Source organism: Trachemys scripta, chromosome 4 (assembly GCF_013100865.1).
Source record: "Trachemys scripta elegans isolate TJP31775 chromosome 4, CAS_Tse_1.0, whole genome shotgun sequence".
In the NCBI taxonomy this organism is placed as follows: domain Eukaryota; kingdom Metazoa; phylum Chordata; order Testudines; family Emydidae; genus Trachemys; species Trachemys scripta.
Genome location: NC_048301.1, coordinates 58552386 through 58696564, shown reverse-complemented (window position 1 = coordinate 58696564; position 144179 = coordinate 58552386). Strand labels below are relative to the sequence as shown.

Here is a 144179-nt window from a genome sequence, read left to right as displayed (position 1 = left end):
GGAGGTCAGCACATACCCTGCCACGCTGCATTTGAGATTTTGTCCTGTCACTAGTGAGAGTGGATAAGCACTCTCACCACCACCTTGAAAACAACACTGCAGGTATGCAGACAGACATTAGCCCCATTGCTGAGGCTGAACAAATGGTGGGATAAGGATTGCGTGCATATGGACAGTGACCTTTGAGCTGAACCAGGACTCTGAAGTGGGAGTACACAATCAAAGAAGCAGGAGCCTTTGAGTCTAGGGTTAGTGCCACAATTCAGTGGAAAAAGGGACACCTCTAAAAGCACAATTAGAAAACCGCACTTTCTGACTGTCTCTACAAAGTGCTCTGCCTTTCCCAACTGTGCTGGGGTGGACGTGAATTTACAGTGCAGTGGGAGCACTAACACAGTTAATGTTTAACATTATTATTACCTCATCTTCCAGGGGCTCCTTTTAAACATAACAATTGACAACAGGCTCCTGACAGTTTGGAGGAGACCGACCTCAGCCCTAAGACTATGATGAACATGATTTCCCCTCCCCCTCTGTTTTGATTTTCTGCTCTGTTACCCCAGAGCCTTGGCTGGCCATGACCCCTGGCTGCTTTTTCTGTAATTACCAGCTCCTGCCAGATTTACTGTGGAAGTTAATGTCTGTTCCAGCCAAGTCGGCCCGGACTGTTACAATCTATGAGACTGTAACCCTTTCATTACAGGCAGCAGTAAAATATATAAAGTAATAAAGCTTCTAAAGGCCGTTGCAGAAGGTTTTATACCATCTGATGAGGGTGTTGAGTTAACACAGTCGCTCCTCTCATGAGCTTTCCCTGTGTAGGTGTGTGCTGAGGATTCTGGCCTGAGGATTTTCTAGTCCTGAAAAGCGCAATAAGTGCTGGTTAGCGGGGAGAAAGGAAATCTCATGGAGATCTTTGAAAAATCTTCAGTTTCTCCCCAGTCTGTGAAATTCCTGTGGGTCTTTTCTTTAGAATCTGTGGAAGTTGGGCTGGGAAATTCCCTAATCAATTCTTCAGGTTTGTCCTCCAAATCTGTAGGGTTTTTATAGGGATTTTTTTTTTTTAAATAACCCAAGAAGTATGCCACGCTAAAAATGCTGAGACTCAAGCTCCGATGGATCTCCAGCAGAGGCAAATGCCAGAATTTATGCACAGCCATTAGGAACACCTCTCTCTGGCCCCACACATTTTGCCTAGTTAATCAGGGCAACCCATGGATTGCAACTGTTGCAACATTACACAGGCTTTTAAACAGGTTTACACAAGATTAAACAAGATTATACATGCTTGATTTTAGCCAAAGGTCCAAATGGATTCCAAACAAAGGCTAGATTCTGATCTCAAATACGTTGGAGTAAATCTCTAGTCAATAGAGTCACTCCATATTTACTAGTGTAAGCTGGGAATCAGACTCAAGGCCTACACTCATGCTCCTACCATTGCTGCCACCAATGGAGCAGAACCAATGACAGCAGTAGAGAGAAATGTAAAAAAAAAAAACAACAACCCCCAAACCTTAATATAGACACAGCCTGGGAGACAAAGGGATCACTGAAGTACTGGCTGTAGTCTGATCTGTTACAAGACAAAAAGAGAGACACTATGAATTGTCCACACCATTTCATACCACATCAGTGACAAACTTTTCATCTCAGTGCTACAGATCGAGCACAGCTCATGGCAGCTAGCACATTGTTGGGAAAAACTAGCACTCTGCTTTTCACTGAGGTAATCAGAACTGACTTTGACAGTTTGTGTAGGGTTACCATACGTCCGGATTTTCCCGGACATGTCCAGCTTTTTTGGCATCAAATCCCCGTCCGGGGGGAAATCCCAAAAAGCTGGACATGTCCAGGAAAATCGGGACATGCGGGGCCGGCGGTGCTGGGCCGGGGGTTGGCCCAGGGCCCGAGCCGAGCCAGGCTGGAGACACCGGGGGGGCCAGACTGGGCCGCGCCTCCTCCCTCCACCCCCACCCCTTGCCTGCTTCAGGCTTCCGGCTTCCCGCGAATCAAATGTTCGCGGGAAGCAGGGGAGGGGGCGGAGTTGGGGCGGGGACTTTGGGGAAGGGGTGGAGTTGGGGCATGGGTGGGGTTGGGGGCGGGGCCGAGGCCCCGTGGAATGTCCTCTTTTTGGACACTCAAAATATGGTAACCCTAAGTTTGTGGGGCTTCGAAGAAAAATGGAATCCTGAGCTACTCGGAAGGATTGGGCTATGGGCTTCTTCCCACTCTGGCCCCTCATCTAGAAGGGGAGATTAGGCAGGCTTGTGAATTGCCAAGACAGCACAAGGGTATGGGGTCCCAAGTGGTAGTTTGATTTTTTGGTGCTTAAAACTGGCATGTAAATCAGAGCACTACAGAAACTCTTTCCTTACCATCAGATCCTTAAAATTAAGGAAATATGCCTGTGGGGTTGATGTGAATGTTACAAGTGCCAGACTGCAACCTGATATGGATGGCGACATATCACAGATTCTGAGCTGAATCTTCTTTTGTCATTCTTTGTTGTTTTTCCCCCTCACACACAAGGAGGGAAATATGTATATCTCAGTCTAGGTGATTTATTTCTGATTAAGGAACTCAAACAAAGAAAGAACAAACATAAGGCCTCCATGGAGGAGGATGAGAGAGAGATATTGCAAGATCACAGTGATTTCACCTGTAACATTCTTATCCAGAATACAGGTGGATGCTCCTCCCCTGCCCAGCCAGGAATATCTCTGAACAGCATAGGGGCAGAATAAGAGATCCTCTTGCAGTACTTGGGGCAGGGGAGTATCAAGGGCAATCTGGAGGCTGATGGGGGTGTGGATAATGCTCTCTGTCTTTTGGGTATTCTGAACCAGGGCGTCCTAGAGGTGGGTATGAGGAACTGCATAAGCTAGTGTAGCCCCTGAGGCTGTTCTAGCTTATGTGGGGGCCAGGCAGGCCTAGAATTGGAGAGTGCAAATGTTGTGCCCCCAGCCCGTGCTGCTCAGGAGGGTGCAGATCAGACTCAAACTTGCTGCAGCAACACAAAATGGCAGTTGCCTTTCAGATATCCCTGTAGCAGGCAGAGAAATGCCTCTCAGTTTAAGGCAGCAGTACATGAAACCCAGAATGGCAACATCTCTTGACAGTTCCAAAGATACATACGTCTCTTTACCCAAGCTTGTGAGGCTTTAAGTATTACATGCAATATCTCACACACAGGTGCACCATGTCCCAGTTATACTTTGGATGCCAGATAGCCTGAATCATAAGGATTTGTGGATAGATGTGGGATGGTATCATGGCACACAACAGTGTGTGACAAAAACTGAAAGACACTTTGGGCTGGTGAGCATCACAGACTGGATCATGAACATGGTCATACCCTCCACCAACCTGCAGGATTCACTGAAGTTTCTACAGAAGGAATAATTTAAAACCATATGTATGAAGAAACATACCATAGGCCTTACTGTACCTGAACAGACCATTGGTTCAGTTAGTCTGGTGTCTTGCCTCCTGTAAAGACTTAAACCAGGTGCTACAAAGAAGGAGAAAAATCCCACAAAGTAGTTAGCCAGTAATGCATGTCTGTATTATTTGGGAGGGGAACTCTGTTCTAAACACCTCAAGTTATGTCCTGATGCATGTTTTCAAAGATTATTACTTTCACCATCCAGCCATTACAATCTGTTATGTAAATACCATATTTAATGAAGATGGGCCCAAACCGAACCACAGAACTTGGAGGAGACTGGAATCTGACTCTAGACCAGGGGTCGGCAACCTTTCAGAAGTAGTGTGCCGAGTCTTCATTTATTCACTCTAATTTAAGATTTTGTGTGCCAGTAATACATTTTAATATTTTAGAAGGTCTCTTTCTATAAGTCCATAATATATAACTAAACTATTGTTGTATGTAAAGTAAATAAGGTTTTTAAAATATTTAAGAAGCTTCATTTAAAATTAAATTCAAATGCAGAGCCCCCCAGGCCGGTGGCCAGGATCCAGGCAGCATGAGTGCCACTAAAAATCAGCTCACGTGCCGCCTTTGGCACGCGTGCCATAGGTGGCCTACCCCTGCTCTAAACCCAGAGATGCATTTCATATCTGGATCCAGTCTCCGCTTCATGAGAGGAAAGCTGATTCAGTGTTTAGGTACTAGACTAGGACTTATAAAACACAGGTTAAGTTCCCTGCTCGGCTATGGACTTCCTGAGTGACTTTGGACTTAGGCTGTTTCTCATTTTGATGGAAATCAGTGGAAGTTAGGAGCCTAAATACTTTTGATGATCTGAGTCTTAGCTCCCCATCTCTAAAATGGAGATAATAGTATTTCCCAACCTTATAAGGGTGTTGGGAGGATGAATACATTAAAGATTGTGAGGTGCTCAACTACTACCATATTGGGATAGCCATTACAGACCAAACCTAAGCCCCAGATCAAAACACCATCAGATTGGGGGGAGGGAGGGCATTGAAAGCTGGATACAAATTTTACAGGTTGGGCTGCTCTCAGATATTCAAACAATTTAAAACCTTGAGGTATGGGTTGGAGGTGTGGAAAAAAAAATTAACAAAAGAGCAAATGAACTTTCTCAGTTTACACATCTGAGTCATTATATAGCTTTAAAGGGACACTTTCAACCTACATTTAAGACCTAAACTTCTTGGTGTCCTTTTAAGTGCTCTGAGATGCAAGCAGAAGTGGGGGAGAGGGGTCTCTGGCAAGGGCTGGAGAGGGAGATATTCCTGTCAGCTGGTTGCTTTATTATATGGGCTGGGATTTGCTGCTGGATTTGTTTGGGCTGAGGGGGGTGGGGGTGTGTGTGTAACTGTTAAAGCATCTACGACTGGGAACTGGGGTTTTTGTGTATCTAAAGCTAAATACATGAATAAAATAAGTACATGGAATGTGTTACTGTTAGAACAGTTGAGTAACTTTGTACTGTTTTAATAATCAACAGTTATCAGTATGTACCAAGGTTATTATTAGCTATTATATGCACTGGAGATTTTGTGTAATGAAATAGTCTATGCTACAGCAAATACAGTGAGCTGTCCGTGGATCAGGATATGTTTCTTCCTTATGGAGATACAGACTTAAAATGGACCCATGCACAGAACAAAAGCTTTGTCAGAATGAAGGAGTTTTGAAGTTTATGATATTAATTTTGATTCAGACCCGAGTTCAGATGTTGATTTGGGAAGTGTGTTCACTTTGGGCCTCTCGCTGTAACTCTATAAACAGAGGCAGTAACTTACATTGGAGACACTAAAAGTGATTTAAGTGATTCAACCTGAGATTCCAGGCAAGCAGCACCTCCTTCTGTTTGGTGTGGGGGCTTTTCTACCCTCCTCCTTATGGGTTGTTTCCCCCCCTTTTTTTCTTTGCATGCAAAATACTTTAAGACTATTCTCTGAGACAGTCTCTCTCTCCCCGTTGAAAGAAAAGAAAAGAAAAGACCCCCCCCTCTCCAGATGGACAGCTGCTCCCTGCTTCTTTTGATGTAGCTTTTATCTGTCAGGCCAGTGCTCTCTTGCTCTCTGTCCCATCTCCCCCTGAGGCAGTTTTCCATAGGGGTCTCAGGGGAGCTTTGTCTCTCATATGTGTTTAAAAAGAAATGTGGGGCTGGCACAATGGCTCCACAGCTTGACCTTCGCCCTTCAGTGTTATGAGGGCCATAAAGCTCAAGTCCCTAGTAACAGTGCTGGTGACCAGAGCAGTTCTGTACTTAGACAGAGCTCCTTGGCAAAAAGTTGTTTAACTAAAAATAATTTAAGGAGGAAAATAAAAGGTTGTTCAAAGTAAGCAATGTATTTTATTGCCTAATTTGGCATTACTCCCCTGTGTGGCCAGAGGCAGATGGCTTAGTTGCATAGCACCAGCTTTGAAACACATAGGGCCTGATTCTCCTCTCATTTACACAAGCACAAATCAGGAGTATCTCCAACTAAGTTACACTACCATAACTAAAAGGAGAATCAGACCCTTAAAAATCCATAAACCACAAGTTAGATTGTAAGCTCCTTAGGGCTGGGACCATCTTTTTGTTCTGTGTGTACAGCCCCTGGATCATGACTAGAGCTCCTAGGTAGTTTGGTAATACAAATAATAATAATCCTAGGAATGTTAATTCAAACCCTCAGCCTTCCAAGGCAGATAAATTGAGAACCAGGTGGTGTGGTCAGAAATGGGGACTGTTCTGTTTTATGAATGGGAAAACATTCCAGGCAACTTTTATTTCAGATTAAGAAAAGCAAAAAACAAGAAAGCACAAATATAAAGTCTCCATGAGAGAGAGAATAAGAAAACAGAGGCTCGATCTGTAACACTTGTATTTTGGAGGAGAAGCAAAAAAACAAACAAAACAAAACAAACAAACAGTGCAGGTAGTGCAGAGAAGATTTTCCCTTAAAGGTGCAACACACAGAAAACAGAACGACAGCATCTCCTTCCAGTTACATAGCCTAATATAACATGAGTTCCTTTTGCTTGAAAATGAGATGCTGTCTTCATTGCATGGACATTAAGTAAAACTCCTGTGATGGGTTGGATCACAGAAACCCCCCTGAGAGCTGCCAACTGATGTGCCAAGACTACCCCTGTTCCTATTTTCCCTGCCAGCTCAGGACTCCAGCACCCTGTCTTGCTGAGCCAGACACTCCCGGCTGCTCCAACACAGACCCAGGGTCTGAATTACTTGCCCCAAAGCTTCAGGTTACCTGAAAACAGCTCACAGGAGTGTGCTTGTCTTTAGCACTCAGATGTCTAACTCCCAATGGGGTCTAAACCCAAATAAATCCGTTTTACCCTGCATAAAGCTTATGCAGGGTAAACTCATAAATTGTTCGCCCTCTATAACACTGATAGAGAGATATGCACAGTTGTTTGCTCCCCCAGGTATTAATACATACCCTGAGTTAATTAATAAGTAAAAAGTGATTTTATTAAATACAGAAAGTAGGATTTAAGTGGTTCCGAGCAGTAACAGACAGAACAAAGTAAGTCACCAAGCAAAATAAATCTAGGTCTAATCAAATTAAATACAGATAATATCCTCACCAGTTCCAGAATGCTCCCTTTTACAGGCTAATCTCCTTTTAGCCTGGGTCCAGCAATCACTCACACCCCCTGTAGTTATTGTCCTTTGTTCCAGTTTCCTTCAACTATCCTGGGGTGGGGTGAAGAGGCTCCTTCTTTAGCCAGCTGAAGACAACATGGAGGGGTCTCCCATGGCTTTAAATAGACTCTCTCTTATGGGTTGAGACCCCCCTTCTCACTCCTATGCAAAGTCCAGCTCCAAGATGGAGTCACCTGGGCAAGTCACATGTCCATGCATGACTCAGTCTTTACAGGCAGAAGCCACTGTCCACATGGTATCTTTCTTCAGATATGTTCCATTCTATGCATCTGAAGAAGTGGGCTGTAGCCACGAAAGCTTATGCTCAAATAAATTTGTTAGTCTCTAAGGTGCCACAAGTACTCCTGTTCTTTTTATGGTATCTTGCATGTCTCCAGAAAGACTTCTTATGTGGATTGGAGCATTCCAAGATGCATTGTTCCCCCAATGCTTCCTGATCGGCAGGGCCAGCTCCAGGGTTTTGGCTGCCCCAGGCAGCCAAAAAAACTCCGTAAACCAAAAAAAAAAAAAAAAAACCCCTGCGATCGCGATCTGTGGCGGCAATTTGGCGGGAGGTCCTTCGCTCCGAGTGGGATGAACATAACCAGTAGATCATAACCTTTACATAGATATGTTACATGGCATATGTAGCAAAACCCTATTCCAGTTATATCATACATATATTTATAAGCACCCCCCCCATAAAGCCTAATGGGGTAAATTGTCACAACTCCATCTTCAAAAGTGGAGCAGGAATTGTGTATGGTAATTCCATTTGTCTGCATTTGCCTGACTTGTGCATGCAGTCTTACCATATTTGGGTGCATGTGTGCTCTTATTTTCTACATGAAAGCCTCCTCTTTCTGTTTAGAAGGTGTAGCTTAAAGATCCCAGGACATTTTTTACTAAGAATAGAGGCCTACACTGGTGCCTTTGGCTAAAAATTCCCCTAATAGCAGGGCATTCTCAGCTGGCATAAAGCCAGTGCATCTGGCTCACATACCAATTGTCCCCACCCCACCATGGCATGGAATAGGGACAAGAGAGCAAGTAAAGAATGGCAGGGGGACTTTTCCTCAAGTGCTGATTCTTAGTTGGGGCATCGTCTCTAACAGAATCCTACGGCTGCATAAGCTAGAGCTGCCTAGCAGTTACTTTAACTCATGCCAGAGCTAGGGCCAAAGTAGATCAGCCCACAGAAACAGGGAGTTATAACCAGCATCCTGATGAGCTCAACACTCACATTCCACCGCTCCTGCAGCAAGCAGACCTCAGATGCAGGAAAGAATCAAGCCCTTTTGCTGTCATTTTATTCAGAACATGTGAGTGTAGTTTATAACAGATGATCCTAATTACTATTCCCTCTGCCCAGGGCTAGCAGACAACTCTCCCTTATAACTCCTGACCCCAGTAATCCCCTGGCTGCTGTGAGCTAGCTGATATAGTTAACTATGGGTTTTAGCCATTGGGATTAACAATTCTTTCCTTGCTTAAGGCTATTAGATAACTAACTATGGGAAAAGAAGGATGATTGAGTGGCTAAAGCACAGGACTGGGAATCAGAAGATCTGAATTCCATATCTTGCTCTGCCACAGACTTGCTGTCTGTGACCGCAAGCAACTTATTTAACCTCTCTCTATCTCGTTTTCTTCATCTGGACAATCAGGATGATAATAACAAATATCTACTTCAAATGGGTGTTGTAAAGATGCATTAACTGATGTATATAAAGTGGTTTGAGATCTTCAGATGGAAGATACTGTATAAGTGGGAAATATAACAGCTGAGAATTGTGCTTCGTTGAAACTGCTCACCACAGAGAAATTGCTTCTCTACTAAGATAGTGGTTTCACTGCCTCTGTACTAGCCCTTGAGGCTGCATTACCACTGAAGGGTAATCTCACAAACTCTCCATTTACACTTTATAACCTCCATGTAGGCTGCAGAGTCACAGATGCAGCTGTGAGAAGAAACCACACACCACAGACCTGCAGGTGCATGTGGGCCCTAGCGGGGAAGAATATTAACTATTTCCTGGTAACAGGAACACAGTGATCTCTAGCACAGATGAAATTATCTATTGCTGTCTTCAATACATACTATGAGCATGAAAATGTGGGAGGCTATTGTCCAATCAAATACAAAATCTACATTCATCTAGCCCTGAGAATCTGTTCTAAGTGACAAAAGGAAGAAAGAAGATCCAGGGCCTGATTCTCATTGACATCAAGCTGATGAATTTACACACTTACATGCCCTAAAATTTCAAAGTAGCATGCAAGGTTTTAGCCATCTGACTCCCACTACTGTTAGGTTAGCACTTTATGTGCTGAAGTTGTGATTATCACCTGTCCCAGATTTTTCAGGATGACTCCAGTTTTAATAAGGTGATCCTATGTCTTACACACAGAGCTTGAGAGAGATTTGCAGATCACAAAATCACTTTTGATCCCCAAAACATATGGGAACTAGAGTTAGGAGAGTAATTCCTAATGGATACTTTATCAGAAGAATTTCACATTTTTTCTGTTGGAAAATCATCTATGAGCACAATGATTTTCTCTAGTTTATTCATTAATCATAATAAGTGTCTGAAATTAAATGTGTGTGACTGGTCACATAGATTACATGATATGGCTAGATGAATGTAACTCATAATCAGATTTCCAGTGTGAATGTTTGCAGAAAATGAATTTTAAATTGATTTTCCTCAAATATTTTCCTGAATTCCCTTAAATTTGCTGTTTCTGCAATCATCTTTGCCAATAAACTTGTTTGCTAGAATATTAGTGAGAAGCAAACTCAGAAGGAGAGTAAAAGGAGTTAATTCTTTTAAAAACAATGAATATTTGTGACTTTCTTTGAGTATTGGCACAGGTATAGCAGCAACATTGCAACACAAGGTGATGATGCTTTGCTGCTACATATGTGGATGCGTTATCATGATGTTACACTAAAGTAACAACACAGGACATTGCAACATCATGCCATAAATGTCGTGATGTGGTGGCAGTTGACTTTATTTCACTAGGCACACTCAAAAGGCTGGCAAGCCTGCTCACAAGGATGGTGTTTCAGTTGATGGCTTAGGCTGACTTAGGCTAGATCCTGGATTTTACTATGATAATCAGTGATGGTGGATGATCCCTAAAAGTTCAGTGATTTGGTTCAGAAAAATACCCCACTAGTTCAATATTTAGCCAAACTTCTAGCTGAACCATGTGGATCGATAAAACTGAGTTGGAAATCTCATAAGAACAGGCTTTGTACCCGTTTCCAGTTCCTTCCTGATTGAATGGAGCTGAAATATTGGTTCCATGAAAACAGCCTCTCATCATATTGACTCTTCCATTTTTAATTCTTGTGAAAAGCTGGAATTTCAGAGCTGCTTAGTACTGAAATATAATTTTAGTAAAAAAAATTACCAATCATTTTTGAATTTGAAAAAATGTGGGCGGTTAGATTTGGCCCAAATTTGGGCAAAGTTTGGGGTTGGTTCTTATCTGAAGTCATCAATCATCACTAACAGAAATTGCATTTAATCTCCTTTTTCTTGGCATAGATAAAAAAATATGAAATCACATTTATATTTGGTTTAGTTGTTTGGCACATTGTCAAAATTAGACAATAGATTGGTCAAAACTTGTCTTTGCTAGGGCTTCCACCACTACTATCACTAATAGAGTTGAAAATGTAGCAGCAAATGCAGGAATTTTTAGGGAGAAAATGTTTGTATAGATTAATCCCATTTCAGTGACCATTCTGTACTCCATCTCTCCATTATGACTGTCAATAGCTGCCACTAATTGCCAATTAGTGGCAGCTATGACAGATTTTTGGGACATGGACATCTATCCACTGAATGGAGACCAGAAAACTCATGTCACATAGGAACTGAACAGCCATTAGATGCTAAAAACCTTATGATCAACACTATACAGAGCTAGACTTAAATAGGCAACCCAGTGGTAAAAAAAATTCCACTAACCCATTGCCAGTCTACTGAGCCAGCAATTCCCACAACATGGGTGGCCTTAACAAATATAGGAGTATATAAGGCCCAGTACACACATTTTTGTTTCTCAGGAAGCCTAAATTTCATAGACTCTTTGAATTTCTGCACTACAGTTTTTTTTAATTCTGCCTCCTTATTTTTTAGTAGTACATTTTAAGGGGCAGGGGAAGAGAAGAAAACACCACTGGTAGGATTTCTGGCTGGACTTTCATTTCCTCTTTCTTGTTTGTCACTTGGTGGTTCTTTAACAAGAGACAAAAATTATATTATGATGGGGGGGGGGGGGAGGGAGGGAGCAGCTGCACCACCTTCTTTCAGATGAATGTTCTCCTGTACTTCAACTTCTTCACCTTTTGGTAACACTGAACTCCTGAAAATTTAGAGCCCTCTCACTTTAAGAGGGGCTGCTCTCTGCCCAGCTGTTGACTTGCCTGAAGGTGAGACCTCTGCTTAAATTCATGGCTCCAGCTGTCAAAAGCAAAGAAAAGCAGCTTTTCCTTGGCGGCTCTGTGCTTTGGGTAGAGTTTGACATCTTCCTCAGTCAGCAGAATTTAATCAGCATCGAGTACCCACAGCCTCTCAGCTTCTCCACAGCTCAGCTGTAGGGGGGAGGGAAGGGGAATCTTGCTAATAGAAAAAGGGGATAGTCCAAGCACAATATGTATAAACAGACACAGACAGGAACATGATCTAAAGCACGTTGCTGTCTAGAGATAGTCCCATTATGCCCTTTGATTTAAGAATTGCTGCTACCATTAGCTACAAGGGAACACTCCCACTTATTGCTTATGGAGGAAATTCTTTCCTTGCTAAGGTTTTGCCATGGCTCCATTACTTACTCTCAGCTTCTCATGAAACACAGCTGTAATTTGTAGCTGACAATGATACTGATTGCAAAAGAAAGCTGATGAAATGTGCACAGGGATATGGTTCCCCATATATAGATGAACAAGTGAACCAACTTCAGCAATCAGTAACATGAACACCTTGTTTGCAATCTACCTAAATATTAAATGGCAAGAAGCCCCTCTCCCATTAATTCTCACTTATATCTCAGTGAATCAAATAATCCAACCTAGTACACAGAGTTATGAACAACTGGAAAACATTCACATTGCATCTCATGCCCACAGAGCCTTTGGCCCAACAGTAGATTATAAACTGCAGCCAGTGCTCAAAAGAGCTTGGTGCATATAAGCTAAGGTTGCTCACACAGGCAAAAACTCTCAAGACTTCTTCCTCATATCTAGCCTTGATTCTCCCTCCCCACAAGCAAGCCCAAAAATCCCACAAAGAGAACTAAGGTAAGAAAGGAGGCAGTTAGCAGTAAGGGAGAGGTTGATTATGGGGTGGCATGATAGTTCCTCTTGGAGGTTTCAGTTCTGTGCTGTATGTAGCTATTATGACTGTTTTCTGTGTACTGCACTGTATAATTTCTAAAGAGTCTACCTGCCTGCTTTCTGTGAGACCCTTGAGTTTGAGGAGCAGTTTCTATTCCAGATGGCTACTATTATGGAGTGAGGCATATACACAGTGCTCTCTCAAAGAGACTTTACTTTCATTCTTTTTTGTTTTATTGATTTCCTTTGTGTAAAATAAGAATCAGTCTTATTAAAATATCTATTTATTCTTATGTTTAGAAAAACAAACTCCAGCAATTCCAAATAGCTGTTTGACTTCCAAGACCAGCAGCTTGTTTACCCTTTCCTGACAATTGTTATGCCAATTGTGGAGAATGAAGCAGTTGTTTTTATTTTTTTTTTTTTTTAGGATTATGTGCACCCCAATGTACCTGTTTGATATCATCCTGCCCAACTGTATGCGATTAAAGCAAAGATGGCTGTTAGAGGGAAACAAATCAATAGTGATAAAGGTAAGGGACTGGCAGAGAGACTACCAAGGGTACTTAAGGAAACAGTGGGGATACTGTTAATTGGGATATGTCCACAAGCCTGGCTCCAAACAGGCTAGCAGATTAATTTTTCCCAAGCCTGAACCTAGGATCAAAGGTGTACTAAGGGTTAGATTCCAAAGGGATTTAGGTACCTAAATTCAAAATTTCGATCCTCAGAACAGCCACTCAGCTTCTGCCCATAGGTGCCTAAATTTCTGCTGATTAAGTCCCGTGGGTGCCTAAAAATCTGTCTTGGGCATGTGCACACTTAAGTCCTGACTCCCAGGCCCTTAGCTCACACCTGAGCCCTGGTAGGATCCTCAAGTAGGCATTCCTCTGCCTTTCTTGCCTGCAGGGATTGAGCAAGTAGATGTTCTTACAGGCAGACTAATAGATCAAACCCTGAACAAAACACAGCTGCAGGAGGATATGGGAGAGCCAGGTTCAAATCCCAACTCCAGCTGATTTGGACTTGCATCTTCCAACTCTCAGAGTGCTCTAAACACTGGGCTATGGAATATTCTGGAGTGGAGGGTCTCTCAATCTCTTCTGTTGAAGCTGTTCCATATTGCATAAATAGCCATTAGAAATTGGGCTTGAGTATCCTGCGTCATAGGTGAGTGACAAACCACTGAGCTAAAGAGTCATTCTTGTTCTTTCTCTGGCCCTTTTAAGGGGTGCCTCATATTGGGAGAGAAGTTATAAACCCAATCCATATATATGCCAAATGTCTACCATTTAGAAGGACCATTCTTTATACCTTAACAACCTGTTGATCATTTTCCTCACTCTTTGCCTCCAAAAAAATCTCTCCTAGATCAGTGTATTTCAGTGAAGTTACATTCTTATTTCCCTCCTCAAACTTCTCTATAGCTCCCCAATGTTAACAGGTACTGTATGGATTCCCTATAACATCTGGGGTCTCCTGTCCTCTGTTGTCAGGAGCAATTATTAGTATGTTATACATCATATAACATTAGTATGTTATACAAGCTGCCTGAATAATAATTGCAAATAATATATCTGTTGACATTTTCTGTCAGCTATTGAATTAATAAGTGAATACATATTTCCATTATCCATTAAACTCCATGGATGGTCAAATAATATTTGTCAAATAAATTTATTAGCAAACTTTCCCTTTTGTCAAAGCAATGATCTAGGAACAATTATTTTAATAATTCAAACAACCCTTCATAACCAGAAGGGGTATAAACATTTTTTTTTTTTTTAATGAGAGCTGAGATTCTGAAACACAGTTCTGTGGCAAGTGGCGAATTCCATGGCAAGTATCATGGTTGTGGAACTACAGAATACATAGGAACCTGCCTGTAAGAAATCACCTAACTAATTATGCTAGGTTGAGGGGTAGATGGAGATTGCTGATACTGATTTAATGTCAGCCAGTTGAAAATTGTAAAAAAACAAACAAAAAACTGTTGCCAAAAATTTCAGTTGTGCAAAAGATTTTAGTTGAACATTCAAATTATTTTGACCAATTCTATTTTATCTGTCTAAAGCCCTGGGTGAATCTCTGGTACTTCCTCACAACTCCCATTGTGCCTGACCCCAAGAACACAAGGGGCAGCAGGAAGACTCATTATTATTAGTAGCAGAATTGCTGCAGTTCCTAGGAGCCCCCTCATGGACCAGGACCCCACTGTGCTACGTGCTGTACAACCACAGAACAACAACAAAGTCCCTGTCCCAAAGAGCTCCCCCCTTTACACACGCCCACACAGGAGCTGGGCACAATCTCCCCTTTAGATTTCAAACAACTTGGGCTTTGTCATCTTCTGGGCTTTGTACAGTGCCACGCACACTGTCAACTCTTACCTCCTAATTATTTTTATTTCAATCCACAACTTAGGTTGTGCACTTTGCTGAATTCAAAAGAGTCTTTGGCAGTCTTTAAAATGTTCATATAGTATGCAATAGGGTGTAGAGAGGGATATTTGAGCCCAGATTGGGGTTGGCCTTGCTTCGTGAGAAGCCACATGCAGACTCCACCCAGTGCAGCCCTAAGCCAGCAGCCAGGCATAACCCGCCCCCTATAATTTCTGAGCACAAGGAGAGGGAAAGACTAGCATTGCCCAGAGAGACAATTGCCCAAAAGTGTGGGGTGAGGGTAGAGCTGAGCTGGCACTGGGAGTCTGGCAGGCTCCCATGTTCTGGTATGCACTCCTTTTGGAATCCTCACTGAGTCAGCCAGAACGTCTTTAAGGGCGGCAAGTGGTATAGACAGGTTTCAGCGTGGTAGCTGTGTTAGTCTGTATCCGCAAAAACAATGAGGAGTCCTTGTGGCATCTTAGAGACTAATAAATTTATTAGTCTCTAAGCTTTCTTAGGCTAAAACCCACTTCATCAGATGCATGGAGTGAAAAATACAGTAAGTAGTATATATATCTCCGCACATGAAAAGATGGGAGTTGCCTTATCAAGTCGGGGGTCAGTGCTAACGAGGCCAATTCAATTAAGGTGGAAGTGGCCTAGTCTCAACAGTTGACAAGAAGGGGTGAATATCAAGAGAGGGAAAATGACTTTTGGAGTGACCCATCCACTCCCAGTCTTTATTCTGGCCTAATTTGATGGTGTCCAGTTTGCAAATTAATTCCAGTTCTGCAGTTTCTTGTTGAAGTCTGTTTCTGAAGTATTTTTTGTTGAAGAATCACCACTTTTAAGTCTGTTATTGAGTGTCCAGGGAGATTGAAGTGCTCTCCTACTGGTTTTTGAATATTACATTTCTTGATGTCTGATTTGTATCCATTTGTTCTTTTGCACAGAGACTGTCTGGTTTGGCCAATGTACATGGCAGAGGGGCATTGCTGGCACATGATGGCATATATTACATTGGTAGATGAGCAGGTGAATGAGCCCCTGATGATGTGGCTGATGTGGTTAGGTCCTATGATGGTGTCCTTTGAATAGATATGCGGGCAGAGTTGGCAACAGGGTTTGTTGCAGGGATTGGTTCCTGGGTTAGTGTTCACTCTCACAGACCTTGGGAGACAGGCCAGTCCTCGCTTACAGTCTCTCAACCTGAAGCAAATACTCACCAGCAGGTACACACCACACAACAAAAACAGTCACCCGGGAACCAATCCCTGCAACAAACCCCGTTGCCAACTCTTGATATTCACCCCTTCTTGTCAGCTGTTTTCAAAACTGGTGTAGAATAGGCACACCACATTTATAAAGAAGCCGTGCTCTTCATTGTGTTCACGACTACCTCTGAAGTGAGCCTACAGCACAGCTCTGTAACATAGGTGTAGGATGGTTTAAAAATTATGCCCTGGAGAACAATGTGTGCTCCCTGAGCCTGATCTAAAATTGTGTTAAACTAGGAGTGTCGAGGCAGGCCCAGAATTTTAACTATCAAAAGCTGAGAAAATTCTCACTCTCACACACACAATTAGCCTAATACACACTGATACATTAGTCACTGCTATAATTCTCACAGGCCATGTCTTCACTGCTTAAAAAAAAAGTATGTTCTTTACCTCAGGTTAGCTAATGCATGGGAGCTATCATGATATAAAAACACAGCGAAGACAAGGCACTTCAGTTTTACTGTGAGAGAAACTAGGCAGGTCAGCCCCAGGTAGGGGTATAGGGGATGACCTCACCTAATTTACCTCTCAGAAAAAACTAAATTGCCTGTTCTTCACTGTGATTTTTGCCACACAATAGCTCATGGTTGCTGGTTACCCTAAGATTAAAAAACACACCCTTTTAACAGGTGAAGGCGAGGGCACAGAAAGACATGCCCTCTTGCTGACATACATCTATACAGACACTCTTGGCAACACCCAATTGTGTTGCATATGCACTCAGACCTCTTAGACTCCACAGGGCCATCACTTTAAAATGCAGCGGGCTAGCCAGCTCTGTTCTGTTTGTCTCCCTTCTCCCTCTTTCTACCCCCCCTCCCCCTTTTTGCTGCAGGATTTGCCAGCACTTGTCTTGGCAGGAGCCAACCTTGCACAGTAAAACTAAAGAAGCTTCCAGTGTGTTCGTGACTCAGTCTTTAGCAGCCCTCCTCTCCCCCTGCTCCAGCACACAAAGAGAAACAAACATACATTGATACATGCTGGGAACATCCACACAGTGCTTCACAAACATGCATGGTCTGCGCTTCTGTAAATCAGGGCTTTGTCACAATTATGCATGCATATACCACACAGAGTGAGGAGCATACACACCAACATCCACATTGAAAATAACAGAGCATTTTTACTGAATACAGGCTTGGCCTTCAGTTTGGAAAGTACATTCAGATTCAGTGTTGAAAAGTAGCAAGTGCCAGGCTGACAGTCCTGGAGACTGAAATCCTTTGTTTGTGCACAGAGCAGGTAAAACAGCAGCATGAGCAGCTTGATACAGCCCTGCCAATGTGCCTCAACCTTTTGGTGTGTTCATTCTCTCTGTCCAGTCAAGCTCTGTCTTTTCTGTAAAGATTGTCAGCCAGAAGATGTATCATTGATGGTGATTGTGTGACACAGCCACCTGCCCACTGGAAATCACCCTGTGAACATTTGATTTTCCACACAGGCTACCAGTCATTTGTCATATAGTGAAGAATCAATTTTCCGCCACTGCTAATCTTTTCTGGATTACAACCAGTGACCTAGATGTTAAAGGCTCCCTATCCCATCACCAGTCCCCAAAGTGAACCTGTCCTGCTCTCTAAATAAATGAACTGAGTAAACAGGAAGATTTTATTGTCTTTATACACAAACATCTACAGACTTCAATTTTTGCCTCTTATCAGCCCCACTTGAGAAAGATGACAACCAGGCTCCTTCACCTCAGGACTTTAGCTATCACTTGTGGGAAATCTTTGTCCATAAGTTAGCGTACGGACCTTCTGCCATCCCTCTTTAGTTCATTAGCCTTGGAAACTAAATGCCCGCCCTTGCCTGCCTGTGTCTACTGGATTTTTTTCTCCTGCACAAAAATGGTAAGAGCAAGGCAAATCGCTGCAACAGAAATAAGGAGTCTCTGATCTGTGGCTCATTCTAGAGCAGCATAGGAGCCATTATGGAGGCCGGGCTCAATGGAGTGCAGTGTGCTCCAGACATGCCTCCAATATGCTCCCTATTCTAGAGGGGCTGGCATGGAACCACCTAGCAAAGAATCAGTTGCAAACAAGCGATATAGTATGCTGCCTTGGGACTAGACAAATCCAAGAGGGAAGTCTCAGAGAACGTGTGCGCAACTCTATAAAACTTGCAGAATAAACCCCCAGCCTATATGAAAACCACACCGTGTACAGTTAATACACACATATGTGCCGTCAGTCCCCATGGTATTGCATCAGAGAGGATGGGATGTTTTAAGTTTGGAATGGGAAGAGTTTGAAGAACAGTGATACATAAGGAGTTGCCTTTCCTCTCTGAGGGGGCAGGGAGGTGTTATCATTTCTACATTAATCACTTGCACCGCCAACCTGCCTAGATCCCTTGAAAAGAAACAGCAAAGAAAACACCAGCTGCTGCAGCTTCTACTCCTCCTTCGGCACCCTGCAGCCTCTCTCCCCCCCACCCCCTGTGTTTATTTTTACAGCTAGTGAATCAGCCAGAGGCTTGCTCCCTGCAACAAGATAATCTGAGAACAAGCTGTAGTTTGTATGGCCCCTGAAACACTGGGTTTGTTTTCTAGTTTATGAACAACAGCAAAATACGTAGCTGAGAAAAGTGAGAGAAATCTTCTGTCACCCAGAGAGATGGGACTTTCATTTCACTCCAGACACAGAGAGGGATTTCCCCAACCTGTTCCAAGAAAGCATTTCAGCCTTTCACTAGGGACTGTAATGTTAGTGTAAGAAATTAATGTAGTCTCCACATAGCTTGTAAGCTCTTTGAGCAAGGACCGTCTTTTTTTTATATATATATTTGTACAGCATCGAGCACAATGGGACCTCAATCCTTACTGGTGTTTCTAGAAGCTACTGTCATATAAACAATAATAATGTTCAGTCACTCACGGGCATCTGTACACTTCTCCTCCAGGGGCCCCCACTGCTTCTTCACCCAATGGAAGGACTATTCTCTTTTTGAGTAAAAAAAAAAAAAAAAAAATTTCACTTGTCTTGCTCATTCAGTCACTCCTCCATCCTCAGAGGAAGTGAGCACCTTTTTCTGGGATAAGGGAAATTCAGTCTCATTCAGCCACATTTATTCAGTCACAGGCCTCTCCAACATGGCTACATGAACTGACTCTAAAGCTGAGGGACAATCAGTGACAAGTATTACATTCTGCTCCATCAAAGAACACTTGCCCAGAAGAGACTCTAAATGGAGTTCTCATTTCCTCTTTGTCTGCTTCACAGTTAGGAAAAAGCATCACAGGGGAATGGAGAGATACAAGACAGTGAATGCAGCAAAGAAAGACTATTAGGAAAGAAGGGGGTGATAGATGGGTGAGGGGGAGAGAGAGATCTGGGAGGAGGGAAGAAGGGATGAGAGAAGATAAGGAAAGGAAACAGTACAGAAGAGCAGTGGCACCTGCAGCTGTAAGACATGTGGGGGGCAGGAGTGGTCAGTGACTTCAGGTGCTCCTGGGCATGCTCCGCTCCTTCAGGTATGGCTGTAAGGGAACTTAAGGATGGGAGTGATACTGCAGCTGACTGGGCTGGGCTGGAAGGTGGGAGTTGAGCATGGCATGGACTCAACAGGTGAGGTGCTGGGGCCAGCATCTGCAGCAGGGATGGCTCCACAGGGATTGGCGGTGACGTCTGGGATTTGCCCGGCTCCCCCTGCTCTGGGCTCAGCGGTTGCCGCACTCAGGAACAATTCTGCTCTCATAACAGGAATCCGAAGAATACTGCTCCTCTTCCAGGACTCTGCATGGTAAGTGCACCTTTAAATTTCATTTGTATTTGAATGTTGTTAGTCTCTAGCATTAAAATTTATTATACATTTTCCTGATTGTTGACATTAACTTACAACTTGTGTTTTTAATATCTTCCTTTTAGTTTAATTGCCTGTTTTGCCACTAGTGTATGTGTAGACACCATGCTAAGTCAAAGTGAAAGTGGTTCACTTGTGGGCACCATGTGAAAAATTGGTCGAGGCGCCGTTACAGAAGAGAAGGGAAAGAGAGGAGGGGAGAGACGGAAGAAAGCAGGAGGAAAACAAAAGGGAACAGATAAAGGGAGAACATGACAATATCTTTCTTGCCAGAAACAGCACCCTGTATCAGTAGAGAAGTTTTGCATCTAAAAATCTAATTCAGGCATCAGGATGGGGTATGAGCAATAAGGTAGCCCCAAGTCCTTGACCAAACGTGGAGGGGAAAAAAGAGGACATAAAGGCAGATGAGACGGAAAGGTTCCTATTTCTTAAATCTACCATCCATGTGTGGGATGTAAAAACCTCTAACAAATTTAGCATCTTCCACTGGAACAACTTCTTCCTCTATCGCCTCATCATTCAGGCAGCTGCAGTGGTAGTTCCAGTGTCTACAGCTCCTGGGCTTTGCTGATGGAGGCTTTCTCATCAAAGGCTTAAAGCTGACTACAACATTCTGACCCAATAACATACCTCCCAACATTTCAAGTTGGTAAAGCCAGAGAAGTCTTACCTCTGCTGCATGGGAGGCCCGGCCAGTGAGAGGGTCAGGTGCTACCCCTGGAGTGTGGGAAGCTCTGAGTGGTGTATCGTGATCAGTAGAATTAGAGACAGAAGCCCCATGCTTTCTGGAGGGACTGTTATTGACAGGACACCAGTGGAAACTGGGAATGTCTGGAAGCAACTCAGCCACCTGGACAGGACAGTGGTCAGGGTTTGATAAAGTGCCACTTGTTCAGCTTATCCTGCATTCAGGCTCACACAAATATGGTGGCAGTGTTTAGTTTGCAGTGCAGCACCTGTCAGTGGGAGCCAGGGAACTCTATATGAAGTCCCCCGGAGCCCTGGATTTTGCAGACACAAACCTAGCCCAGAGATGGATCCCATGGAAGGAGGAGTTTGAGCTATTCACAGGATGACACAGCAGGAACGTAAAATTATTTGACCTCACTGGGGAACAAGGCAGAGAAGTCTGCAGCACTCTGAAACTCACCCCAGCCTCAAGCCTCACAGTAGTACAGTCCTAGGAGCCCTGGGGACGTATTGCTCCCCAAAGCAGAATGAAACTGTGGAGTGACACAGTCTTTTCACTAGAGACCAATCTGAAGGGGAGGGGAAAGACCCCTTATGTTACTGCCTTACATACACTGGCTGCTACATGCAATTTTGGGGACTTGACAGACTTCCCAATTCAGGACAGGATAGTCTGTGGCACTTGGGATCACTGCACTCAGGTGTTGCTGCTCTGAGAAGGTGTTGTCACATTAGACAAATGCTTAGACATGAAAGCCCTAGGTGATACAACACCCCCAGGAATACATGGAGGGAGACAACAGCAGAGGAGAGCAGGTGGCCAGGGTTCCATATCCAAAGTGAGATGCGTTTACTGTGGGAGACAGCAGGAGCGGGTAAAGGAGAAGTACCCCACACTATGACCACATTGCCAGGAATGTGGCAAATTAAACCATTTTAGCAGAGTGTACAAGAGCAGAACCAGCTCTCAAAAAGATTCAGCAGGAAAAGGCACACCAGACAGTGGTGGCTCATCATCATGAGTCTCTACTTGTGTCCAAGAACATATCTGGTTTAGGCTGTCAGGACAGGAAACAACCGGGACAACACCAGTCTCTGTGCCTGCAACTATGGTGTGATTTCAGCTGGATAGCAGGGCCTCCTGCAGTGTGATTCCTTGGGGTGAATTGGACTCAAATGCACTGTGACACATTGTACCTCAATGTAAGCACCCTGGAACCCACATATTCATCCCTGTCATATAATTGAGATGTTTTGTACAAAGTATGGCTTGTGTGAGGTATCATTTTAAAAGTCTTGATCTGTTGAATATTAATATCCTGAAGTCCTTGTGGCACCTTAGAGACTAACAAATTTATTTGGGCACAAACTTTTGTGGCCTATAACCCACTTCATCAGAGTGGAAAAAAAGTAGGCAGGTATAAATATACAGCACATGAAAAGAAGGGAGTTGCCTTACCAAGTGGGGGGTCAGTGCTAACGAGGCCAATTCAGTCATGGTAGATGTGGCTCATTCCCAACAGTTGACAAGAAGGCGTGAGTATCAACAGAGAGGAAAATTATTTTTTCTAGTGATTCAGCCATTCCCAGTCTTTATTCAGGCCTAATTTGATTGTGTCAAGTTTGCAAATTAATTCCAGTTCTGCAGTTTCTCATTGAAGTCTGTTTTTGAAGGTTTTTTTGTTGAAGAATGTTGACTTTTAAGTCTGTTATTGAGTGTCCCTGGAGATGGAAGTGCTCTCCTACTGATTTTTGAATATTACAATTCTTGATGCCTGATTTGTGTCCATTTATTCTTTTGCAAAATCAGACATCAAGAATTGTAACATTCAAAAAACAGTAGGAGAGCACTTCCATCTCCATGGACACTGTCAATTAGGCCTGAATAAAGATTGGGAGCAGCTGGCCTTTCTCCTCCTTCCCCTGGACAAAGACTTTGAACTGGGGAAATTGAAATTTTTTTGAAATTGAAATTAATGGAGATATCCCATCTCCTAGAACTGGAAGGGACCTTGAAAGGTCATCAAGTCCAGCCCCCTGCCTTCACTAGCAGGACCAAGTACTGATTTTGCCCCAGATCCCCAAGTGGCCCCCTCAAGGATTGAACTCACAACCCTGGGTTTAGCAGGCCAATGCTCAAACCACTGAGCTATCCCTCCCCCCAAAAAGTAAGTCCTAACCTGTGTATTGAGGAACTGTAACCTGCTTGTACCATCTGTCAAGTTGAGATACTGCTTGATTCAAATCCTGCTTAGTTTATAGACTGGGAATTTAATTTTATTTTTTTCATAGATTCTAGGACTGGAAGGGACCTCGAGAGGTCATCGAGTCCAGTCCCCTGCCCGCATGGCAGGACCAAATACTGTCTAGACCATCCCTGATAGACATTTATCTAACCTACTCTTAAATATCTCCAGAGATGGAGATTCCACAACCTCCCTAGGCAATTTATTCCAGTGTTTAACCACCCTGACAGTTAGGAACTTTTTCCTAATGTCCAACCTAGACCTCCCTTGCTGCAGTTTAAGCCCATTGCTTCTTGTTCTATCCTTGGAGGCTAAGGTGAACAAGTTTTCTCCCTTATGACACCCTTTTAAATACCTGAAAACTGCTATCATGTCCCCTCTCAGTCTTCTCTTTTCCAAACTAAACAAACCCAATTCTTTCAGCCTTCCTTCGTAGGTCATGTTCTCAAGACCTTTAATCATTCTTGTTGCTCTTCTCTGGACCCTTTCCAATTTCTCCACGTCTTTCTTGAAATGCGGTGCCCAGAACTGGACACAATATAGTGCTTCACAGAAGTAATAATACATACAATAATACATTAGCATGGTCTAAAAAATGTTCTGCCACTAATTACATTTACAAATCCGACGTTCAGATTACAATACTCCAGCTGTGGCCTAACCAGAGCAGAGTAGAGCGGAAGAATGACTTCTCGTGTCTTGCTCAGAACACACCTGTTAATACATCCCAGAATCATGTTTGCTTTTTTTGCAACAGCATCACACTGTTGACTCATATTTAGCTTGTGGTCCACTATAACCCCTAGATCCCTTTCTGCCGTACTCCTTCCCAGACAGTCTCTTCCCATTCTGTATGTGTGAAACTGATTTTTTTCTTCCTAAATGGAGCACTTTGCATTTGTCTTTGTTAAACTTAATCCTGTTTAACTGCAGAACAGGGGTATCATAGCATCTGTAGAGGCCAGTAGATCCTGGGTAATCAGCCTGGCAATGGCAAAGAAGCCATTAGGCAAATTACACATATGCATAGACCCAAAGCCTCTGAACCAGGCATTGAATTGCTGCCCACACCCGAACCCTAACCCTAAGCCCAGCAACAGAGGTGTTTCGGAGAAGACTCACCCAAGTGCTGGAAGGACTGCCTGGGAAAATAATTGCAGGTGATATCCTCATTGTGATGAAGATAGCAATGATACAGAAGCTAAATTAGACCATGATGGAGAACTACAAGCTTTTCTACCGCAATGCAAGGACAAGAACATAAAACTCAGCCCAGAAAAAATGCGACTCAAAGATTGTCAGGTGACATACATTGGACATCTGCTCCTATGGACTAAAAGCAGATCCCAACAAGATCAAGGCAGTCAGAGACATGCCAGCTGTAGTGGATGTGAAATGGTTACAGCACTTTGTAGGAATGATAAAAAAATTTGTCTCAGTTCTATCCACACCTGGAGGCAGTAGTGGAACCCATATGTCAGCTCACAAGTCAGGATTCTGCGTGGGACTAGGCAGGTTCCCAACAGCAAGCATTTGGTGTACTGAAACAAATAACACATGCCCCTGTCCTGAAGTACAACCAGACAGGAGAACCACTGACGCTCTAGTTTGATGCACTGGAGAAAGAACTGGATGTAGCTTTTTTTTGCAGGAGCAGCCAGTTGCTTACGCTAGCAGAACCCTGCTAGAGACTGAATAGGGGTACATCCAAATAGAAAAAGAGCTACTGACTGTGGTTTATGGAGTGGAGTGATTCCAACAGTACACCTGTAATAGTGCAATCAGACCACAAACCCTGGCAAAGTCCCTTCTTAGTACTCCAAAGAGATTGCAGCACATAGTGACATGCCTCCAGTGCTACCAGGCAGAGGTCAGATATTATCCAGGATGATTACTGATCATTGGTGCATACAGCTGGTGCTCTGAGCAGCAAGTTGGCGGGTGGGTATCAGGACATTGAATCCATTAACATGCTGCACTGTCTCCCAGTTTCATCAGTGAAAGTGATGAAAATCAAAGCAATTATGGAAAAGGACTTCCAACTACATGCAGTAAAGGGAGCAGCTGGAGCAGACCTTCTGAGGTCCCTTCCAATCCTGATATTCTGTGATTCTACTGGGATAGGAAAGCTCCACCTCAGGCCTTCTGCTGGGGAAAGGAGCAGAGTAAAGAGATGTCCAGCAGCCCAGGCAAGGGGGAGGAGAGAAGCCATCTCCTGATGGATCATTGCCCTGCAACAATAGGAGAAGAAGCCCTTACTGAGGAGGTCTGGCTGTGAGCTTCTCCTCCCCCCCCCCGGCCGCCCCGGCCGCGCCCCCCCCCCCCCCCCCCCCCCCCGCCCGCCTTTAGACATCACCCAAGAGGTAGGGAGAACCGTGTGCAGAGTTACCAGAAGGTCATCTTCATTAGTCCAAATACTTGTGCATTTTGAGCAAATCTGGGCAGTTTTCCCATACTGCCTCAGCAGGGGATAGAGCGTCCAAGGAAAAGCACAGCATGGCATCAGTGAGACCTGGAGCAATGCTCTCTGGGATGTCCTGTTGTACATAGAGCTTTGAAGATTTCCTAGCTCAGTTACACACGCATGGTTAGAGAGGTGCCATCAAAACAGCAAAGCAACAGTATTTTAGAAAGGTGACCAGGCACAACTTAATCCTCTTGCAAGGGTGACAAATAGCAGTCGCTATTATCACATATTAATTATGTTTAAGGCTAAGATTTTTTTTCAGTTATTTTTAGTAAAAGTGGCAGGGGGCACAGCCCCGATTCCAGTGGCCGCAGCGGGGGGAGCAGCCACGAGGGGAACACAGCCCTTGCTCCAGAGCTGGCCAAGCTGTGGGGTAGGAGTGTGCAGCCCAACTGCAGCCCCCGCCAAGCCCTGGCTGCAGCGGGGGGTGGGCAGACCGCTGAGAAGCCGCAAGGAGGGCGTGTGGCCCAGCTGCAGCCTCTGGCAAAAGCCACTGGGCTGGGCCGTGCAGCCCTGGCTGCAGCCCCGCCAAGCCCGGGGTGCCACAGGGCTGGGGCACACGGCCCTGGCTGCAGCACATGGCCCGGCTGCAGCCCCCGGAGGAAGTTGCTGGGCTGGAGCTGCAGGGTCCTTGTTCCAGCCATCCCCTGTTGCAGGGCAGGGGCCCACAGTCCTGCCTCCTTCTCCTAAAGCCTTAGATGTCATGGAGGTCCGGCGAAGTCACGGAATCTGTGACTGCCGTGACCTACGTGACTAAATCGTAGCCTTAATTATGTTGTTTGTACACACAAATCTTGTTTAAAGCCGACCATGTCACTATTTGGTTACACACTCCACTAAAAGTTATAGTTTAGAGAGGCCTAAACAGGGCATTCTTAGAACTGACAGCAGTCCTCATAAATAGTTTATAATGCAATAAGCAATTCATTGCTGCAGCTAGAAACCAGTCTACTTGGTGACAAGCCTTAAGAGATAAGGCATAGTCTGTTGCATCTTCTCCATTTCTAGTTTAGGACTGGACACTGCATTCAGATACCTCTGAGTAAAAGGCTCTGCTTTGTTCCATAGGAAACAGCACAAATGGCTTTTCCGTATTTATCAAGCTTGTCAGAATGAAACTCTTCATACAGGTGCAGGCAGCTGCCATTTTATCATCATAGAGCGCCTGATTATCAGGATTATAATGTTATCTTTTGGCAGAGAAGTCCTGGCAGCAAACAGCCTCTTAAATCTGAAGGAGCTTAGCAGTTCTGCGCTAGACCTATGCCTAAGTGACAAATCAGTCTCACGGCACAGTCTTTGGCTGAAAGCACTGTGTTATGGAACTGACACCTTTCCAAAGGTCAAGTGGTTTTCCATTCAGCTTGGAGCAGAATGTACCATTTAATTCCTTCCAAAGACCAAAGGATTGTATATAAGTATAATGTAAGTCAGCTGAGTCTGATGACAGATGTCAGGGCCTGCCTTTGGTCAAACACCAACATCTGGCAAAACCAGATTTTGGAGATGCTGTACGTATAGAGTTCCTGCTGTTGGTAATGCTTGGGCCCAAGACAAGTCTCCCTGGAATTCCTGCAAATTGGGGATCATGCCCAGTATAGGCCTTCCTAGAATCATTGTTTCCATTATAGGGGTGGATGGGGAACAGCAGCAGGACTGATCTTCCCAAAATTCCTGCTGCTGTGGAGATTAAGCCCAGGACAGGCCTTGCTGGAATTCCTGCTGCCACAGGGTGGACTGGTGATCCCTAGGGAGCGCTTGTGCTCTCTGTCACATGAGATTTACCAGTGTTCTTGCTGCACAAACTTTTCACATCATGCCATGACCCTGCACTGCAATTGAATACTATTAAGTCACACAGTGTTGTACCCAGAGTAGATTTGGAGACTTTCAAAATGCCTAGGGAGTGACCCATAAAAATCTGAGCTGCCTCATGAAAAGTGAAAGTGTCTTTGCTCTCTATCCAACATTAAGACTCTGCAAAGACCACATGGACATAGTTGAGTTCCAAATAACCATGTTTACTAGCTATATATAAACAGCCAATGTCTAGTACATATATATATATATATATACTTCTCCCCGTTACGTTCTGGGGGCTTGTGCAATAGAAGACAGAGAGGTCCATTAGAGAGCTCCCAAACAATATAAAGGGATACTACCCAATTCCTATACACTAAAGATAGGAAGCCACAAGCTAAAATTTCAAGGAAGAAGGGACCATCAGAAAAGGTTGTCTTATTTCAGAACTCCCAATAGTCCCAGGTTTTGTGGGACTGTCCTGCTTTGACCCATAAAACCCCCTGTCCCTTTTGAAGCAGCTCATGTCCTGAAGGGCTGGCTGGGCTCGAATCCTCACTCCAGGTATTTCAACCTGGCCCCGGCTCATTGGTTCACAGCACCACTCATTCAAATTTGTCCCAGCCACCCCTGTTAGAGGAGCCAGGCCAAAACTGAGTGGCGCAGCAACCTTGTGTGCAAGGGGACAGATCACAATGCCTGGAGTGGGGAGCTGAGACCAGCCAGTTCTGCAGGACATGGGAGCAGCTGCTGTGGGATGAACAGTGGCTGGGCTCACGCTGAAACCCCCAGCTACTCCAACACAGTAGCACCCAACCTCCCAAGTCCCCCGTTTCACTAGCAAAGAGTGCAGCTGAATGCAAGTTAAGCTGAACATGTGGAGCTTTATTAAACACTGTGCACTGCTCCGCCCATATGGCTGCATTGCTTCCAGCCCAACTCCTCACATTCCCCAATTTCCCGGTATCCCTGCAATAACAGTCTCTCTAGGGACCATGGGCCCTCTGACTCCAGTTCCACTGATCATGAAACATCTTCTCTATTTTACAACCATTTTAATATAAACATTAACAACAAATAATTTGATGCCCAGACCCCCACTCTGTGTCCCTGCAGCCAGAGGTTGCTAGCACATAGTTGAGTTGGAGTCCTGTCTTTACCACAGATTCAGCTGGTAAATCTTGGAGATAGTTTGGTATTCTCAGTAGGCAACTGTCATCAGCAGTGATCTATCTCTGGCTCCCTGTAGCAAGGTTGTCTGTTTGGTCAGCTGGCCTAGTGATAGGTCCTGCTGCTCCAGTCCCTCTTTTAGTTCAGTGTATCCCGAATCCCTTAGCCCTGCCCATACCAGGGCTAGGTGAAGGGGAACTTGGCTCCCTGGTTCCACCAAGTCCTAGCCCACAGCCCTGAAAGTGTGATAGATTGGGTTGGCCTACATTTGGCACATCTGCTCACTCTCCCCTGGCCCTACCACACCCAATGCCTCGGTTTTGGGATGTGCCTGCTGTGTAGTTATAGTCCTTTGCATGATCAAGCAGGATGATAGGTGTGGACACACAAATGCAATTGACACAGGGCTGTGTTGTGGAAAAAAAACTGCTGTGTGAACACATCTCAGTCATGTTTGAAGAACTGAGATCAGAGAAGCATGTCATGGCTTGGCTACAGACAATGTTGTATTTAGTGTAGATGGGGCCTTAACAAGAGCCTAGTTTTTTGTTTTTTAAATACTCTTTCCTGGCATCCCTGATAAAGAGCTAGAGAGAAATTTCTGAACATAATGATAACAGTTTGGCTCTGTCTAGACAGTGATATAAGCTGGTTGGGCAATTACTGTATTTAAGCGTGGTAGATTTCATAATGCAGTCTGGGTCTAAGATAGTTTTATTCTTTACATTCTCCTACTACCCTGGTGCTATGCCCCAATCCATTTCATTACTGGCACCCTCCAATTCTTTTTATCTTTAGCACTGGCATTGTAACCCAGTTCCAACCAGTTCAGAACATTTCCCCTCACTGCACACTCAGACTTAGAGGTTCCTGTCCTGCTGTACTGTAAACCTATCTCAACACCTGATGGCTGTGTGCCCTTAAAGCAAAATCATTCTGGAATGTAGCTAAAAACTGCAGGACTTACTTATGATGATTCTGAGGTTCTTTAAGGTTATAGGCCATTGTAAAGGAATTACATTTACAAGCTCAGTTTTGTCCCAGTACTGGTTTTTGACAGTGTTGTGCTTTAGGCTTTGCAGAGTTGATTGACTATGGCTGGGTTACCTGCTACCGCAGATGGAGGTGACTCACTTGAGATTTCTGCAGTGCAGGTGCTGAAGAGTCTGCAACTTCTAATCTGCCCGGGGCCCTTGTATGCTCCTGCTCTCTGCATGTTTGAAGACAGTGCGTGTTCAGGAGTGCCAGGCGGGGGATGCAGAAATGAAGTGGGAGGGAAGGTGACAAACTCAAATTACTCTCTGGGTTTCTAGAAACACCTGTTTCCTGTTGTTGAATGGCTCCAGTAGAAGCTATATTGTTTACTTTAATTAACTTGTTCTTTACCCACTTGTACCCCAAACTCTTAGTCCCAGAGCTTGCTTTCTGAAAAGGAGGGCCAGTAAGTGAGGTGGGATTCCTAGATGGAGAGTCCCTGAGGATGACCTGCATGGACTGAAGTGAGAGATACTGTACAAGTATAAATTATGGGGAAGTAGAATGAGAGGGGGGGAAGGGATAAAGACATTCTGTGAACTGAGACAGATCCAAGGGGATTAAGGACTCTGCAGGTAAGAAAGGTGATAAGAACTCTGTACTGAGGGGAAATGGCTAAGCACGTCCTACACTAATGTCCTTTCTACTCCAGTAAGCTGACCATTGCTAAAAATCGTTATCAGCTACTGGTCCCCTTCATCTGGTGCTGAAAACAATTTAACCGCTTAGTAGACAAGACCAAATATTTTCACCACAGCTACAGAAAACATGATGGTGCAGCAAGTTTCAAAGTCTGTGAAAGACCCACACGTGGAGCTCGGCATATCTCACTTAGAAGGAAGAAGGACTGAGATATGAACCAGTAATTTTAGGCAGTCTAGTATTTCAAACTTGATGCTTAGGCCTTCAGGCCATTTGTGGCAGAGACATCTATAAGTACCTATTATCCAAGCCCTAACTGACTCTTCCTCCTCTTCTCTCCACTGCTGCCTCCCACTTTTAGACTTAGGAACAGGAGATGGAGGCGAGGGTAGGGGCAGAACAGGGAGATGTGCAGAGTTGTAATGTTGAAAACAATTTCCCTATGCTTAGATCCTGCAGTCTTAATGCAGCTTTCTTTCCCCCTATTGTTCAATGGCATTGAATACCATCAAAACAGGAAACGGCTTCCTCCAACCTCTGACACCAGTGAATACAGCCCAGCTGCTGGTAGCTGAAAATGGCCTCACCACGGCCACCCGGTTCTTAGAAAGTGTCTGCATTTTCGGAGGGGCACTAGAGGATGAGGGAGAAATACAAGTGAAGTCTGAATATGCAGGTAAATGTGGCAGCTCTTCAAAGAGGACTGTAATGTTCCTGGAAATCTCTGATGGAAACTTTTCAAAACTGCATTTCTGAAATTAGGGCACATTAAAGTGAAAGAAATAATGTTCAATATAATCGCTATCACTTCACTACTCTTGAATGCTAACGTTACCTCCCTGCTACTCTGCACAGCTCTTACATCAGACATTATGTGTTCTCACTTGGGCTGTTGGGAAATTATTGTCTTATGGTCATTCCAACTTGTGCTGTGATCCTCTTAGATCTCACATGTCAAGCCAGATTGGTATTGGGTTAGGAGACATCCAAGGAACACAGAGGTTCTACAGGAAATGGTGTTGGAAAGTTAGTAGGAAACAAAGCCTCAGCATGGTGTTAGGGAGCCCTATGCAGCCGGTGTTCCATCTTCTCAATGAGATGTAACATGGAGGAGATTAAAGTTCTCATGGCACTTTTCATAATTACACCATCCCCTATTATTAACTGGCATCCAGGCCAAATCCCAGTTTATGTAATGACTTTCTGCTGACCTAAATTTACCATTGCAATTTCAGTTGGATATGGTATTCTCCATTTCATCTCTAAATAGTTGTGTTACGTATAACCAATATGACGTGATCGCTATATGTCCGCTTTCTGCCAGAGAGAGATGGTGTGCGGTTTGGTAAGTATTTATGATTTAGATCACATTCTCAAAGTACATAGTGCTATATGAGCCTGATCCGGCACCACTGAAGTCCACAGAAGTTTTGCCATTGACTTCAATGAGGGCCTGACTGAGCCCCACATTAGATGAATTGTTGAAAGCAACTAACAGTCTTTGCAAGAAAGAACTTAGTCTATAGAACATGTCACTCTAAAGGTACAAGTTAATTAGTTGCTCTCTGCTACATCCACGCAACCCCATTAACTTCAGAGAGCCTTCAAGGGTATAACTGTAGGGAGAATTTAGCCTTTAATGTTTAATGAAGTGCTTTGAATGGATGACAGGCTGTCCAATAGCAGTGACTATTATTAATTATTGTTATTACTATAGTAGTAACTAGGTTTTACTCTCCTAGAATCTGGGGATCTCTCAAGAAAGTTAAAAGGGAAGAAACTGAGAGACAAAAAGAGAGGAAATTGTGTGTGCGTATGTATATATGAGGGAGAGAGAGAGAGAGAGAAACTTGTCTGATACAGTGCCCCAGTGTTTGGAGCCCCACATACATTTATGCATATCCTGACTCTAAGATCAGAGAGCATGGAGACCAGTGTTCCTTCTCATTTTTTACATCCATGTGCGGAATGAATTTTGTTATGTACACACATCATCTTTATAATGGTGCACATAACAAAATTCATGTGGTAGGGGTGGGGCCGAGGGATTCGGAGTGTAGGAGGGGGCTCAGGGCTGGGGCAGAGGATTGGAGTGCGGGGGGGTAGGTGAGGGCTCCGGCTGGAGATGAAGGCTCTGGGGTGGGGCTGGGGATGAGGCGTTTGGGGTGCGGGAGGGGGCTCAAGGCTGGGGCAGGGGGTTGGGTGCAGGGGGAGAGGGCTCCGGCTAGGGGTGAAGGCTTGGGGGGGGGTGTGGGGATGAGGGGATTGGGGTGCAGAAGGGGGCTCAGGGCTGGAGAAGAGGGTTGGGGTGCAGGATCTAGGGTGGGGACACGGATGAGGGGTTTGGGGTGCGGTCTGCCCGAGGGCAGCAGTGGCAAGAGAGGACTTCCCCCCCAGCCCTCTCTCGCCCCAGCAGCTTGGGGGCAGGGGACAGGTGCCTCTCCCCGGCTGCAGCAGCTCCAGTGGGGCTGGGCTGGGCCGAGGAAGGGACGCCGCTCCCCACAGCTCCGGCGGACCTGGCCAGGGGAGGGCCTCCTCTCCCCTGGCTGCAGCAAGTCCAGGGCAGGTCCATGCTGGGGCTGGCAGGGAGGGGCGTCTCTCCCTGCCGCAGCAGGTCTGTGTTGGGGGAGAGGCATCTCTTCCCACTGCAGCCCTGAGCTCCTGTGCAGGGCTTAATAGGCAGCTGCGCGGCCGCACAGCTTAGAGGGAACTTAGATGGAGACCCCGATTTGAAGAAGCTCCGGGCATCCATCCCCATCAAGGCCAAGTAGCTGGCAGTTGTGAGAGTGAGGAAGGGGTTCTACCTCTTAATGTGAATGAGGTAATGGGATTGGATCTTGAAGCTGAAAGACAGCCTGAGGGAACCAATAGAATACAAGATATACGCCTCTTTAGGAAGTTTATGAGGGAGAAGCCAGGCTATTTCTGCTCTTTTCATTAATAAAGACAGGACACTGAAAGCCACTTCTCTCTCCGGAGAGCTGGGAGCAAGAACTAATATAGCCAGAATAAGGAAAATTGATGAGAAAAGAGTAGGATGAAAAAGGTGTAATCAGGTTGTATAATAATAATGATACCATTGCTCTTTACAGAGCATGGTATAAGTACTGATGACTTCTTTGATGGCTGCTGAGTCCGATGTGCGAGTGACAGTCCCATCCACAGGTAGGGCACACTCATGCACTAGCAATGCTCTGAATCTGAGCAGCAGTTCCCCGCAGAGACCCCCGTACGCTCTCCCTCATGCAGAATGCGCCGGACTGGCACATTCGCCTTTGTGAATATGGCCCCTGCTTAAGGAGACTGCAGCGCGTACTGGGTGGGTGGGAGCCAACCTGCTCTTACCTGCTGTCCTGGTGGTGACCCAAATTTTCGGGTGCCCTACGCAGCTGCGTATGCCTAAAGACGGCCCTGGATCTGTGGTCATTCAGCTTTCCCTGTCCCTATTGTTCACCTCTGCCTTGCATTCTCAGGATTAATCTGCTCCCCCACCCTAACCCCCCAGGCAAATATATTGGGGTAGGGAAACAGATACAGTTGGAGGGATAAGAAATATATAAAGGGAGCTCTAAAAATAGCTGTATAGACAGTACTTTGGAGTTGTGGCTCAGGCTACAGCTCAGGCTCTGAAGCCAGCCTGAGCTGCAACTTCAAAGCGCTGTTTACCCTGCTATTTTTAGAGTGCTAGCACGAGCTCCACTAGCCCAAGTCTGTGCTACTCTGGATGTCCTCAAGAAAAGAGAACCAAAGTTCCTTATTTTTGTTTAGATGTTTTCTGCTCCTTCTGTAGGAGTGACCCACACGAGTGGTTAGGGCAGTGGTGGGCAAACATTTTGGCCTGAGGACCACATCAGGGTATAGAAATTGTATGGCGGACCATGAATGCTCACAAAATTGGGGTTGGGGTGTGGTAGGGGGTGAGGGCTCTGGGGTGGGGCTGGGGATGAGGAGTTTGGGGTGTAGGAGGGTGCTCAGGGCTGGGATCAAGGGGTTTGGAGAGCGGGAGGGGGATCAGGGCTAGGGCAGGGGATTGCAGTGGGGGGAGAGGCTTGAGGGGTGCAGGCTCCGAGCGGCACTTACCTCAAGCGGCTCCCAGAAGCAGTGGCATGTCCCTTCTCTGGCTCCTACGTAGAGGCGCGGCCAGGCGGCTCTGCACGCTGCCCCATCCGCAGGCACCGCCCCTGCAGCTCCCATTGGAGCGCGTAAGAGCCTGAGTGGGGCCATGCAGCTGCTTCTGGGAGCCGCATGGTGCGGCCCCTGACCCTGCCCCAGCTGGAGTGCCTGCGTGGGGCAAGCCCCAGACCTCTCTCCCCAGTGGGAGCTTGCAGGCCGGCTTAAAATGGCTCATGGGCCGTAGTTTGCCTACCCCTGGGTTAGGGTATATGACCTTGGTGCTGATGATACATACCTATTACCTTGGCAAACTGTCAGTCAATTTCTGTTTAAAATTTAATAGCCTCTCCCATTTGTAAAGACATTAACTGGCATTCTCGCCATAGTATTTCTTCTCTACTGATTTTCTGGCATATAACTCTTCTGTAGCTACTTCAGGGTTAATTGTCTTTTGCTCAAGGAGTCTGTTAGATGTTGACACTAAAAAGTTTTTCCTTCTGCCCATTAGTCTCTGAACTGGTGATCTTAATAAAGCTGTGAGGTGTGTTGCAATATGCTAACAATGCTAATTATAGACCCCTTGAACATGTTGGGGTTTTGTTGTTGTTATCAAGTTCTTTGCATCTGTACTAACTTTTCCGCTAACCTGTTGGACTGTGCATAGTTAGGGCTTGACCGTGGTGTGCTGAATGATAGATCAAAGAGAACTGCCAAAATGAACCACTTGTGAATTGTGGGCCATTATCTGTTATTAACTCATGTAGAGTCCCATGGTGAGAAAACTGTAATTTACAATATGTTATTATATTGTTGCTTAATGTGGTATGAAACAGTTCAATTGCGGGGGAGGGGGAAAAAAGTGGTAGTCCACTAATGAGATAATCTTTTCCATGTAATGCAAATAGATCTTTGCCGATGTTTGACCAAAGGTGATCAAAAATTTAATTTAGTTCTAGTACACCTCTACCCCAATATAATGCTGTCCTCGGGAGCCAAAAAAATCTTACCGCATTATAGGTGAAACTGCGTTATATTGAACTTGCTTTGATCAGCCGGAGTGTGCAGCCCTGCCCCCCCGGAGCGCTACTTTACCGTGTTCTATCTGAATTTGTGTTATATAGGGGTAGAGGTGTAGTTCTTTCACATTCTGTTTCCTGCCTCTGAGACTATCATAGAAGCATAGAGTATTAGGGTTGGAAGCAACCTCAGGAGGTCTACTATTGCATGTACCAGTGTAGATGATTTAACCTTTTTTGGTCCTCTTCAATATTGCCAGCTTCCAGGAAAACCACTGCTACTGCAACCACTTATTCCAGTTCTCTGCCAGTTTTCCTTCAAGATTCAATGATTCAGGTGGCTTCACTGCCTCTTAGGCAATCTGCAGAGAGACTGCAACTGATAATAGGTGCTGAAAAAGATCAATTCTCCAATATTTATTGACCCATAACTAGGGCCCTACCAAATTCACAGTCCATTTTGGTCAATTTCATGGTCATAGGATTTTAAAAATTGTAAATTTCACGATTTCATTTTAGTTTTCTTCTGACACTATGCATAAAGGGTAGCAACCAGGAGTGCTGATAAGAGACTTATTTTTATTGCCTCACCCCAGTCACATGACATGGATCAGGGTTACAAAAGGACAATACTCCTGTCACATGCCAATATCCACTGATTCCTGTTGGTACTGGTACAGCTCCTACCTGTTGTCTGAGGGCGGGGGGCATGTCTCCCTTTCCCTCCACCATTTTTACAGGCTGTCTCCAATTCAGTCACTGCAGTGTTTTTCCATTCCTCTCTCCCTCTGTAACACTGGTCTACAATTTTTGAGAAGTCATCTGCTTCAGAGATAAAATGTGCTATTTATTATGTATTTTGATGTGCTGAATTCAAATATGACAAAACAACTGATTGGCTATTGTTTCTAAGATATTTAAGTTTTTACATTTTATGTCTATGTATATTGTGTAGCTAGTAGAGTTTTAATCATAAATTGTAAACCTAGGTCTTTTCATGTGTTTATGGTTGCTTTACATGATAATATTTCACCTGTCCTGTTTATGTAACACTTTAAAAATCAGCCAAAGGGTTATCTAAATAAAATGTATTATGAAACAAAAGGCAAAAAACTATTATGTACATAGTTTAGTCCTATTCAGTGTCTACTCGGCGCTTCTTGGCTTGTCTCTTGTATTCATTAAATGGAGCATCTCCTATCACTGTCCAGCAATAGTCTGCAAGCATTGATGGGCTCCATTTGCCCTGACAGCGTTTCTCCATTGTTGCAATGTCCTGGTGAAATCGCTCGCCGTGCTCGTCGCTCACTGCTCCGCAGTTCGGTGGAAAAAAATCTAGATGAGAGTGCAAAAAATGTATCTTTAGTGACATGTTGCAACCAAGGCTTTTGTATGCCTTGAGGAGGTTTTCCACCAACAACCTGTAGTTGTCTGCCTTGTTGTTTCTGAGAAAATTTATTGCCACTAACTGGAAGGCTTTCTATGCCGTCTTTTCCTTGCCACGCAGTGCATGGTCAAATGCATCATCTCGAAGAAGTTCACGAATCTGAGGACCAACAAAGACACCTTCCTTTATCTTAGCTTCACTTAACCTTGGAAATTTTCCACGGAGGTACTTGAAAGCTGCTTGTGTTTTGTCAATGGCCTTGACAAAGTTCTTCATCAGACCCAGCTTGATGTATAAGGGTGGTAACAAAATCTTCCTTGATTCAACAAGTGTTGGATGCTGAACACTTTTCCTCCCAGGCTCCAATGACTGTTGGAGTGGCCAATCTTTCTTGATGTAGTGGGAATCTCTTGCACGACTATCCCATTCACAGAGAAAACAGCAGTACTTTGTGTATCCAGTCTGCAGACCAAGCAAGAGAGCAACAACCTTCAAATCGCCACAAAGCTGCCACTGATGTTGGTCATAGTTTATGCACCGCAAAAGTTGTTTCATGTTGTCATAGGTTTCCTTCATATGGACTGCATGACCAACTGGAATTGATGGCAAAACATTGCCATTATGCAGTAAAACAGCTTTAAGACTCGTCTTCGATGAATCAATGAACAGTCTCCACTCATCTGGATCGTGAACGATGTTGAGGGCTGCCATCACACCATGGATGTTGTTGCAGGCTACAAGATCACCTTCCATGAAGAAGAATGGGACAAGATCCTTTTGACGGTCATGGAAACCCTAACATCACCTGCTAGGAGATTCCACTGCTGTAGTCTGGAGCCCAACAGCTCTGCCTTACTCTTGGGTAGTTCCAAATCCCTGACAAGTCATTCAGTTCAGCTTGTGTTATGAGGTGTGGTTCAGAGGAGGAGGATGGGAGAAAATGTGGGTCCTGTGGCATTGATGGTTCAGGACCAGAAGTTTCATCCTCTTCCTCTTCCTCGTCTGACTCAAGTGAGAATGATTCTGGTGCATCAGGAACCGGCAGTCCTTCTCCATGGGGTACTGGGCGTATAGCTGATGGAATGTTTGGATAATGCACAGTCCACTTTTTCTTCTTTGACACACTTTTCCCAACTGGAGGCACCATGCAGAAGTAACAATTGCTGGTATGATCTGTTGGCTCTCTCCAAATCATTGGCACTGCAAAAGGCATAGATTTCCTTTTCCTGTTCAACCACTGGCGAAGATTTGTTGCACAAGTGTTGCAGCATATGTGTGGGGCCCACCTCTTGTCCTGATCTCCAATTTTGCAGCCAAAATAAAGGTGATAGGCTTTCTTAACCATAGTGGTTATACTGTGCTTTTGTGATGCAAAAGTCACTTCACCACAAACATAGCAGACGTTATCTGCACTGTTCACACAAGTACGAGGCATCTCTGCTCACTTTGGCTAAACAGAAATGTGTCCCTTTGCAAAATCAAACACTGACAAATAAGAGAGCACGACACTGTATGATTTCTAGAGCTGATATAGGGCAATTTGTTCAGCAGAGTGATGTAAGCTTCGTTATGATTGCATCATCCATGACTTCTAGGAATAACATGATGCAATTCATATCATGTATGATGCAATACCAGCTTCAGATTGCATCATTCATTGTTTTGCCTAAAAACAAAGTACTGTCCAAACCCAGTCATAGATTTATTCATAGATCCAGTCAAAGATTTATTTTAGTCATTTCTGGTTTAAATTGAGATCCCTTCCCTTTATAACTCACTTATCCTCCGCCATTCCTAAGTCAAGGGTTGTATATACTGACCCAATAGCATATCTTGAAAACTAGAGCCAATCAATAATTTTAAGCATCATTTTCGTTCTCAGTGACCCAGAATTAGTAAAGTTTGACTACATTTATTTCAGAAGCATTTTGGCTGTAGAGCAGTGTAATCTTTGATGTCCCCTTGTTCTGGAAGCTGCAACATTTCTCCCTGTGTTTTTTCTCTCTCTCATCCCTCCCATCTGGGGTGTTTTTCCTTTCTTCCCCATCTAGGGTTATCTTTCTTTTCCTTGTCTCTGGATCTCACTGTTTCTTCCTTTCTCCCCATGCCCCTTGGTTGTTCCCCGCTTGTGTTTGTCCTTCCTGTCTCTCTAACTCCCCTCAGGGAAGTTGCTTTCTTTGCTTAAGGTTGATGGGGTCTGGTAACACTCTGAGGTTCCACTGAAACACTTAGAGCAGTGGTTCTCAACCTTTCCAGACTACTGCATCCCTTTCAGGAGTCTGCTTTGTCTTGCATACCCCCAAGTTTCACCTGACTTAAAAATTACTTGCTTACAAAATCAAACATAAAAATACAAAAGTGTCACAGCGCACTATTACTGACGAATTGCTCACGTTCTCATTTTTACCATATAATTATAAAATAAATCAATTGGAATATGAATATTGTACTTACATTCAGTGTTTAGTACTGTATATGGAACAGTATAAAACAGTCATTGTTTGTATCAAATTTTAGCTTTGTACTGACTTTGCTAGTGCTTTTTATGTAGCCCATTGTAAAACTAGGTAAATATCTAGATGAGTTGATGTACCCCCTGGAAGACCTCTGCGTACCCCCAGTGGTACACATACCCCTGTTTGAGAACCACTGACTTAGTGTAGGGGCAGCAAGGGAGCAGAAAGGCAAACTCTGGAAGCTACAGCAGTGGCTCCTTGTGGCAGAATGAGAGAATTGTAGGCAAAAAAATCCCTTCTATGGTGGTCATATCATCTGAGCATTCCATAAACATTAATGAATTTACTTTCAAAACAACCCCATGAAGAAGGGAAGTATAATAATCTCCATTTTATAAGTAGGGGCACTGATAGATACTGGGAAGATAACTGACTTGTCCAAAGTCATAAACCTCAGGGATAGATTTCAGATCTCCTAAATCCCAGTGCAATGCTTTGGCCAAAAGACCATTCTTAATCTCTGTTACCAGGCCTGTATGGAAATGAGCTTCTCTTTTCTCCCAGTGTCCATGATCACGGAAGTTTCCAAAAGGATATATATTGTAATTGCTGTGTTTTTTCCATTTCTGTTCTTCTGTTTCATCAGTACATGCAGTATGCAACAACTGGACAATTTTCCATGGACCTGCACTACAAATCTGAGAGCACTGTTGCGCCTTTTCCCATGTTATTCCTTATGCATGGAAGGAGCTCCCCATAAAAGTCCATCAAGCTATAACAGTGACCCCCTTCAAATTCCTGGTTGAAACTCTCCTCTGTCTCTTACAATGAATTCTATGAATGTCTCTTACAATGGTTAGGCCTCTGAGGTGCTGTGACTGCTGCTTATCAGGTTGACCAGCTGTGTCACTCTTTCCTTGTGCTCCCTGTCTGTTTTCTCTTGTCTTATACTTAGATTGTAAGCTCTTTACGGCAGGGGCCATCACTTCGTTATATATTTGTACAGTGTCTCGCACCATGAGAAAACAATGCCATTGACAGAAGAGCTCAGTAATGGAACAGAAAGTTTGTTTGTGTCAATGGCAAATACATGGCATAGTTTCCTGTTTCCATGGGAGTTCGGCAAGGATGTGTCCTGTCACCATCGTTCAATATTGGCATTGATTGGTTGATGAATAAGCTCAAGAAGACAGCTGTCAGTGGTACTGAGCTGAATACCTTTATGTTTTGACATTTCAAATATGAAATATGTCAATGATATTGTCTAATTGGCTCAGTTTGATGAATCGCTGTAGCTGATAACCAGTCAGGTTCGGCAAGAAGCAGCATGATTTGATTGAGATAAAATTAAGTTCCTCACCATTATCATCAAGCAGCTTCTAACTCCAAATTACAACCAGTGTAGTAGTATTAACCTGTCTGGATGGGATATTGAGCAGGTGGCAACTGTCAGATACTTGGGAAGCATCGTAGACAGGCATGGAGGATGCTCAAAAGATGTGGCTGCTCATTTAGCAGTAGCTGCTGCCATGTTTCAGGCCCTTCTGTGGCCTCTGTGGTGATATTGTGGTATCAAGCTTGCTACAAAGCTGTGGCTCTATTAGAACCACAGTTATACCAACTTTACTGTACCTCAGTGAAACCTGGGTGCTGAGGAAAGCTGAAGAGTACAAGATTTGTGCTTCTGTTTGTGATTCTTGTCATCTTCGTCAGCTGCTCCATGTTAAATGGCAGGACAAGATCAGCAATGAGAAACTGTGTAACTGAACTCACCAATCACCTCCATCAGCACTGATTCAGTTTCAGTGGCTTTCTTTGTATGGACTCGTTATTAGGATGAAAGATCAATAAAATATGAAGTATATTCAGTTTACTAAGGCATGCTGCTATGCAGTCAGTGATCACATGGTCACCAAAAGCTTAGGTAGTGCTGTAAGATCGCAAATGCCAGATGTAGACTGAACATCCAGCCAGATTGCCTTAAAGACCTAGCTAGAGATCAATCCAGGTGGCACTCGATCTGCAAGGAGGCTACATCCCTTTGGAATTTGCCATGATGATGATGATAACACAATGGGGCTTTGGCCAGTACTACTACTACTGCTAATGATTATGATGTTGATGTCCCATTAGGAAACCTGTACTCAGAAGACTTAGAAAATATTTTTTCCTTCTGGTAAATATAACAGTTGAAAAGAGACTGGGTCGGGGGACCCTTCAACATCAGAAATCTGTGAAAGAGTGGTTGAATTACCTTGAAACCAGCAGCATAAATGAGTGAATCGTATAATGTGGTAGATTTCGTCTGAGCCTTGCCACTGCTGTGATCTCTTGTCTCTCTCATATATTTCTTTACTTGTACTTCAGGCCCACACTGTTGATCTTAGTTTGTCTGTGCAGTCATAGCACCCTCTACTGCCTCTTAGGCAATCTGCAGACAGACTGCAACTGCTAATAGGTGCTGAAAAAGATCAATTCTCCAATATTTATTGACCTATAACTAGGGCCCTACCAAATTCACATTCCATTTTGGTCAATTTCGCGGTCATAGGATTTTTAAAATCGTAAATTTCATGATTTCAGCTATTTAAATCTGAAATTTCACAGTGTTGTTATTGTAGGGGGCCTGACCCAAAAAGGAGTTGGGGAAGGAGGGGTCGCAAGGCTATTTGTGTGTGTGTGTGTGTGTGTTTCGGTACTGCTACCCTTACTTCTGTGCTGCTGATGGTGGCGGTGCTGCCTTCGGAGCCGTGCAGCTGGAGAGTGGTGGCTGCTGGTCTGGAGCCCAGCTCTGAAGGCAGTGCCACTGCCAGCAGCAGCGCAGAAGAAAGGATGATACGGTATGGTATTGCCACCCTTGTTTCCAGGCTGCTGCCTGAAGAGCTGGGCCCTCAGTCAGCAACCGCCGCTCTCTGGATGCCCAGCTCTGAAGGCAGCGCAGAAGTAAGGGTGGCAATACTGCAACCCTCCCCCCTCCTAAAATAACCTTGTGACCCTCCTGCAACTCCCTATTGGGTCAGGACCTCCAATTTGAGAAACACTGGTCTCCCCTGTGAAATCTGTATAGTATAGGGTAAAAACACACAAAAGACCAGATTTCACGTGGGCGGGGAGGGCGACCAGATTTCAGAGTCTGTGACATGTTTTTCATGGCCATGAATTGAGTAGGGCCCGACCTATAACTCTAAGGCACTGTTGTGTAATTTTTTTCTCATGCAAACAGCTTGGATCGTTTTACCGTTAAAAAATTAGGTGCTGACCCTAGAGGAAACTTCATCTCTGGGTGTGGGACTGTACACTCAGAGGCTTATCCCTCTACTGAGCTAAAATATTTGGCACGCTTCTTTTTTCATGCATTGGTGAAGAATTATTTCTTCAATATCCATTCTGTCAGGCCCGTGAAGACCAAAAGACAAAGTTTGTCAGTTTCCGAGCTTTATTCGAAATATGAAAAAGCACTAGATCAAATTTCACTTGCTGCAGAGAACCCTACAATTAGAGCTGAACCAATGTAGGACTGACAGGAAATTTCCACTCTTCAGAATTTTGACCTTAGTCAAGAACTACAAGTATTATGGATGGAAAGTGCCCTTTCTCTCCACCCTAATACACTTTGTTTTCACTTAGCCATTTATTGTACAAGGCTAAGAGTCTTACCCTTTTTATATTCTGAAGTTACATTTGTCATTTCCTGAAACTATAACCAGTCATTCTCAGACATAACCCAAAATCCTTTCCATAGCACTTGAGAGAAAGTGTCATATTGGGCAGGATTTTATGTCCTTTAGTGGCAATTAGCATTAGGTGGAGCACGTGGCTTGTGGGGGGAGGCTGAGGGAACCGGGCTTGTTTGGTTTGCAGAGGAGAAGAGTGAGGGGGGATTTGGTGGCAGCCTTCGGCTACCTGAGGGAGGGGGTTCCTGGGAGGATGGAGCTGGGCTGTTCTCAGTGGTGGTGGAGCGGCGGTCTCGGGTTGCAGTGGGGGATGTCTGGGTTGGATGTTGGGAGGAACTGTTTCACTGGGAGGGTGGTGGAGCAGTGGAGTGGGTTGCCTGCAGAGGTGGTGGGGTCTCCATCCTTGGAGATTTTTGGTGCCCGGTTTGACGAAGCCCTGGCTGGGATGATTTAGTTGGGGTTGGTCCTGATTTGCACAGGGGGTTTGATTAGATGACATCCCAAGGTCTCTTCCAACCCCTAATCTTCTATGATTCTTCAAGGAACTTGGCAAATCTACTTCAATATAATTGAAACAAGGAATAAGAGCTGGTTCATGATCCACCATCCCTATAGACTACTTTTGGTAATTCCCTTGGGAACACACTTTATGAATAGTTTTTATAAGTAACACCATAGTATTCTCCTGCAAAGAGTGTAATAAACATATGAATGCTTGTTTGTTATTGTAGCTGTGTTGGTCCCAGGATATTACAGGGACAAGGTAGCTTGAAAACTTCTCTTTCACCAAGGGTACATCTACACTACAGGGAAGAGTCTATTTACGATACGCAAATTCAGCTACGTGAATAGCGTAGCTGAATTCGACGTATCGCAGCCGACTTACCCCACTGTGAGGATGGCGGCAAAATCGACTTCTGCGGCTTTCTGTCGACGGCGTTTACTCCCACCTCCGCTGGTGGAGTAAGAGCGCCGATTCGGGGATCGATTGTCACGTCCCGATGGGACGCGATAAATCGATCCCCAAGAGGTCGATTTCTACCTGCCGATTCAGGCGGGTAGTGTAGACCTAGCCCAACGGAAGTTGGGCCAAGATATTAGCTCACCTACCTTGACTCTCTAATGTGAATGTCTTATGTTCTGGTCCATTCAGGAAGCTCTTTTTGATGAAACATTTATATGGAGAGTTCAGACTGGAAAGGGAAATGGGTGCTGGCAGTGGGATCAGTGGAGAGCACGGTTAGGAAAAACAGCATTGTGAGTAAGGCACAGAGAGGATTAAAATTGGAAATGAAAAAGATAAGTGGTATTCTTCAAGTTCCTGAATAAATCAAGTTCTGCTTACTTGAGAAGCCAGAATGAGATGCCACCATCGTTATTCATTATTGGCACTGATCCCCTCATATTGTAAGTATGAGCACACTTGATCTACTTGGTTCCAGTCTGAACTGCCCTTCAGTGCAAAAATGCACCCAAGCCTTTTGCTAGGCTCTTTGGGCTTGGCTTAGCTCCCTTCATTGGAGAAAAAAAAAGTGGGGATAACTTGTGAATTCACCACCCACTTGTGGTGCCAATGAGAGGTCACTCACAATACATTATGCAAACCTTTGTGACATGATCATCCCTTTCCTTTCTTACATGTCCTCATCAGCAGTAAGATAGTTAACAATGCTGACATTTATATTATCATTTTTGGGCTCTGAGTAAACATCTAATGGAAATGAAGTGGGGCAGTTCACACTTCTCAGAGCTTTTGTTTCAGGAGGTTTGCAAACTCACATAGCACTTCATTAGTTACACTTGACTCATGTAATCATTCTGAATGTGTTCTCCGACCATAAGAGCCGTACATGTCCCCCTGTCTCCCAACTCAAACCTTGAGTTCTGGACTGGGAATCAGGAGATCTACGTTCAATTCCCAGCTCACCACAGACTTGCTGAGTGATGCTAGCCAAATCCCTCATCTCCATGTGCCTCAGCATCCCCATTTGTCAAATGGGAATAATAATGGTTCCCTACATCAGAGGAGTGTTAGAAGGCTATACTCCCTGGACATTTATATGGATGCTGAGAATCGCCATTTACTTTAGTAAAGCTTATTAAAAAATGTGGGAAGGATACAATCCTTTATGCTTCAGGATATAACCCACCTCCATTTTATAGGGCTTAGAAACTTTCAGTAGGAAGAGGTTATGACATAACTCAGGGGTAGGCAAACTACAGCCCATGGGCCACATCTGGCCCACCAGCTGCTTTAATCCCACCCTCGAGCTTCCACTGGGGAGCAGGGTGTGGGGCTTGCCCCGCTCCTGTGCTCTAGCCGGGGAGTGGGGTGTGCGTGCCACAGCTCCGCACTGCTCCCGGAAGCAGTGGCATGTCCCCGCTCCAGCTCCTTTGTTTAGTGGCAGCCAGGGGGCTCTACACGCTGCCCCAACCCCAAGGGCAGCCTGCGGACAGAGCAGTGCGCAGAGCTGCCTGGCTGCACCTCTGCGTAGGACCTGGAGGGAGGACAAGCTGCTGCTTTCAGGAGCTGCTTGAGGTAAGTGCCTTCTGGAGCCTGCACCCTGAGCCCCTCCTGCGCCCCAACCCACTGCCCCCGCCCTGATTCCCCTCCTGCCCTCCAAACCCCTTGGTCCCAGCCTGGAGTACCCTCCTACACCCCAAATCCCTCATCCCCAGCCCCACCCCAGAGCCATCACTTCCAGATGTAGCCCCCCCCGCCCTCCCACCTGGAGTCTCCTCCTGCATCCTGAACTCCTCATTTCTGGCCCCACCCCAGAGCCTGCACCCCCAGCCACAGCCCTCATCCCCTTCTGCATCCTAACCCCAATTTTGTGAGCATTCATGGCCTGCCATGTAATTTCCATTCCCAGATGTGTCTCTCAGGCCAAAAAGTTTGCCCACCCCTCTCATAACTGCTTATTTCCTGCACCCTTCGCTGAAGTATCTGGTATTGTAGAGTTGCCAATTTTGGTTGGCTGTATTCCTGGAGATTTCATCACATGACATAATCTATAATTAAAGATTAATCTTAAATCCAGGAGACTCCAGGCCAATCCTGGAGGGTTGGCAACCCCAGGACCAGCTGCCCGGATCTTGGAGCTGGTGTGTCAGCTCCGGCACCCAGGCACCCGGCGGGCAAAGGGGGGCTGGCAAGGGAGGGAGACGGGGGGGCTCAGCTTTGAGGCTTGTGCCTGGGCCGCTGCACCCGGGGCCGGGAGCACAGCCTGGAGGCTGCTCCAGCCCTGCAGCCCGCGGGGTAGCACGGTGGGTCTGGGCGGGAGCAGCGTGGAGCGGGCAGGGGCCGGTTGGGCGGCGTGGGCCGAATCCCTGCTGCTGCCAGGGAGCCCTGCACCTCTGCAGATGACACTAAACTAGGAGGTGTGGTAGATACACTAGAGGGTAGGGATCGGATACAGAGGGACCTAGACAAATTAGAGGATTGGGCCGAAAAAAACCTGATGAGGTTCAACAAGGACAAGTGCAGAGTCCTGCACTTAGGACGGAAGAATCCCATGCACTGCTACAGACTAGGGACCGAATGGCTAGGTAGCAGTTCTGCAGAAAAGGACCTAGGGGTCACAGTGGACGAGAAGCTGGATATGAGTCAACAGTGTGCTCTTGTTGCCAAGAAGGCTAACGGCATTTTGGGCTGTATAAGTAGGGGCATTGCCAGCAGATCGAGGAACGTGATCGTTCCCCTTTATTCGACATTGGTGAGGCCTCATCTGGAATACTGTGTCCAGTTTTGGGCCCCACACTACAAGAAGGATGTGGAGAAATTGGAAAGAGTCCAGCGGAGGGCAACAAAAATGATTAGGGGTCTGGAGCACATGACTTATGAGGAGAGGCTGAGGGAACTGGGATTGTTTAGTCTCCAGAAGAGAAGAATGAGGGGGGATTTGATAGCAGCCTTCAACTACCTGAAGGGGGGTTCCAAAGAGGATGGAGCTCGGCTGTTCTCAGTGGTGGCAGATGATAGAACAAGGAGCAATAGTCTCAAGTTGCAGTGGGGGAGGTCCAGGTTGGATATCAGGAAAAACTATTTCACTAGGAGGGTGGTGAAACACTGGAATGGGTTACCTAGGGAGGTGGTGAAATCTCCTTCCTTGGAGGAGGTTTTTAAGGCCCGGCTTGACGGAGCCCTGGCTGGGATGATTTAGCTGGGAATTGGCCCTGCTTTGAGGACACGCGCCGCATGTGGCCGGGGCGGCGAGAGGTGTGTCCCGCTGGGAAGGAGCCGCAGCTGCGAGTGGCCGGGAGAGGTGCGGGGCTCCCTGGCTGCAGGGGGGATTTGGCGCCTGCCGCCCACCCGGCTACTGCCCGCTCCGCGCTGCCCCTGCCCGGATCCACCGCGTGCCGCATATGCCCATGGCGAGCCGGGGGGCGGGAGGCTCCGCGGGGAGGGCAGCGCGAGGGGCTGAGGCCTGCTAATGCCCCCAGCCCCTTTTAAACGCCTTTTTTTTTTTTGCTCCCCCCCTTTTTTCCCCCTCCCCCCCATCCCGATATTTTGGACTGCTGATCTGGTCACCCTAACTGTGCCCACCCGCCCGAGTCCGCCCAAAGGGAGCAGGGCCGGAGGGGGCGCGCACACGGCGGCTCCCCAGGACCCCCGACCCCAGCCGGGCTGACAGGGAGACGCCCAGGGCTGAGGCTGCAGCGTCCCGGGACGGGCTCAGGCGGGACCCGTAGCACAGTCCCCCGCCCCAGGCGCTCTCAGGCTGCGTCGCGGGGGGCGGCGGGGAGCAGCTGCCCCGCCCCGCGTTCCATGGTGCGAGCTCGGAGCGGCTCTTCCGCTTCCGGGGCAGGCGGCGGCGGGTCGGCGCGATGGTGCTGCTGGAGAGCGAGCAGGTGCGGGCCAGGCTCCGCGGCGCTGTCCCCGGCCCATCCCGCTCCATGGGCCCCAGGCCGGCGGGGGCTGCCGGGCGCCCCTTCGGCCTCTGTCCGGAGCGGAGCCGCTCCCGTGCGGCATGTACGGGTCCCCGCGGGGCCGGGCCGCTCAGTGGGCGCCTGGACACACTCCTCGGGGCAAGGTGTCCCCTGCCCTGCCCATAAACCCCAGGGGCCGGCAAGGCTCCGGGCCTCGCCTAAGAGACCGGGGCTTCGGCTGGTCAGTCTGCTTGCAGGCAGCGGTTGCTTGAAAGGGGCCTTGGCCAGCTGAAGAACAGTAGCGCTGCGGCGGACCGGCTCTTAGTGTCCCTTTCACCAGCTGCGGGGTTGGTTCCCCCTGGCATTGCGCTCAGCAGGGACAGACACCGAGGGGTCGGCCTGACTTTCAGGTTCTCTCATGCCAGCAAATTGCTGTTCTGCTTGATTTGCAAACGCTCAAGAAAGTGTCTAAATCAAGCTGGAGTGTCTTCCTCTGATTTTAAAAATATAAACTTATAGAAGAACATAGTAATGATAATACGGATGCTACTAACGTCTAGATTTTACAAAACATTGTTGATAAAAACAGTGTTCCCATCTAAGCTACTTTAAATAGCTTAGTTCCCTCTGTCTTTTGGGTGAAGGAAGTTATATAAATACTTTCTTCATACAACACCTGCACTGGTTTAATCCTTGCAAATTCTGTGTATAAGTTGCTGGGAAGCATTGTGTTGTAAGAATGCTACTTTAATGAGACATCTGCCGTTAATTACATTGAGAATGGCAATATTTGCTACCTAGCAGAAAACTTCCATGTCTATTGCCCTCCTCCCCCAGTGGTCTTAACCAGAGATGGGTCTCTTCTTTCATTTACAGTTCTTGACAGAACTAACAAGGCTTTTTCAAAAATGCAGAACCTCAGGGAGTGTTTACATAACACTGAAAAAATGTAAGTATCAGTGCCTTTATATTGGATTAAAGGAACACTGTTCGTTTATATCAAAGTTCTCCTGTTCCTAATACCGTTATCATTAAATAAGAGTTTAAAAAATCCAGGTGAAGCGATTTATGCTCTTTGTGTACTTTTTCCATTTCTCTCAGTTTAGGCAAAGAAAAGTCAAGTTGTTTCACTTTCAAATTGTTAGTGATGCACTGTTTGAAATTTAAACATTGCAATGAAATGTTGAACAGCTCTCATTGGAACTTTTTAAAAGATATTATGGACATTTTATTTCTCAGATTTATAAATGCTGTAGAGAGGAGGTGAACTGGGCCAGCAAAATAGCTCACTATCCCTTCCTGAGGGGAGGCATATGCTGCATAGCTTCAGGGTATAACCTGTGCAGAAAAATCTTTGATATGGTGTCTTGAATTCCAAATTGCTTTACAAGCTAGTGGTATATAGGTTGTTGTTGGTGGTGGTGGTTGGCATCCTCTTGATGCACTGAGAGTTTGGAAAAATTTATCTGTTTTAATAAAATCTGGATAAACAGATTATGACATGCCTTTGGTTTTCAACACAGATGATGGTCGAACAAAACCCATTCCACGTAAGGGCCACGTGGAAGGTTTTGAGCCAGCGGACAATAAATGTCTTCTGAGAGCAACGGATGGGAAGAAGAAGATTAGCACAGTGGTAAGTAGCAAATCTGGGTCAGAGAGAGCATGCAAACTAGTTTGTTCCTGAAATAATTGCCTGCATCATTCAGGCTGAAGGCCAACTTTAGCTCATGTAGCATTGTCTGGAATTTTTACATGTGGTGAATAAACCATCAGTGTCAGGTCTGAGAGCAGTCACAGCTTGGGCATATGAAGATAGCATGGGCATTTGGATGCTGGAGATACGGGGCTCAGTGTTCCCGAGAGAGTTTGAATATGCTGTGGGAGAACTTGAATGAATGTCACAAATGAATGAAAAGGAATCTGAAGAGACTACATTATGTTGAAAAACTAGCCAGGATAATTTAGTCTGTAATCTAGACAGAAGTGGAAGGCACTGGAATAAGCAGATGTAATTGGCTTGGGACTTTACATTGAGGATTGTTCACTGTTTGAAAGTTTGTAGATTTGGAGAGGAAATGCTACCCTTTTACTAAGAGGTGACTTACATTGGTGATGGTAGGAGAGGGAATAGTCCTCCAAAAAACTAGATCTGTTACCAAGAGTACTTTCCTGTTACCCCTCCACATGTGGTCTCTGAACCTATTTTGATGTCAACTCTTCATGAGATTGAATGTGGTCACTTGATCAGACATAAGTGCTGCTAGGTGGGACCTAGTGTTTAACTGACAGGAAAATGTCTATTGAAATTTTTAGTCCTAGGATAAAATGTTTCCAGTATTTTATGCTTAACACCTGAATTTGCTTTTCACAGGTAAGCTCAAAGGAAGTAAATAAATTCCAGATGGTAAGTTTCCTATGTTCTCTCTCTTCTTCTCTTTTTGTTTTCTGTATTGTAAGGAGGAATATTCAATAATTTAAGATAAGCCATGGAAAGCTACAAATCATTCTCCCATCCCTAAATGGATGGGTTGGTTAAATATTTAAAATTATAGGACAGATGCTTTCATATCTTGATATGTATATGGTCTCTCCATTTGCATGAAATTCTCCAAAGCATCTTATTTAACTCTTGTATCATTGTGGGGAAGAAAAGGGTGGTTTCCTGATGAGTTTGAACATTCTGTAAAAAGGAGCTATGTGGAAATATAGGTTATCTAAAATGGAGATTTTAGATAATTTTTATTTTTGACTCCAGTGCACTGCCTCTGAGTATTTGGTCTATCTTAAAGATGCTTATTTCATGATTGCAGGCCTATTCCAACCTGTTGAGAGCTAACATGGATGGCCTGAAGAAGAAAGACAAGAAAAGCAAAAATAAGAAAAGTAAAGCAACCCAGTGATGGAACAGAATGTCTTTCCATCACTGCAAGACTTGCATTCTAGCCTTCAAAGTCCATTTTTTCCTAAGTCAACACTTTCTTTTGGCAGTAGAATACTGAGATGTGAATAGTACCTTCGCTTAAATAAAATGAAAATAAAAGGTGGTTTCTGTAGATTATTTGGCAGGAACATTCACAGGATTAGACTGAAACCTCTTCACTCTCAGCTGCTGTGTTTTGTTACACAGGATAGTCAGTGTAAACTGTTTTGGGGGATGCAGTGGGTGGTCACAAGGGCAAAGTAAGAATAGATCTTTAGTGAATGAAAGCCTAATTCTGTAGATAAGCTTCATGTAAACTAAGTAAGGAAGTTGAGAATTAGTGGGAATATTGACTTTTTTTCTATTTTAGCTTCTAGAAGTTGTTGGAGGTTAAGAGGTCATGACCAAAAAAAGCAAGTCCTACAGCTTCACGTTATAAGTGCAATGACTGTTTTAGTAAAAGTCTCATTATTGGGTGATTCTTAGTTTGAATGGTTATATTGCTACCACTCTGAAAACTGTAAATATAGTATTATTTGCTTGTTCCTATTAAACAATCAGAAATGCATTTGGTTGAAATGACTACTGTAATTGTATTGGTCTTTAGTGAACGATTAGTCTGATCATATACTAGTCCATGTTTACAGTGGGGATCCAAGCCAGTCACACAGGTCTTGTACTACTTACAAGTAGTGATATAGGCATTAGAACCCCTCCTCCTGCACAAACATAGTGACCTTTTGTACTTGTATAAATAAGTATGGAATTTTCTTGTAGCATTCTGAGCTGTCTATAATTTCTGTTCTAAAAAACTAGTGGCCCCTCCCCTGGAGTAAGTGGAAGGTAATTCCTCTGGTCACTCTTTGCTGAAGGTAAAGTTTGATAGCTAGCCTTAGTATGACCCTCCTACATGCTGCTATGTAATAAAGGGCCAGAGAGACTGCAGCACTGGAAAGTTCACTTGAGTACAGGACTAAGATGGCATACCATACCGTAAGCAGCTTAAATAAAGGCACTGTATACCTGTGTAGTCAAACCAAATGCTGTACTTGTGCTAGGGTCAATGAAACTCTCAGAATGGGGAAAGCTGCTGGACTTTTGAGTGGCAGAAACCCCTGCCCTTCCCTCCCCCCCAAACAAAAGACAGAGTTAAGCAATCCTGTAAATAAAGTTGTACCCTTAATTATAAGGGGGACTGGGATGAAGGTCTATATTATCATGCCACTTAGGAGCCCCAGTTGTGGACCAGGATCAAGGTCTGGTAGGCACAATGCAAACTAAGAATACAGTCCCTACCCCAAAGAGTTTAGGATTGCCTAAACCTTTCCATCCTAAGATCCTGTTCTCACTTAACTTTGCTAACCTTTTGGGCTTGAATTTTCCATGTTGGGGTTTTGCTTGGGCTGTTGTGGTTTTTTTTTTGGTGGGGAAAGTTACAGCTAACACAGTTTAGCTGTTTCTGAAACTGTGGTTTAGGAAAGATTCTTAGTTTCTCAGTGGAACAGTTTTAGCACCTCTATAGTGTGGAATAAGGACTTGAAACTTTGCAGGTGGTGGGGATCAGAGAGGTGTCTGATGTTGTCCTGGAGACATTTCACCCACTCTTGATTGTGTTATAGTAGGGCTGTCAAGCGATTAATCGTGCTGTTAATAATAGAAAAGCATTTATTTAAATATTTTTGGATGTTTTCTACATTTTCAACTATATTTATTTCACTTACAACACAGAATACAAAGTGTATGGTGCTCATTTTATATTTGTTTTTGATTACAAATATTTGCACTGTAAAAAAATAGTATTTTTCAATTCACCTAATAGAAGTACTGTAGTGCAATCTCTATCATGAAAGTTAACTGACAAATGTAGAATTGGGACCAAAAAAAACCAACCGCATTCAAAAATGTAAAACTTCAGAGCCTACAGGTCCACCCTGTCCTACTTCTTGTTCAGCCAATCACTAAGACAAACAGGTTTGTTTACATTTGCAGGAGATAATGCTGCCCACTTCTTGTTTACAATGTCACCTGAAAGTGAGACCAGACATTCACATGGCACAGTTGTAGCTGGCGTTACAAGATATTTATGTGCCAGGTGCGCTAAAGATTCATATGTCCCATCATTCCAGAGGACATGCGTCCATGCTGATGATGGGTTCTGCTGGATAACAATCCAAAGCAGTGCAGACTAATGCATGTTCATTTTCATCATCTGAGTCAGATGCCATCAGCAGAAGGTTGGTTTTCTTTTTTGGTGGTTTGGGTTCTGTAGTTTCTGCATTGGAATGTTGCTCTTTTAAGACTTCTGAAAGCATGCTCCACGCCTTGTCATCCTCAAATTTTCAAAGGTACTTCAAATTCTTAAAGCTTGGGTCGAGTGCTGTAGCTATCTTTTTAGAAATGTCACATTGGTACCTTCTTTGCATTTGGTCAAATCTACAGTGAAAGCATTCTTAAAATGATCAACGTGTGTTGAGTCATCATCAGACAGTTATAACATGAAATATATGGCAGAATGAGGGTAAAATAGAGCAGGAGACATACAATTTTCCCCCCAAGGAGTTCAGTTACAAATTTAATTAATGCATTATTTTTTTTTTTCAAGCATCATCAGCATGGCAGCATGTCCTCTGGAATTGTGACTGAAGCATGAAGGGGCATACAAATGTTTAGTATCACTGGCATGTAAATACCTTGCAATGGTGGCTACAAAAGTGCCATGCGAACACCTTGTCTCACATTCAGGTGATGTAAATAAGAAACGGGCAGCATTATTTCCTGTAAATGTAAACAGACTTGTTTGTCTTAGCGACTGGCTGAACAAGAAGTTAGACTGAGTGGACTTGTAGGCTCAAGTCTTACATTGTTTTATTTTTGAATGCAGTTTTTTTTGTTCCCAATTCTACATTTGTAAGTTCAACTTTCATGATAGAGATTGTACTACAGCACTTGTATTAGGTGAATTGAAAAATACTATTGTTTAGTGCAAATATATATAGAATACAAGGTGTACAGTGCTCACTTTCAATTTGTGTTGTAATTGAAATAAATATTTGAAAATGTAGAAAAACATCCACAATATTCAACACATTTCAATTGGTATTTTATTCTTTAACAGTGCAATTAAAACTCTGATTCATTTTTTTCAGTTAATTGTCTGAGTTTACTGTGGTTATAAGCCTCTAACAATCAATATTGGACATGCTTAGAGGCATGTTAGCAAAATTCCCTAACTATGCTGCTATCTGTACTGAGTATGCTCTGAGCCAAGACTTTCCCTGAACTTGGTCCTTCCTGCAGCCAGATCGCAGAGCTGAGAGAAGAGGCTGTCACTGTGGCCATATAAAGGAAGAGCAATGAGAGCAGAGTGGAAATGGTGGGTCTGTAACTATTAGAAAACCCCCCTCTAGGTGCAGGGGGGGGGGGGAGGGAGTTAAGGTTGCTGGGGCATCTTAAGTCCACTTATACCTTTTACTTTTAAAAATCATTCCTAAAATGCACTCCCTCTCTCCCCTGGTTTTATTGCTTTTCTCTCTGTACTTAAGCTGTTGGGACACAATGGTATTTATTTTCAAAGCAAACCTGTCCTCCGTTCCAAAAAGCTCTGTTTTATATTAGTTCTGTAAAATTCATTCCTACTGATTCTTGCTCCTCCACCATCTGCAGCTGGCTTACACAGGCAGTGAATGTTATATAAGGGGCTTGTAAGACCCCTTATTTTAAGATCACAGTTGAGTAAGAACATTCATGGGGGTTTTATCCCATCTACTGATGATTAATGCCAGACATATTTGAAAAACACTGGCTACCTACTTAAAATGGCTTTTTTTAAAAGAAATTTAGTTATAGTACTATTCAGGAGGCTGCAGCATTAACTGATGTAGTAAGGCAGCTGCAAGTTAGAGACATTCTGGAACAACTCTGCAATTCTTTTGCTGAGTCAGTTTCACTTTCCCATCCATTTTCCTTACTTAACACTGATTATTGTGCAAGCAAATACTATTACAAGGAAAGTTTTAGAAGTGTAAAGTACAGTGTCTTTCAGTAATGTGACTGTGCATTAAGAAACATGACCATTTAACATTTATTTTGAACTTTTTTATGACACTTTTAATACGTTTTACATATAAAAATGCAAAGTATGAAGCTGGCCACTACACACTAAAAAAATAAAGGCGGTAATTGCCTGAGTCTCTCTATCTCACAGCTTACTGAAATTTCATGAAGTACATATTCCTATATCAGAAAAGTCATAATGAATGTGCAACAATTATTTCACATTATTTGATTAATGGTTTTGGTTCCAGATTATGTATCTTTTGGTAGAGACACATGCTATTTAAGCATCCCACCAAATAGTGGGATGCTTTAGTTCAGAATTTAGAACTAAAACAGAATTTTGTAGTAGTCGTCTCGATAAGAGTACAGGATAAGCACAGGAATTCTGTAGAGGAAAAAGGACAGTGTTAGAATTTACCTTCAAGAGAATAGAGTAAGTCAGTGATCATTCTAAACCCTCCAAAAATAGTAATTTCTAGGGACAGGAGAATTCAGAGGCCATAATTTACTCTAAGACCCTAAGAGATTAGAGATAGGAAAGATCTTATTGTACATCATTAGTCCATCCTGCTGTAAATGCAGGATTGTTCTAAATAATTTTTCTTGTATTATGTCCACTTATTTTAAAAGGATCCAAGTAATGGTATTTCTACAATTTCCCTGAACAGACGTCACTGTCAAAGCTTTTCCTAAAATTTAGCCTAAATTTTTACTCCTAATTTCAACCTTTTCCTCATTATACCTCTTTTTGCTACCCTAAATAACAATTATCTCTACACTCAACTTTAGTATACTTAAGTTTCTTTTCTGATATGGTTCTGCCTCAAATTTATTTTTTTTCTCCTCATATAAAGTAGAGGTTGAGTGTGGCAGTGTTATCTAAACAACTAAAAAAAGTTAACAGAAGATCCTCTGGAAGTCTCCTACTAAAGGAGAGAGTGCAGTCACTGGGTTTTAGTATTCAAAGCTTTACAAGCTGTTGAGGAATATTGGAATTTGTCTGAGCTGTTAATGCATGATTAGTGTCTGTGTCATTGTCTTCTAAAGTGTTTGATATCGTCAGTACTGAAAGGCACTATTATTAGAAAACCAAATTCTAGTCTCATTGAATGGCTCACCAAAGTTAACTGAATACTGCTCTCATGTTGGAGGGGGAAGACTGGCTCTCAACAAAATGCACAGAAAGTTAAATATTAACTTTGAAATATTCAATTTTTAAGAGAATGAAATGGTCAATGAAAAGTTAAACCAGACATTTTGAGTTCTAAATTATTTTCTTCATCTACACATTTATTTTCTGCATTTATGCTGAGGGTATTTTATGTTACGTTTTACTATATATCAATGGAAAGAGTTTGTTTAAAAGGTCCTTAATCTTTTCACCTATGCCAAATACCCGCAGCTTCCACCAAAATCAGTGGGAGCCATGGATACTGAACAGTCCAGAAGTCCAAGTCTTTGTGTCAGAAGGGAAATTCTGCACAGTTGACATAAGAGAACAAAGATTCCCAGCTGTCAGAACCCACATCTGTCTAAATGGGTTACTAGTTATGCTGCCAAATGTGTAAATTACCCAGAGAGGAAAATGTGGTGATTAAATGTTGACTAACATCTCCCTGTCAAGAATTTACATGTCCCACAGCTCACTTACTTATTTATAGTTATATAAACTGTGGTGTTTAGGTTTCAGCGTGGTAGCCATGTTAGTCTGTATCAGCAAAAAGAACGAGGAGTACTTGTGGCACCTTAGAGACTAACACATTTATTTGAGCATAAGCGTTCGTGGGCTAAAGCCCCACTTCATCAGATCCACGAAAGTTTATGCTCAAATAAATGTGTTAGTCTCTAAGGTGCCACAAGTACTCCTGTTCTTTTTGTGGTGTTTAGATGAATGTTAGGTCACACCTTAAGACTATAAAAATGGGGACAAGAGGACCAGTCAGGTGTGTTCAACCTAAGATAAACAGGAGTAATTTTAGGAAATATTTATATGGAGTAAGACACTTTTCAAGAAGGTGCATTCTTTGCCTTTCTCTAGAGAAAATTTACAGCAGCCTATTTACCACAGTTCAAATGTGTGGAACAGCTCAATTGTTGCAGCACCTACAGTAGTATAACAAATATATTTACCTCTTTTCTATTTTGATATTGTAAATTTCATCACAAACTGCTTGCAGGTATCTCTGCTTTGGCAATCGTGACATCAGTTGTTTTACAGTCGTGTAAAAGGCTTGTTCATCTCCATCATACTGTAAGGAAAAAGGACGAGGAATTTTCATATATATTACATTTCACTATGAATGAAAAAAAATAGTGTCACGCAGGGGAGGGTTCACTTTTCTGAAGGTCATGCAGACAGACTAGCAATACTCTATTTCTTAACCTGCCAAAGAACTAGCTTCTTGAAGCAAAATGCACAAAACTGCATGTACAAGTTGACTCTGTTATAGCAGAGATCTTTGTAAGGAGGCTGCTGGTGATCAGCTTCTCCCCTCCTACAGTACAACAGCAGCATCATGCTGTGAAGGCTGGAGTCGCCCACTTTTCCTCTACAGAGTTATCACCATTGTAGAAACACTTGATTCTCCTGTCCCACCCCTGTTCTTTCACATGTACATGCACCAGATCATTCTTTGGTCCCCTCTGCTACAGGATGGGCTTTTTCCCTGAACGGATATAAAAGCCACCCCTTTCGCTCCCACTGCTTCAGAGTCTCCTGACGTGTAGGGGAAGTTCACAGTACCATAATACATCCTCAGCTCAACTTCTCAACAGCACTGAGAAATGGGGATAGGGTTTTTGCTTATTGACTCAATTCCTCATCTTATGCTGTTTGGGTCATCCTCCCTCACTAAGAACCGCATCACACACCTTTGCTGCGGTGTACTCCCTTGCTGCAGCAGAACAAAACTCGCATTATACACTAGCTCACAGGGTTCTGAGCAGTAACCATAAAACGAATCAGAATCATGTTAATTTCAATGGCTGCTGCCTGGGAAAGCCAGGAGCAGCCACAGCTCAAGCCAACACTGCTCTGTTCACATTCAGCAGGGTATCTTCATGAACAAAGACTAAAAACCTTTTCTTTATTTTAAATGAAAGCTGAACTTCTGCAAAAATTGTTGGCTAAGGACTCCAGCTCAAGAGGGAGAAGTTTCCTACTTGTGCATTTGGCAAATGGATTTTTCAAGGCTTGTTCTAAACCCTTTGTGTCTGTACAGAATTGCTTAACCTTTCTTAAACTCTTTAAAAAACAAACACGGGGGTGAGAATTTTACCATTAACTTCAATAAGGACAGGATTTCACCCCATTAACTTTAAACCTTTTAAAACCTACTGTTTAATCCAAATTACATATACACAACTCATTGCTTACCTCTAGTGACAAGAAGTGTATTAGAGTTTCTTTTGACAGATCTACCTGCAAAAATATCAGGGCAAAGAGGTCAATGTCAAGGAATCAAATGTTATATAGTTTAACAAGTAAAAGTAACTTATTTTTCCAGTTCTATTCCTGTCATCATTCTGGTCACGTGAAGATCTCAGTTCTCAAAAAAGGGGTCAAAATTTAATCTCTAATTTATAAAGAAGTTTTGCAAACACATTTGGACTGCATGAGAATTTTAGGCATTTCCAAAGACAATTTATGTTTGGCAGAGCTCATCTGTGTACATGGAAAGTCTTCCCTTAATTTCAAAAAAGGTAAACATGCTTATTCCTAAAGGGCACATAGGAAGGATGCACTATTTTTAACCTCTTCAGAAAGCGTTGAGAGGGAACCCAGAAAGTAACATTTAAATGTGCTTTATAGTGATAAGATGCAGCAACAAATTAATATTAAATCCACCACCACACAGGAGTTAGAGGTGCAAATAGTTAAAATGTAAACATTTTACTATATGCAACAGTCTGAATTCATACAGCAGGAAGCTTTCTCAATATACTAGCTAAACATTGTGTGGGTTTTATTTTACAACAGATTTCTAAATTTGGTTACAATTGCCAATTCTAAAATTTGAGATTACAGCTGGTGACAGCTACCTTGCTAGCAATTAAAATTAAAGACTCTAATGACCAAGCATTTGCCATTTCATTTAAGCTGTAGCAAACAGACTTACGGCTAAAATTTCAATCTCACTTGTTTTCTGTTGCAGATTAGTAATGAAGGTCTGGAGTCTTGTTTGTACCTGCAAATTAAAATTAATAGTGGGTAAAAGTTGCATACAAATTTCTCCTGTTACACTGAAATTGGGAACCTTTGTTTTCTATTTCAGGAAACGTAAGATTTAATTCTCAATAATTAACTTTGATATGCCAGATGGTCAATTGTTAGCTAGGAATATGTGGGCATCTTACATTAATGTCAGGAGCATGAGCACAGGGCTCATGTCCACTCACAAAGTATTTTTGCCAATTAGGAGGAGAGTGGTAGGAGAGATGATATTAGGACTATTGAGGTTAGGCAGAATTAACACCTGATTATGAATTTCCCTAGACAGAGTCAAAGTTATGCTGTTCCTGGGCACTAGTGGAGGCCACCTTTCCCAAAGATAAGAGAAGACACCACTTTAATCAGAAATTGGCAGTAGAATCACAGAAGGCAGTCCTGGAATACACTGTAGCTCCTCTGCAGTTCAGAGAAGATAGCTGAATTTTGGACAGTAGGATATTGAACTGCTGGTGCATTCAGTCCCATTACATTACATTACTGCCTCCTTTCTGAAGCAGGATGAGAATCCAGCAGTCTATAAAAATGGTTGCATTCTTGCATTAAAAAATGGGTTTTGCTGATATGGAAGGAAAATTATATCCCATCATACAATCCAAGTATTTTGGAAGCCAGTAAATCCTGAATTTTCTATCCACTTTGGATTGGAGCCTGTTCTTTTTTTTCTTACGTTTGGTACATTGTTAGCATCCAAGTAAGGAAAACTCCATCTCTCTTTCATACAGTGGTCTAACATTATACCACTAAACATTTTGTTTTTGGCAAAGCGGGGCACTGTTAGTATGCATCATGTTGGAAAACTTTTGCTTGCACCTCCTAGCTTGAGAGGCCATAATGAAACATTAAATTATAGAGGGCAAACGTTTGAGTCTACTGCATACATACTAAATACAAAATCTATGTTTAATTTGTAACCTTAACATTTTCTTAAGCACTCAAAAGTCAGGAAATGCCAGAATTAAGGTTCCCCATAGAATCTTCACTGAGTTCTCTTGTACACATGCATTATGACAGAAAATATCATATTGCCTCTATATAAATCCATAGTACGCCCACACCTTGAATACTGCATGCAGATGTGGTCGCCCCATCTCAAAAAAGATATATTGGAATTGGAAAAGGTTCAGAAAAGGGCAACAAAAATGATTAGAGGTATAGAACGGCTTCCGTATGAGGAGAGATTAATAAGACTGGGACTTTTCTGCTTGGAAAAGAGGCAGCTAAGGAGGGATATGATAGAAGTCTATAAAATCATGAGTGGTATAAAGAAAGAAAATAAAGAAGTATTATTTACTCCTTCTCATAATACAAGAACAAGGGGCCAACCAAATTAAATTAATAGGTAGCAGGTTTAAAACAAACACAAGAAAGAATTTTTTCACACAATGCACCGTCAACTTGTGGAACTCCTTGCCAGAAGGTGTTGTGAAGGCCAATACTATAACGGGATTCAAAAGGGAGCTAGATAGATTCATGGAAGATAGGTCCATCAATGGCTATTAGCCAGGATGGACAGGAATGGTGTCCCTAGCCTCTGTTTGCCAGAAGCTGGGATTGGGTGACACAGCATGGATCACTTGATAACCTGTTTGTTCATTCCCTTTGGGGCACCTTCCATTGGCCACTGTCAGAGGACAGGATACTGGGCTTGATGGACCTTTGGTCTGACCCAGTATGGCCGTTCTTATGATAGCCTTGCTCCCAATCATGTGGGAAGTCTGTGTTAGAGCCAAGAACTAGTCTCCTTGGGTCCCATTTCAATGCTTTACACCCATGAAAAAAAATCCATTTTCCTCCTCTTGTAACCCTTTGCCCCATTCACTGTCCATTCTGCAGACTAAATGAGGCCCAGATCCTGCAGGACAAACAGCCTGTGATCATGATATTACAGCTACGTGCAGGCCGGAAAAAAAATTCAAACCAAAACGGGAAGAAAAAAAAACAAAAAAACCTACATATACCTGAGTTTCATAACGCCGTCTGACACTAGCAGGCAATTTTTCAGGAGCTATAACACTCACATTTGGCACTACAGAAGTTCCATGTGGTTCAAATAAACCTAAAATGCAAACAGTTTGAGAATATTCTTTCTTCACATAAACAAGCATGTTATATCCTGTTTTAAACAAAACTAACCCCCACTAATCTTAATGGGTCAAGACTACTCTGATGGGTGCTATTGAAGCAATTATGCAATTTTTGTGGCTACAACTTAAAGTGACTCATCCTGCAAAATCTTCTGATTCTTAAACCAACAGAAAAAACAGGATGGAACTTGGTTGAGAGTCGTCTCCATTAGCTTTCTGCACTGTCTGCATTACAAGTCACATCACTTTGCAGCAAGATAGCCACTTCCAGCTATAGAATCAGAAATGTCTACTGTAAACAAAGTTTTAGTTTATTCAGTGTGGCAAAAAGTCCTTTGTGCCTTGTGAACATTTTAACTGGTGGGCCTAGCAAAAATGGTTGCATGTTTCCTGTAAGTTTATTATAAAATGAGTTCTGCATTTTATAGGAAAACGTAATTTAAACTTCTCAAATTTTAGACACAGCATTTGAGATTAGAAAGAAATAACTCTAGCCAGGTAAAAGTTGTAAGGAAAGACATTTGTGGTTTATTTATAGCGATTCTTGTAATGTGATTAAAATATATACTACTTTTTTGCAAAGAATGTTTACTGTACACAAAAACAGTCAATTTTAGTCTAGAATTAGTGATTATATACCTGAAGTATTAGCAAATGATCCTTTTAGATTTTGTACTGAGAGATTATCTGAAGTTTCTCTAAAAGCAAGCAAACAAAAACAGTTATAAAAATAGACACAATGTAAAAGCAGTACAGTAATGTAAGCTACTGTTAGCAAACTTTCACATACAAAGGTATTTTGTATTCTTTTCACTCCAATTAGCTGAAAAAAATGTAATGAAGATTTTCAGCATATAAATATTAGCAAATTAAATCCTGTATTTTTGATTAGTTAAGAAATGCCAACACACAATTAAACTTGTTAATTTAAAAAGAACTGTCTTCAACAATCATAGTAAACAGCAAAACTTTCCTTGCTACTTTCACTAATTGTAAATGGGAAATATTTTAGACACCAGGTTTCGCTTTCATTACCTTTCTACTCCTATATAGGATCCTGCATTTATGTCATATAAAGTTGCTTCTGTGCCATAACAGTCATGTTAACTTCAATAAATGAATGTCAAACAGGAAAAATAGTTGGACTTCATGGCCTGATCAAGCAGGAGGAGATGAGCAGCAGGCGAAAGAAAGAGCTTTTCTTGCAAATCAAATTGTTAAAAAAAATACCCACATGGACTTTTCTTCAAATGTGTCCCAGTATGGAAGTTTCCTATTACAGAGCTACATTTTGCAAAACTATTCAAGAATAATACTGAAGGCCAATCTTGTAATGATTATTGCATGTACATCCGTGACAGTATAAAAGTAAAGACCTGATTATTCAGTCCGCGCTTCTACTTTCACATGCCCATGTGCATACTTGAATGATTCTAATAAATGCAAGAATTTTACTGTAAGCTTTTTGGGGCAGGGACCTCTTTTATTCTGTGTTTGTACAGCACCTAGCACAATAAGGCCCTGGTCCACGAAAGGGGCTCATAGGTGCTACTGCGATACAATTAGTAAGTAATATCAAAGTTCAGGCAGGTATGCTCACATGTTGCAAGTCTGAACAATTTTGCTCACTTAGAAGCCCAGCTGAAAATCTGGCCCTAAATCTGTAAAGCAGTAGGAAGAATACTTCAAAATGTTTCTCTCAGTTGCCTTTGGCAAATCTCAAGACATAACAGAAGTCATACTATCACATTATTTTCCTTCTTTTTCAAAAAGGAATTTGGCAAATCTTTCTCAATGGTAATTTTAATTAAAAATCAATGTAATAGAAACCTCAACGGAAGTCTTATTTTGAAAGACTCTATTTAATCTGATTTATGAAATGACCTTTAATTTGAATACTCCTGTTCACTTTTTATGCAGCTACCTGTTACTTCTTTCATCACAGACTTTAGTCTTCAGTTTCTGGACCAGGTGTTCTACTAGCTCAGTCTCTAAAATCCTTTTCTCCGTCTGCCTTTCCTTCTCGAAGGATTTCACCTACAAAATTGTAATTTAACATTTTAATGAGTTTAATGAGATTGCTAAATCTGGTAATCTACATAAATATACTGTGGAAACAAAGAAAAGTAAGTTTGACTAGGCTCATTACCTATTAAAGATGCAATTATCAGATGGAATAAGACTGAGACTATCAGTTCATCTGATCACTGGCCAATTAAACCCTCTGACTTGGTTGATTAGATTTCTGCAACCAAATAACTAACAATAATTTCTTTTGCATTTTCACTGCTTAGGCTTTGCTGCTTGCACTTGTTAATATAGGATAATGACCTTTGGCTGGTGTCCGGGGGGAAATACTGCGTTAAACACAGGGTTCTCTCTCTCTGTTTTAAATTAAAGGATTAATTTGGAATGTGGTTGCCTTTCACTGAATTTGCAGAGAGGTAACTCTCCAGCATTTGAACCTACACATATTTGCTCAGTCTTTGTTTTATTAATTACGAAAAGACTAATTAAACTAGAGCATCGCTATGCCATTTAATATATTGACATGCTCTTTGTATTTCTGCTCTACCGTAATAAAATATCATCACTAGGTTTTAAAAGATTAAATACGTTTTTTTCATTGCATCTTTAATGCCTAGATACATCACTCTATGATCAAATAATTGTCAAGATCAGCTTGTTCTTACAGTTAGTGTAAGAGGAAGATTGATAATTGAAGTAAGTGAAAGGTATCTTACTGTTATACATTATAGCTATGTTATACAACCATGCCATATAGGGGCAAATGACTTTAACAGATCACTGTTTTTTTATGAAAATTATTAAAAGAAGTAGCAGAGATAATGGTCCAGAATCAGTGACAGCTTTGGGCACCAAAAACCTCTGTTTATGGACAGAAGAGATACAATACAGACAGTGGCAATTCAAGCTTCCTCACAGTAACGCCTTTGCACATCAACCCTGACCTGGAGAGACAAATAGAAATGGTAGTTCATAGTTCTATGTCTATTCAAACATTGTCTATTTTGCTAGCTGCCAATAAGGCTGCCAATTTTCTTGGTATTTGTTTTGTAATGTAAACAACTGCCCAACTGGAAGAGGCCAGAGATCACCAATTCATTTCATAAAGTCACCAAACAAACAGCCATTACATAGTGGTAACACTTGGTCACTACCTTTTAAAAAGAATACACAAATACATCTTAGCTGAGACTCAGTCTAAGATACCAGATTTGTATTTAAGTTACCAGATTCTTTTTTCCCCCCAGATAAAAGAGGAGGGAGACTGGGCCTGGTAAAAAACTAGGAAGATGGGTCTGCTGTGCATCCACTATCCATTCTTCAGAGTAATTTCGTACTAGTTATTAACTCTGAAACTGTACTGAGCTGAAATGCCAACTATTAAATTATAGAGCACTTTCCCCAGAAAATATTGTATTAGCTCCACAAAAACACATATTAGAGCAGATTATTCATCTGAAGTATTTACGAAAATTCTCTCCAACCCCACCTTTACCTTTACATGATTTCCTTCTTTCTCAGAGACAAGAGTCACATATGTGATCCCAGAACATTTGCAATACTCTTGCAGTTCTTCTTGGGACTAAAACAAGAAAAAGTGATAGTAGAGAAGTAGGGCAGAGTATAAAATGACAATTTAGACAATCAAAATCTCAATTAAGTTGACTGGAAATACATATATAGTGTACTTATTGACCTTCTGAGTAATGAAAAGCTTTGTACATCGGTCCAGGAAGAACAATCTCCTTGTCAATTTCTTTATTTTCATATTTCAAAGCCTATAACTCACTAAAGTGTGTTTCACCAAGAATTAGAAGTAGAAGCTGGATATTTGTCTCCTTTACATCTATTAGCAAGAATGGGCTATTCTTCCAGTGTTTGTAACTTTCATTACTAGCCCCACTCCTGCACGGAGATCTACCTGGATGGATCCCTGTCCCTGTGTGGAGCGCCACTGACTTCAACTGGGCTTTGCACAGGGTGTCCACCTGTGCAATTCTCAGCGAAGAATCAGGGCCAATGCTTCCTGTACTGACGTAAAAGTTTGTCAGCATTAGATGTCAAGGCAGAAAACTGTCCAAGGTTAAGTGCAATCAAGAGGTTGCAACTTGCCATCTGTGAACAGCCTCAAGGAGGCCAGCAAGGAAAAAACAAGTTACTTGAAGGGTATTAAACACCAGTTATACTTGCACTTCAACAGCATATAGCCAGATGCAGGGAAAAAGTGAGAAAAAGTAGGGAAATTATTGCCAATACTAAGACAATAGAATCCATAATATCTGCAAGGAAGCTAAGTGACTCAGAACTCTATGCTGTGGGGCATTCTGGATGTGCAGAGCCACAGTTCACTAAATTTGAGAGAATGGGCAATTCCACAGCATTTCCTTTGACATTCACCATTTAGCATATATATAAATAAACTGAACCAGATTGGCAAACCAGTCCAGAGGGGTGTAAGGTAGGTAAGTACTTTGCTTATCGTCCCATAATCTATCTGTGCTGGGCACCTACTGTTTCGTTTGGGCTCATTGTAAAGGAATGAGAAGTCAGTCCTTCAATACAAATAGCATTTTCAGGAATCTTGCAGCACTGAATATTCTTAATGACTAACGCTGTGGTAACACTTGTATGTTTTAGGTCAGTAATCCAACAGTACTGTCTGCAGTCCCTGGAGTACAGCTTCGTTATGCCACTGTAGTGGCCACTAGAGTGCAGAATATGCTCCTGCCTCGCAGCCATGTTAGCCGGTCCCTTCCCACTTCTAAACAATACATGAAAACTGCTCCTGCAAAAGGTGTTTTTCATTATTGCCACTACTGGCCCCATATTTAGAACCTTTCCATTTCCTCCTATGAATGACTCCCTCTGTTTCATTTTGGAGGTGGGAGGGGGGTGGGTTGGAGTATATTTTGTTTTTATATTGTTGATGTAGGTTGGTAAAATACATTTTTGGGGAAGATTTATGTCAAATACTTGTCCAGGATCTACAGAATCTTGGGTGCTTTTCAATAAAGCTGTCTCCACTACATGTCATCCCATGGAAGCAGCATAACCCAGTGAATATAGCACGGGATTTGGAATCAGGAGACTTGGTTCTTCTCTCACTGTTGACCCTGACTCAGGACATATCCACAGCTTCATGAATTCAGTAAGAGTCTTTCCACTGGCTTCAGTGGACTTTGTATCATGCCCTCAGGGAGTAACCATGGGTACTGTGATGGGTTGGATCACAGAAACCCCCCTGGGAGCTGCCAACTTATGTGCCAAAACTACCTCTACCCCTGTTTTCCCTGCCAGCTCAGGACTCCAGCACCCTGTCTTGCTGAGCCAGACATTCCCGTCTGCTCCAACACAGACTGCAGGTTTGTGGCAAGTAATCCAGACCCTGGGTCTGTGTTGGAGCAGACAGGAGTGTCTGGCTCAGCAAGACAGGGTGCTGGAGTCCTGAGCTGGCAGGGAAAACAGGGATAGAAGTAGTCTTGGCACATCGGCTGGCAGCTCCCAGGGGGGCTTCTGTGATCTAACCTGTCACAGGTACGTCACCTAATCTGTCTGTGCTGTAAAATGAAGATTATGATGCTTATACATATTGTAAAAGGTGATGAGAGCTACAGAGGAAAAATAGTATAAAAGCAAACGTAATCTTCATTGATTTAAGGATAGCTGAATTGCACCCAGCTGTTCAATATTATGATTCTATAAATGAATAACCTCTAAGAGGCTGCTTTAGCAATACCAGCCTTTATGAAACTGACATATAGCTAACAAATATGTAGACACTCTTTACCTGGGACCAGTCATACATGATATCAGCTGGAATTCCCGCAGTCCAGAGTTTTTGAATGATATTGATGGCTCTCGTCATTGACATCTGCCCAACACTCACAACCAACAGATCACAAGCGCCCATAGTAACCTGGAAGAAAAGTAGAAGTGAGAGGGGCAATGTGAGCTACCAGAGCTTGTTTTCAGGTGTAAAAATGTTGATATTCCTGGAGAACAAATATATTATTGTGCTGCTTTTCAAGCAAATTAGGCAGAGATTAGGAGATGGTTCATTATTAAGCATTTTTTTAAATTAAACTCTTCAGCAAATCTGACCCTGTTACAGAAAAAGCACTTGCAAAGCCTAAATCAGTGAGTAACCTGGCTTTACCTCCTCCCTATTTAGCAATGTTAATGTACCTTTTCACAAAGAAGGATTAAAAATATACACATTCTGCTGCTGAGTGAAATTGTTATATGATTTATGTAGAAAAGCCCATTTTATGACAAAAAGAAGGGTTAGGGATAAAAATACGAATTTTTTTTTTTTATGGGGAAGAACATGACTCTACATATGGGAAAACATATCTTTCCCCTTTCACAGATATTAATCATTGAATAAATTTCAAAAAGGAAATTTTTATGCCATTAAACAAGCCATATACTACATTTCAGTTTACCATTTTTTAAAGTATCTACATAGATAGAAGCAAAGGAAAATGCACCATATCTTGAGGCTTCTGTCTATTTTAGTATGGAATTATTTTGAGACACATCTGAACCTCTTAATATTTCTTGACTATCTATGGCTACATACAGATTACTGAAACAGGAACTGAAACTTACAGAGTCCTCCATACTGGAAACTGCAGCAGTTATTTTATCTATAGCTATACTGACTCCAACAGCAGAAGGAAGAGGTCCTATTGTTTGCGGCCCTCTGAACTGTGGAATCTGAAAAGACAAGAAACAATGCTTTTAGTAAGGTATCAAAAAAGTATATGCTTTAAAAAAAAAAAAATTAATTACACACACCAGATGATCATATCTGCCTCCAGCTGCAAGAATTTCAGGCACAGTTCTTTGTCTGCGTTTGATGTATGCTATAAACTGAAAGATGACTCCATTATGCTGTTGCACTTTGTAAACGAGTCCTAAATTTATAGACACCTAAAAAACAAAAATGAGTATTATATCCTCACTAAGACTTATACCAGTTCTAGTTACACAATTGTAAGGTATTAAAGATACACATCAGCATATCATGAAAACTTAACATGGTTTCTCTGCTTTTGAGGAGATTTAATACTGCAATTAAAATACTGATCCCTGAAGAGACAGATTCAGCCAAAAAGGCTGGAAAGAGGAAAGAATGCCTTAAATCTAAAGGATCACAAGGGGACATGAACTATTGAAGATTTGTGTATACATCCCAAATAGCAAGCCTTTAGAGAAAATGAGCTATTTCAATTGTTACCATCAGTATTTTAGAAACGTTTAAAATTTTCAAAATTTAAAATTTTCAAAGAATCCCCTAGTGCTCTCAGTGATATGTATGTAGAGAAAATTATTTTTCAACTAAAAATGCAATTGAAATAGTCCAATTACACAGATATAAGTATTCTTCAGCTGAAGGTTTCTTACCAATACAGGCCCTACTCTGAGAGTAAGGATCTAAAAACAGGCGCCACCAGTAGTGTTTATCATATATAGTACCACAATTCTATGGTTCTTTTTTCTGTTCTTCAGACTATCCATGGTCCCGGGGAAAGGTTTATGAAGACAGAGCAGTTGTACAGAGCTATAAATCAATGAATTTATAATCCGACTGCTTTACAAACCTGAAGTTTTATACCAAGCTTCTTTAAGAGACCCATGACTTCCTCCAGATCTTTCATGCCGTGTTTTACCAGCTGGGTGACACCAGTTTTTTGTTTTATCATTGTGTTTATCAATGGGCTTAAATCGTTCAACTCTCCCTTCTGCTCAATAAATCTGTACAGTTGACAAAGCTGAAAATATACACAGATACAATACCATACACATGCTTGAATAGAAGGCATATGAACAACAACATAGCTTTGGTTTGGTGTGACTAAAGGTTTACCATTTATACTTGTTTTGCAGAGTGGACTAATAATTCTGCTTAAGAATTTGGGGGAGGGAGTGGACACATGAAAATTCCTAATCAGGGCATCAAGAAGTTGGATGGTGAGAGATCTATCTCAACCCATTCTCTATATTCATGCATCTAACTCTGCTTAATATTATTTAGTATCTCACACATTTTTCTTTTGGAAATCTCAGTCTACAATATTCCATTTACCCTTTGAACATCTGCATAATCTGAAACACAAATATTAAAAAAGGGAGAAACCAAGAAAATAGTAACGCTGAAAGAGACAAGTTAGACCATTTCCAAAGAGGTATGACAGTAAAGAGATCAATAGCATTTCAGTTGCAAATGCAATGGCATCATCTCTATACGAGTGGCATATTCTTAGCTGAGGTTTTAATGGGTTTCATAGTAAATAAAGTACTGTAGATTTATAACAATTTATAGGGAAATACAAATATAATGTGTAATGTTGAACTACTTACGCTGTTTGATGACAGAGAAAGATTACAAAATTTGGCTTCCACTTCTCTTTTTGTTGACTTTTCGGTCTGAAGTACAACAAAAAAACATTATATTGTAGCATATTTTTAGAAAATTTACTTTTGAGAAAAAAGTTTACTAATTGTTTGAGACAAGAATGAATAATGCAGCTCCTTGGTTACTTCCCCCCCCCCCTTTGATGTACCCATCTTCAATCAATTACTCTCTGAAATATCACTGTAAACAATGGCAAAATGTTTACTTGCCTCTCAGTGATTCCATATCTGGTTTGGTCGCATTACATGTAAAAAGTCTATTTAAAACATAGCTTTTGCTTAAAAAAAATACAAACTATGTTAAACAGAAATATTACATGAAGTTAAAAAAACCTATGGAAGTTCTTTGTTATGATTTAAACATTCCTCTGTAGTGTTCGCAAATGAAACTGACTAGTCCGTTTTCTCTGATTAAACTGTGTGAAGTAAAAGCAAAATATAAAACAATAAAAATATATCTGAATGCAATGTTTTCAGTTTTAACAATTTAGGATGTTTTTAGTCATATAGGTAAAGAATTCCCTCCCCCCCCCAATAAATATGTGTTTTAAGATAACAGTTCACCTATAAGGAGATAGCAGAAAAGGCTTTAATACAAAATGATAATCTGGAATAATCCACCACTTTTAATATATGGTTAAAATACTCTCTGGTAAATTACCAAAGTATTATTACTCATATTTAAAGATGGCTCTATAATTAATGTGGCACTTTACAGTTATTAAACTGATCTCTGCATGAGTCATTAATATCTTACCATTGCATCATACAGAATGATGTAGACTTGATTGAGTTTCTCTTCTGGTATCCCACAGTGCAAGAGTATAGCTTTCAATAAAGCAGTGTGGTTCAAGTAAATACTATAGTTTCTTTCCTAACAGAGGAAAAAATATCTTATGTTTTATTGGCATTCCAATATGTAAAATAGCTTTTCTGTTTCATAAGACTAACTTTGAATCTCCCCATCACCTTAACTCCCTTCTGTGTACTACAGAACTGGCAGGATTTGTGCTATTTTATATTTTTAATGTCGGAATTAAGAGCCAAACTCTCACTCACCTAAAAGAAGATAGCTATTATTTCAAACAGTGCTGTAAAAATGTTCAGTAGTGTATACATTGCAAACAGACTGTTCATTGTAAATTGTACTTGAAAAAACTTTTGTCATTTACAGACTCAGTTTGCAAGTTTTATCAGAAGTCAAAACTTGGAAATATTTAGTGTGTTACAAGGTGAGAAGGTCTTTTTCTAGTCATTGTTGCCTACATATTTCCTTATTTACAATTCCCTCTCTAATGAAACAGCCTTTTATGGTTAAAAAATCAAAGACAATGAAAAATGTCTGTTAATCAAGGAGGTAAGACGAGGGAACAACCTGTAGTACTGGAAATTCTTGGATGATTTCAGAAATAGCGTAGATTGTTTCTGCAATAGGTAAAAAGCTGTTTCCACTGGAAGTGATGATGTCAAATGCACATTCTAGGAGTTCTTTGGGGTGACAGCGGTCTAACTTCCGAGGTCTGTATACACGCTCGATACAATATCTACAAAAAACACCAAAGAAAGAATCAATACAATACATTCAGTGCTGTCATTTATTCAGTCATTGTGTAGAAAGTTACATGTGCAACAGGTGAATATTAGTCCTATTTGGATGAGGCATAATTCCTCCCAGCTATTTTCTTACCTTTTCAAGTTTGATATATTATTTCTAGCTACAAATCTTGCAAAAGGAATCTGAAAACAAACAAAAAAAAAAGGTGGTTGAGACAAATATGCATAACTTCATTCTGACTTATGCTCTTAGACTAATGCTGAATTATATATACATCATGCAGTTACACCTTTATTCTCCCATCTGTAATAATGTCTCAGAAAATGTGTATTTGTCACAACTAAATGGTAGTAAGCATCTCTGGTGTATCTTTCAGGAAAACGGTGTTCACTCTGAGTGGGGGAGAACTCAGTTTTTCTGTTATGCTGATACAGGAGGTATGCATTGCAAAAGGGGGTATGCATCTAGCAAAAGGCGGACTAACCACGATTGTTTGTGTGCTGTTAATAAAACCCTATTTCCAGGAACACAGAAGGTGATTATCAGCTGCCATATTCAGTCAATGCTTCTGTACCCAACACATTTTAGGAAACCACTCATTCCAACAAAGAGATCAAACCTGTGGAGGCCCTTAGAGTATTGATAGCATTTAGTCTGATTCTTCCTTTTATTACACCAATGGTATCACACTGGTCTAAAACTGGGGTAACAGAGGCAGAATTAGACATTATAACTAGCACTATTGAAGGATGACACTAAAAAAAAGTCTTTAGCCTTTATACTTTTAAAAATTAGGGCGGTTGATTAATCACAGTTAACTCACGCAATTAACTCAAAAAAATTAATCGTGATTAAAAAAATTTATCATGATTAATCGCTCTGTTAAACAATAGAATACCAATTGAAATTTATTAAATATTTTTGGATGTTTTTCTATATTTTCAAATATATTGATTCATATTACATCATGCGGCTGGGAGCTCCCCACAGTGGCTGGGAGCTGCAGGGCCCTGCCTCAGGGTCAAGCTCCAGGGCAGGCAGCTGCAGCAGCCCCTGCAGCTCAGAGCACTAGGGCCCCCTAGCTGACAGGTCCAGCCCTGTGTCCCGGGGGCTGAAGCAGAAAAGGCCATGGAGGTCTCTGGAAATCATGGATTCTGTGACATAATCATAGCCTTATTAATAACTGTAGAGGAGTCAAAGATAGCAGAGTGCCATAGGTGAAGTAAAAGACCAGCTGTAGTCAAACAGTGCATGTTTTGTTGATCTAAGATGATTAGCAGCCTTGATGTCACATAGTAGATATGATGGTGAGAAAAATAATGCACATGGATTCTTGGAACCATCATGCAGCCATGATACACAAAGGCTAATAGGCATGGTATGCAAGACTTGGTGAAAAGTGAATACTTCCAGATGATAAACCATTCAAATAGTCTCAACAAGGAGCTGACCATTCTTGAGTAAAGTTAAGACATTATCACATGAGAGAAAGAGGACCTGTAATTGGAAGGTAGGGACTGCACACAGACAATCTTGGCCCTGGTCTACACTATGAGTTTAGGTCGAATTTAGCAGCGTTAGATCGATTTAACCCTGCACCCGTCCACACGACAAAGCCATTTTTGTCGACTTAAAGGGCTCTTAAAATCGATTTCTGTACTCCTCCCCGTCGAGGGGATTAGTGCTGAAATCAACCCTGCTGAGTCGAATTTGGGGTAGTGTGGACGCAATTCGACAGTATTGGCCTCCGGAGCTATCCCAGAGTGCTCCATTGTGACCGCTCTGGACAGCACTCTTAACTCAGATGCACTGGCCAGGTAGACAGGAAAAGCCCCACAAACTTTTTAATTTCATTTCCTGTTTGGCCAGTGTAGCAAGCTGATCAGCACAGGTGACCATGGAGTCCCAGAATCGCAAAAGAGCTCCAGCATAGACTGAACAGGAGGTACTGCATCTGATCGCTCTATGGGGAGACGAATCTGTGCTATCCAAACTCCGTTCCAAAAGATGAAATGCCGGAATATTTGAAAAAATCTCCAAGGGCATGACGGACAGAAGTTATAACAGGGACCCGCAGCAGTGCCACGTGAAACTTAAGGAGTTCAGGCAAGCCTACCAAAGAACCAGAGAGGCAAACAGCTACTCCGGGTCAGAGCCCCAGACATGCCGCTTCTATGATGAGCTGCATGCCATTCTAGGGGGTGCCCCTATAACTACCCCACCCTTGTGCTTCCCTCCTCTCCCACCCCTCCCACACTACCTTGGCAGTTATCCCCCCATTTGTGTGATGAATTAATAAAGCATGCATGAATTTGAAACAATGACTTTATTGCCTCTGCAAGTGGAGATCAAAGCGGGGAGGGCGATTGGTTTACAGGGAAGTAGAGTGAACCAAGGGGGCGGGTTTTCATCAAGGAGAAACAAACAGAATTTTCGCACTGAAGCCTGGCCAGTCATGAAACTGGTTTTCAAAGCTTCTCTGATGCACTCATGGGACGACGACGATGGCTAGCAGTCATATTGCACCGCCTGCCGTCCGCAAGGCAAGGCAAGGGGATGCTGCTGTGTAGCACTGCAGTACCGTGTCTGCCAGCAGCACCCAGGAGACATACAGTGACAGTGAGCTGAGCGGGCTCCATGTTTGCCATGGTATGTCATCTGCAGGGGTAACACAGGAAAAAAGGCGAGAAACTATTTTTTGCAGTTGCTTTCATGGAGAGAGGGAGGCCTGACAACATGTACCCAGAACCACCTGTGACAGTGTTTTTGCCCATCAGGCATTGGGAGCTCAACCCAGAATTCCAATGGGCGGTGGAGACTGTGGGAACTGTGGATAGCTAACACAGTGCAACGCTCCGAAAGTTGACGCTAGTCTCGGTACTGTGGACGCATACCACCGACTTAATGTGCTTAGTGGGGACACACACAACCGACTGTATCAAATCGATTTCTAAAAAATCGACTTCTATTAAATCGACCTAATTTCGTAGTGTAGACATACCCTTGGGGATTCCACAGAGGAGCCTGTCTTTTCTGCTGTAACCTTCCCAGGCAAGGAGAGAGATTTATCCATAATATTTCAAGCTACAGGCAAGCTAATCCTGTAATATGCTGTCATTTTAGGTTTAGTGCAGCTTCCTTTCATATCAGTTTCTGTAAAACTACCAACAAAACCTTTTGTTTAAGCTGAACTGAACTGGGTATCTGATATCTCTGGAGCTGTGGCTGAAGAAAACAATCTGTGATTTCACTGGAGACAGAGAAAGGTGAAGATAACTTTGTTGGCATACCAGTTCATCAATACATACTGCAGTCTTTCTCTGAAGCAGTACCACAGAATGTGCTTCCTGCATCTGAATGCAGTGGGTCTTTTTCCAGATGACCAGAAGAAAAGGGGTTGTTGCTCTTTTAAGGGACATGCAACTGGGGTTGCAGGGGTGGGAAGGAAGGGGAAAATTGACCTGGACAGAGCAGGGAGGAGCAGGAAGTGGTTGGACCAGATGGGTGACACTGCTCAGAGGTGGGGGTATGTATATCCTGGGCAGTTCTGGAGAAGCCCCCTCTTGCAGCAGTTGAGCTGTGGGGAGGCATCCAAGCTAAATGCTGGTGCCTCTTCATGGCAGGTGTTCACTGCAGGTACTTGTTATAGCAGGGACAGAGTTCTCTGATAAACTGGCTTTGGATTTAGGAGAAGGCATCCCCTTAAGGGATGGGGAAGGAGGGTTGGAGTTACATAAGAACGGCCGTACTGGGTCAGACCAAAGGTCCCTCTAGCCCAGTATCCTGTCTACCGACAGTGGCCAATGTCAGGTGCCCCAGAGGGAGTGAACCTAACAGGAATGATCAAGTGATCTCTCTCCTGCAATCCATCTCCACCCTCTGACAAACAGAGGCTAGGGACACAATTCCTTACCCATCCTGGCTAATAGCCATTAATGGACTTAACCTCCATGAATTTATCCAGTTCTCTTTTAAACCCTGTTATAGTCCTAGCCTTCATAACCTCCTCAGGCAAGGAGTTCCACAAGTTGACCGTGCGCTGTGTGAAGAAGAACTTCCTTTTATTTGTTTTAAACCTGCTGCCCATTAATTTCATTTGGTGGCCCCTAGTTCTTGTATTATGGGAATAAGTAAATAACTTTTCCTTATCTACTTTCTCCACATCACTCATGATTTTATATACCTCTATCATATCCCTCCTTAGTCTCCTCTTTTCCAAGCTGAAAAGTCCTAGCCTCTTTAATCTCTCCTCATATGGAACCCGTTCCAAACCCCTAATCATTTTAGTTGCCCTTCTCTGAACCTTTTCTAGTGCCAGTATATCTTTTTTTGAGATGAGGAGATCACATCTGTACGCAGTATTCAAGATGTGGGCATACCATCGATTTATACAAGGGCAATAATATATTCTCCGTCTTATTCTCTATCCCCTTTTTAATGATTCCTAACATCCTGTTTGCTTTTTTGACCGCTTCTGCACACTGCGTGGACATCTGCAGAGAACTATCCACGATGACTCCAAGATCTTTTTCCTGATTTGTTGTAGCTAAATTAGCCCCCATCATATTGTATGTATAGTTGGAATTATTTTTTCCAAAGTGCATTACTTTACATTTATCCACATTAAATTTCATTTGCCATTTTGTTGCCCAATCACTTAGTTTTGTGAGATCTTTTTGAAGTGCTTCACAGTCTGCTTTTGTCCTAACTATCTTGAGCAGTTTACTATCATCTGCAAGCAGTTTAGACATCATCCTAATGTCTGGTACAGCAGGGAGACAACCCCCCTCTTTTCCAGCCCTTTCACACTCACAGAAGGGGAGGGTAGCAGGTTCCCAGAAATGGGCTGGGACCAGGCTGAGAAGGGGATGGGCTGACAGCAGTTCCTCCAAATAGGCAGAAACAATTATACTGACATCCTTCACTGTATTCCCAGATATGTGAAGTTTGAATAAATTTGCAGCCTAATTAAACCACATCCATTGCAGGGGTGCTGGACCAATTTGTATAGTGGGAGTGCTCAGAGCCATTGAACCAAACTGTAAACCCTGTATATGATGGAAACCACTTCAAGCCTGGGGGTGCAATAGCACTCCTAGTTCTTATGATCCATTGCCTCCTGTCTTTCTCCTGCTATGGCCAGGACAATGACTATTTCTGTGAGTATATAGGAAGGTAAAATGACCAAATAGGCAATATAGGCAGTAGCCACATTAGGGCAATGGCAGTTACACACATAGTGTAGGCAGAAAGGAAGTGGGATGCTGTTATTCTCACTGGGTCACAAGTGTGAAGGAAGGGACCGTTAAAAAGTGAGTTATGAAGTCTTTTCCCTCACATGTGCATAAGTGAAAAAAAAAATCTACAACACCGTCATCCACTATATTTGTGGTGTAGCATTTTTTCTTAAATTTGTTTTTTTAAGAAGTGTTTAAGTGTGGAAAAAGTAGCAATGTTTTCATTGTATTCAGTGTACTTCCACTCTTCGTAGTTCATTTTTGTGACTGGTGTAATGCTTACACGTGGAGACAAATGCAGGCACAGTTCTGACTGGACACACTCCTTGGAGTTGTGGGTGAAATCAATTATGATGCAAAAAGTAAGGCAAACTTGCAAAGGTTACTCTTTTCCAGTGGCCATTTTTTCTATCCTCCCTATCATTTCTGGAAATGTCATCAACTCAGGGTAGAGGAGAGAGATTGGCAGTCAAGGAAAAAAAAGAGATTGACACTGTACAATCAGATGCCTGAGTGTTGAGAGAAAGAAGTAGAAGACTGTGCCTAAAACTTGATTAGTGAATCAAAGACAATAATAGAAACTACAACATTCCCCAAACCTACTAGCTTGAAGTATAAAGGGTACCACTTACCCTGAGATCATAAGGAAGCATCAACAGCATCCCACTGTGATCCATGAAATATGAAGCTTCATTATGGTCATACAGTTTCCTATTTCTAGGCATTAGCAGTGGGGTATGCAGCTTGATAGCTCCTAGGCAAAATTGGTAAAACACAATTCGAATAGAGGTCACACCTTCTCTTCAGAAGCCATTAAAAAGAAAAAAAAATCAAAACTCCAAGTGTATAAGAATCTAAAGTAATATTTGTTTAAAATCTGTTACCTTTTGAAATAGATTAATTTTGGGATCTATGAATAAACTGATAGACTTAAGTGTTACCTTTTTTATTTTTTTTCTTGGGGAGGGGGAGGAGAGGGAGAAGAAGTGTGTGAGATAATTACAGAATCCTACAGACTAACTCCATACCCTAGACAGAATTCTGAAATCATCAGTTTTACCTCCCTCTTCAACCTCCAGCTTCCACAAAGCTTACAAAAGGACAGGTAAGAGTCTCATTAAGCTTGCCAATACTATTATATTTGTCAGATATGGTTGCTGCTAAGCAAGGTGGGCTGAGGATCCTTCTTCCAAAGTACTGAAAGGCAAAGTCTAGGAATCTCACAGAGTGGCCCACATGGCAGCACAAAAGTTTGTGGTTCAGTCACCGGGCTAATGCTGTTAACACCTTTGTTTATTTTTTTAAGCCATCTTTAAAAATGGGCTATCATCAGAAAAAACAACTTTGTAAAATACCACTTTTCATTGTGTCTTTTTGAAGTCACAGCTGCTGCCCTTAATGACTAGAGTAATTTATATTATCCTTTTACTACTGGATGTCCATACAAATACATGACATCCAGTTGGATTATTTTCTAACTCACATATAATCAATGTTATTGTCAAGTTCCAATAAAGAATTTTTATTAGTTGCTATAATACATGAGTAAGAACAAACCCAGCTTGACCTTAAGATCCCTGGTTTAAGTCTGCAGGGCTAGAAGTTAGAAAATCTTTTCAACTGTAAAAGAGCAAGTTTGATCTGAAAGTCAGAGTCTGTTGCACTTTTCAGATACATTACCTGTCCTCTAATCAGACCTGTATCCTATAAACCTTATAACAATATAAATAAATCAAAACCTCCTTCCCTCTCTCCTGAAAATATTTGTTTCACCTCTAAAATTACTTTTGAGCAAAGAAGTATGTACCCATAAAAATCTGTACATGTTGATTCAGCCACAGCAAGTATAAATATTAGAGATGTTCACCAAAAACTGAATATTTTGTGAAAACCTTTAAATTTCTCCTAAGTAGTTGGTTTAAGAAAATTTTCAAAAGTATGAAATGCTTTAAATTAAATAAAGGTAGGCCACTTGATTGTTTGGATTAATGTGTTTTGGTTTCTGATTCTCATTTTCTGGTTGCCACTGATTGGTCAGTTTAGCCATATGATGAGAGCTGATCAATTTTTTTCTCATTTTGAATGTTTAAAAAATTTGATTTTTGCTTTCTGGAAATAATTTAATGGAAAATTCAACAAGTGATTGTTATAATGTGACTGAAAAGGTTTCAAAATTTTCCAACATTTGTATGGTGTCTCCATCCCCCCGGCACCCCATTTCTTTGAACTAGCCTTAGCAAGTTTTATCTATCACTGTCTTACTATGGTCTACATGTTAACCTAAAATAATATTCATATAGCATTCCCTACCCTGAAAAAGCCCTGAAGTATTGGTCATCAATACAAAATCATTTAGTATAAATTCAAAGACAAAAGATTTACATGGACTAAGATGTGAAATCCTCATCATATTCCATTTATAGTAGATTAATAATTGAGATTTCAAACCAATTTCTCTTATGGAAGCCAAAATGAAGGTCAAAGTTCTAAATATGCATCTATCATCCTGTGCAACCTTGTGATTATTTTTTTAATAGTGAAAACATTTCACCATCTCTCAAATCCATTCAACACCATTTTCTGAGTAAGGAAAAAACAAAAGGAACAATAACATCTGAACATAAACCTACCATGTCTTCTAAAAATCCGGCTGACAGTCTCACATACATGCTGTTGTATCTTGGCTGCTCGAATGGAAAAACTACCCTGAAAACAACAACCACCCCAAAATAAGGAGAACTTAAGTATATTCCAATACAGAAGACATCAACAAATGAATCAAATGACCATAGCAAACCACAATGAGCACTGTATACAACATAATGTCCTTATTCTTTCCACACATAATATTCCCATTATACACTGATTAATAGTTAAAAAGTGCAATGGAAACAAGGAAACAAAACACATTTAGAACAATCATTTTTAAGTGTTTTAGAATAAGAAGAGAATATTGACTGCAGCCATTAAAGGGGATTGTCTGACAGGGTAGAAATGGCTGTTGCCCCAAAACAAAAATATTTTACTGACACTTAGATGTGAGTATCATGACTATTACAATTGCTAAGAGTAAGAAGCAATCATATGCACACAGGTTTGTGGCCATTTGTTGCCATAGCCAAATTTAGTTTAATTCTTCACTAAGTATGTGAAATTCAAATGGGGAGCAGGATATGAATTAGATTGGAGATATCAGACCAATAGTATTAAATAATCAGTTTGTAAAGGGACACTAAGCACTGAGATAAAACATTATGAAGCACAGGTTTTGAGCTAAGTCATAACTCCAACCAAGAAAATGTAGATATTAAAAATCAATTTAAAACTAACCTTCAGCATGTCGCTGTCATAGGTGTAATCCATTGCTGGAGAGATGCGTTGTGAAAATATTTGGCCCATCATAGTCCGGTAAGCTTTCCCATCTACATTTGCTAAGGTATGATGAAGCACTTCATGAAGTTCTGATTCCTCCATCTGAGGTGGCGGGAGGCGTTCACTTTTTAACAGCTCCACAGCAGTTGGTCGTTCTGCAGGATTATGGTTCAACAACCAAGTAATAACCGATCTCTACAAATTAAACCAAAACATATTACTAATTTAACTCCTATTAAAAACATCTCATGTTATGAATATCTCAGTAAGCATCATCAGTTACATTATCATGTCAGTAAGATACTCACGTATGAGAAAGTTTTGATACTATTTGAATCTTGTGAGAAAAATTATTCTTTCCTCACTAGTTCTGAATATCTTTAACTGGGATATCAACAGAGTAAGAATACTATTATCCCTAAAAATGTATCCTCCCCCAGGCAAGACTCTTGGGATGTTGTGTAATAATTTCATAACAGACACAAAATGATGCAAAACTTCAATATAATGTAAAGTATGATACTAAATACTATTAATTTATAGAAGATATGCAGGTAAAAACATGCAATAAGGATTTATAAAATACAGATAGAAAAGCAGGAATCTTATTGGCTAATGAAGATTCTGTTTGTTGGCTATTTGGTATAACTTCAAGTATTGGGATTCTTTTAGTAAACTGCTGCGAAAAAATAAATAGGGATGGTGTCCCTAGCCTCTGTTTGCCAGAAACTGGGAATAGGCAACAGGGGTTGGATCACTTGATGATTACCTGTTCTGTTCATTCTCTCTGAAGCACCTGGCATTGGCCATTGTCAGAAGACAGGATACTGGGCTAGATGGACCTTTGGTCTGACCCAGTATGGCCGTTCTGATGTTCTTATGATGCTCTAACAAAGAGCCATATCACTGTTCAGCAGGGCAAAGCAGCCAGAAAGCTGGTGTTACTGGCTACCCAGGGACTCTCCTAATGTAAAGAAAATCTCCAGATGGTGTACAGGAGAGTATGGTATCTCTACAGCAGACCCCACTCCCGGCCCATGGAGTAAAGGCATGGTTCAGAGAAACGGGCTATAAAATAACCTAAGATAGCATTTGAATCCACTAAGCTCCAGCTGTCCCCGGCTGCCAGAGTGGGCCACTGGTGGCCATTGCCCATGGACACAACATATAGCTATCATTTCACCTTACAAACCTTTTTTTCTACAATACATCCCACTATGGTTGAAACAAAGAGTTTTCAAAGGGTTAAATTAATTGCTGTTCAGTGTAGCTTCAATTTGTCTGAGCCTAGAGTCAAAATAGTCCTTCAGAGTTTAAAAGGTACGCCAACGAACTCTGCAGTTTGTTAATCCATTATGACTGCACTCAGGAACTGTGTGTTTTAAATATATTTCAATGTCAGTTGTATTAATTGCTTTAACCTTTTGAGTTTTCTTTTTTTACTTTGTTCCAGTGTCATGTGATGACTTAGCAGAGCTTACTAATTTAAAATGAAGTGAAAAAATAATCATTAACATTTCTTAATAGAGAACACCTAATAATTAAAATGTCTATAAAATTACCTGCTTTTTATGTTTCACTTCATCAAAGTCTTTTGGAAATTCAATAGTAGACTAAAAAAGATAAATATATTTGAATTAGAATAAGGATGCAAACTTGAGCAAGCTAACCTTATTAACACATGTATATATCAGAAACAGCAAGTCTAGATATTTTTATTACTCAAAGCAAAAAAATTTAGCTAGCTGTTATAGTTAAGATTGCCAAGACAGTGTTCTATTATTATTCATGAGCATTTATATGGTGCTTTGTAACACATAATAAGAGTTTACAAGATACAACCACAGCCCCATACCCTCTGTGTGACAAGCTGCTGGGTGTGAACCAGGAAGGACTGATTGACCTCTTTATCTAAAAGCCTGAGCCTCTGATTCTTGTGCTTCCATTAACCTAGAGGCAACAGTTTACTCAAACCAAATACATAGTCCTGTCACTAGAAGGGGACAAATACCACAATGGGTTAATGTGGTTCATACAGAAAACCCCAGTTTTCTTCATGTGACAATTACGTATTTTCCTCCCTTTAGCTTACTATAAAAAAAACCTTCAAACATTTGGTTGCAATATAAAGCATACTGTTCATATTTTGAATACTTTTTTCTTCTCTGTTACTCAATGAAATATTTGATGGAGACCCTCCCCTCCAATCCTTCTCACCCCCCAACATTTATACATACTTGTCTTAGTTGGCTGAGAACAAAGATCCTTTCTGATGCAGTACTCATGGGACGGTAAGACATCTCAAAGAATATTATACCCAGACTGAAAAGGTCAACTTTCTAGGGAAGAAAAAAATCAAGTAAGTAGTAAATCTAACTGCAAGAGATATGTCTCTGATCCATGATGATAGTAACTTATCAGCAGACAAAAATGAACATATTTTCCATTCTATTCTAAGTACTTATATGGCCTCCATTACTACAGTACCTGAGTGCTTCACAATCTTTAATGTACTTTATCCTCACCATGCTCTCATGAGGTAGGTAGGAAGTACATTTTATTTTGAAAACATTTCTATTTAGAAAATATTCTGCTTATACATGGCACCAAATATTTCTTCTCTCGAACCACACTTGTATGAAAACAGGATCTTTGTTTATCTAAGAATTTATCTACTCTTGATACTTGTTCTCCATCTTAAGTCCCTAGAAGGAATCATAGAATATCAGGGTTGGAAGGAACCTCAGGAGGTCATCTAGTCCAATCCCCTGCTCAAAGCAGGACTAACACCAGCTAAATCATCCCAGCCAGGGCTTTGTCAAGCCAGGCCTTAAAAACCTAAGGATGGAGAGTCCATTACTTCCCTAGGTAACCCATTCCAGTGCTTTACCACCCTCCTAGTGAAATAGTGTTTCCTAATATCCAACCTAGAAGGAGCTGCATCTTGTCTTCCTTTGCAGGAGGACTCTTCTGTGCTCTGAGAAGGACTTAGCCCTCCCTCAAAAGAAAATGTCTGCTTTTTTTGTTCTCTTTTGATGTCACCACTGCTGCAGTCTATTTTTGCCCAATCCTATTAGCAATTATATTTTCACTTTCTCAAACTAGCGGTTTGCCTATTCCTTAGCCTCATCAGACATTCTCATAGTTTAGTCCTACTATGTGAGTGATTAAAGTAGGCAAAGGACACAGTGCAAACCCATTTTTGGACATGTAAATTTTTTCATATGAATATATCAGGTCTAAAATGGAATTATGGGAAAGATATATTTCACTGAAACCCATTTTGGTAACGAAGCATTTTCTAACTAGCATGACTAAAACTATAGACCACATCTCAAGAGGGACCAGTCATCTGCAGTTCTCATTGATTCCAGCAAAAGTTGCAGCACCTCTCAGAAAGTAGCCCTATAAAAGTTAGAGGATTTCAACAAGTATTTTGGGGCTGCTTTTAAGAGATGATTTTTCACCACAGTACATTATTAACCCTCCCCCCCAAATCTCCCTTTTTTGGGGGAATATTGATAGTCTATCCTAATTCTCGAGGATTTTCCTTAATGAAAATATATCAGTTGATAACATTGGCCAAATTTTGGGCAATGAGTCTATTTTGTCAGGCTTTTACAAAACCTAAGACAAAGAAACGTTTCCATGAATTGTTTTTTTAATTTAAATATAAACACAATTTTTGAACAAATAAATATTCTCCTGCAGTGTTTTAAACCTAAATGTGACAGCAGTGCGTGCTACTGCATGTGAAACCAAGTCAAACATATCGTAAAATGGTTAACCACAAGTCAAACTGCCCAATCTATGTTTATTGTCTAACCTGAGAGAAATGCAAAAAAGTAAACAAACAAATATCAGTCTCTAAAAATGCCTATGTAGTACATACTGCCAGCAATGCCAGAAACCTGGGATGCGGCAGGAGGGCAGTTTCACCTTCAAGTTTCAAATACTAAGTGGCATTGATCATTATCGGATACTGATGCATTAGGTCCAGAAAAATCATAAATCTGTAAGAATGTGTATTATTGCAAGATGAATGCTAATACTGCGATAGCAACTCAGCTACGCAGCAGAAACCAAAACAAAATAAAACACCACACCCCTGTGCCAGCGAGTCTCAGCCAGGTCAACTGACCTGGGCCCATTGGGTTCATGTGTGGGGCTAAAAATAGCAGTTTAGCTGTTCAGGCTCAGGCTGAAGCCTGGGCTCTGAGACTCTCCTGCCTCACCGGGCCTTGGAGCCCGGGCTCCAGCCCAAGTGGGAACACCTACACTGCTATGTTTAGTCCCTTAGCATGAGCTTGAGTCAGTTGACCTGGGCTCTGAGACTCACTGCTATGCATTTTTTTCTGCTGTATAGATGTACCCACAGTGGCTGGCGAAGTTCAATTTTCAGCCCCAAAGTAAATTTTGTTTAGTGGATGAAAATGGTTTTGGCAAAAATAGAGGCAAGAGAGAGATTCCAGAGGACTGGAAAAAGGACAAATATAGTGCCCATCTATAAAAAGGGAAATGAGGACAACGCAGGGAATTACAGACCAGTCAGCTTAACTTCAGTACCCGGAAAGATAATGGAGCAAATAATTAAGCAATCAATTTGCGAACACCTAAAAGATAATAAAGCGATAAGTAACGGTGAGAGTGGATTTGTCAAGAACAAATCACGTCAAACCAACCTAATATCCTTCTCTGACAGGTTAACAAGCCTTGTGAATGGAGGGAAGTGGTAGATGTGGTATATCTTGACTGTAGTAAGGTTTTTGATACTGTCTCACATGACCTTCTCATAAACAAACTAGGGAAATGCAACCTAAATGGAGCTACCTAGATGGTTGCATAACTAGTTGGAAAACCATTCCCAGAGAGTAATCAGTGGTTCACAGTCAAGCTGGAAGGGCACATCGAATGGGATCCTGCAGGGATCAGTTCCGTGTCCGGTTCTGTTCAATATCTTCATCAATGATTTAGATAATGGCATAGAGAGAACACTTATAAAGTTTGCGGACAATACCAAGCAGGGAGGGGTTGCAAGTGATTTGGAGGATAAGATTAAAATTCAAAATGATCTGGACAAACTGGAGAAATGGTCTGAAGTAAATAGGATGAAATTCAATAAGAACAAATGCAAAGTACTCCACTTAGGAGTACATACAAAATGGGAAATGACTGCCTAAGAAGGAGTCCTGCAGAAAGAGATCTGGGTGTCATAGTGGACCACAAGCTAAATATGAGTCAACAGTGTAACATTGTTGCAAAAAAAAAAAAAGCAGCCATCATTCTGGGATGTATTAGCAGCAGTTTTGAAAGCAAGACACGAGAAGTAATTCTTCTGCTCTACTCTGATTAGGCCTCAACGGGAGTGCTGTGTCCAATTCTGGGCACCACATTTCAGGAAAGATGTGGACAAATTGAAGAAATTCCAGAGAAGAGCCACAAAAATTATTAAAGGTCTAGAAAACATGACCTATGAGGGAAGATTGAAAAAACTGGGTTTGTTTAGTCTGGAGATGAGAAGGCTGAGTGAGAACATGATAACAGTTTTTAAGTACACAAAAGGCTGTTATAAGGAGGAGAGAGAAAAATTATTCTCCTTAACCTCTGAGGATAGACCAAAAAGCAATGGGCTTAAAGTGCAGCAAGGACGGTTTATATTAGACATTAGGAAAAACTTGCTGTCAGGGTGGTTAAGCACTGGAATAAATTGCCCAGGGCGGTTGTGGGATCTCCATTATTGGATATTTTTATGAGTAGGTTACACAAACACCAGTCAGGGATGGTCTAGATTATACTTAGTTCTGGCATGAGTGTAGGGTGACCGGACAGCAAGTGTGAAAAATTGGAGGTAATAGGAGCCTATATAAGAAAAAAGACCCCAAAATCGGGACTGTCCCTATAAAATTGGGACATCTGGTCACCCTACATGAGTGCAAGGGACTGGATTAGCTGACCCCTTAAGGTCCCTTCCAATCCTACAATTCTATGATTCTCTGCAGTAACTTGAGTGAAAATAGAAATTAACTGAAATTCTGTTAACTGTGAATTTTGCAGAAAGTATATGAAATAATGCAATATTTTTGAATGACAAACTTTAAACAAAACAAAACAAACAAGGAAAATGCAACCTACATGGAAATTTAATAAGCAAATTTAGCAATATAAAATTGATATTTCTGTAAACAAGTGATAACAAATCTTACTTCTAAAGAGATAAATGTTTTTGAAGTGTCCCTAACTTTGACTAGTGTCTTGATTTTATCAATATAATGAACTTACCCAACTAATCACATTAAAAATGGGTACTGTGTACATTTTTTAAAATTACTGTATATTAAGGACCCGTAGCATTTTAAGCCTTTACATTTAGATCACTGGACAGTCTATGGATGGTCAGATCTTATTTACAACAGGTGAAGATCATACATTATGCAACTCAAAATAGAAACCTCTACTGATATTCTCTCGAAATGCCCTTGTATTAAGTCCTATTAATATTACCTGATTATATGAAGATTTAGTATTTCCTTGGACTTCAGGGCTCACATATAGTGCAGTGCCAACCATCCCTGTCAAATTATCTGTATGGATATAAAAGAGTTACTAGTTTGACAGAGCCTGCAAGTGGAATACAGCATCTAATGGTTAAGAAAATGTAGTTTGTTTGTTTTTTTTTAAACTCTTCTTTAATGGGAATTCAGTCTTTGTGAAAGTTGAGGAGTGAAATATCCTACATATTTGTAGACAAAACAGGCATAACTTGGACATGTCTCCTTTTTGTATGCCAATCACCCTGTCTTTATGGGATTCCATTATGATACTGTGACACAGTATGTTAATACACCTCTACCTCGAAATAACGCTGTCCTCGGGAGCCAAAAAATCATACCACGTTATAGGTGAAACTGCATTATATTGAACTTGCTTTGATCCGCCGGAGTGCGCAGACCTGCCCCCCCGGAGCACTGCTTTACCGCGTTATATCCAAATTCATGTTATATCAGGTCGCGTTATATTGGGGTAGAGGTGTACTAAGACTAGAGTCACAACCAAATTTAATTCTCATTATATTCAGGTGGGAGAAAGTATAGGCAGAGTGTCCACACAGGAATCTCTGCAACCCATGCAGGTCAGAGATGGGATCTGCCCTGATCTATAGAGTTAGGTTAAGAGAGAGTGAATTCACTTTTATGTAGATCAAGTGGCAAAAAGGGTATGGTAGGAAAGCAGCTGCTATTCCAGCTCATAACATGAAGTAGAGGCAGACATCCCTACCCAAAGCCAGATGATTTGGAAACACACACACACACACACACACACACACACACGTTTTTTTTGTGGTGCAAAATAAAATAAATAAATAAAACTGAATATAGAAGGGGCCTTTTGTTTTGCACAGGAGGGGGCAGATTTCACTCCATTTGGGTACAGAAAGCAAGACTGTTGGATGTACAATTTTTCTTGGCACCAGTTAGAGTAAACAATATTTTTTGCACTTACCTGAAGGATCAGATTTGGCCAGATGGCTTCCTGAATGATCTTCTCCTTGTTTGGTGTCCGCCTGAAACAGAAAAGTAAACACACGCAAAGGTCAGATATTTTATAATTTTCATGATTGCAATGAATATAGTGACTTAACTGAAAAGACTTATTCAAAATAAAGCATTTTCATTATTTATTAGCCTCTATTCTCAAATATAAATACAAGTCTGTAACTTTTGGCACCTAAGTTTAAAATGTTTGGCTTAAACTTCTAAAGATCAACTACCACAACTCTAGACAACACTTTAACCAGTTAATGAGTGTGAAATGCATTTAACCCTTTGGCATATGTATGTGTAAACACAGAAAATGCTTTTATACAATTTATAATCCTACACTAGAATATGCAATAGTGAAATGATAAAGGAATTATGGACTGCACATTTAAATCTGCTGAATAACGTTAGGTTTTATTGACATTTTTCTTTTACATGTTACTCCTGTACCAAATTAAAATTATTTCATTCGCTTTCTGTAATGGCCTAGATGATGTGTTGCAAAGCTTAATTTTATGTAATACTTACTGCATATGCTGGGTGATCTGTAGCTAAACCAAAATCACCAATTTTCACATGATCATCAAAATCTAAAAAAATGTTCACAGGCTTCAAATCTCTGTGAATCATTCCCTGTTAACACAGTAAAAAAAAAAAAAAAAAAAGTTTGAATCAGAGTGGTTGAGAGAAAAATTCCTTCCAGGCTATAAAACAGTATCGGAAAGGGACTCCCTTTTTGGTTCTATATACAGTACCAACCCATTCCACTAATTCATCAGTGATTGATACTGGGAAAATATTTGAAGGTGCTAAAAACAGCTAAAAATAATGTTAAGTGACAATATATACCCAATAAGGTATTTTAAAACTAACTAAATTGTGGTAACAATAAAACAAGTCTAGAGCAATTTAAAAACACCAGTGCAGGTTTATGATACACTATTCCAGAACCTTATAAAAATGGGTGTGAAACAAGAAAAATCATTGTATAGATTTGACAGTTGCTAACGAGTGTAGATATTGTAACATTTACTGACCTTCTCATGGATGTAAGCTAATCCATCCAAAATTTCTCGGAAAAGTCTCCAAAGCCGACTAGTATCTTCATACAATCCCTGGTCAATAGTGTCCCGTAATGTGCTCTTTTCGCAATACTCCATCTTCAGACAAAAGGAAAGAGAGAGATGGTTGCAGTTAAGAAAAAAATTGTCGGAAGATTTCCTCTGTCAATATGTTAATACTCAGCTCTGTACTACAACCAAACACAGTCAAGAGCAACTTGTAAACACCGTATCTCCATAACTGTGATGTCGAACAATCTGGAATTTTCTGTGAGAAGTATTTCTACTAGAAAAAAATTGTATTGTCATCTATGGATATTATCACAACTTCCATCATTTCTGTACTAACAAACACTTAAAAACCAACACCTCCCTGACCTCTAATTTAAAAGCAACAAAAAACACCTAGTGGAACTCTAGTCTAGAAAAAATGCTAGTTTAAAATTGGCTTTTAAAATATTTCTGGGTTGATTTTGCTTAGTTCTTTAACTGCTTGTATTAAAACAATGTATATATGTAAATACATGCAGGAATTGCCATACCAGAGAAGACCAGAAGTCCATCTAGTACAGTACCCTGCCTTCAACGGTGGCCAGCATCAGATGCCTTAGAGAAAGGTATACGTAGGATAGTCTGACTCTCAGCGAAATCTTCTCCTAACCCTTAACAACTACAGACTGGCTTACGTACTGAAGCATGAGGCTTTTAGCGCTTTCAAAAAACTCAGTTTTTGGATTTTCTATTATAACTGTATAATAGTTTTCTAATTATTACATTTTCTTAATTAACTGAACACATAATGTGGTAGCTTTGAAGAGAACACTGAAGTATTCACATTTATGAAATTTGATTTTCATCTTTGGAAGTGAAAGTGAACATAGTACACCTCTACCTCGATACAACGCTGTCCACAGGAGCCAAAAAAACTTACCGCGTTATAGGTGAAACCGTGTTATATTGAACTTGCTTTGATCCACCGGACTGCACAGCCTCACCCTCCCGGAGCACTGCTTTACTGCGTTATATCCGAATTCATGTTATATCGGGTCGCGTTATATCGAGGTAGAGGTGTATGTTCAAGTCCCATACTGGGATCCAAGTTAATCCATACAGCAGTTGTGGTACAATGGGGGATATTGTGATGAGACATTAAAGAGAGACCCTTTTTGTCAGCCTAATTGGAAATTCAATATCCCCAAATGATTTCCATCCTTCCAAAAACTAGGGGATAACCCTCATGCCCTGGTTAACATTCCCTCCATTTAAGTGATCTAATGTTCAAGGTGGTGAGCAAGATATTGCTGAACCTACAATGCCTGTTTTGTTTGCTGACATACATACTGGTACTACAGTGTCTAACTTACTGCTTTGTAAAGCCCCTTAACCTAGTGATTCCTTAACTGTGGTCCTGAGAGAGCTGACTGATTCCATGATTCTATTGCTCCTTGTTCTCATCTAGTAAATCACATGACAAAAAGCTTAAAAATATATCAGATACTTTCCTACTATTTTTTAATGTACGCAACTGCTTGTGATGAGGCTGCTTTTTTAAAATCCTGCTAAAGTAAAGGCTGATCATAATTCTTTTTAAAAAAAAGGAGGCAGAGTTGTCCCAGGCATCCAAGAATTACGCTTCTTTTGTACCACTCTTAAGTATGTGCCAAGGGGTTGTCCCTAATCTCATCTCATCACAGGTAACAGCAACAACTTCAAGTGGGAGTGTTCAGCTCTACTTCATTAGGGGTCATCTTTCTTCCCAGCATATGCCCCATGTATCCCTTTCCCATCAATCAGGGCAGGGCAAATCACTACTAGTGAAGATGATAAGCAAAAGTGATGTCACACTGTCTAGTGGAAATTGTTCCCACTCTTTGATTATTGAGTGCTACATAGGCAGGGCTTTCCAGTTCCAGTGACCACAGACTTCAGTTGGCTCCTTTCAGTTTAGATAAAGACTTTAAAAAGTCAACGTATTGTATTTACGTCGACGGGTTCGATGTATTTCACATTCTTTTTTCCATAACAAGAATACATACATTAAGTGGCCAGGCCTTTTTAAAAAACATCCTAGTTTTATATATTAAAGAAACCTTAATCTTCAGAGTTTCATTTCAGCCATCTGATTCTGTTTGGTTACTTGTCCAGCTACATAGAGAAAGCAATTAATTTATGTTTACACAATGTATGGTTTATCTAATAACCTTGCTATTCTCCATAACCAGATACCACCCACATCAGATGTCTAACCTGAATGAACAGACAGTGTACTGTCTGAACCACTGAAGTGGAGTCTTCTTTACTGTGACTATTCTTTTGATGGCATTCTTCATCCTACACCACAGAAACAAACAAACAAACAAAACAAACAGTTAAGCTAATACAGAATGGTCCAATTCCTTCATCATCAAATCATTTTCGGATGGCCAGAATACATTCTTGTATTGTGACTTTCTATGGCTGAATTTTGAGCATAGTAAGACAGGAAGAAGTGTCGTACCTTATCTATCCATTAACACTGCTTCATTTTCAAAATATTAATGAATATTTTTATCATTACCAAGTAATAGAGAAAGGGTACACAGTGGAATATCTGTATTTAATCTGAACCTCAAACTACCTTATCTTGGAAAAAAATTATTTGTGGAAAATAAGCACGGGTAATATACTTAGAAAGGTAAAATGTTACCATACAGTTCAGTGAACTATAACATAAAACTAATAAATATATTACAAAATCCAACAAAAAGTCTATTCTTTAGTGATCAAAATGCATTGCACTGGAGTTTGTGTTTTTAACCCATATCAAAGTTAGTAACTGAAAGCTATATTGATACAAGATGTCCACAGTGCCAAAAGAGCACAAATAGGAGGAGGAAAGAGTGATAGATTTAAGGTCAAATATCTTGTCAGCCATTAGAACTAGAGACATATGCTGTCTGCTACAAAATAACTGAGAACACCAGCTTTTTAGTAAAAACAACAAGGAGTCTGGTGGCACCTTAAAGACTAACAATCTGAAGAAGTGAGGTTTTTACCCACGAAAGCTTACGCCCAAATAAATCTGTTAGTCTTTAAGGTGCCACCAGACTCCTTGTTGTTTTTGTAGCTACAGACTAACACGGCTACCCCCTGATATTTGACAGCTTTTTAGTGATACTCCATTGAGATGTTGTAATTATTTCATGCAGCAAGTGGTAAGGGGTTGGACCTTAAAAAAAAATAAATCCCCCCCCCCCCCATTTCAATTGTTAAATTAAGAACTACTAGAACTATAATAAAAATCTTTGTTTTATACCATCTAAAAGCAGCTCAGCATCCCAGCTTTCAATTGATATAAAGCATTCATCAGCTTTAATTTTGGCAGTCAGAGATCAGCTACTAAAATTCTGTGAATATTAAAACTCCAAACTTTCAAGTACCCGTGCTCATGAGTTTACAAATGAGTAGTCTAATTTAACTCAATGAAAATTGGAGTCCTGACGCTCAGTTTCCATCTATAAGCAAGAGGCCATTTTATTACTGTTACAATACACATTGGTTGTGTGTAGTGTATGCTTCCAGGGAAGATCTCCAACGGTGTCCCTATATATCGAAGAGCCAGATTGATCTTTGGTTTGTAAATTTATATTCCTACCTCCAAATGTTACTTTATCCCCTTTGTTCTTCCAGTACTTAGTAATTTTATATTTACCAGAGTAGGACTTTTACTGTTTTCATCCTCATTATCAAAAATTATATCGCTTTCAGAATCTGCAGCTGGTCTGTTTAGGGAAAAAAGAAAGAAGAAAAAGCAAAAACTTGTATTTGTAATGAATACATTTACCATCTCTTTTGCAAGGATATTAGTATGTTATTTACTATAAACATAGAACATTTGAGCTTAGAGTGGAGAGATATTACATTCATGACAAAAAACTGCACCCAAACTGTGCAGTTAAATGCAGCAAAAATATTTCTTGACAGATCATCATATCTCCAAGTTACTAAAAGGAAGACAAGTATTTCCAACCATATATTTTATTTCTGCACCTCTTAGGCAGATTTTATATATATTTCAGAAATGTGTCCCCAGAAGATCATGTCCCATCACTGACAAAAAATATAGTGGAGGAACACATCCCAGCTACTTTTCTTAGTTGAGGTCAGGGAGGGGGTGATAGCTCAGTGGTTTGAGCATTGGCCTGCTAAACCCAGGGTTGTGAGTTCAATCCTTGAGGGGGCCACTTAGGGATTTCAGGCAAAAATCAGTACTTTGGTCCTGCTAGTGAAGGCAGGGGCCTGAACTCAATGACCTTTCAGGGTCCCTTCCAGTTCTATGAGATAGGTGTATATCTCCATATATTTTTTTTATTTTATCTTGCTCTCACTCTCCTATTTGTCCTACTACTTCCTGGCATCTGATGTGACTTTTCTAGAGCCACTACTTTTTGTCTGTGCCCAGCAAGTAGATTGTCTCTGATATAGGATAAAACTATTGTATGGCCTATTCTTGCAAACGCATCAAGGGGACTACTCATGCGAGTGACTTCATTCTCATTCATGCTTGCAGGATAGGGTGACCAGACGTCCTGATAAAAATCGGGACCGTCACAATATTTAGGTGTTTGTCCTAATCGGTCGGGACGCAATTTGTCCTGATATTTCACTCTGCCGGCAGCACTTGACTTTTTTTTTTTTTTTTTTTTTTTAGCTCCGCCAGCGACCCTCATGTGTCCCGATATTTTCTTCCTCTCATCTGGTCACCCTATTGCAGGATTAAGCACTTGGTTCTCCCTTTGCTTTTCTCTTCCAGTGTCTAATGCTGGTAGCACTGCTAACAATTTCTCCTGGACAGCATATCAGGCTTTTGTCAGGTAGGGAAAAAAAAATGTTCAATAGAGCAGGATTGAGCAATCTTATCTTCCAAAATAACCCCATTTATAAAAACGCTTAGAAGCTTAAGGCTGAACTTTCCATCCCTCCCTGCCCCCACAATGCAAGCTGTCACTGATCTATTGTAAATTTTGCTCATCACAGCTATTTGGCTGCTGGCAAATAAAGTATTATAAAAAACATTAAAATGTTCATTTGGAATAGCACATTATGGACGGGGTGAAAGTAAGTTAAAGGACTTATCAGTACTCCAGAGTCCTTGGGAGGGGGCGGGGCCTCAACTGAAAGAGGCATGGCCTCTACATGAAGAGGCGGGGTCTCTAAATCCCTGGGCGCTATAAATCATCCCTGGAGCCCTGCTGCCAGAGCCCTGGGGTAGCGGCAGCGGGGCTCCGGAGGCAAGTTAAAGGGCCTGGGGCGGTAGCGGCGGCCGAGCCCCGGGCCCTTTAAATCACCACCCGAGCCCCGCCACCGCTACCCTAGGGCTCTGGGGACTATTTAAAGGGTCCGGGGCAGTAGCTGTGGCAGGAGCCCCAGGCCCTTTCTATCACTGCTCAAGCCCCGCCACCGCTTCCCCAGGGCTCCGGCAGCAATTTAAAGGGCCCGGGGCTCCAGCTGCTGCTGGGAGCCCCAGGCCCTTTAAATTGTTGCCAGGGGAAGCTGATCCGCCCCGGTACAGCGCACCGGCTCTTGTGAATACGTTTCACAGCATAGTAGCAGCCATCAAAACCGCACCGGCTCTTGCTGGTACACCGTATCAGGGCATACCGGCTTACTTTCACCTCTGATTATGGATAAATGTTATTTGCCAGATATGGGATGTAAAAGGGAGATCACAATTTGGACTTGACAATTTTCTTCCTAATGCTAAAGCCTACTTACAAGAATGACTGTGAAAACACTCCTCCACCATCATCATCTTCATCACTGGACTCCTGATCAGCTCCACTAAATTTGGTGCTAGAAGATCTCTCACAAGAGGTGCTCCACTCAACTGAACTTGTCAAAACAGGAGGAGGGGCATTGGCTTCCACATCATCTGTTGATTCTTCTTCATTCTTCCCATTCAGATCTAACTTGGCGGATGCTTTTTTCCCTTCTGTAGTTTCTGATGTTGAGCTACTGGGAGGGGGGTTTTCATGTTTTTCTATCCAAGCATTGTAATACCTCACAATATTCTCATGATTCAGACGAGAAAGTAACGTTACTTCGCCTTTAATTCTCCGGAACTGCTTGCTGGCAGGATTTATGTGAATACGTTTCACAGCATAGTAGCAGCCATCAAGTTTGTTTTGTACCTGCGAATTAAAATAAATCTAACCTTACAGGACTGTTAGTTCATTCACAGTTGAAGCTCCTGAAAGATGCCAGAGTGACAGCACTGAAGAAGTCCTCCATTTATCTGTGAAACAAATGCAACTGCAGTGTAAGCCTCCCCACACTGCCTCACCAGTATACCTCTACCCTGACCCCATGGACTAGAGCAGGGGTAGAGCATGCCAAAGGCGGCACGTGAGCTGATTTTCAGTGGCACTCACACTCCCCGGGTCCTGGCCACCAGTCCGGGGGGAGGGGGGGCGGGCTCTGCATTTTAATTAAATTTTAAATGAAGCTTCTTAAACATTTTAAAAACCTTATTTACTTTACATACAACAACAGTTTAGTTATATATTATAGACTATTAGAAAGAGACCTTCTAAAAACGTTAAAATGTATGACTGGCACGTGAAACCTTAAATTAGAAGGAATAAATGAAGACTCTGCACGCCACTTCTGAAGGGTTGCAAATCCCTGGACTAGAGCAAAAGTGTAGTTAGGCCTATTCAATCCTTGGCCTCTGCTTAGGGCTATCAGTAAGGATACCAATTCTCATGAGAGTTCCACGTATTTCAAAAATAAAATACCATAACATTTAATATATATTTCATGGAAAAAAATGCATACACAAGAATGGTTCTATAAAACGAAGGGGAATGACTTTCCATACTGAACCTTGATGACTGCTCCAAAAGCCCCTTTGCCAAGGAGCTGTAGCTCTTCAAACTCAGTGTAGTAACGTGAAAATTGCTTCTGCGTTTCTGTGAAGAATGCAGCACTAGGTATGTGACTGCTGGCGATAACAGTCTCAATGTAATCTATTCCTGCTGAATCTGAAACAAAAGTAACAGTTAACCATAGTACAGAATGTGGAAAAAAGCAATGCAATGTTAACCAGTCATCAGAAGGAATAATGACACATATTTTAAAGAACCATGATCAAGTATGACAGGATGGCAGATTAAGACCTGGAATGTAGGGCGAGTCTCCTGTTGGGTTATGCTAGGCTCAGGTACTAAAACCCTGCATTAAAGTTCAGGGTAAGTACTAATGAATCATGCCACTAGATAAGCACAATTAGCTCCAACAATAACAGAAAGGGTTTGGAAAAAAGTGTCTTTGGACCAGAGGAAGGAAATCCTAGGAAGAGCCTTGCTCAGGAGAAAGTTTAGGCTAAGGTTTTACATTCTGTTATTTCTGAATTACCAGTAAAGCCAGACTCCAGGAAGGAGGCTAGACTGGACACTAATTCAGGGTCAGTGTGTTCTGCTGAAGGTGGGGTACAGACTGAGCCAATTCACATCAAGTAACCACAAAACAAAGATATTGTGGTCTTTACCTTATAAAATATTTTATACAAATAAGCACAGGTTCTTGATATTCCTACAGCTCAAGCTACCTGCATGCACCTAATTTTATATATGCATTTGTGTTTACCTTCCCATCATTAATTACTTAATGCCAGGGTATAGCAGAAGAGACTGAATTCTTTACCATCTGGATTTTCTTCCCCAACTGGTATTTTCATTTGTGGAGGATTTATAAAACTGTGTTGTAACAACTGCTGAGGACTCCATCTTTCCTTATCTTCCAAGCAAACACATCTAGAAACCAACCAGAAACAAACCTTTTTTCACAAAGGTATGTATGGGCTCTAAACTACCAGAGCGCTTCCCTACATTTTAGAAACAGGAAGGGAAATACGATTATCACCGTTTTACAGATAGAGAATAGAGGCACAAAGAGACTAAGTGATTTGCCCAAGGTCACACAAGAAGGCTGTGGTGGAACACAGAACTGAATCCACATCTCCAGAGTCCCAGGCTAATGCAGAAAGCCCTGGACCATCATTCTTCTATAGAATTATTACTAGTAAGACAGATGGATTTGGTTATACTATTGAAAACCTGTTCCAGAAAACTTTCTTTTAGAAGTTACACAAGGGAAAAAAAATAAGACGGCAGAGAAAAGGAACAAAATGATGGGCACATACTTTTTCAGAAAATCTTCAAAGTCAGCAGGTAAGTCATTAGGAATAGTGACCGGATATTCCCTGGTTACTTGTCCCTGGCTGAGAGAAAGCAGTAGCAGGCCCAGCCGCCATACATCTCCTTTTTTTCCAGGCTTGTTAGGCAGAGCATCATCACTAAATCGAACTTTGGTTTGCTCAAAAACATCCTCCTTACAGATATCAGCTAGGCGCTTTGAAATGCTGTAGTCCGTCACTTTGACATTTCCTTCGGTATCTACCAGGATACTGGAAGCACACAGGACTTTGTGCACCACTGAATTACTGTGCAAGTAGTCAAGAGCAGACAAAAGTTGGGTTGCATAGTGGCGCAGCTGATCAATAGGAATCGGGACCTCTTTGCTCAGGTGTGTAGAAAGGCTAGATCCATTAATATGCTCCACTAAAATATCTACCACAATTGAATCATCATGCTCTTTAAGGATCATGGACATGTAACGTACTATGTTTGGGTGATTTAGCTTCATCAGTGAGCTGAACTCTGTTTCTGCACCCTGAATCTGTTTGAGAGAAACAAAATAGAACATGCATAACAAAATCTCACATTTCATAAAAGTGGTATTAAAAAAGTACATTTTTAATAAGGCCAAGTGAACTTGTATGAACAAGAGAAGAACCAAACTTCATACCAAGACCTAAATCAATTTTTTTGAGGTTTGAAAAAAATTTGGATAATTTCAGTAAGAACTGTTTTGTGTTCTCATGCTTCTGCACTTCCTGGCTTCTAAATTTAGATGGGAATGGAAGCATCGAAACACCAAAGGCTATTCTCGCAACAGCACCAACTTAAATCTTGCATAGTCAAGGGTTTAGCTCAAGTTTCAATCAACATCCAAATATTTGGGTGCTACCTGAAGGAAAACCATCCTGGTGCCTTTTGAGATGTACTCATTAGTAATTTTTAAATCAGAGTCTAACACAGAGTAACCCAAATAATACAAAGCCCTGGGAGATGCCCAGATAACTTAGTATATTCAAAGGAGATGGCAAGCAGGCTGTAGAAATGTGTCCTGATGGGAACTGACTTTAAGCACACATTTTAGAATTAATGACCAGCTTACTCAGTGTAATTATACTGAATACACAGGATGTGACTACTGGAAAGATTAAAGGAATGCATAACCCTGAAATTCTGTTCCTGTAGTGTTTCTGGGAGTGGTAGGGTTTGCTCCAGCTCCTTTTCCTGGCTCTTAGGGTCCCTTCTTCAAGCACCTCTGTTCTGCCTCTCCTTTGTGGAGAACTGTTTATTCAAACCTAACTTATTCTGAAATGGGGTTGATGGACATGCCCTTAATTCAATAATAGGGTGTCAGATATATAAGCTAGATAATAAAAATTATCTACTACAAATAAAATTATAGCCTTTTATTTACTAAAAGATTCCCAAAATTCACTCACACTCCTTTGTGTCCCACATTTCTATTTGAATACCTTGTCTCCACAAGGGAGTGCTATGTATTAAATTCACAGTCGCAACTATTGTATTTTTAAGTTGCAATAGCACTTCTGTAATAAATCTGTTTCCACTTGCTCACCCTTTATAAAAAAAAAATCCCCTTTTGAGCTGAAATGTTGCATTATTTGGTCTCAGCCCAATATTTGATTTCAAGGGTTTCAAATCAGGGCAGAATTTTCCCCTAAAACTTCAAGCCAAAAGACTTAAATATGTTCTATTGAGCATGCACAGCAGCACATTTGTACTTAAAAAATTTCAGATTGAGAGCCCTATCCCAGTGTTAAGTGAGGACATCACAGCCAGGTAGCAAAGACAAAATTTTCTTCTGCCATAGGTCTGTGCCAGAGAAGCTCGATTTTCCCCTTCTCTAGGTTTTTCCTTAATACTGTATTAACAGATTTTACTTACGTACTATAGAAAATATGCCTATGACCTCTGAACAAATCAACATCTCTGTTAGTGAATGATGCAAACTTTTCAAACACTGGAATTTTCAATCTCATCACCAGTGTCTCATTTCAATATACAATTTGAAGAGAAACCAGAGTACACAGTATAACTGACAGACAGAGCAAAAGCAAGAAAAAAAAATCAAGCCAAATAGAAAATAAGTGTATTTAGTACCTGTTTTTTGCATTTATCAACTTTTTCCTTTTCTTGAGTTGTAAGAAATCTTCCCATTTTTTTCTGCCATTGAAGAACCCATTCATATACTAAGACAAAGTTGCCAGTATATATTTCCAAGGCATTGTAGACTGATTTTCCAAGTTGTTCATCCTTGTCTACACATAAAAAGAGGGAGAGAGAGAAAGATAACTTCTTTCACTTCTAATGGGCCTGAAAGAGTTCCTACAAATGGTGAATAAACATTAAAAGGTTTGCTTTTTAGTTAATTTGGTTAAATCTTAAAATATAAACGTAATCAAAATGAGAACAAAATCTGTAACTGAATTTGATATAAATTGCCAACAGAATATCAGCTCCACTGAAGTCAAATGATTGACAAAAAAACTAAAAAAATAAAAATCAAACTACAGGAAAATGTACAACAAACTTTATATTAAAATAAAATGACTTATATGTTTTATGTAAGAATTTGAGGTTTCAGTAACCAAACATTCTTTTCCTCTGACCAAATGCTTAGTTCTATATATAGTAGTTTAATCATGTGTCTTTAAAATGTACAATAAATAATGAAACTATGTTTGTTCAAAGTAAGTAGTATTTTCAACAGCAAATCCATTAAAGTGATGTAGTGAGAGAGAATGCTGAAGAAGTTTGATCATTAAATTCAGCAGACAGTATAAAGCTCAGATGCTTATCTGAGCCTCCTAGCCTTGTCTACACTGAGGTTTTTGTGAAACTCTCCTATTAATGCTGTAGTACCAGTGCTAGCAATGGTGGGGGGCATCCTAGTATTGTCTAGCCCAGGGGTCGGCAATGTTTGGCACGCGGCTCGGCAGGAAGCGGCGCGGGTGAGGGATGTGCTGGCCACGGCTTCCCGCCGCCCCCATTGGCCCAGGACAGCGAACTGCGGCCAGTGGGGGCCGCGATCGGCCGAACCTGCTGTGTCAGCAGATAAATAAACTGGCCCGGCCCGCCAGGGTGCTTACCCTGGCGAGCCGCGTGCCACACATTGCCGACCTCTGGTCTAGCCCTACTATTATAATTGGTTTTAAGTATTTCATGAATAGCTTAAAATTTCAAGTTTGGTAGCAATGTTTCACAAGCCTTCTATTTACAAATATAAAAACAAAATCCATTTATTGAGTATATTAGTCAAGTAAAGATAACAGTAAACACACTGAAATGTTTTCTCCCCTGGAAAGGTTTCTTTGCAGATCTAGATACATTTCATTTCAAATATTCCTAAAACAAATAAACAATATTCACTCAAGTAAAATCTCTCATTTCTCCCTCCACCCTTGACCGAGGTTCTCCATATCCCTATCAGAGCCCTTAGAACAACATCCTTCCCCTTCCCATCCCATCCCACCCTCCACACTTTACCCCTATTTACACCATTTAAAAGTCCCTGCAGCATGATTCCCTCCATGTGGCAAACACCTATCCACCCAATCCTCTTATGTGAGCAATGCATGTTTTAAAAAAGTAAAGTTTCAATTGCTGTTTTGCTCACCTATACATTTTCCTTTGTGAACAGTAAGCTGACCAGCACCACCAGTACTGAAGTTCAAAATTTCATAATTTCCAGGAGAATCTTCACTACTGCATGCAGAATGCTGACGTTCTCGCCTGTAAATGTGAACAGTGTTATCTTCAGTTTGGAAATATATTACTAATACAATCAATAACAGTCTCAATCTTGTAAATGGATCTGGAGAAGCAGACCTTTGCACCCGATGAGATACCCATTGATTTCAATGGGACTGCATAAGAGCAAACATCTACTTGCATAAATCCAACTGCAAGATCAGGATCCTAGTTGTGATTAGCTTATAGATAAGTTAACATATTGCAGTGGGTCTCTATACTTAGGCCCCAATTCAGCAAAGCACTTAAGCTTATGCTTCCATGCTTAATACAGGCCTTAATGCTTCTGCAGCCTCTGATGGCAATTCTACTCTGAATATACCTGTAATTGATACTGTAGTTCTGAAAACAGTAAATGAACACAGCTCAATTTTGCTACATCTTTCAAAATATTTGAAAGAAATGGATTTAATTTTGCTAAATTCAATGCCATCTTACATTAATTATTTTATGTGATATAAGGTGGAGTTTCCACTTATTTCTTCTATTTTCTCTTAAGCCCACTCTTTTAAAGGGATGATGCAGCAGACTAGTCCCTAAAACTTTTGTTCAAAAAAGGATTGGATATGGGTCAAATGTTTATAGAAACAGTTTTTTTTTTAAAGGAAATATTAAGTAACAGGTTTATTTTTTAATTAAGCATTGCCTGTTTCCCTGGAAACCCCAATACAATGGCCTTCTGCTAACATGTTAGAACCCCCATATGAAACAGAGCAACCTAGTTTCACTGTCTGAGCTGCATGAAGCGAAATAGTATATAGTACCAGTTGTGAAGAGGAAATTAGGTTATTAAAGATGAAATCATTTAAAAAACAATATGAAGTGTTACTGGAAACACAAATAAGAATTTATTTCTTGCGTGGAGAATGCTTCGCTTGCCAGTATATATCGAACCAGCAATCACAGCAGTATTATTCCCCTCTAACCCCGGAGTGCACTCGGTGTTTTTTAAAGTTAATATAAATATTGCTGTGTTTGTATAAGGTCACAAAGGACACTCAACAATGAGGCAGGCACCATCCAAAAATCACTCAAATTATCTTCATTTTAACAGGATCAGGAATTAAAGTTCCTGCACAGGTTTAATCAGCTTCAAAATTCTGTTAGCAAAAACACCAGCACACAGAAAGACCTTTCCAAATAACAATCTGTGATACTTAGAGATGGCAAAAATATATGTTAGCACATACAGTTAGCACAAAGGCTAGAAGCCTTTTGAAATGTTCAATTATGCAAAAGAAGGAAAAAACTAAGTTAACAAGAGAGGTCCCCAAAGCATCTATGACATAAATGTTGTATAAAAGAAGATTCCTCTGATAGATGTACAGTAAATACTATTACACAAAGAAATGCACTGTTCTGTGAATATAGAAAGTTAAATATATTGTACATGCCACTATATTAGATGATCTTTACATTATTTAAATAAATTGATTACATTGCACAGACGGCTCCTTGATGAGATGTCTCTTGGTGGAAAATATAAGGAACCTAAAACAATCAGAAGTGATAACACTTCCAGCTATGAAAACCACACTGCTGCAGAAAAAAACAGTTATTTTGCAGGATGGTGCACTGAAAGCCATCTCAAAAGATGGGCCTTCCAAGAATAGCACTTCAAATAGTCACTTAGATGTACTGTACATCAACTGCTAGAGTTTAGAGCAGCACAGAATTAAGGACAGAACAGTCAGAGGACCTGAAACTGTTGTATATCAACATCTCCTCAAGGCAGTTTCCCCTGGCCAAACAACAGCTTTTGCTTCTAACCTTAAGAAGAGCCAAACGCATGGGACAGCAATAGTTAGAGAGCAAGACTGAGCTCTTTGAACACTATCAATAACTAGGTGATAAATTTTCAATTACATTTTGTATCCAAAGACTGCACATAATTGGAGGCTAAGGGTAAAATGTCCAAAAGGTCGTAAGTGCCTGAGTCACTTTTGACAGGGGGATTTAAGCACTTTTGAGTTGTGAGCAACAGCATAAAAATGAGCAAGCACATTGCCAGGTCATTAATCTAGACACATTTTCCAATGGCAACATGATGTCCAACTCAAGACTAGGGTGACCAGATAGCAAGTGTGAAAAATCGGGACAAGGAGTGGGGGGGGAGATGATAGGAGCCCATATAAAAAAAAAACCCCAAATATAAAATCGGGACATTTGGTCACTCTACTCAAGACTTTCATAGTTTTCATCATCTATCTAGGTATTTATACTGTCAGTCACCATGGTATCCAAGCACCTACATTTCGAAAGGATTTTAAGACTATCAGAGGCTGCAAGTTCTTTTTTAATTTAATTTAGAGAAACTGAACATGTGAGTGCTTCCATTTTGTCTTAAGAGGTAGTTAATGTCACTGAAGATTTATAACCAGATAGCAAACATGGCCTGGTCAGATTAAGATTTAACAAAAAGGGTCTATTATCGTTCTTCCCCATACATGACTATCATTAAATTACACTATTCACAAACAAAGATTAAGCACATTGCTCATTACCTCCCTTCACTCCTTAAGTGAATATTTTTGACAAAGTGCTCCAAAAATATTTGCAAAATAACCTGGATCCTATGACAACATATAGGAAATCTAGGGGTCTTTGGTTTCAGGCAGGTTACATGGCTAGTGATCATGTGGGCAGCAAAAGTGTCAGGTGGCACAATTAGATTGCTAGGGATGGACATAAACAACATCCAGCCAGATCACCTTTGGGCCTACGCAGAGATGGATCTAAGTGGTGCTCCATCTGCAAGGAGGCAGTGATCCCTTTGGGATTTTCCATGGAGGAGGAGGAATTTATGCATTTGTTTTTTTTATGGTACAGAATACAATTACTACAAAACTGTTCAGCCTATTTATTGCCTCTGCACAGGTTTTTTTTTTTTTTTTTTTTTTTTTTTTTAAACAAGAATACATAATCCTCTCTTTCCCATGTATTCCACCCTCCTTCAAATGTAGTGTGACGACATTTATTAACAGTGGTAAACTTAAAAGAACCTAAAGTTTGTAACTTACACCTCAGACAAATGTAGAGATTAGTGTGTATATTTACTACTGTTCTTCATGAGATATAGGCCAAATCTGTTCAAGTATAGAACAATTTTCATCTACTGGTCAAGTAAAATCCAGTCTGTTGTCAAAATGCACTTTGACCACAAGGTGTACAGTGATTGCTCATCATCAACCTTGCCTTGTTCAAGATGATTATTAAGTACTACTCACTGCATTAAGCTGATCTTCAATCACACTATTATGTATTACGCACAAAAATCTATGTTAAATCTATTTTTATGGCTGCACAATCAAGCACTCAAAAGTTTGGAAATGCAGGAATTAAAGTTCAGTGTGCAACTTTAATTTGGCCTCCTTGTGCCTAAGTATTACCATACAGGCTTTAATTACATGATCACACGCTATTTTTAGTACAGGACCTCTGCCTCATTTGGTGCACAGGATGGATGGTGCTCAGTTAATGAACAGCTATTCAATATTTCGTTTTACCCTCAGTGTTCAATGTGTAGCCCAGGCCTTATTTACTGCACACTATTCAAACCCTGAACAGAAAACAGAATTATAAATTTTCTCATGGGCTTTTCTATGGCACTCATCACTAGAGTCTTTCACAAACATGAATTTATCTTAACAAAACCACTGTGAGGGGAGGTGATGGCACAGAGAGATTAAGGTCAAAAGTATCCACTAATTTTGGGTGCCAATTTCAAATGACTAGGACTTGATTTTTCAGAATATTTAGTATTATAAAGAACTTGATATGTTCATAGCACAGATCTCACTGATTTCAGTTGTAGCTTTGAGTGCTCAGATCTTGGGTAAATGAGACCCCAGGGTATCAAGCTCGGCACCCAGAAAATAAGAAACACACAATTAGTGACCACTTGAGAAAAGTGTGGTTTACGTGACTTGCCTAGAATCATTGTAACAGGGTACTCTGAAGCACTGTGGAATTGTGTAAGTTGGAAGAGGTTTTTTCTCTTTACCTTTAAGAAATTCTGTATTTTATAAAAGTTTTGCACTGCATATGGTATGATTAAATGCATAAATGTGATATAAATGGAGTATGAGAGAAACTCTCAGCTTGTCTCCCCTGCCACAGGCTTTATGCCTACTTATGGTGTACCATTTTCCTGTTCTCGTTCTTTTTCACTTTCTTTGGAAATTAAACTAGTTCCAGAGAGTGCTGACACTTGGAAATTGGAGTTGCCATGCCAACAATTAGCCAAAAGAAATGGGAATGAATTGCCCTGATTTGATTTTAGGTGATGGAAGAGAATGGTTATGCCTGGTGAGGAAAGCAGGCTCTGGGCCAAACAGCACAGGGGACGGGACAGGAAAAAAAACAATTTTCCTGAATTTGTGAAGAGTGGGTGGTTCAGAAAGAATGGGTACCTTGTGTGTCTGGTAAGGATGAAGCTTCTGAACTGGAACTGCTAATTTATGAACTGAAGTCAGGATAGGCAGATGCAAGCCGTTTACTGGAGCAGTTATGCAGTCAATTTAAATTCTGAAAGCTGCAGGCATTCAGAATCCAGATACTGGGATGCTTAAACCTCATGAACTGAGACCAAAGCTGGGAAGACTGCACATGGAATGCACTGGTAGTGAAGCAATAAAAAAAAATGTAAAGGGCTTTGCGCATGTCCTTTCCCAGTCTGAAGAAGAATGAATAAAATTTTTGTTTAACCCTCAAGAAAGAAAGCACATGCAACTGTTTTATTAAAGCTAGATCCACTGATCAACAGGTCTACAGGACAGTCACAGAGGAACTTTGTGGACAAGGTAGCGATAGAATCCAATTCTTCAAGGCAGCATTCAACTACCCTTAACTATGAGACCATCCTTTCGCTTCCTGCACACTCCCCTGCCTCATTCACTATACACCGTCCTACTTCTGCAACAAATGAGGCAGGGTCCTACAGACAACAGCCTTCTTTAGTACACAGCCCCAATTCATCCTTACAGCAGGTCCACCCTGTGAACTGAATGAAATCAGGGGTCCTACAGAAAAATAGTATGTGGCCACATAATTAAAGACTGTATAATAATACATACACACAAGGAAAATTAATTAAGGTTGCACTAGTATTTACTCATTTTTTGAGCGTTTGACTTTGCAATAGTAAAATTCTCTTATCATATTTTGTGTGGTTTCCTGGGTTTTTAAAAAAGCAAACTGAAAAAAACAAATTTAATCATGTGGCCTCATGTTGACATCCTTTCTATCCACTGCACACACCTCTGCCACTTGAGTTAATGCAGTAACTGATAGCTCTAATAAGTTATCCTCCACCTGGAGCAGCACAAGAGGGGGACTCAACACACCATTTCCACCTAGGTTTTACAGATATTTGCTGACAACAAAGAGATGGTGAGATTCAGGAATCCTGAGTTCCATTCTGGGCTCTGGAGGGGCACATGTTCTAGTAGAAACAAACTCTTCTGCCCATTCCCCCGAAAGCTGATCCCTTCTGCCATATCCCTTTCCCACCCATGGTTCATCATCCCAGTTTCTTGGCCCAGATAGTCCTAATCTGTCTCCTCCTCCCTCCTCACACAGGCTTCCAGTCTCAGTCTCCCTTTCTGAGCTCCAGTTTGTTGTTTCTCTACTGCATTCCCAGCTCCTTGTCTCAATCTCTCCACTTCCTGGCCCATGTCTCAGTCTCCTTGCCCAGCCAGTCCCAGAATCCCCTTCCCCTATCTCCCAGTCCCACTTTCTCTTCTCCGCTCCAGCCAGAGTCTCACTAAATTTATCACAATCTATTCCTTTCCCCTCCTGGCTCAGCTGTTGTCACCTCTGTATTTATATTAGACAACATCCTCCTCTACACTGTCTAGGTCACAGTGGGCAGAGAAGAGAGACTCCCTACTTGCAGTTCCAGGATCTAGCTCCATCCTGGCCTGGAGCAGCAATTTCAAGGAGGTCCAGCATTGCTCCTGTAGTGCTGGGATGGAGGGAGCATGCTCAGTTGCTCTGTGGGGATGGCATATGCACAGTCTGAACAGCACTAGGAGCTGTGAGAGGCTTTATGCCTAGTGAGGATGGAGTCTTCAGAGATTTTTAGCTCCTAAAATCAAAAATATATCTTGAGATTTTTCAAAGGCTTATAATTGGGCCAAGTTTGGGCAGATTTTCACATGGAGGCAATAGACACATCCCTGACAGAGGCCACTCCCTGACAAATTTCAATTTCCTTCTCCAAAGCATGGGGCTAATAGAGGTTTTCAAAGAAAAGCTCACCAGATTTTAACTTTGGCAAAACATCAGACTTTTCTCTAGCCTCATTCTCAGAAATGGCTGAACCATTCTGGCTGAAATTTTTGGGGATCTAAATGAGATAATATGCCCAGTGAGTTTTCCCTTATGCTCTCTGCACACACTACTAGCATGAAGCACACTACTAGTGCTTAAGTAGTAACGACAACAGAGTAAATGGAAACCACTGCGCAGAGGCTTTCATTTATAAAGTCAGAAGAAGTGTTCAAATATTGATGTTGCACATAAAACTTCATATCTGTCAATCAATTTCTATCTACAAGTAGTTATGAATCATTACACATGTCCAGTGACAAAGCAATGCAGAATTAATTCTAAAGCAGAAACTGCACTGTTTGGGAGCACACAAATATGGCAATTTGTTGTTCTTGTTTTAAAGGAGGGATGTTCAAAGCAAAAGCCAAGAACTAAATGCAGCCTTAGTCCCCACACTTCCTATAAATGCAAAGAGAAGATAAACTTGACCAACACCAGGTTTTCACTGACCCATCAGTACGTCTGTAAAGCGATTTAAAGATTTAGTAGCACGTATTGCTGCTATTGCTGGTGAACTCAAACAAGCAATCTTTATTCAGCAAGGGAGACTCTAAAACAAGCTACCCTGCTTGTACACATTTACATTTGCTAAAATAATTATATAAGATTTATACGCAAATTATGCGCACCCTCAATGTGACAAAGTTTGGGTACCCTCAGTTCAAATCACAGCAGAAAAAATCCCTACAGAAATTAAAAGCAGAATTCTGAAAATAAGTGCCACGCTACTCTCAAGATTACTGGTGTGCTGCTGAGATGACTCCATGGAGCTGCTACAGACAGACTATGGGGAACTGAATTCTCAATGCACTATTCCCCTTAGAACTTCATTAACAGACCTAGGATTTAACTAGTGCTAGCAAATTATTTTCCAAGGGACCAACATACACATTTCCCCTTGGAACACTACTTCTGTCTGGCTGCTCCTTGGGCACTTGAGAAAGGTTGTGTTTAACAGTACTACTAAGTTATTCCTCCTTAGGGAGGGCTGACTAATTTACTGTGCTAATACTCATTTGCCCTATCAGATAAATACATCACGTTATTCTATTTGGTACAGTTTAAAAAGAAATCCTAAAAACAAACATAAAAGTCCCATAAGAAACTGCTCACTCATAGCTAGGGCCTCATGGATTCTGCGATGCTGTAGTGGCAGAATTTAAAATGGAATCCCCTCCATGCCTTGAAATCCACCTCCTGCTGTAAAATCTCAGCTTTCATTATTTAAAAATACGTTTCTAGCCCTTCATGGTGATAAGGATAACCATAAAAACACATGCTGAATGTAAGGGCATGTCTTCACATACAGCGCTGCAGCTGCGGTACTTTAGGCTATGTCTACACTGCCACTTTTGTAACTAAAACTTTTGTCGCTCAGGGTTGAGAAAAAACATACCCCTGAACGAGAAAAGTTTTAGTGACAAAAAGCATCAGTGTGGACACCACTTTGTCGGCAGGACAAAGCTACCAGCTCTCACTAGAGATGGCTTTATTTTGTTGCCAGGAGAGCTCTCTCCCAACGACAAAGAGTGACCATATAGTGCACCTTACAACGGCATGGCTGCAGCGGCATAGCCACGGTGTTGTAAGGTGTGCAGTGTAGCAACAGCCTTAGTGAAGATGTTCCTATACCAACAGGAGAACTTCTCCAGTCAGCGTAGTTAATCCACCTCCCTGAGACGCGGTAGCTATGTTGGCAGGAAAAGCTCTCCCACCGACATAGCGCTGTCTACACGGGGGGTTAGGTCGGTATAACTATGTTGCTCCAGGGTGTGGATACCAACTTAAGTCCGTAGTGTAAACCTGGCCATAGTCAATGTAATGCTTGAATTTGCACAGGCAGAAAAAAATAGCTCAGAGATGCGAACTGCCCCATTCATCTCATTGGTCTGTTAATGCTAAAACCCAGAGATGACAATTTACGTCATCATGTAACTAGATCACTGCTAGTCATTTTGGCAGAAACACTCAGGAAATGTAACTATCCTAAACCCAAACTGCCTCCACAGCTTCCAAGGCAGAAAATAGTAAAATAACATGGAGTTAGTATACTGACTATTATTATTTCTCATATTAAATATTTATATAATTAATACTTAAATATCAATGTTAATAGTCCATTAAAATTTAGGGATTTAAAATGTTTTGGAGCTGCTGCATAATTTCCTGTGTCCAATCCCAAAGTGCATGTACCAAAATTGACCTTCTAAAAGATTTTATGTCCAACTCAGCACAGGTGTCGCTCATAGAAAAGAGAAGTTTATCTGGCTAGACAGGTGCACATATTATGTTAGCATTTCTAACCAACATTTTAAAAGACTTAATAAACTGCATAATTTTACAAGGACCTTAATTAAAACTGATACAGTCCTCAAATTAGGAACATGACAAAAAGTAATTCATTTCTCATTCTTATAGATAAAATTGTTTTTCTGAGATGGTGGACTAGTGCAGCAAATCCTATTCATCACAAGACAAGTTTCTGAAGTAATAAGAAACTGATGATAGTTTAAACTTATAACAGCAACCACATGGGTCACCTGACAAAAATAACCACATTAGCTGGGACAAAAGCAATTAGCAAATGAAGAAAATTTCAGTTAGTAAGATCTACAGTTCCCTTACAAATTTCCAGGAGATATTAATCAAACCTTAAATTCTGGCCAAATAGAGTAACAAATAAAACCCCTACTCCTTCTTGTTGTGAAGACAACCTTCAAAAACTAAACTAAAATATTTTGTTAATTCTGCAACAAGAAACTAACAATGGCACCATGAGAGGTTTCAGTTGTCCCTATTTATTTCCAACACATTTAGGAGAGTTAAAAAAAAAAAAGATCTATTTATTTTACATGAACAAGTAAAATATAAATGATACTGTGCCAAGTCCATACAGAAGATGCAGTTTATATACACAAAAATAAGAATAGCATGTATTATTGTGATTTCCTATATCAAGGTCATTTGTCTTTTGTATAGCAGGCACAAATAAATCATCTTAGTACAGCCTAGTGAAACCTTATTAAAAAGAAGAAAAGACAATTTAGGGGAATATTAAAAAAGCTTTATGGAATATAATGGTGGTCAAATATGAACAATGCAGGACAGAAGAGGGAGGGCAGTGACAGCATCATGTGAGCAGATAAAAAAAAAACTTCTGTGCCTTCTCTATTAAAGATATCTTTAACTTTTGTGAAATATTTGTGGAGAAAATATTTTAAAAGATGCATTAATCAAGAAGTGTGTAATAAAGCTATCTGAGGAGGAAAAGAAAACACAAACTATAACTAACAAGAAGAGTGAAAGAAATATGATGAGCTACATGCTTTGTAGATAAGATGACAGTACAAGTTATAGCAATATGCAGAAAAAGGGATGGGTAACAACCATAAGCAAAGGAATAGAGCGGTAGAGTTTGTGTGTCTTGTTGGTTCCATGTTTTTCAAACTTATCTTCGTCTCTTGTGTTCCTGCATTTTTTAGATAGTGCAAACAATCTTCCCATTGTTCAAACTGAAAACAGTGAGTGCACAGTTATTCACATGAACCTGCAGTAGCATCCTGAATCCTGTGTTTTTGCTGTGGGAATTGGAGACAGAGCTCTGGTTCTACCACTACTTGAATCCACCAGCCATTCCCACCCAAGCAGCAAGGGAGACAATAGCGTAAGTGATACAGAGGCCATTTGAGCCTTGTGCTGGAGCAGCAACTACAGAGACCAGAGACGGAGGAGAAGGATTTCTTTTTGTTCTGATGTGGAGAAACTCCATGGTACACAGGCAAACTGCTCAGGTTATCCATTAAAGACAGGATTTGGGAATAGGAAATTCACACCTTATACCGTTCCAATCTGTCTGTTCTACTGGAAATCCATTAGACTCCTTTAAGTAGTCTCAATTAGTTATTGATTTGGTTTCAAGTGGAGGACCAGTAACCACATGAATCAGAACAGACTAATATATTTGCTGCTTTGTTCCAGTATCTCAGATCAATTGGAACCAGATAATTTTCACCTGGAATTGTCACTAGAATGCAGACTTAGGAAGACATCACTGCATCAATTCACATTCAGAGGTTTTCCTCATAGCCACGAAGGACAGAAATATATATTTTTAATTTAAACTGATGGATAAGCCTCCCACACACAAGGAAGTTTTCTACTTATCGCTAACATGTTAAGCACTCCCAATTTAAACAAAGCTTATAAATAGGCTTGGCAGAATTCAATTTTTATAATTTCAACAGATAATATCAATGTTTATTGTCAAGCATTTTTTTCTAGATTTATTTATTTAAATTTTCAATTGCAGGAAATTATGGGGAGGAGATTAGACAATTGGGGGTCAGACAATCAAACTATCAACATCACATATCAAAATATAATATCCTTAAATCAATCTAATAAGTTCTCAAGCAGCATTTTTCTTACTTTGCCTATCTGTATATATCCATTATCACTGACAGAAATGTGTGTGTGTGTGTGTGTGTGTGTTGAAACAGATGATTAGATTTTTATCGGTAAATGTTGATAATCCTTCCAAGCCTAATTATAAAGTATTGCATGATGCCCACAGCACTTTAAAATCTAATATTTGCCAAATAGTAAAAAACCCTGACCACATCCAAAATAAAACATTACATACTTTGAACGCCCAGTGGAATGTGTGCGATGCTTATTGTTCCCTCCATGTTCCAGTGCACCTCCATTTAAACCGGAAGGAGATTTGTTCCCTACAGTGTCTCTTTTGAAAGAATTTTCTTGGCTTGTAAAAGTGGCAATTTCCAAACGTTCCTGGGAATAGGTGAAAGAAACAAACAAGTAAAAGGATTGCTTCTGTCCTCAAAATGCATGGATTAACTTCACTATGCATCCTGTAAAATCACCTAGTTAAGGAAATGGTAGGTTTCCACTATGAGTACATATGTGAAGTTGGGGAAGAAGACTGAGAATCGGAAGGTTTCAGCATTATGCACTGGCATGCCCATAAAGTCATTTCATGTTGAAACTGAAAATTATAGATTAGCTTTATTTAATCTGTTTGATATCTTTCACTTGGATAAATTAATACATAATGTCAGTGCCCTGAAAAGATACAATAAGACAGATAAAATTCAGTATATACCGAATTAATTTCAGAAGCAACAGCTACACTTCAAGAACAAAAATAATTACTTAAATTTATGAATACCCATCAAAAATATTCCATAGAGAAAATTAAGAAAGCATGTGATACAAATGTATTCATTTTATTCTCCTTAGTTTTTATAATCATGTGCTATAGTGCTTATAGCAAATATTACAAAGTGTTCTTGCACATTAGGTTAAAAATAATACCTGTTTTGCCATTTCTTTCTTTTTTCTTCCTTCTCTCTTCTCCTCCTCCCTTCTCTGAATCTCATCAAGAATTTCACGTTGCTGAAATACATTTTACTGGTATTAGAAACACAAAACAAACAACACAAAACAAGCTTTAATTTTACTTCTGAGAAAAAAGCTAAAGTATTGATTTTTCAAGGATTTTTAAAAGGATCTACTAATCCAAGATGCATAAATATTTCAGTCAAATCACTTCAAGGAAATGATAATTCCATGTTTAAAGAGAGAGTGGTAACAAAAGGAAAATTACTTTCAAAGACATAGCCTCTTAATGATGCTAAGAAAAGGAAGTTTTAGGCACGGATTTATTATACTCCAAAACAGAGGTACTGCAGGTAGGCAGGGAGATGTGGTATGAAGACAAGACCAGTTTCCAGGGTATCTGGTGTTCTGGTGTGAGCTAACACACCGACTCCCTTTGTAGTTGAAGATGAAATGCATTTCAAATATTTATATGGTCACTCTTATAAATAAAACTTTATATAGAAAATGGTTTACAATAGGTTAATAAAATAATCGATGTCCACAACAAGATCATAACAAGTAATATGCATTACTGATGGTTATAAGCACACCAGAAAAAAAGGTGTTATTGATGACTATAAGTCATTGTTATAAGGAAGCTATTTCCCTGTTGCATTGTAACAATCTATACCAACTGATTAGCCATTTATTAAAATATCTATTAACTAGTAACCTTTATAAACTATTGTGACGCTCTGTACCTCGGGGGAACACCCAGCACCCCCATGTTCATCCTTGTAAAATGATCGTGTGGTTTCCAATACAAAGTTTGTCATGTTGGGTGTCTTTGTAAGGCTCATGATGCACTGAGCATTGTTGTTACAGTAATGTTATAGGTTATAATTTCATATATATAGTTATGAGGCTGAAAATGTATCCTCATGGCTTAAAGCAAGCCCAGGGAAAAACTCTCCAAGAGCAGAGCGGCAGTTCACACCTCATCAGGGCATGTATAGGACAAACCCAGCCCAGCCCCACAGGAACAAAGGACACGGGCCTAGGCAACAACAAAGGATCTGTTGGACTCTTGAGTGAGTCACCCCCCTTCCTTTGGTCAGTTTGGGACTGCAATGGGGTAATGCTCACCTGACTCTGAAGGGGCCGGGGGGGTGGAGGGTAAAGCCAAGAGGGAAGAAAGGACACGATAAAAGGGAGAGACGTTTGCCATGCTCTTCCTTTCTCTTCCACCTACATGTACAGACACCACACCAAGTGACTGAAGTGCTGATCAAAGAGCAACGAGCCAGCCTGTGGTGAGAAGTATCTAAATTTTTAAGGACATTGAAAGCGTCAAGGTCAGCTTAGAATGAATTTTTCTTTTATTTCACTTGACCAAATCTGACTTGTTATGCTTTGACTTATAATCACTCTAAATTTATCTTTGTAGTTAATAAATCTGTTTGTTTATTCTACCTGAAGCAGTGCATTTGGTTTGAAGCACGTCAGAGACTCCCCTTGGGATAACAAGCCTGGTACATATCAATTTCTTTGTTAAACTGACGAACTCATATTAGCTTGCAGTGTCCAGCAGGCACAGGGTGACCAGATGTCCCGATTTTATAGGGACAGTCTCGATTTTTGGGTCTTTTTCTTATATAGGCTCCTATTACCCCCCCCCACCCCCTGCCCTGATTTGTCACATTTGCTGTCTGGTCACCCTAAGCAGGCATAACTGGACCCTGCAAGACAGAGGTTCCTAGTGTTGTGTCTGGGACTGGAGATATTGGCTAGTGTCATTTGGTTGCACAATTCAAAGAGCAGCTTACATGCCAGATGCTGTGCGTGAACAGCCCAGCAGTGGGGGTTCTCACAGCAGAGCAGGGTAAGGCTGGCTCCCAGAATCAAGGATTGGAGTGATCTAGCAGATCACCGGTCCAGATAACACCAGAGGGGAATGTCACAACTAGTTATATATATAAGGATCCACTTATAAAGTTTACATATTCATAACAAACAATAAGAACATGAACATTTTAATTCTTTTACCTCCTGTTCCTCTCTTCTCTTAGCTTCTTGCATCCGACGCTGCTCTTCCTGGGCCAGTCTCTCTTGTTCCTTTTGCTGATTTTTTAGCATTTCTTCATGAAAAGACTTAGAAGGTGGCTTATTATATTCACTGAGAAATGACTGTATGTGGTCCGCAAGTTCAAATATCATCACCTAAAAAAAGAGGTAAACACAAATGACACCCAGTTTTCAAAACAGTTCAAAATACAAAATAATACAATAATGAGGCTTTAGAAAAGCAATAAAGTCAGTAGATTCTCATTGATAGTGCTCAGTTAGTTATTATGAGAATTTAACACATTTCTCCTTATACCACTCTCTGTGAAAACTATGGTTATTAACTGTGACATGATGGTCACTAATAGGGCATCAAAGATAGTTTTCTCAAAAAATTTCACTAATTTCATTACAAATATGCAAACACTCTCCTGGATAAAACATAACTTCTTCCAAACCAAATTATTTTAATGGTATTAAGAATGTAAGAACGGCCATACTGGGTCAGACCATAGGTCCATCAAGCCCAGTATCCTGTCCTCTGACAGTGGCCAATGGCTGATGCCCCAAAGGGAATGAATAGATAGGTTATCATCAAGTGATCCACGCCTTGTCACCCAATCCCAGCTTCTGGCAAACAGGCTAGGGACACCATTCCTGCCCATCCTGGCCAATAACCATTGATGGACCTATCTTCCATGAATCTATCTAGCTCCCTTTTGAACCCCATTATAGTATTGACCTTCACAACACTCTCTGACAAGGAGTTCCAGAGGCTGACAGTGTGTTGCGTGAAAAAATACTTTCCTGTGTTTGTTTTAAACCTGCTACCTATTAATTCCATTTGGTGGCCCCTGGTTCTTGTATTATGAGAAGGAGTAAATAACACTTCCTTATTCCTTCATAATGTTATCTCCAGCATAAAAACTACCTTACCCAGAATCATGTGTGTTGGCCACACATGCATCAGCCTCTTGTGTTCTCTCTGAGTCAGTGACAGACACTCAGGGCCGGCGCTTCCATTTAGGTGACCGGCACCAGGATTTGGGGGGGCGGCAATTCGGCAGCGGGGGGTCCTTCCACGTGCCAGGTCTTCGGCGGCAATTCTGCGGCGGTCCTTCACTCGCTCCGGGACCCGCCGACGAAGTGTCCCAAAGACCGGGAGCGCGGCAGGACACTCCCCTCCCCCACCGCAGAATTGACGACGACAACCAGGAGCATGGAAGGACCCCCGCCTAGGGTGCCAAAAATCCTGGCGCCACTCCTGCAGACACTGATATGCTGTGTGGCTGACACACAAGATTCTGGGTAACGTAGTTGATCTTTGCTATGCTTCTGCCAATGGGAGTGTGGGAGGGGCAGCGTCGGCCGCCAATGGTAGGACAAGGGGAGTATGAAGCGGGGGGCATGGTAGTGAAAGCGTAGAGCCCAGGCAGCGCAAGGTAGAGGCAGATACTGGTAGGTGGGTCGGAAGGTCAGTATGTCAGGGAGGGGATTATGCCCCACTCTTCTCCAGGCCTTGACTGCAGGAGCAAGAGGATGGATGGCGAAGGTTCAGGGATGGAGAACAGCCCCACTCACCTAGGGCCTCAATGCAGCAAGGGGGGTTCAGAGATCAGGCAGGGTGGTTCATGCCCCATTCTCCCCAGGCTTTCTGGTACAGCAGGAGGGGGATGAAGGAGGGGTAATGTCCCCTCCTCTTTCAGGACACAGTGGAGCAGGGAGGGGGTGGGCCCAAGGGGTTTTGTTCTGCTGCAAGCATCTTGCCAAGAGCGAGCATCTTGTCTCCACTTTACCAGGTGTAATATGGCCATGCCTCCCTGACCACTGCCAACAGCCATGTTTACTATAGCCCCACTGGGGTGGGGCCCGGAGGAGGAGGCAGCTGGAACTCTGCTCACCTTGTTGTGTACTCTATAGAGTACAGGGCAGTGCACTGAGTGGGATGAGAAAGATGGAACGGGGATATTAGTGGAGGGGCTGTGGGGACATTGGAGGGATGGGATGCCCCTGGAAGGTAATCTGAAAAATGTTGGCCAGTATGCTGGTGACCTAGGATGAAAGGCAATTACCTGTCCCATACACCATCTAGTAATGGGCTTTTCAAGTCAATTAACCCCTTGAGGGAAAAAGACTAGTAGCTCTCCAAAATGAAAGCAACAGCACAAAGAGGGTTTCATCTTTTCAGCTGAGTAATCTACTGATAAACCCACAGCACAGGGTTTGGTTTCAATTTAGGTGTGCATGTGACTACAGCACATTAAACTGTCTGCCTACAGGGAATTGAAATTTCCAAGAATCTTAAATATTTAATCCCTGGATTGCTTGCAATAATGAAGCCAGAAGGCAGTGTGGAACAGAAGACATAGCACAACATGAACACATTTGCTTGTGCCATGCACAAAGCAAAAACACCCTTCCTACGGCATCACTGAACCAAAAGCAAGTGCAGAGAGAGAGAGAGAGAGAGAGAAAATAAAGAAGGTATTTTTTAGAATGTTTGTTTAGAAATAAAGCTTTCCACCTACTGTTTAACACACCCTTACTTAGAGTAGGAAGATAAGGACCCTGCTTTGAGGGGTCCACATAGCGGACCACAATCTAATAAGGAGGATCTCAGGGATCACCCTCCCATTCCTGATGGTAAGGATAACCCTGATTCATGATTGTATAATATATTCCTGTAGCAAGTACAGGAAATTGCTCACATGGAACAGTAATATTAGGAAATTATTTGATTATTTTAGCTCCTTTTAATGTGATACAGCAGCTAGAAGGAATAAGGAATGTCAACATGATGTGACCAGTCACTTCTTCGTGGACCACCAGCAAGCGCACAGGGGACCACCAGGGTGCACAGATCACAGTCTGAGAACATCTGCCTTAGTTCAAATATTGCTTTCATTTATCATTAACACATCTATTACAAAAATCAAGAGTACAATGTTGAACTGTTAATTCCTAGAAGGTACCAAAAAGTTTTGTAGTAACAATTCATTACTAAACACAATTTGAATGAAAAATTATCTAAAATAATTCTTATGAAAGTAGCTATCAGAGAACATATTAAAAATAATAGAACAAGAATAAGCTGTATAAATGGAAAAAGAGGTATATGTGCCAAGTGAACTGGCATATGGACATAGAAAATTGGTAGCAAAAATATTCTCTTGTTTTAATACATTGTAGGAGTTACTGCTGCTTAATTTTTTTTCCTTTTTAAAGGTTAAAACAAGCAAGTTAAACACAAACATATTTATATGTAAAATATGCACATGCACATAAGAAATGTATATTGCAAACACTAGTTTTAAAAAAGGCTTCCACATTCATTGTCAACCATTTGGATCATTTCAGTATCTATTCAGTCTACATGGATACTGAGTTTGTAAAACATTTACATTGTTGCCTGTAGTTAACATACATGAAATGTTTATTAAAATCTGAAAAAAGTAAATACAAAATCTATATTTTGTAGTATATAAATAATCAGAATATTTAGCTCCTGTCTAACTAGTACTTTTCATGCATAGATCTCAAAGTGCTTTACAAAAGAAGGTCAGTATTAATATCCCCATCTTACAGATACGGAAATTGAGGCACACAGCCATGATGTGACCAGTAGAGTTGGGGTTAGAATCCAGAGCTCTTGTCCCAGAATCCATTGTTGAGTGCACCAGACCACACTGCCTTTCCCTTCACCAAGTAAAAAGTGTTTTTGACTAAATAGTTACAACAAATTTTAATTTCGTTGTAAAAATCAACAAACTGTATAAAATCCTCTCAATTTTATACACTGCTTGTTACTTTCTATAAGATGACAAACATTCTAAGGGTATGATCCTGCAGTCCCTAGACAGGCAGCGAATGCAAACGCAGTCTCTATGTGGCTTATTTTTGCTGGATGTGCACACCGAACTTTCCTGAGTTGAGAAACCATTATGGGAAGAACAGAACCCTCACCCTGTTTTACTATAATATATAATCACATTCTAGTTTTGATGTATTTGTAGTTCCTTATTTTGATAACATTTTACTATACATAATTTTCAAGACTATTTATGATCAATTAGGCTTTTCACAAAGTGAGAGTTCTTACCTCTCCGCAGCGTTGTTTTGCCAATTCCTCTAGTTTGGATTTTAACAAATCAATGTTTTCATTTGACAAACCTTTCGCATTTTTCAGCTGTATTTCAGGGACACTGGAGAAAAAAGATCACAAGAAATGTTCTCTTATTAAGGATAAGGTGTACAGACAGATAAGGAGACCCATATAGGCCACATGACAGGTCAATAAGAACTTTTTTTTTTTTTTTCAGGAACCAGACCATTGTCATTCAACACTCAAACAAGTAATACTCTATCTACAAACATGATTATAAAAAAGTTCTGCTTTATATTCAACATAATCCAAATTGCTTGCACACAAATACTCAACAGTTTCAACTAGCAGAACCACCATCAGGGTAACCCCATAGTTTGTGACAACTACAGTTCTAGCTCAATACATTATTTTTTTTAAAGGGATGTACTGAAAATGCAGTACATATTTCTAGCATAAGATATGGCAGTTTTGGATTTGCTGATTTTCCTTTTTCTTTATGTAAGCAATATATAATTAGTCTGAGGAATACACTGCAATAAAGTACATTCAGATAAATAACCAACATTTTTTAAAAGCTGAGACATTTATAGGAGTAAGAAAAATATCTGCAGTTATACTATCTTAAACAAAAATTATAATGGTTATCAAGCCTCAAGCTTCAGGGTATAATGAAATCATCACTTGGTCAGGAACAACATTTCCCTTCCCATATGTTAGATCATTGCACAACCGGGCATACTATTTTTCTTTGAGGTATCTGACACTGGCCACTGTTGGAGGCAGATGGACTATTGGGGTGTTCTGACACCACAATACTTGTCCAGAAAATTACTATGAAGGCCAAATCCCAGTAGCGGCTGATCACCCACAACAACAACCCTTTTTATAATTCAAAGGAAATATCCATTAGCCCTCCAAAAGGCTAATTCGGCACAATACAGGACCAGCAGATGATAGAACTATGATAAGATGACAGTTTTAAAGTTGAAGATTTTGTTCCCCATTCAGCAAGGTACTGTGTTAACATTAAATTCATGAGTTGTCTCAATGATTTCAGTGGAAGTACTCACATGTTTAAAGTTACATATAGCTTAAATATCTTGCTGAATTAGTGCCTAAATCTCCAATTGGCAGATGCATCTCTATTACTCACTGGCAGCTACATCACAGAAGGGATGAGGATACTTCTATCTCAGATACATGTTTTCGGATGGATTAATTATAGAGATAAGGTTACCCACTTTTATACTTCAACACTATATGTCTAACGAATAGAAACACATTTAAATCAAGGCAAGAATAAGGGCAATGAACACAATGTTACACTTCAACTTTCATTTTTGTCAAGGAGAGAATAGAGAAAATATTAGAAGACTATATTTTGATTTTCACTCACGTATCAGGATAGGTTTGGGGACATTTGACCCACAAATCAACTTTGGCATAAACTTCATTGTCACCTGTCAAACCCTGAGGACGCAGAACTAAACTGATTTCCGGAGGCTGTTTTACCTAAAATATAAAACAAGACTTTTAATTTAAGCAGGAATTAATTCAGGAACGTCCCATCCTGTGTTATGGAGGAGGTCAGACTAGATGATCCCAATGATCCCTCCTGGCCTTAAAAATCTATGAATTTATTTACAATTGATTAGTGAACATGTGAACTAACTCCATTGATTATCTTATTTTAAACAGTTCAACCTTAGTTTATCCGGCCTATGTGGGAAGATTCATGGAATAAGTGGAGATAGAGATATTCTGAAGAACTAGTGTCCTACCATGGGTCATATTTAGGTAAGAGGGAGTTCTGGGATTAATGGGTGAGGTTAAACAGTGTTCACTATATTTTAAATGGAGAAAGGTATGTGAAAAGTGACTGGCATTTTTTTTAAATGAATGGAATTTAGAGTTATTTGTGGAATGTCACAAACAGCAAGTTAGAGGGGCATTCCACAAAGAAAGAAATCTAAACTTACGCTTAGGCCTTGTCTACACTGCCACTTTACAGCACTGCAACTTTCTTGCTCAGGAGTGTGAAAAAACACCCCCGGAGCGCCGCAAGTTTCAGTGCTGTAAAGTGGCAGTGTAGGCAGTGCTCCCAGTGCTGCTAGCTATTCCCCTCGTGGAGGTGGTTTTTTTAAAGTGCTGGGAGAGCCATGACTACACTGCCACAGTTGTTAGTGAAGACATGTCCTCAGTGTTAAGCCTTCACAGCTACCATATAACCCTGCTAGAGCACAGAGATGGAGCTTTTTTATTTTAGGCATATTGGCAGAGTTTTGCTAACTACTATTTTCTTTCTTTCCTTTTCAGTTTTTTTAAACATTCTTTGTAAACTGACTTCAAAGTAAAGTGGAAAAAGTACACAAACTTTTTGACACTGGGAGTCTGGATTTACTGAGGAGAAAAGCGAGTCATAGATGACAAACATGCTGGTACAAAGGGAAGAAGAGCTAGCTGGAATGACAAAGGAAGAGCGACAAGAAGAAAACACAGGCTAGAAACATTCCAACGCCCCCACCATGTTCCTCAGGGCCAGGAGTGTATGGGCTTGTCTACATGGGGACACTCAGGAAAGTTAATGTGAATCAACTAAAGGTGTGAAGTTAATGCACATAAGTTAAAATATGTTAAACTACATGTGGATTCTCTATTCAGGAGTAAAGTAGCCTTAGTTCACTATAATTTAGGAAGGATTAAGTCCATATTGAAAATATCCACCTCAAGTTTCAGTGAGAATCATGAGATATGGGGAGTGGCAGATATAAAAGGTCAGGGATGGCAGTGATACTTTCAGAGACACTGCAGGTACTCCTGAGTAGCAAAAGAAGGGAACAGGCATGGGTAGGGATAAGTGAGGTTGGAAGTGGCGAGTCCAGCAGAGAAGTTTGTAGGAGTTGGGAACGGTAGAAAGGAAGGGCCGGGGCTGAGATGATATCACTGGAGGTGAGGAGGAAGCAGCAGAGAATATGTGGGAAGAGACTATGACATCTAGAAGGGGAATGGAAAGAATTAGAGAAGAGTAGGGGACTGGTCATGATATTAATCAATCAGTTATCCTAAGAAACAATTATTGTGAAATTGAAAGTTAGTGTGAGCCAAATAATCAGGGAAATATTATATGGTGAATCAATTATAGCATGCAACAAATATGCAGAGAAACAACAGTAATATGAATCAATGCAGAGAACCAGTTATGAGGTGAGTCAAGTAAGCAAACAGGTATGTAATTAATCTATTAAGGAATTAATCAACTACAGAGAAAATAAGAATGCTGACAATTAATTAAAAAGCAAGTCACATATGCAGAGTATTAATTATAGACTGAATTAAAAAAGGGTGCTGAGGATTAATTATAAAGTCAGTTATATAGAGGGCCATCAAAGAATTGGAAGACAATTGGCAACCAGTAAGGAGGCTGAATGTTTCTGGTGTTATTGAGAAATCAAGGACTTGATGATGTCAGCAACCACATTCTAAAAATGTTCTGAAGGCATGCCCTGCTCAAAGGGAGAAATGGTGGCTGGTCTTGGCAGGGCAATGATGTGCCTCTCTCAAAAGACTGTTGAGAGACTAGCTAGGGTGAGAGAACTGAGTTACTCAAATAGGGAAAACAGTGAGGCTTTACCTCCTAGTTTAATCTAGGAGTTACTCAGACCATCACAAGAGAAACACCACCAAAACTTTGTTAATCATGAATAAAGGTATATTTGTTAAGGATCATATGAGTTTAAAGACAGTTTACACAGCACACAATCAGTATTTTTATACACAGAACTGTCAGTTTAGCAGCAACCTTTGTGGGGAGCCAGTAATAAAAAGTTCTAAGTGGCAATCCAAAATGATCTGTACTTTACATAGGCTTCTGGAAGAGATGGATGACATTAATTATACAGCATAAGAGTGGAATTATCATATACAAAAAAGTTTAGCAGCTGCAGGTGAGGATGGGAGGGGCTTTCCTTTAAAGTCAACCCCAAATTATCAATTTAGGTGTGCATGTGACTACAGCACATTAAACTACCAAATTATCCTTTTATTTCACTTACATCATTCTAGAACATGCAGGTGATAATAATTCCCTGGTGCCATTAAGTAAGTGTCATACACAGATATCTTAGGTTAGCAACAGCTTGATGGGGAGGGAGTGCCAGGGAAACGCATTCTTTCCTTGATAGATAATGTAGATAAATCTCTGATAATTTTCATATGACTTTACATTGTGCCTCTTCGTATAACCTTGTGGTGGGTCTACCCACGTGTGACCTCTGTTTTCATGGGACTTTGTATCAAAGCCTCATTTAGAAACTTTGCATTGCCCTTGGTATAATATTATTATAGCCCCTAAGGATAGAATAAGATAGAAGAAAATCTTCTTTTTGCTAGCAGTAGAACAAGAGCTCTCCCCCCCACACACACTCTTAATTAAATGCTCTGTTGAATGAATGAGGTGTGGATGAGCAAGGCATGGAAGGCAGCACCACCAGACAGCCTCAACTGTTGGAGAGGGGCTGGGAGCCAGACCCAAGGACAATAAAACATGTCAAGTGGGCTCATTAAAGACAAGCAGACATACTGACGGCCTCGGGGGTTAGAAGAAAGCACCTTCTTTTGGAAACACCCTCTTTGCAGCATTGGGACAACACTCAAAAAAAAGCAGCACAAAGGACCAATGGACACAGACACAGAGTTTGAATCTGGTCTAGATTTGCATAAAAAAAAAGCTGCTATAAAAGTGAGGTGTCTTGCAGAGAACCCCGGGTCTCGTCTTGTCAACATGGGAGCATCGATCCGGATCGGCAGAAGCCTGGCTCCACCCCCTCCCCCATCTAACTCACCTGGCCAGTGAAGTTAAGGGGAGCAACTAATTGGTAACAACAAGACGGAGTGTGTTTGTGTGAGTGTAAGTGTAATATATTATATGCATATAATAGTGTTAATGAATACATGTATTACTAATAAATGTGGCATTTTGTCTTATTCCCCCTAAAAAGATCCTGTGCAGTACTTTAAGTACAACATTTTGGTGGAGAATGCGAAAGGGGGAGCAAGCATAGAATCCACAGTTATTATAAAACTGGTGTGCACACCGCCAGCTTTAGCAAGCCTGGCACTATAGGAAAAAGAGTGTAAACCTTCAGTTAATTAACCAAACTCTGAAGGATATAGGAGTTTAGGTTTAAATTGTGTTCATGACTGAGCTAAAGAGGAGAACTTAGTGTTTCTCACTCTGATCCGGGGAAGGATTTGTATAATTGGTGTATGAACCCTCGGTGGTAGCAGACCGAGTAATACAGAGGGAAGCTTAGCATCTCTCCCTCTGGCCCAGAGTGGGTTAAAAACATAAGATACAGATCTTGTTCTGTTAAACCAAACTCTGAAGGATATAGGAGTTTGGGCAATGTAGTGTGGTTTGTTTGTTTTTTTGTAAGTAATATTGTGGTAATTTCACAATTTTGAAGAAAATGTTTAAGGAATGGGACCAGGAAGGGTGGGGGCTAGTTGGAAAGCCCACCCTCCTTGCTAAATTGGTAGTGGAACAAGGCTTGTGCCCATGGAAAGGAACTGTTTATTGGAAAAAGCAGGATCGGGCCCAGGCAAGCAACAGATAGAGAAACTGAAAACAGGTTGGGTACAGAGAGTTAAAACAGCACTCTCAAATCTTACAGCAGCAGTAACATCAGGAGAAGAAACATTTAAGACCCCAGAAGGGGGCAGACCTTTGGGACCCCTCTGGAGATTGGGAAGGGGGATATTTGGGTAAATTCCTCCTCCCAGGGCCAAAATGCCATTGAAACAGTTAACAACAGTGCCTGCTTCTGCCTCAGATCTCCAGGCCATGGCAAAATGGCTGGAGATTTTAAAACAGAAATTTTTTTCTAAATGGAGTGTTAACGCCCTTTTACTGAGAGAAAGGGAGGATTTACACTCACAAGAAATGCACCACTTAATTAGCATTTGTGCAGCCCCAAGTACCAAATACACTGTGGCAGAGACCAAGCAGGTTCTGCCAGGGTGAAAGCACTGTGCTAATTTGTTTCCAAGCTTCTATCTTTCAGGCTCTGAACCAGAACATCAGGAGAGCTGGTACCAGCTGAAGAGTTATAAAATACCATGGTTATAGTGTCATGACAAAGTCTGTGTTCAGTGTTCTGTGTTGCATGTTCTGTGTTTGTCTCTAGTGGTGTCCTGTGTTAGCACTGGGTCCAGAAAAAGAGGGGATACTACACTAGACAAGGTAAATGTCTTTTCCTCTCTCTACTTCCCCCATCTCCATCCAACTTATCAATCACCCCTTATGTCCAAAAAACTTTGGTTCCAAGTGCATCAGGTTTATTTGTTGTTAGGTTCTCTAATAGTCATTTTGTTGTTAATTTTTGTTATTAATACATTTGTATTGTTAGTTACATTTGCTTGTATTATTATTAATTCCACACTTTCCTCTATGCACTCTGGTTCTATTTCCCCAAGCCCCGAAGGGTAGTTCTTGGGCCCCCATAACCTGTAAGACCTTGGCCCATAATTGTATGGCCCCATCTTTCAGGTCCCCAGAAACCTCTGAAAACAACTGTTAAAAATAGGGAATTCTACAACATTTTAGCAACTAAATGTTAGTTTAAGTCCAAATCAGCTTAACCTTGCATAACAACTGTGGTACTCCTACAAAATCTTATTTGTTGTGTGTGCTTAAGAAGGTCCTGACCTCAGTGACTTTTATTGTTTGATGGCTATTGCAGCATCAAACTTGGGCCTCATTTTGTTTGTCAATGTACCCAATTATTGGAATGGTAATGTTTTTGTTGTATTTCCAATTATTATAATAATAACTGTTTGCATTTGTGTTTATGTTATATCTGGTGTTTAGTCAATTGTAATGGTTTTAGTTATATTCACCTGGTTATAATTGTTTGGTTTGTTTGCAACAAATACAAAAGATTTATATGGTGACCACTCAAGAATTGTTCTTGAGAGGTCAAAAGGGGGACAATGTAGATAAATCTCTGATAATTTTCATATGACTTTACATTGTGCCTCTTCGTATAACCTTGTGGTGGGTCTACCCACGTGTGACCTCTGTTTTCATGGGACTTTGTATCAAAGCCTCATTTAGAAACTTTGCATTGCCCTTGGTATAATATTATTATAGCCCCTAAGGGTAGAATAAGATAGAAGAAAATCTTCTTTTTGCTAGCAGTAGAACAAGAGCTCTCCCCCACCACACTCTTAATCAATTGCTCTGTTGAATGAATGAGGTGTGGATGAGCAAGGCATGGAAGGCAGCACCTCCAAATAGCCTCAACTGTTGGAGCGGGGCTGGGAGCCAGACCCAAGGACAATAAAACATGTCAAGTGGGCTCATTAAAGACAAGCAGACATACTGACGGCCTCGGGGGTTAGAAGCAAGCACCTTCTTTTGGAAACACCCTCTTTGCAGCATTGGGACAACACTCAAAAAAAAGCAGCACAAAGGACCAATGGACACAGACACAGAGTTTGAATCTGGTCTAGATTTGCATAAAAAAAAAGTTGCTATAAAAGTGAGGTGTCTTGCAGAGAACCCCGGGTCTCGTCTTGTCAACATGGGAGCATCGATCCGGATCAGCAGAAGCCTGGCTCCACCCCCTCCCCCATCTAACTCACCTGGCCAGTGAAGTTAAGGGGAGCAACTAATTGGTAACAACAAGACGGAGTGTGTTTGTGTGTGTGTGTGTGAGTGTAAGTGTAATATATTATATGCATATAATACAGTGTTAATGAATACATGTATTACTAATAAATGTGGCGTTTTGTCTTATTCCCCCTAAAAAGATCCTGTGCAGTACTTTAAGTACAACAATAATGAATCCATTAGTTATGTTTAGAAATAGCTCTTGGGAGAAGAACGGGACAATTCCCTTTGGTCATCCCAGATCCCTATTAACAGTCTTGCTCATTTCTGTTTAATTATTACTATACACAGAACTCTCAAGTGGAGTTCCAGATAGAGGAAAGGAAGAAATCCATTTTAGCCTTTACTACACTAGAGAATTTTAGCAAAAACTTCCCACCAACTTTCAGTGGTAGCACCCGTGGCAACCCTAGTCTACACAAGGGGTCAGCAGCTTCTTAGTTAATTGTATTAATTCAATTCAATATTAAAGCTGCTCCTTGAAAAGTTTAATTAATACTGTGATAGAAAGCCCAGCACTGGCTTGAGTTTTGGCTATAGCATGCAGTTAAACAGGAGATCATTTTTGCTACACCTCCCTAGCATAAACGTGGCCTGAGAAGTCTGTCTGCTCAGTTTATCATTATTGTTTTAACTTTCCACTGCTCCTGTAGTGCCAAACCAGTGCTGGTAATGCTAGCGGAGGCAGGCCCTGCCGCTTACACCCTGCTCCGCAGGGGAAGTAAGAAAACCTTTGCCAGGTTTCCAAGAAAGGTCCCTCTGGTGCATGGAGCTGCGCTGGGGGGACACGCTCAGAACCTTGCAGGGCAGCAGTAGCTACAGCCGCCTGCCTGACAGCGTGCCCGGAACAAGGCTCCCTCCCTTTACCTCCCACAGGGCTCTCACGTTGGCACCAGCTCCGGGGCTGCAAGGGAAGGGAGCAGCGCACATCTGGCTGGGCAGGCCAAGCAGGGACTGCCTTGCGTGCTGTGCGAGAGGATGTGGGTTAGCTCAAGCAGTGGCAACGCCCCCTCCATGCAGGTCTACGTGGAGAGCAGCAGAGCGACGCGGGGGCGAGGCAGGGGGGCAGGAAAGGGCCCCCGGGTTGGGGGTCTGTACGGAAGCCCCGCCCCAGGCTCCTCGGAAGAGGGGAAGGGCAGGACACAGTTTTTGTCGCAGCAGTACCAGGCTACCCGAGCTCCCTTCAAGGCACCCCACTCCACCCCACGCGCCGGGCTCCCTGCGGGCGGCGGGGGCTCGGCCAGGCACCCACCCGGCCGCCCCACGCGCCGGGCTCCCTGCGGGCGGCGGGGGCTCGGCCAGGCACCCACCCGGCCGCCCCACGCGCCGGGCTCCCTGCGGGCGGCGGGGGCTCGGCTAGGCACCCACCCGGCCGCCCCACGCGCCGGGCTGCCTCAGGCCGCGCGGCTCGCTACCTTCCAGGGCCGCTCCTGCCGCAGGTCTCGGAAGTCCTGTCCGTAGATGGACTCCAGCACCTGCAGCTCGTTCTCCTGGCGGAGCGGGTAACTCTCCGGGGCCTCCTCCGCCGCCGGCGCGCCGCTCACCCGGGCCATGTCAGCTCTGGCAGCGGCAGCAGGAGCCGCTGCCAGCCATGGCAGGGCCGCCGCCAAGCACTGGCCGCACCGGGCGCCTGCCACCGTGGAGGCGGCAGAGGCCCCAGCGAGAGCGCGGCCCTTCCACCTTGGGAGCCGGGCTCTGCTGCAGGCCCCACCCGCCGCTGGTGCTGCCCCCCGCGGTCGCAGGAGGAGCCGCCGCCTCTCAGGGCCCGTAAAACAAGGGCCTCACGGCCTCCTCCCTACAGCTCAGCCTCGGGACATGTCTTGACATTTGCACAGCGCTTCTCCCCCTCAGCCCTGATACTCCCAGACCCCGTGTGACATCTGACAGATGAAGGGGAAAGGAAGGAACAAGACTGGAGCACCCGCGGGGGAAATGATACTCTGAACTTTACTAGAACTGGCTCTCCAAAAGTCCTCAGTCTAAGATTGTAAATATTTCAAAGTCTGTTAGTTAAACGGATAGTTTCTAGTGTTTATGAACCCTAGAGACTTCTCATACACTTTCTTTAGGGGGTGTGGGCACAATTAAGATGGCAGCCCCATTTTGCTAGGTGCTGCATGAATACACAGGAAGACGTGGTCCTAGCCCCAGAAGCTTAATAAAATTATATTTCATGCAATGCATAGCCAAGTTTCAAAGCTGTATTAAGTTCATGTTCAGTTGTAAACTTTTGAAAGACCAAACCTAACATTTTGTTCAGATTTACAAACAACCTCCATTCCTTGAGGTGTTGGTAACGCTGAGGTTCCACTGTATTTTTAAGGTGCTTAGCTAGCCTCAGATGAAATGGCAAAGTATGGTTACTATTAATAAAGACTATATTGTGCAAAATCTTGTTTTACATTGAAGAGCTGTTAATTCATAAAATCTCATTATTCCTTAATATAAGGAAACGAGATAAAATTCGGTAGACATCAAAATCATTGCAGAAGCAATTGTTATATTTCAGAAGCAAGAATCACTTAAAACTGCAGATAATTATCATGCCTACTCTGTCCTGACACATTTTTCTCAGTGCTCCTAGTGTATCTCTGCAGATCTTTCTAGGGATAGGCACCAACTCTGTGCCTGCTCCAGGGCTGGAGTACCCGACCCCCTGGAAAAAAAAAATAGTGGGTGCTCAGCACCCACTGGTGGGCCCTACTGATCAGCTCCTCCCCTTTTCCCCCAGCACCTTCTGCCCACTGCTGATCAGATGTTCAGCAATGGGCAGGAGGCGCTGGGGGATATGGGGAGAAGCAGAGGCAGGAAGAGGCAGAGTGAGGGGGAGGAGGCTGGGGTGTGTGTGGAGTGGGCACAGCAAGAGGCGGGGCTGGAGCAAGGTGGGGGTGGGAAGGGGTGGAGTGGGGGCAGGGCCTGGGGCAGAGCATGGGTGGAGCACCCCTGGGAAATCAGAAAATCGGTGCCTATGTTTCTGGGCATGCAGGAGTTGGACACACATTCTGCACTCTTTTCCTTTTCCAGGTAGTTACAACTCCAGGTAGTAAGACTCACCAGCAGGTACTAGACAGCTACCCTCTAATGCCTTCTTATATAAGGAATAGCAGAATGTGCCATTTGGTAGTAGTTGTCTCCAGAAAATAAACAAGTGTAAATATTTGCATCAGTCCCTCTTTATTTTCTGTGAAAAAATATTTATATACAGAAATATATACAGGAATAATGAATAAATGGACATAGCCTTCTTTAGACACAATACAGCAGACAAGTGAGTTTACTGCAAAAGTCATTTATTTAGCTGCAAACTTAAGTGGCATATGACAAATATGGCAATTTCCTGCAATATCTTTGGGAGATCTTACTAGTTTATGTATCATTGTGGGCCATGAGTGAATGTAATTCCATTAGGGAGGGGGACCACAGCCCTCCAGGAACTAAGAAGAGTGTGGAGGGTTGTAACAGTTAGGGTCCAGACACCCCCATTGGAGAGCAGAAGCTTTAACCTCCTCCCCCCAAAAAATAACCAGTTAAATCAACTGATTGTATGCAAGAGAGACAAGGTAATATCTTTTATCGGAGCAACTTCTGTTGAGAGAGACAAACTTTCGAGCTTCAGGTTTAGAGACCCAAAGAAGAGTTCTGTGTAAGCTTGAAAGTCTGTCTCTCTCACCAACAGAAGTTGGTACAATAAAAGATGTTACCTCACTCGTCTTTCTAATATCCTGGACCAACACGAGTACAACACTGCATCTGACAGTTGTATACAATATTATTGTACTATAACACATACTGAGTAAGGTCTTTTATGAAAGGTTATAATGTTCTGAACTTGATGGTCATTATAAGTTATGAATACAGACTATGGTTATGAATGTATACATGGGCATATAGAGAAAATTATACATTTTAACTGTGGTACAACTTTAGCATCATCTCACAACAGGACAGTGAAGCAATCAGGCAGGGAGGTACTACACCTCTACCCCGATATAACGCGACCCGATATAACATGAATTCTGATATAACGCGGTAAAGCAGTGCTCTGGGGGGGGCGGGGCTGCGCACTCCAGCAGATCAAAGCAAGTTCGATATAACGCGGTTTCACCTATAACGTGGTAAGATTTTTTGGCTCCTGAGGACAGCGTTATATCGGTGTAGAGGTGTACCTCCCAAACCAGTTGTTTACATGAAACCAGCTTCAAGTACCCATTCCCTGTACAACCCAGGAAAAGTCTAGGATGGGCCATGAAAGTTAATAGAAAGACATTGTGACAACTGGGGATTTCCCCACTTTGAATAGGTATAGTGACTAAAGAAAAAAAAAAAAACCCTGCAAACCCTTTTAAAATGGAAGGAGTTTGAAGTGAAAGACATCCAGAAACTGAGGGAAAGCCTCTAGGCAGGAAGCTGTCAGTGAAATGTTGGATCTGTCCTATAGTTAAAGATCTATAGGATCTGTTCAAAGGCGTTAGGTAACTTGTATTAGAAAAGAAAATTCATCTAACATGAAAGTGTAAAGCCTGTGGTTGCATCTTTATGTTTATTTACTGTGTAATTTGTATGTGTTTGCTTTCCCTTACTATTTCGTCTTTGAATCTGTGGTTTTTCTATTAAATAAACCTTTTGTTTATTTTTACCCCAAGCACATCTCTGGTGTGGAAACTAGGTGGAGTTTGGGGACCAAAGTAAGCTGGTATCTGAGGAGCTGGTTTCATGCCATAGGGGGTGATGAACCGAACAGGAAAAGTCTGAGTGTCTGATAGTTAAAAGAACTCAAGGAGGACAAATTTGTAGAAACTTGGGACTGGAAGGGCTGTTGGTGTCATTTTGCAAGGAGTAACTAGGCTGGGGAAGCCAGACTGAGACCTTGTGCTTGTGGGAAGACTATTCTTTTATACTCCTCCTTAGCAATTTGTCCATGTTTTCACTTTGTGTAAGATTTCTTTTTGATTTTCAGGTTGTTAAAGAGCTATATACTTTAACATGAAGTAAGTATGGCTTATCCCATGTAATTTTAATATACATTAAATCAATGGACTTTACTTATGTGGCATATACAGAATAAGATAGAGTGCTAAAAATTAAACATATGTGTATGTAATGTTGTAGAAAAAAATGTTTCATATTGCATAATTAAAGGCAGGGCTGATAGCACCACATATTAAGGTTGCCCCGCATTTCCTATCATAAGACCCTGTTTTCAGTTGCTTATAACTTTGCTAAACGGTAACCATTCAGGTTGAAATTTTCCATGCTAGATGTCTGTCTCACGCGGAATGAAAAGTTTCAGTCAAAATGGTTCTGCCATTTCTGAGGGCAAGGCTAGTTAAAAATACATTGTTTTGCCCATGTAAAAAAAATTCTAGTGACCTTTTCTTTGAGAAGCTCTAATGCCCCCATGCTTTGTAGTAAGAACTTAAAATGTGGTGTGGGGGTGGCCTTTGTCTCAAGGGTATGCCTTTTGCTATAACTGTGAAAATCTGCCCAACTTTGTCCAAGTTACAAACCTTTGAAAAGCTGTAGTTTGCACATGCTCAGAAGAGACTTGTTCGAGGTTGAAAATCTCTGAAAATTCCATCTTAGAATCATAGACTTTAAGGTCAGAAGGGACCATTATGATCATCTAGTCTGACCTCCTGCACAACGCAGGCTACAGAATCTCACCCACCCACTCCTGTATCAAACCTGTGTCTGAGCCATTGAAGTCCTCAAATCATGGTTTAAAGATTTCAAGATGCAGAGAATCTTCCAGCAAGTGACCCGTGCCCCACACTGCAGAGGAAAGCGAAAAACCCCCAGGGCCTCTGCCAATCTGCCCTGGAGGAAAATTCCTTCCCGACTCCAAATATGGTGATCAGCTAAACCCTGAGCATGTGGGCAAGACTCACCAGCCAGACACCCAGGAAAGAATTCTCTGTAGTAACTCAGATCCCACCCCATCTAACATCCCATCACAAGCCATTGGGCATACTTACCATTAATAGTCAAAGACCAATTAATTGCCAAAATTAGGCTATCCCATTATACCATCCCCTCCATAAATTTATCAAGCTTAGTCTTAAAGCCAGATATGTCTTTTGCCCCCACTGCTCCCCTTGGAAGGCTGTTCCAGAACTTCACTCCTCTGATGGTTAGAAACCTTTGTCTAATTTCAAGTCTAAACTTCCTGATGGCCAGTTTATATCCATTTGTTCTTGTGTCCATATTGGTACTGAGCTTAAATAATTCCTCTCCCTCCCTGGTATTTATTCCTCTGATATATTTGTAGAGAGCAATCATCTCCCCTCAGCCTTCTTTTGGTTAGGTTAAACAAGCCAAGCTCTTTGAGTCTCCTTTCATAAGGCAGGTTTTCCATTCCTCGGATCATCCTAGTAGCCCTTCTCTGTACCTCTTCCAGTTTGAATTCATCCTTCTTAAACATGGGAGACCAGAACTGCACACAGTATTCCAGATGAGGTCTCACCAGTGCCTTGTATAACCGTACTAACACCTCCTTATCTCTACTGGAAATACCTCGCCTGATGCATCCCAAGACCCCATTAGCTTTTTTCACAGCCATATCACATTGGCAGCTCATAGTCATCCTGTGATCAATCTACTCAGAGGTCCTTCTCCTCCTCTGTTACTTCCAACTGAGGAGTCCCCAGTTTATAACAATAATTCTTGTTATTAATCCCTAAATGCATGACCTTGCACTTTTCACTATTAAATTTCATCCTATTACTCCAGTTTACAAGGTCATCCAGATCTTCCTGTATGATATCCCGGTCCTTCTATGTATTGGCAATACCTCCCAGCTTTGTGTCATTTGCAAACTTTATTAGCACATTCCCACTTTTTGTGTCAAGGTCAGTAATAAAAAGATTAAGTAAGATTGGTCCCAAAACCAATCCCTGAGGAACTCCACTAGTAACCTCCCTCCAGCCTGACAGTTCACCTTTCAGTATGACCTGTTGTAGTCTCCCCTTTAACCAGTTCCTTATCCACCTTTCAATTTTCAGATTGATCCCCATCTTTTCCAATTTAGCTAATAATTAGCCATCTGGAACCGTATCAAATGCCTTACTGAAATCAAGGTAAATTAGATCCACTGCATTTCCTTTGTCTAAAAAATTTGTTACCTTCTCAAAGAAGGAGATCAGGTTGGTTTGGCATGATCTACCTTTTGTAAAACCATGTTGTAATTTGTCCCAATTACCATCAACCTCAATATCCTTAACTACTTTCTCCTTCAAATTTTTTCCCCAAGATCTTGCATACTACAGATGTCAAACTAACAGGCCTGTAGTTGCCCGGATCACTTTTACCCCCCTTTCTTAAAGATAAGGACTATGTTAGCAATTCTCCAGTCATATGGTACAAACCCTGAGTTTACAGATTCATTCAATAGTCTTGCTAATGGGCTTGCAATTTCATGTGCCAGTTCCTTTAATATTCTTGGATGAAGATTATCTGGGCCCCCCCGATTTAGTCCCATTAAGCTGTTCGAATTTGGCTTCTACCTCGGGTGTGGTCATATCTACCTCCATATCTTCATTCCCATTTGTCATCTTACCATTATCCCTAAGCTCCTTATTAGCCTCATTAAAGACTGAGGCAAAGTATTTGTTTAGATATTGGGCCATGCCTAGATTATCCTTAACCTCCACTCCATCCTCAGTGTTTAGCGGTCCCACTTCTTTCTTTTCTTCTTATTTATATGGCTATAGAACCTTTTACTATTGGTTTTAATTCCCTTTGCAAGGTCCAACTCTACATGGCTCTTGGCCTGTCTCACTTTATCCCTACATGTTCTGACCTCAATAAGGTAGCTTTCCTTGCTGATCACTCCCATCTTCCACTCCTTGTAGGCTTTCTGCTTTTTCTTAATCACCTCTCTGAGATGCTTGCTCATACAGCTTGGTCTACGACTCCTGCCTATGAATTTTTTCCCCTTTCTTGGGATGCAGGCTTCTGATAGTTTCTGCAACTTTGACTTGAAGTAATTCCAGATCCCCAAGTTCCAGTCCAATCCACTTCCCTAACTAATTTCCTTAATTTTTTAAAGTTAGCCCTTTTGAAATTAAAAACCCTAGTCACAGATCTATTTTTGTTTATCCTTCCATTTAATTTAAATTGAATTAGCTCATGATCGCTCAAACCAAGGTTCTCCCCTACAACCATTTCTTCTATGAGGTCCTCACTACTCACCAAAACCAAATCTAAAATGGCATCCCCTCTTGTTGGTTCAGCAACTACTTGGTGAAGGAATCCATCGGCTATTGCATCTAGGAAAATCTGAGCCCTATTATTATTATTATTACTGGCACTTGTCCTCCAGTCTATATCCGGGAAGTTAAAGTCTCCCATGATCACACAATTCCTATTAGTATTTGCTTCATTAAAAACATTAAAAAGGTCTCTATCCATATCCAAATCAGATCCCGGTGGTCTATAGCACACCCCACGCACTATCTCAGGGGAGGATCTAGTAGCTTTCTTCCCCAATGTGATTTTGCCCAGAGTTTGGTCTTATCCATTCCATCCCTTCTTATTTCTTTACAGTCTACCTCATCATTGCTATACAATGCTACTCCACCACCTTTGCCTTTATTTCTGTCTTTCCTAAACAGCACATACCCTTCAATACCTGTACTCCAGTCATGACTACTATTCCACCATGTTTCGTGGTGACAGTGCGATTCTCCAGTCTATCCCCTGTTCCCTCTGGCTGCTAGTCCTCTTGATTCCTATTCACCCTTGCAATCCTCTGCAACTCATCCCGTATCCTCCTGGGGCTCATGTTTGGTGTTGATATCTCCATTGACTCTTCCCCTCTTCCTATAGGACTAGCTGCTCTTCTCTTCTTCCTTGCCCTCTCACCTTCAGCGACCACCTGGTGTGCCCCTTTTTCATTTTCCAACTCTGCAAACCTGTTCCTGAGCTCTATTTCTCCTTCACTAGCCCATCTTTTCCTCTGCCTGGTTCTCTTAGTCACATGCTTCCACCGTCCACTTTCCTCACCCAGCAGTGAGGAATTCCCCTCAGAATTCTTTGGTCCTGCTTCCATCTGCAAGTCTGAGCTTTTCCATTCAGACTTCTCATGGACATTTTCTTAGGGAGCGGGCAGTGGTTCTCTCTCACCTTTTGGCCAGGGATAGTGGCAATGTGTCGTTTTTCCCGGCTGAGCGGACAGTACTGTGGGGAATGCGGCTACTACCTGCCATATCTGTTCTTGCTGCATAGGGTTGAGCTCTTGGCCAATGGCTACCATGCCTGGCTCCTCGTAGTTGCCAGCTAAGGGCCCAAGTTCGGGTTCTGGGGGGTATGGGGCAATCATAAAACCCTCGCGGTCCTTCCACACCTTCAGCAGGTTTACGTGGTATACTTGGGTGTCCCATCGACATCCGGCTCTCATAATCAATGGGCCCCACCCACCTAGGCTGGCCAGCTGTCTTGATTTTATAGGGATAGTCCCCAAAAGGAGTGCCAATCACTGGTAAAGGCACCAAGGGGGCCCTGGGTAACCCCTTTGGGCTGGCCTTCTGGCACTCTGGGCAAGAGGTACAGTAATCCCAGACCTATTGGTGTATGCCTGGCCAGAAAAACTGTTGGGCTATTCTTAGGAAGGTCTTTTCTCGCCCCAAATGACCCGCCCAGGGGACCGCGTGGGCTAGGCGGAGCAGCCCTCTTCAGAACCTTTGGGGGACCAACAATTGGCACTTCTTGGCTCGGGTCTCTGGCTCCTGGGCCACTCGATAAAGTAAGTCTTTGTGGATCTCAAAATGGGGGCCTTAGGGCCGATATTGCCGAGGATGGACCTCTCCATCCTGGCTGACCGCTTGTTCCCAGACTCGACTAAGGCTGGAGTATCCTCTCTGTTCCTCCAAAAAATCTCCATCAATATCCAGCCACCTCGTCTCTTCCCCTGTCAGACCGTCGGTCAAGGCCTGGCTCTCCTTGGTTACTTCAGGCCCTCTCGATGTCCCCTCCAAAAGGTCGTGTGGCCCGGGTTGGCCCAACAAACCCTGTCTCCCAAAGCGGGCTCTCTTCCTCTTCTCAGGCTGTCAACTCCACCCCCATATAAGACTGGCGAAACCTGGCCAGTTGCGGCCCAACACCATGGGGTACGCTAATCTAGGGGCCACCCCCATTAAGCAATGCAACTCCTGTTGGGCGACCTCCAGTTGCACCCAGACGGTGGGGTAAGACTTCATGTTTCCGTGTATACATTGTAACTGTATCGGGGCCCCGGTGGGAAGGGAGTCCTCTAACAGTCCCATGCAAATGACAGTTTGGCTGCACCCAGAGTCCACCAGTGCTAAGGTTGGGGTTCCCTTCACTCGCACTGGGATCACCATCTTCATCGGCAGGTCCTTCCAGGCTCGTCGGTCCGTCCTTCCGGGCTTGTTGGTCCGCCGTCAGGACCTGTCCATAATTACAGTCCATGTAGGGGCACTCTCTCCTGAAGTGCCCCCTTTGTCCACACTGGTAGCATCTATAGCGATTCCCCTCCATGGGTAGGGTGCCTTGCGGTAGGCTTAACTCCCCAGACGGGTCCTCTTGGTCCCAGGACAGGCGCGCCCCTGAGGGTTTGTTGGCAACCCCAACTGTCGAATGGGCAAACGGGGACCTCCTCCGCCGGTCATATGCACCATCCCTTCTGGAGGTCGGTCTCCCCTTCCTGAAGTCCTTGTCTTAAGACCCGCTCGCTCTTCCGGCTCCACTGCCATGTAGTCTTTGGCGAGGGACATAGCCTCTGTGAGGGTCTTCGGCCAGTGTCGCTGCACCCACTCCTTCCTCCCGATGGGCAGGATCCAGAGGAACTGCTCCAACGCCACAGCCTTGGCTACCTGGCAACTAGTATGGCGATCCGGCTCTAGCCACCTCCAACATTGGTCGCGGACCTTCTGGGGCTACTGCCCGTGGCCGGGCTCCTGGCAGATATTTCTCTCGATGCAGCTTCTGCCAGTAAGTCTCTGGACTGATGCCCACCCAGCTGGTCTAGGATAGCGGCCTTAACCATCTCATTTTGCAGTGCCTCCTGTGGGTCAAGATTGCGGTAAGCGGCCTGCACAGGGCCCGTTAAATACGGGGTGAGAATAGTGGCCCAATGTTCGAGGGGCCACTGAGTGGCCATAGCTACCCATTCAAAAGTTACTAAGAAGGCCTCGGGGTCATCCCCATCTTAGTCAGCCGCACCGGTATTCCCCCGCAGCCCTCCCCTGGCCCTCCTCCGGCTGGGTTAGGGGTAGGACTGGCTGCCATCTTCAACAAAGACACCACCTGTTGAAAGAGTCAATCTTGACTTACTTGCTGCTGGGTGGCTAACTCCCAAACCAGCTATTGCTGAGATTCTTGTTGCTTTGCTGCCTGCAGTTACTGCTGTACAGCCAGTTGCTGTAACAGCTGCGTCTGCTGTTGTATAGCCTGTTGCTGCTGGTTTTCCAGCAGCCATTTTAGGAGCTTGTACATGTGGGTCCTTCTAGCAGGCCCTGGTCGATGCCCACATTCTCCACCATTTATGGCAGGTTTTGTACCTCGTCAACCCCTTCGATTCAAGGGAGGGTGAGGTTAACCCCACCTCCTTGCATCTACATCGGTTCTACTACCTCCCCGGTAGTCAGCGCTGTATGGCCCAATGGCTGGAGTCCCTCTAAATGCTCTTCCCCTGGTGGAATAGTGGTGCCTGGTGGCCAGAGTCCCTATAGTGCGCTCCTAAAGCAGCGTGGCCCAATGGCCAGAGTCTCTCTAAACTCTCTTCCCCTCGTAGGATAGTGGGCCCAGCGGCCAGAGTTCATCTCTCCTTGAGGTAAAAGAGGGGTCAGTGAACTATGTCATCACCAAAAGGGGGGGAGGGGTTAGAGACCTCCAGTAGGGGATCCTGGGCCCACCCACCTCTACCAGGCTCCAACCCAGGGCCCTGTCAGTGACGGCGTGATCCGCCACGTGTCAGCGGGGAATCCTACCACAACACGCTGCCCTCAGAATGGTGGGAGATACCACTCCCTTCCCTTCCCTGGGTCACTTGCTACCCGTTCTCCAAACGTAGCAGTCCCTGTGGCATCAGGATCTCCAGGTTCTCCCTGGGGTTCCAACAGCTGCCAGCCTCTGGTCCCAATCCCTGGCTCCTCAGCTCTCTCCGGTAAGGGTCGCAACTGCTCCTGGGCTGGAGCCTCTGCTAGGCATCCTCCTTCCTCCACCACCACCCCTGACTGAGCAGCTATGCAGGCTTTTATACTTTACTCCTGGTTTGCGCATGCCCAGCAGAGCCTCAGGGGCGTGGTTTCTTCTGCCAGCAGGGAAGGGTTAACCCTCTCAGTCCCAGTGCGGGGCCAGTCCACCCCGTCACACATCCATACAAGTGGGCTGAAATAAGGTTGTTGGGTAACTAACTCTGGCATTTACTAACTTTTGAGTGCTTAACTCTGTAACCTTAATATTCTTCTAACATAATTTATCGGTGTGTGACTTTAGAAATACAGTGTGATCATGTAATTAAAGACTATTATAATGCATAATTGCCAGAGATAAAGTTTAGGTTAAGACTAAAGAATAAGCAGATTTTGTTTATTTTGTATCATATTTTTAAAAATCTGGTGTTATGGGAAGGCTAGACTAAAGAGAGTTGCATTTTTCTTTGAAGGAGTTAAAGTTCATGGTCATCCCCATTCTTTCAGGGATGGAGTTCCTGATTTGCTGACCAATTACTGTGAAAGTTGTCTTTCCTACACACGAGTTCACTTTTGAGGTTGACAGTTTAAATTTTCCAGTGGAACATAGCTGTCATAGGAAATCATGATCACAGAGGCTGAGATGGTCCCTGTGCAACCTGCTGTCTGTTGGCTATGTTCCCTATTCACAACAGGGACACGTAGGTGTAATAACTCAATTTTCCAATCTTTACAACAAGAAATAATTGATTGCCAGTAGCTGAGAAACCCTTTACCTGCCCACATTAATGTAACATATTTAAAAATGTAACTATATATCTGAATAAGTTAACATTTGTAAATTTACTGGGAACCTTAAAGTATATATATGTCAAAAAGATATTACTCAGATTGATTTTAATAAACTAGGAAGCTAAAATTTCACCCAATCTAAGAGACAAATTTGCAAAATTACTTTATCCCAACTGTCTATAATTTGCACGCACCGTTATTTGTGCAATGAAACAACAGAATTTGCATATCCAAGTACCTAAATCAGCCAGTTAAAAGCTACCTATTCTGCATGAACAGATGATATGTTCACGCAGCTTCAGAGAGGTTTTTGGAAATTTGACCCTAGACATTGCAGGACTGGTTTGCACAAATATAAATTTGGAAACTCCTAATTTTGAACAAAATAAAAATTACCATCAGAAGCTGACAATAAAATACTTTCCCCCTCCCTCCTAATATTAGAATTATTTTAGATATTGGCAGAAACTTTCCCCCTTCAGAAAATAAACTTCTGATTTTCCTCTGTCTTTCTCAGGCACGTTGAGCTGACAGCTCCACAAGCAAGATGGCTGCCATCAAAAACCAAAGCCTTCAGCTGAGGGTCATGTGATCTAATCTCTCTTCTTTAGGATCTCTATGAACACAGCAGCAAGCAGTCTAACAGCCAGTGCTGCAAGCAGACTTGCTGAAAGCTCTGAAGACCTGAAGGTTTTCTGCAATCTGTGGAGCGTTAAGAATACAGATAGATGAAATGCATGTTGATTCTATTACTTGGATGCTCTATCATGTATTATAATTTTTAAAGAGAATTGTGCTTGATCTGGGGGTACACTCACAGAAGGTCACATAGGATTATGGTGGGTTTTTTTGGTTCATTGAAGACTGGAGTGGTATCTGTTTTAGGATTTAAAAATTATATTTCATGGGAACCAGCTGGTGCTCTGTGGAAGCCATTGGACATTCATTTACTTTCCTCTGAATGGAATTTAAGTGTCTTCTTACTATCAAGTGAGCAAGAACATATATGCAAAATTAATTCATTTTTCACAGTAAGAAAAATGGATATAGTGTGTTAGGACAGTTGTAGGGGACTTAGCACTGAAAAAGAGATGCTTTTCCTCTCTTTTTTGAAAAAGCTAAGCAAAGACTGAGAACAGGGGGAAATAACATAGTTGATTTTTCTGTAAGTTTTCCAATCCTATTTTAATGTACAATAAGTTGTTTTTATTATGATCTGCTGGGAGGGCGATGTATGATGTGGACTGGATTTTTCTCATTCATGTTTGTTGTGGTAAAACATGCTGAGGAAACACTGTGACATGGAGAAACAAGAAATATGGAAAAAGTAATAGCAGGGCAGAGTCATGTTTTTTCCCCTTCTTTCCTTTCCTGAGTATAATGATTCATGAGGTAGAGACATGACAAGTCAAACCTGCTTTCCAGGACACAAATTCAGTGAAGACTTTGCTGGGTACAATCAACTTGGCTTTATTCACAAAAGCAGTTCTTTTGCCTGTACGCTCTGTTCAGTGGAAAGCATTGGTTCAATCATGTGTGATTATTAGGTAGGGAGAAGGAAGAAAGAACACTCACCATGGGGTACAATGGAAGCTGGATTTCAAGAAATGAAAGTGACCATGCCCTCTATCAGGATGTCACCAGAGCTTTAGAAATTAGGAATGTGTCTAATACACAAATTGTGTGGAACAATAGAAGCTACAATGGGATCGGACACTTGGAAAATGGGGAGTACATTGAGGAGCAAACCTACAGACATTTCACTACCACTGTGCAAATTGTCATCTTTATAGGCTCTCTACTGGGTAAGTAAGCATTGTTGCAGTTTTTCTGTTATGTGGGTTTACTGGTGGCTGCAGTCTGTGACCCACACCCAAGCAATAATTACTGTGGTCACAAATTACTACTACACAGGCAACTCTTGGTTGTCATTTTAGGTTTTTGCTGTCTCCTTAAGTGGAATTAATAAAGTGTGCCTTTGAGTTTTCTGTAGGTTTCTGATGCTCTCTGTAATATAGATTACAGCTATCAAAAATTAGTCAGTTGAAATTGCCTTGATATGCATATGTATTATTTAGTAAACTTTCCCTTGGGAATTCAAATAAATGAAAGGATAATGCATTGAGTGTGCTCTTATTTTCAAAGGTAATGGGATATACAGTAATTATAATAAAAATTAATTTAAAATGTTTTGGATAAATGATACTGAATTTTTATATTTGAGACTGTCAATTTTACATTGGTCTCCTGCAGATTTCAACTGAATCCTTTGTAAATGTTTGTGCTGTAAGTTATCCATGTGATATTGTACTTATTTGCTATGTAATAGCTAACAAATTAAAATAATTAAGATCATATACAGTTTAGATACATGGTAGTAACTGCTAATATATTATTACATAACTTTACCCATTTGTGTATATATTTGCTTTCTAAGGATTTGTAATGTGGCATTTTGTTATCAATTACATTTTCTTTTCTTTCAAGAGACAAGCCAAGACAGGCATTAGAAACAGTTTTGTCTGTCATACCTGTAGGTGATCTTGATTTATACAGTTTGGGAGCTCAATACAATAGATTTTAATAAAATGCCACTAAGAGGTAAGTCATGCAAAGCCAATTATTTTAATAAGATGAGACTTTTCACATAGGAGCTGATCCTGAGAGCTACTGAGCACCTGTGGCTTTGACTGAGTTCTAAGGGACTTGCGGATGGTCCCCACCTCTCAGGATGAGGCTACAGTCATTTGGACACAACTGACTGAATGTTTTCAGTGGTGCTAGGATATATTTTGGTGGTGGTGATAATTTTAAAAATTAACTTCTCCCTGGTAACAATTCATATTTCTTTAGTCTACCTTAAATGGTTATACTGAATAGTTTCCTTTCTAAATACAGAATAAGAAAAGTCTTGTGATAAAGACATTGGGCTAGGACTCATATTCAAGTTCAATTTCTAGCTCTGCCACAGCCTTGCTGTGTGACACTGAGTAAGTCACTTACTCTTTGGGCCTTAGTTTCCCCATCTATAAAATGGAGATAATTCTTCTTTTCTTCTGCCTTTTGTCTGTCTTGTCTATTCACACTGTAAGCTCTTTGTGGTATGGAGTTTGTACAGTTCCTAGCACAGTGGATCCACCGATTCTGTCAAAGTCTCTAGGTCAGTGGTTCCCAAACTGGGGTTCGCAAAATGTTACAGGAGGTTCTCGGGAGGAAAAAATTCCCTAATGGCAGACAGAGCTGTCCCTAGGTACCCTGGACAGCAGGGGGCCAGCAGCCTGGAGCCCCTGGACTTCCAAGAGCTAAGCAGATCTAAGTAAGCATATCTATCACACTGAGGAGGTTTAAACTTCAAGACTCCTTATAAGAAATGGAAAGGGAGGTGGATATTTTTTGCTGTTTTTAAAATTAAATAGGCAGCTAGTATTGTTTTTAAAATTATGAAGAACAAGTTTAAGCTTTGTTGTAACGTGCGTTGTTTGCCTGGACTGCTCAAGACCTGAATGCTTGTGTAGGAGGAACAATTTGAGTTGGCTTCTTAAATATCTTCATGCTGTTTCACATCTGATACTCGATGAAATATAGGAGCCTTGTCTTATAACCGGCTTATTCAAAGTGATACAAGCTACTAAAGTGAGATCTTGGAAGAGTGTTGCCATTTTCATAATGTAATAAAAATACTGTAATGATAAATAATTAATAATAAATAGTGTGTAATAAGCATGTCATAAAAACAAATTTTATATTTCCAAGATCACTGCTTTTATAATTTATACTTAGGTAAAGGAGAAAATCCCTGGAAACATTCGTTTTTAGGAGAGGGTTTGCAAGACTTGACATTTTAGTGAAAGGGATTAACAGGTTGTTAAAGTTTGGGAACCACTGCTCTAGGTGCTATTGTAATACAAGTAATGATATGTATACTCAGTTAAACCCCAGTCCTAATATTGGCATTCATGAATCAGACTCCAAAAAAAAAAAATCAGGCTTAAAAATTAGATTTTTAAATACAATTCATTTGCCTTCTGTTTCTTGAGGCTTTAGAATAGCATGGGGTTATCTATTCAGATTTTTCTCTACAGGTATGAGAGCTAAAAACTTTATTTTCATGTAATTGGTGTCTTCCCAGGAATTGGGCTTTAAGGAAAAATACTAAATTTCACAAGACTTGTAATAAAATCATGAGAGTTGGCAACATTGCAATCTGATTCACCCAGCAAGACCCCCAGTGAAGTAACTGAGGCTTTGGCATAGGTGCAAGGGTGCATCTGCAGATTAGATTGCAGTCTGGGGCCTTTGTCAGCTTCCTTTGTCTGTGCAGGTCTTTCACACAACAAAAAAGGAGGGGAAGACTTTTTTAAATAGGAAAATGTGATTGAAAATCAACACAAATGGTCAGGGGGCTTGGAGCAGATGTAGTATCTAAAACTACTACTACCTCTTAGGTTTTGAAAATCCATTCTCCCTATATATGTCTCTGCTGCACTGAATCACTAACTCTTTTAAGTACTTATGACTTCCTATTATCATAATATCTGAGTACCTCCCTCTATTGAATGTACTTACCCTCACAACACCCCTGTGTGGTAGGGAAGTTAGACTATTTCCATTTTACAGATAGGAGACTGAGTCACAAAGAGCTGAGAGACAAAGGGACTAGTCCAAAATCACACAGGAAGTCTGTAATACAGAGCAGGGAATTGAACCCCAATCCCTTGAGTTCCAGGCTAGTGCCCTAATCACTGAATCATCCTTCCTGTCTGACAGAACAGCTGTGTACGGATATTGCAGATAGCACTGTGTTGAATGTAATTTCAGGATGTAGAGGGTTTGTCATTTTGTTTCAGGTCACTTGAATGGAAGCTGATCCTACAAACATGTAAGCATGTTGTTAACTTCCCATGGTAAAGTTATGCAAATGCTTAAATATTTGCTGGATTAGGTGTCTATATGGTGTGGAATTACTTTGTAATCTTTAAGATTAAACCCTGTGAAACTGTAGCTGTAATATAAACCTAGGGACCAGATCCACAAATCAATACTCACGTGAGCACCCTCATTACCTTAAATTCCCATATGTAGATTGAGCCCTACAAGAAAATTTAACAGTAACAGGTCTTTTTAAAGAAAGATGTATAACGTTTGTTTTTTTTTCTTTAATACCTATGACTTGTGGGAAGACTTGTAACAGTAGGTGGTATATTTATGTTAGTTTTTCCTTTAATATGTGAAGAGGTTGTTAGTGTGAATGGTTTTGGTATTTGACTTTAGTTTTCTACACAAAGTAAACAAACAGCTCCAGTAATTTTTTCTTTATGGATAATGTTAAAAATACATTAACAGTACATTCACAGATGTTATATTTTATAATTTAATTGATAATATTAGATTAGCAGATGTTAGTTTGCTTTAAAGGGGAATGGATCCCAGCTGTCACTAGCCTGCCAAGGCCTGAATATGGACAGTGGCTTTTAAATATGTGACAGGGTTTAACTGGTAGACACAAACCAAAAATATCAGAAGGGCATGCAATGATGTGGGGCTCATTATTATTTTTTTAAATGTGTAAATATTTTGAATAACCTTCATTTTCTACTTCAGCATTTCTGACATCAGTAATAAAGAATCAGAGAATGCCAGGTTTTGACTGGACAAACATGAACTTTGGTCTAAAAATCCTTTTTATAATTTAGTGCAGTTAGATGAGATAATTATGTTAATGTAGCGGCCAAACTTGTGCTACAGTTTTACACACACACAAAAAAATTATGAAGTTTTGGGT

At 41.6% G+C, this 144179-nt stretch overlaps 3 protein-coding genes and 1 long non-coding RNA gene across 7 annotated transcripts in view; 3 read left to right on the top strand and 1 right to left on the bottom strand.

The window, feature by feature from the left end:
- Nucleotides 1-47306: 47306 nt before the first annotated feature.
- Nucleotides 47307-50992, top strand: SRP14 (signal recognition particle 14). Its single transcript, XM_034769638.1, has 5 exons — nucleotides 47307-47468; nucleotides 48363-48435; nucleotides 49010-49122; nucleotides 49861-49893; nucleotides 50300-50992. Exons 1-5 carry the CDS (start codon nucleotides 47445-47447, stop codon nucleotides 50387-50389), a joined length of 333 nt encoding a protein of 110 aa, XP_034625529.1. The 5' UTR covers nucleotides 47307-47444; the 3' UTR covers nucleotides 50390-50992.
- A 3497-nt stretch (nucleotides 50993-54489) lies between these two features.
- On the bottom strand, nucleotides 54490-127323 carry EIF2AK4 (eukaryotic translation initiation factor 2 alpha kinase 4). Of its 4 annotated transcripts, none has more exons than XM_034769010.1 (39): nucleotides 126869-127321; nucleotides 119178-119293; nucleotides 117776-117878; nucleotides 113659-113832; nucleotides 111607-111687; nucleotides 110915-111063; nucleotides 99806-99921; nucleotides 98290-98447; nucleotides 96174-96709; nucleotides 95675-95784; nucleotides 94856-95013; nucleotides 93746-94161; nucleotides 91683-91752; nucleotides 90239-90322; nucleotides 87968-88090; nucleotides 87459-87563; nucleotides 86893-86953; nucleotides 85894-85973; nucleotides 81630-81731; nucleotides 80955-81005; nucleotides 79351-79587; nucleotides 78651-78726; nucleotides 76653-76774; nucleotides 70916-70965; nucleotides 70604-70772; nucleotides 69986-70102; nucleotides 69175-69240; nucleotides 68415-68585; nucleotides 67609-67743; nucleotides 67420-67527; nucleotides 66596-66724; nucleotides 64304-64390; nucleotides 62705-62817; nucleotides 61420-61478; nucleotides 60655-60752; nucleotides 58584-58652; nucleotides 57842-57886; nucleotides 56596-56714; nucleotides 54490-54850 (listed from the first exon to the last, which is right to left on the bottom strand). In XM_034769010.1, the coding sequence occupies exons 1-39, from the start codon at nucleotides 127004-127006 to the stop codon at nucleotides 54793-54795; spliced, it is 4959 nt and encodes a 1652-aa protein (XP_034624901.1). In that variant the 5' UTR covers nucleotides 127007-127321; the 3' UTR covers nucleotides 54490-54792. The 4 variants fall into 4 exon arrangements, 3 of the variants coding, with proteins under 3 accessions (XP_034624901.1, XP_034624903.1, XP_034624902.1); XR_004645524.1 differs by having other exon boundaries at nucleotides 54829-54850; nucleotides 58604-58652; nucleotides 126869-127322; XM_034769012.1 differs by lacking the exons at nucleotides 110915-111063; nucleotides 111607-111687; nucleotides 113659-113832; ... (1 more) ...; nucleotides 119178-119293; nucleotides 126869-127321 and having other exon boundaries at nucleotides 96174-96715; nucleotides 98295-98447.
- Nucleotides 86841-90643, top strand: LOC117876707. The gene is made up of 3 exons (XR_004645526.1): nucleotides 86841-86982; nucleotides 88522-88608; nucleotides 90214-90643. It is a non-coding gene; the product is annotated as an uncharacterized LOC117876707 (long non-coding RNA).
- An 11686-nt stretch (nucleotides 127324-139009) lies between the features above and the next one.
- Nucleotides 139010-144179, top strand: part of GPR176 (G protein-coupled receptor 176) — a 95671-nt gene continuing 90501 nt past the window's right edge. The window contains exon 1 of the mRNA XM_034770347.1: nucleotides 139010-140202. Coding sequence (XP_034626238.1) covers nucleotides 139974-140202 — 229 coding nt within the window. The 5' untranslated portion in view covers nucleotides 139010-139973. The remainder of the gene's footprint in view (nucleotides 140203-144179) is intronic.

Coding starts and splice junctions, on each gene's coding strand:
- SRP14 (XM_034769638.1), top strand. CDS start 47,445: ATGGTGCTGCTGGAGAGCGAGCAG. Junction 47,469..48,362: donor TGCTGCTGGAGAGCGAGCAG/GTGCGGGCCAGG, acceptor TTTCATTTACAG/TTCTTGACAGAACTAACAAG. Junction 48,436..49,009: donor TTACATAACACTGAAAAAAT/GTAAGTATCAGT, acceptor TTTTCAACACAG/ATGATGGTCGAACAAAACCC.
- EIF2AK4 (XM_034769010.1), bottom strand. CDS start 127,006: ATGGCCCGGGTGAGCGGCGCGCCGGCGGCGGAGGAGGCCCCGGAGAGT. Junction 85,974..86,892: donor GGCCAAATCTGATCCTTCAG/GTAAGTGCAAAA, acceptor ATATCCATACAG/ATAATTTGACAGGGATGGTT. Junction 81,732..85,893: donor CTAAATCTTCATATAATCAG/GTAATATTAATA, acceptor TTTCTTCCCTAG/AAAGTTGACCTTTTCAGTCT.